Source organism: Zootoca vivipara, chromosome 2, assembly GCF_965207765.1.
Source record: "Zootoca vivipara chromosome 2, rZooViv2.hap1.1, whole genome shotgun sequence".
NCBI lineage: Eukaryota > Metazoa > Chordata > Lepidosauria > Squamata > Lacertidae > Zootoca > Zootoca vivipara.
Window position 1 is genome coordinate 36,757,590 of NC_142584.1, and position 128,251 is coordinate 36,885,840.

Here is a 128,251-nt window from a genome sequence, read left to right on the forward strand (position 1 = left end):
ATACAGTGAGCACCCTTCAACTCAGAGCTTACAGCAAACTGCAACCTGAACAAAATAGATTAATCTGTAATATTTATTACTTTTTAAATCTCACCCTTCTTCCAAAGAGCTCAAAGTAGCACTTTATCCCCACAGAAACCTTGTAAGGTAGGTTAAGCTGAGAGATTGTGACTGCTCCAAGGTCACCTGAGAGCTTCATGATTGAGGAAGGATGCAGACCTGGGTTTTTCCTCATCCTAACTCCTAAATTGCACTGCCTCACTAGAGTCATAGCTCCGCGAACGTCCGCCCCCTTGATCGTCCATTTCGGCGGACATCTGCGGCAAACCCAGAAGTATCGGAATGGGTTACTTCCGGGTTTGCATGCACAGAAGCACTAAAACACTCCACGCGCACAAACAGAGCAATGCTGTCGAGTGTCTCTTTCGTCGAGTGTCCGGGGCTCTGGAATGGATCCCGGACACTCAACGAGGTACCACTGTATTTATTTCATAGGGCTATTGGTGACACGGCATCCTATCTTACTGTGGTGTGTAATGGATGGCCTAAATATACTTCCAGAACCTAGAAAAAGAACACCTTACTCATGAATACCGGTCTTAGCAATACGGTTTACGAACTTAATCCATTGTACAAGTCCATTTTTAAGCCAAAACCGTTCTTAAACTGAGGCACAGTTTCCCTAATAAGGCCTCCCACCACCGGTGCCCTTCCACCGTTCAGATTCTGTTCTTAGACCGAGGTAAAATTCTCAAACCAAGATACTATTTCCGGTTTGGCTGAGTTTGTAAACTGAATCGTTATTAACCCGGACTGTTCTTAAACCGAGGTACCACTGTAGATCCAAAGGGCTTCAAATGGGGGAGAGGCTGCACTCCAGGATCTATTTTTAAGGTAAAATCCCCAATAAAGCTTACTCTAGAATAGACAAGAGGTTTCGGGAGAAGCATTTGGGAGCAAATGATTGACAGTTCTGTGGCCATTTCCCATTAATAAAATTGCCATGTTTGGCAACAAATATTCTTCATTATATGCGCTCCTGAGCCACAATAGATGTCTCAACTTCCAGACACAACATTAATTAATTCAATTCCCTCCCATTATGGTTTCTGTGGAATAAGAGAGGCGTAAGGAAGGTGGTGTGAGTGATGTTCTCAGGTTCTTCCCTGGCGTGGTGTCATTCCTCGTCTTGTTGCAGACCTTTTCCTAACAACCTACTGCACAGGCTTGTTCAATTATTTTCTGGGGCTTTTGGTGGTGTTCCTATTACTATCACAACTTCATAACAAAGATGAAACATTAAGTCATTCTGAACCCAAAATTAGCCGGGAGGAACCTACTCGACTCACGGTCAATGCAAAGCTGGAGAGGTTCTGGAGTTTCTCAAACGTTACCTAAAGCAACTTTTTGCTGCACTCTGGCAGTCTTGTGTGGGAGGAGTAGCAGAGTATAAACTTTAATATATTAAACAAAAAAAGGGACTTTAGAAGGTAAAGTAGGCCATGACAGACAGGCTGATAGAAATAATGTCACTTGTCAGCATATAGATAGTCCTGCCATCATTCTAGGATTTATTTATTTTTAACGAAAACATATGCAACTCAATTCCACCAATATGAAATCATGCCCCTGCAGCAAAATAGGTAAAGCAAACATTAAAGCTCTCCCTAATCTGACCTTGGGTGTTCTCAGAACTATAAAAAGGATTATTTATGGAACCTTTGGATCAGTGATATAATAGCTTTACTATGCCTAATTACAATGCTCTGGAGTGAGATTACCCTTGTAAGTCAGTCACTCGTACACTTAAATGCAGTTTCTCTGGCTGGAACATCAACATCAGGGACAGAGCGTTCGCATTGTGGGAGAGCACAGTTGTAAATATAATTTTTCTAGTGACAAAAATTGTTTGAATTTTGGGGGGGATTTGGTGTTTCTGTTAACGTTCTACAATATTAAGTGTTCAAATTCAGTGCTGTGTTAGCCGGTTTGTTTGTTTGTTTGTTTATTTTCTTAAGAAAATTATATTGATTGATGCATTTTTAGTTGAATCTGTTTTAATTCATGTTGTGAGCCAGCTTGGGTCCTGTACTTGGCGAAATGAGGGATATAAATAATACAAAATAAATATAAAGCTTTGGGGAAATATTTCATCAATGAAACGATCCACTGGATATAGTTTAAGCTATTCTGCTGCCACTGAAAGAGTTGCAATATAAACAGCAGGAAATTCAGTAAGTCTTGAGGCCTATGTCACAGAATGATAGAGCAACTGGGCTGAATGCAAGTATAGATGTAATAAGATAAATAAGGAGAGATTCTTAGGTCATATTTCTCCAGTGATAATTATCCAGCAATACCTTGGTTGCTTAAAATCTCCATTGCAGGTCAGCTAACACAGACTGAGCCTTCTCATCACATGAATGATGGTAATAGGAGGCATACTGGGATACGATAAGCTTATCATGCGCTAGCAGCCACTCAAACAGCGAGTTCAATTCATCCTAAAATATGGATGGATAAAATATGTCAATGAAGTTGGATAAAAAGCAAGGAGGGACAGAGTCGATGCAGACAGAGGTCAGTGGATGAACTGTATTAGGACATAAATGGAGTGCATTTGGACAGGGCTGGATAGATATAGAGTGCCCATGGGTAAATGGAAGAAACATATGCAGAAAGGAGTGGATGGATAAGATGCAGTTATGGATGTATTAATAGATTCAGATAGAGTGCACGCTGGTGAAAATGGATAGACGGGCTGATTGAAAATCAAGATGGAGGGATTTATCATAGCTGCCAAGTTATCCCTTTTTTACAGGGATTTTCCCTTATGCTGAATAGGCTTCCTCGCGAGAAAAGGGAAAACTTGGCAGCTATGGATTTATAGGTATTTTTGAAACCGTAAGCAGACATATTTGGAGTCGCTTGGATCAAAGCAGCTTTGGGGGTGGGGGTTAAGTTACCCTCATCCAAAGCAATAAATAGTATTTGGTGGTGCCGTGAGCCTTTATTTTACATTTAAACTTTCTACTTTGGATCTCACTCAAGCCACCCACAACCTCTGCTGAGCGGTGGCAAGATTCCAGGGGGTTTCAGGCACTCGCACAGAGTTGTGTTTCTGTTGGGGAATCAAGGCACAGCAGAGACGAGTGTCTTTAAGAAATATGGTTTGTTTTACTCATTTTGACACCTAGAGCCTTCAATTGAGGGGGTGCAGAACAAGACGCCCCAACTGTCTCTCTCATAGCTTCAGCAAGCTTGGGCCCAAAGCAGCAGCCAGTTATGGCCCCCAGCCTCTTGGTGCAGCCTCCTCCAGACAGCGCCACATGGAGCTCTCCCTCCTTTTTGTTCCCAGGACACCTTGCCAAAAAGCTTCTCAGTAAAACAGTGGTTCTCAAACGTTTTTCTCTAGGCCACACTTTCAGAATAAAAATTTGCTTGTGCCACAGCAATTTTTTTTATTGATAAGAAATACATGGGGGCGGGAAACAGGTCCTAGCAGTGCTTGATTTTGAAAAGATACCTATTCATATTCTGTATAAAAAATATAAATAAAAATTTGATACTCTAATATACCATGCTACACTGAAATGTTCATGTTTCTTTGATTGTCCTCGAATTGTCCCACCACACTTGCCATCCTCTCCTGCCAGACCAGTGTGGTGTACCACGCCCTTTGAGAACCACTGGTGTAAAAGAATGACTTTTTTCTATGTGACATCAGGCCCAAGTTCCCCTGGCAGCCTCCCCCCCACTCCCGTAGGGTTACCTGTAGGGTCTTTTGCCTTGTAGATGACATCATCTCCCTCTGCCCCTCTGCCTGGCAGGAAATGAAAGGCAGAAAAAGCAAGCTCAGCCTGTCAGCTCTGATTAAACCCCAGCACCCAAGAATCTAGATGGGAAAATCTGGCACCCAGAGATCTGGGGGAGCCCTGTTCCCCCACTAACCCATAACAACACATACTTAGCAGACCAGACCAGAAGAACAGAACTTGTTGTTGTTTAGTCGATTAGTCATGTCCGACTCTTCGTGACTCCATGGACCAGAGCACGCCAGGCACTCCTGTCTTCCACTGCCTCCTGCAGTTTGGTCAAACTCATGTTGGTAGCTACGAGAACACTGTCTAACCATCTCGTCCTCTGCCGTCCCCTTCTCCTAGTCCTAGTGCCACAGAACTACAACTATGCAATGTCTCCACTACTACTTCCTACCATTGAATTAAATTGCCTGGCAGTTACTTTGATAACCTTTTACAGATCACTTAGGAAATGAAACAGCAGGTACTCCCACCCCACTCCACTATTTATTTTGCACTCACATTTTTTAAACACTGCATTGGAAAGTATGCCAAGTCTCAGTGGGGTGCTAACATCAGTGACAAATTATATGAAGCACACATGCATTTTTATGGTACGACTTAGCATCATTTTCTGACAACAAATCTATCTAGTAAAGACTCTTGCTGGTGTTTTATCACACGAACCATATACAGTCCCCAGATTTGTCTTTTATCATGTTAAGTCATTACATTTGAATTTTTTTTGGAATTAATTTAAAATATTTAAATACTGGTGGCCATCAAGTGGAATGTACAATGGCAATGCAGAATACAATAGAGAATTGTACAATACGGTAACATTAAACTTTTGCATTCTTTGTGAATCAAAACCCACATCCACTTGACACTGCATTGATACTATATTTGCCGTTGTATTAGACTGCAGAAACCTAATTAAGCCTCCACTGTCATATTTATGATTTGAACTACAGTACCGGTAATAGGAAAAAGGACTGTGTAATGGTTTTAATACATAGGTATAATTAACATTAATAGGGCTCAATTTGTTAAATATTGCATCATCCTGAAGTAGCAGGCACTAGTATGTCTTGTTTATATAGTAGCCAGTGAAACATGAAGAATAAAAAAACTATGCATCACAGCAATTTGCTGGGTAAAATTTAGACTTCCTAGAAATATTGTTTAAACCATGTCTGGTCTTGAACTCTAGTAGAATGTTAGTACAGAGCCAAACAGGAAACCGAAAATGTATTACAGAATGAAGTTCAGTGTTGGAAGATTCAGGAGAGACAAAAGAAAGTGCTTCTTCACACAGCATACAGCTAACCTATGGAATTTGTACCCAACAATGAAGTGATGGTCACCAATTAGGGTGGCTTTAAAAGAAGGATACTGGCCATGATGGCTCTGTTCTATCTCCACTGTCATAGGTTGTGCTGGCTGAGGCTCACAGAGCTGCAGTACAAAATAGCTAGAAGGCAAAAGCTTAGAGAAGGATGCCCTAGCCATTTTAGTACAGATACAGAATGAATAAGGGGAAACATGCAAGCAATATTCTAGCTATTGGCTCAATAGGCAACTTGGGTCCAGAGGCTAATGGTTGATGTGACATCAAAGACAAGTGACTGCATTTCCAATGCCTTAAAAAAAGCAAAAGACCCTAAAAGCAGCCATAGCATCCTCCACTCCCAGTTTGGATCAGAACCATGGTGCCTGTGGGATTTAAACCTACCACCTTCTTTCAGAGCACTGATGCACATAGTCCATGTCAGCAAACAGTTGCTATTAGCCATGAAAGTGAAAACATATGGACCTAGTGAGTTTGTATTGCACCTATATTCCCCTCCCCATATCCCTCTACGGCAAATAGCAACTTTGTGGGTGCGTGGCTTGCATTGGGGCTGCCGCAGCGTGGGGAAACAGGATCAAGATCTCCTTCATCCACATGGTCCTGATTGAAACTGAAGCAGTCATGGCTTCTTTCAGCTAACTGGCCAGCCAATCAAGATGCTGGGAAGAAAGGAGTGTGACCTCCTAGAAGCCCTTCTTCAGCAGCCAAGAGGAGGACTGTATGGTACCAATCATAGTGGAGAGGATTGGCAGACGGAAGGGAGTGCTGAACCTCTTTCATGCCCCCGTCCTTGAATTAATCTTCAGCAACAATTTTGAGTGGAAAAACAGTTCAGGGGGAAGGGAAGCATTAAGCGTCTCCTACCCATGAATCAGTCTTCTCCTATGATTGGTGTCAGGCTTTTGTTCCTCTCACTTTGGCATTTATAGCACAGCTTTTTGTCACAGAGCTATATGCCTTGTGACTCACCAAACTAAATGCTACCCATTGGCTATATATTGTGGTCTTTCATTTATCGGACTCCCTCCTTTCATTACTATCTTGGAAAGACAGTAAAAAGAGGCAGTTTACTGAGATTCTGATGAGCTAGCACAAATCAGTGAGGGTCTGCTTTTAGCTTTGTAGGTAACATGCATTTCTTACAGTTATAGAAAAGTGTATTTTTCATTACGTATCTCTATTGGAACTGTTCTTTTTTTAAAAAAGCCAACCGCCTCTCAACAAGGAATCATTTCAGCACTTAATTGTTGATGAATGTGAGGAATGTCCAAATAAACTACAGACTCCAGTGGGGAAAGGTTATTCAAGGTTCCCAGCTTTTTTTTTTTTTTTTTGCTTCCAACATTTATAGTAATAAAGTCAGAAAAGTTCCCAGTCCAGTTCAAAACTCTCCAGGGAAGGTAAATGCCAAAGCCTCCAGCCTGTCTATAATTCTGAAACCAAAACTCGATTACTTGGCTGTCCAAAAGAAAGAAGCTTCTGAATATTTCTCAGCCTGAGTTTCTTCAGGGAAATCCACTGCAACATCTCACACCACAACCACCAACACAGTATAAACATGCTAGTGTCCAACAAAAATCGCAGTTGTGGGATAAAGAAGGCACCAAGGGTCAAGCTACATGTGACTGACAGCTGTGTGTAACTGTTGCCTTGTCTGCAGCTGTGGGAGGTTGTAGTCTGGAGCAATGGGTGGTGGGAAGGTGCTTAACCCTTTCTCTTGAGTGATCTGCCTATTCTCAATTCTCAGTTGCTCCAGCCATGAACAGCTTTTATCCCAGCAAGAAGTTAACAGTGGTCTTGAAGGAAGCACTGTGTTGGCCTGGGCAGAATTGAAGTCCACTTTAAATGCACACTTAAATGGATTGATATGTTAGATGGAAACTGATATGTACAACATTCTACTAACTGCCCTTCCTGGTTTTTGTCATCAGGAGGCAAAAATTTTGTGATCCAGAGAGTAAAGATTTTCCTACTTTTGACTTGCATGGATGCCTCTATTCGCATGCTCACTGGCTGTGGTAACTCCCAGCCTGAAATCCATTCCTGTCTAGAGCTGGGCTCAAACTAGCTCATTCTGGCATGTAAGTGGTATGAAAAAAATAAATAAATAAACAACCATCAATAACAACGATCTGTTTCTGTGAAACAGAATTGACCCAGGATGTTTAAACATGTCAGTTTTTCTGTGGAACTGCTGGTTGAGCAGCACCAATCCTACCATCAAATATCTGCCTAGAAGCACCCTATCTCTTGATGGTACTTTGCAGGATAGAAAATAATGTGCGCAACCATCCTATATTATTTATACACGTTGTTGACAAGACCGTCAACGCAAAACACAGCAGCGTGGTCGGTCCCTTTCCCCCCACGATGTCCTTAACATGGCCGGGAGCCACTCCTAACCCCCCCCCCCGCCGCCCCCGAGGCTGAAGCATATTTGGAGGCGCCGGGCACGAAGAGGGACCCGCTCGGCACCACCGCAACGGCTGCGCTGCCAGCAAAGCACCTGCCAGGTGCAGCGCGCGACCTCCGCCCCTTCTTTCCCCCCGCCGCGCGCGCCTAGGCTTAAAACGCGACTTTCTCCAGCCGCCGCGCCTCCCGGAAATCCCGCCTTAGCTCTGCGGAAGTGAAGCGGAATCCGGAGGGCGGCGGGGTGGCAATCATGCCGGGCAAGATGGCGGCGCCCACGGAACCGTGTTGAGGGGAACGAAGGGCAGGGCGGGCACCGAGTCCCGCTCTCTGCCCTTCCTAAGCCGCGCACCGCCTTGGGCTCCCGCAGGTACCAAAGAGAAGTTTTTGTTTGGGGGGGGGACCTCGGAGAGCTCTTGCCCCTTCCGTCGGGGCAGGAGAGGAGAGGGGAGGACGGGGACTCTGAGGTGCCAAAATCAGGCGAGATGGGGCAACGCCGCAGCCTTTTCAGAAGGTGCCAGGAGAAGTAATGTCTCTCTCCTCCCGGCTTCTCTGCCTGTCGCCTCTCCTCTTTGCAATACTGCTTCTGCTCCCGTGTGTTCGGAAGGGCGACTCTAGGTCATAGGAACCTGCCTTGCCCCGTGTCAGACCGTTGCACCGCTTACTAAATGTTATGTGCGGTGCCTGTCAGTGGCTCTCCAGGATTTCAGGCAAGGTCTTTCCTTATCCCTACCTGAGCATCTCAATCTGGGACCTTCTCAGTGCCGGATTTATGTATAAGCTAAACAAGCTATAGCTTAGGGCCCCACTCTCTTAGGGGCCCCCGAAAAATTAAAGAAAAAAACACCTGGGTGTACATTTCCAAAATAAAAGATAACAAACAAAATAAAAGCTACATACAGCAACAGTGTTTTGTGTTGTGCACGCTCCTATGATGTAAGTAATGGGCTCCCCCTGCTAGCCTGCTCTCTAAAATATCACTGGTTTGCTCATTTCTGTATATAGGGTGCCTACATTCTGCATGTGCAACTGGCTTTAGGTACCTATTAGGTCCATAAATTACCATTTAGTATATATTCAAAACAAAAAACAGTGACAATTTGTTGTTGACAAAGGACAGCTGGACATATAAAGGGCGCCATTGCCTTCAGTAGCTTAGGGCCTCATCAAACCTAAATCCGGCTTTTCCTAACCTAAATATTGCTTTTCCTAAATGGAAGGGGTTTCCTTTATGGGACCCAAGGCATGTATGCTTGACTACTGAGCTGAAGTCGGTGTCAGTTTTAAATTATAAGCCTGTGATAACTCTTCTGTGTAAATGTACACAGGTGGTGCTAAATAAATCAATAGCTAAATAGCTAAAATAGCTTAAATGTTCTCTTCTGCTGTGTTTCCTAATACAGTAGTAGTAGTGGTAATAATAATAATAATAATTAATAATAATAATAATATCTTTATACCACACCCATCTGGCTGAGTTGCCCCATCCACTCTGGGTGGCTTCCAACACATATAAAAACATAATGAAACGTTAAACATTAAAAACTTCCCAATACAGGGCTGCCTTCAATAAAAAGTGCAACTTGCTAAAAAGCATAGCTTGCAGGGGTTTTTGTTATTATAGGCAAGGTGATAAAAATATTTTTCTGCTTTCCCACTCTTCCATTTTTTTCCTCTACTATCTTAGTTGAACAAAAAGAAAAGATGGTAGCAAGGATACACAGCTGTATGTTTTAAGGCTTATGTTTAGTGGGAGGTGAAGACTAAAGGGCTGTGTCTAAGGTCTCAAGAAGGATTTTGGAGGGGTTTGGCAGAATGGAGAGCCACACCATCCCTTAAAGTTCTGGAAGACACAAAGGGTGGATCGTTTTGAGGGAGCTGAGATCCTTTGGATGGTTTGTGGTGATGGAACAACAGGTGTAAATGTTAGTGTCAGAGATTTCTTGGGGTTGTTGTTGTTGTTGTTTAGTCGTTTAGTCATGTCCGACTCTTCATGACCCCATGGACCATAGCACGCCAGGCACTCCTGTCTTGCACTGCCTCCCGCAGTTTGGTCAAACTCATGTTCGTAGCTTCGAGAACACTGTCCAACCATCTCGTCCTCTGTTGTCCCCTTCTCCTAGTGCCCTCAATCTTTCCCAACATCAGGGTCTTTTCCAGGGAGTCTTCTCTTCTCATGACGTGGCCAAAGTATTGGAGCCTCAGCTTCACGATCTGTCCTTCCAGTGAGTTCTTGGGATATGAAAATGCAAGATTAACAGGGTACAGTCATGGAGGATTTGAAAGAAAGATTTGTGTGGATCTGAGAGTAGATAAGACATTGGCAGTGGATGTTGTTCAGTGGTAGAGAACATCCTTTGTATTACAGAATGCCCTTAGTTCAGTCCCTGGCATAGTTGGTTAAACCACACTGGGAATTGTAGCTGTTTGAGAGGAAGAGGGGTCTTCTAACAGCTCTCATATGGTTTGATTCTGGTATAAGCCAGTTTCCTATTTTCCTTAAGGAGGTGTGTTATGTGGAGGTAAATGAAAATGTTGGCAGAGTTCTACACAGAAATATGGCAATGAAGAAAGCTTCAGGCACTTAGACTTACTAGTGTCTCTTTTTCAGGGCTGTAGTTAATGTGATGGGGAGAAGTGGACTTCAGTTCTCTAAGTGAATTCCCTGATGCACTGGTTAAAAATGTCAAGAAAAGGGCAATTTGGTAGGATGCTGCACACCTTCCTTACTGACTTTTCCCCTTTGGCCTCATGTGTTTCTTTAAAATACACTGATTCAGTTGCTTAGTGTGACTTGCAACAATTAAAAACAACACCACCCCCTACAATAAAAGTTTAAACAACAGAATAAAAATGGAAACAGGTTCAGCAGATAACTACAGTACTGTACCTAAAACCAGGGTTTCCGTGATGGAGAGAGAGAAAATGTTTTACTGTGTAGAAGTATTTAAATTTTCTCAACATTCTCCTTGTTCTCTCCTTTAAATGTGTATGTGGCTAAAAAAATTTTTCCCTTCTTCACCATGGATTTACAGTATGTTACTTTCTTTTCTACTCAAGATTTGTGTTCCTTTGAGAGAATATGCACTTTTTCTATTTAAAATAATGTGTTCTAATAGGTATACTTTATCTGAGTAACTTGTGCAAGCATACAAAAAAGCATGTTAAATAGGTAAATGAAATTGTTTGTTCCAGACATAGGAGCTACTTTTTAGTGAGCATTCAATGAAATTGTGATGTGTCGACTTGACGAACTGAAGCACGTACACCAGGCTCATAAACATTGCTTTAGTGTTTGCCTTTATTGTCATGAGACTTTTTACTATGACAATTAAAAATGAAGTTTTATGGTTGTCTTATATCATAGTTGTAGTTTTTAAGATCTGTAATAAACACACACATTGCAGCTGGTGCAAAAACCAGAAATGTTCTCCTGATGTGAATGTTCAACTCTGGTGCTATTTTAATGGGCAATACCTACTTTTAAGTAAATATACCATTTTGTTGATGCTTGTCTAGTTATAAACAGTTTTATAGCCAATGGCAGTAGCAGGAGTGGAAAAGATTAGCTTGATCGGTTGTTTGAAAGGAAACACTGAATGACTTCCCCTTGGATTTTGCAGGCATTATGTTGTTTTATGCTTTGTTTTCATTTGCATCTTTTCCTGCTGATGAAACTAAGAATCTGTACTAGTTTTCATTCTAATCTCTATTGTAAGTAAATTCAGACTTTCCCCCATTGCTTGTAGGACTTTTTCCAGCACCTTCAAGACAAAAGCCATGCAGCAAATGCCATGCAAGTTTGCTTGCCTCTTTAGAGTCACCAAAGAAAGAGGAGTTACATTTCAACAGTTAAATTTCATCAAGCGAATGGTAAGTTGGTGTAATACTGTGTAGTGCTACAAAAGGCAGCGAAAATCAAGACTGCATTCATTGTACTGTATAGATTTCTTGCATAATAGTATTCATTACTTACAAAGGGAAAACAAAGACTATTCCATGAAACTTCTTGAAAGGAAAATAAATAACTAATGTGATTAGAGCAGTGATGTGAGGTGAAGCTTTTTCTATAAATACACAGAATAGACCGATTCATACACAGAATAGACCGATCAAAATCAGTGCACTTAAATCCCCTGATTTCATTGTGTCTACTCTTGAGTTTGCTTTAGTTGCATATCAGCAACAAAGAACTTTCCTTGTTGAAACAGCATAAACAGTTTACAGCTCAAATTAAAACTACTCTCTAGCCCACAATAGCTCAAGAGAGGTTTTCATCTTTCTGTGTATTTGGGATAATGTGAAACTACGGTATGTATCCAAGCAATGTGGTAGAAACTAAAACTTTTGAGAATCTGAATTAAATTTGTAGATCCTTATATAGCTTCAGAGGCCCACAGAATCTATAATAAAAAGTAGTTTATTTTATTTTACAAAATTATATTGTTTTTTCAGTATGTAACACAGCATAGCAAAGCCCTCAGCCAGCGAGCGAAGTTGAAGTCAGAATCAACTGCACCTCCTTTCCTTGAAGGCCAGCATTCAGGTCAGGAAAAAACGGTTATCCATGAGGTCAGATCGGTTTCACCTCTTCTGCCACCTTCATTTGAGAAACCAGTTATTAATGAATCTGAAGCACTGAAGTCCACAGTAATCGCCGGAGGCACAGGAACTGTAGTAGGACCTGCATCCAAGGAAGAAAAACAATGGAAAGAGATGAAACTAGAGCTGGATGATTTACCAGGCATTTTAGCTCGTTTGTCCAAAATCAAACTTACAGGTAATACTGTTATTCTTTCAGAAGTATAGGTTATTGTGCTAGCTATATATATATAATAAAAACAAAAACATGATTATCCTATTCTTGTTGTAAAAGTAAGGGCTGCAAAGTTCAATGGCGTTACTCTAAAATATGCATGTTTGGGATGTGCTATGTAGCCAGGCTTTGAAAGGTGAGTGCAATCGAGGGTGACTCAATTGAGGGTTATGGAGACATGTACTGTACAGCAATTGTACTCTGATATGAGGAGTTCTTCCTTTATTACCTGTTTGAGCTGCCTTTTTTACATCCTGAGTTGGAGTGGAGCAGAGATTTCTATTTGTATGCTTGTACCTGGAATTGTCAAGCAGAGTGTGTTCAAGGGTTTAGAGAAGAAAGCAGAAAACCCAAGTTTAATATGCCCTTCCATCTTTGTGCAAGCAACAGATGGCTAAGTCCCCTTTCTCCAGTGTTCCCTTAAACAAAGTGATGTGGACAGAGAGAGAGAGAGAGAGTTCTATGCTCTGTGTTTTCTAGCATGAGTGGATTTATATACTGCTGCTGATGTGCAGTAATGGGCAGTTATATGGAGTGGGAGAAAGGGGAATTTTTTTTGGCTCTCTGCTGAGCTCTTTAAGAATGCATTAATTTTAAACACCTTTCTTGCTGGTTCATTATGTTTTATTTGTGAGTGGAATATGATTTGGGTGAGCATGTGACTAAATCCTGTTATTTAGTTATAAACCACTGCGTCATCAAGATATATAATAGTGGTTTACAATATAAAAACAAAAAACCGAACAATAAAATTATAAAATGTTAAAAAGAAATTAAAACTTCCCTGCCTGACCTTTGATGGTGCTCAATTTTTTTGCTCTTGCACCTGTTCTGGATAGGTATAACCAGGGTACTACAACATGGTACTATACCTGATGTTGGTGTAACTTTTGGCTGTGCAGGCCACAAGGGAACTTAGTCTGTATCCATTCCTTGTGCTGCCAGCACAAGTCATAACTTTCTTTTTGCAGTTTAACCTTGATTTAAACAAATCTAAAGTTTCAGTACCTTAAGCTGAGACTGTCTCAGGCCAAGTAATTGTGTAAGCAATCTATCTGTTAATACAAAATCAAAGCACTGTATCCAGTGGTCACACAAGTAGTTGGCAGCTCACTCAAGCAATCTTTCTCTTACTTGTTTCTCCTGCAAAACCTCTTTGGAAGGTTGGGAGGGCCTTGCTAAAGAGTATGTAAGAGGCTGAAGGGAAGTAATCACCTCAAATCAGGCAGGGAAGCTTGGCACAACCCAAAATAGGCATAAATGAGAGCCCATATTTGCAGCGGTTGTGTGGGTTGCATTTTAGAATTAAATATACTTGCTACACATAGTGGATGATGATTGTAGATGCTAATAATGTGCCTCACATGGGTCAAGGAGGCTATTACAATTTTAATTCATTGATTTATTAAAATTAAATACCGCCCTTCATCCAAAGATCACTGGGAAGTTTGCAACACACAAAAACAAAATGCACAACATAACAAAAACAGAAATAAATACACTCCCCCCCCCCAAACACCATTAAAAGGCCATATATTGTTTTAATAGCCAAATGCCTGGTTGAAGAGGAAGGTTTTTCCCTGGTGCCTAAGGACAAGTGAACATTCAAAAGAAGTAATTGTTTTGAAGCTTGGGAATATTATGTGTTCACTTTTTAGGAATTTGGATTATTTATACCAAATACTGTAAAGTCTGAATAGAGAATAAGCATTAGCTTATATTTTGCTTCATTGATAGAATGCTTCTTTATTTAATTGAGTTACTGAGAGCAGAAATTAGTTCTTAAACATTTAAATCTCCTAGACGTTTTAATAAAAAACTCATTATCTTATTTGGTTCCCTAATACTGGGTACAAAACGTTTGGTTTTCTAGGCTACTCTAATTTTAGTTGTTGTTCTCCTACCAATATAGTACTCCTAGACTTTGCAGTCGTGCACATTACACCAAAGGTATTCCGTAGATTTTCCAGATTCTTGATAGGTACTATATTGTAGTTTCATATCAATTTATTTTTCTTGATGTACAGAGGAAGTAAAATAAAGAGCTCACACTTCCACCTCTCTTCCTCCAAAAGTTCCCTGATATAAAATAGCATCACAATCTGCTTTATTTTTAGGGCTCCTGCTTAGTTTCTGCAAGACGTGTTACGAACATTTGTTTCAAATTACTGTTAAATGCAAGAATGCTTTAAGTACTTAGCCTCTTTTTAATGTTCATGCTGTAACCTCTAATGAAACATATATAACTACTCCAAACAAATCTAGGCTTACTAAGTAAACAAATTGGTGAGTCTCCTACCACTAGCATTACTCTTATATTTAGTGTTTCAGTGAACAAAGTGTGAGAATGTAAGGAGAAAAACATTCATGCCAAGCATTTTAGGAGAATGGTAGCTTTCCTTGGGGAAATATTAAAACCTGCAGTAATATGATCAAATTCCTCCCCCACAAATTAAATAAGAAACACACCTTTTCCTCCAACTTAGTTTTAGCATAGAAGTTCTGAAGAGTAGGGATTTCATTTTAAAAGCTCAAATGAAAAAGGCTGGGATTAAAATTTAATTTTCTATATTTTAAATGTTCTAAGAGTTTGGGTTTTTATTTTATTGCAGCTATTGGAAAGTCATAAGCAACCTTGAGATGGGCATATATGGATTTTTTTTAGTGTATATGACAAAGTAGTAGAATGCGAGTATGTTTTTTTGATATTTTTTTCATATTTAACTTTAGCTGTCAGTGTGCAATCTGCAGAGTCTGTTCCTTTAAAGTTTGGAGTCAATGGGAAAGGTGTAACCACTTTTACATCTAGACGTAGCTGCTTTTTGCAGGTATTGGCTGTGTGACCAAGTTCCCCAAGTACTCCTGAAGTTGCCACCCATTAGCTGATGGGTGGTGACTTCAGTCCTCCTTGCTGCACGGATCAACTTCCTCAAGGGGAACCTGATTGCACAGGCAATCCAGCAATGTCTCTAGCTGCCCCACCCTATCCTTAGGGTATGGATAGGTACATATGGAAGAATGCATTCCATTAGCGAGTTCTCAAGCTGTTTAAGATGTCATGGGCCAAAACCAGGACCTTTACCTGGGCTCAGCAATGAAGCTAATGCACTTAAGATAGGACTGAGAAAGAATTAAAGAATTCTGAACCAATGATTTTGTTTTGAATACAATAACTGAACTGAGATCACAGTTCTTCATACAAAATTAACTTCTGCCCCAACTCCAATTTTCATTTGAGCGGTAAAATGTAGGGTTTGGTGGGAAGAGTCATTTTGTTGCTATCGAACAACCATGTTAGATATTTGAAATCTTTGCTGATCTACTTCAAATCACCCAGAGTTTTACCTCCCCACCCACCCTACTTTATAGTAGGCAGCTCTAAAAGTTATAAAGGCATACATAGATGAAGGTCTCTAGGTCTGAATTTGAGGCATACACTTAAAGCTTGCTTTAGCCAAGGCCCTGATTATGCACTTGACAGCATAAACTTTGTTTTATGAGTGTGAGATACTGGGCAAGCTTACAGAAATATCTTTTCCAGTTGGATAAATGAGAATGTAGTGCAGCTGCTTTTAATGAGATCCTGATAAGTCGCAATGAAATGACTGCCTGAAATTAATCTGGAGAAATCAATGGAGACTTTAATTAGAACACTGGCTACAGTATGTTAGAACTTCTTTGAGGGTCATTGTAATGATAATGCCATACAGACAGCTCCCCCTCCCCCCTTCTATAAATGAACTGGTGTTTTGTTAAAATAAATAGATTTTTGAGTATTCGCTCTGATAAATTTAATTAAAACTTCTTGTCAGAATTTAAAGGAAGGCATTTACCTTTACTAATGGAAACCCAGTGATTCTGACAAAACTCAAATAGGAAGGGAGCAAAATATGTCATTTGTGATTTTTTTTTTCTGGCACCACTGTTGGTTTACCTCTCCACCTCCATCTTTCCTTTATTTAATTTCAGCCTTAATTTTTTCATTATGTTGTTTTTTAACTGTCATTAGGCTAGAAGGGTAGAAGAGAGAGCTGAGTAGTGTGATAGTGATTGCACATGTGACTTTAGCTTCCTGGTTATGGGAATATGCCTAGTTGCTTGGTGGAAATTGATACTCACCCTAGGCGTGTTGCTAAAGGTCACATGCAGAGAGCATACTACTATGTGCCAACATAGGAACACACCCTCATATTTGATAGCAGGAGCAGCTTCTTCTATTTCCCCTGTTTTAATCACGTGGCGGGGGGAGAACACTGTTATCATGGCAGTATTATCAAAAAGAGTAAGGATGACTCAGAGCTGGAAAAACTCAAAGTTGTCTGTGATGAAGTTGTCTTTATAACATTGTAATTGATATGTAGTGGTTCCAGCTACAAAACTGTAAGTGATCTATTTTATTAACATGTTGGTACTAAAGTGTGTGTTTGCATTACAGCCCTGGTTGTAAGTACTGCCTCAGCTGGATTTGCAATGGCACCTGTACCGTTTGACCTAACTTGTTTCCTGCTTGCCTCCCTTGGCACAGGCCTATCGTCCTGCGCTGCTAATTCCATCAACCAGGTTAGTGCTACATCATTACCTTGTCTTCACAGCTCAGTGCCATGAATACACAAAGTTACTCATTTTTGAAACTCCTGTGTGATGATAGACAAAAATATTAACATCAAGCATAACATGTTTATTTGGGAATACAGTGGTACCTCAGTTTATGAACACAATTGGTTCCGGAAGTCTGTTCATAAACTGAAGCGTTCATAAACTGAAGCGAACTTTCCCATTGAAAGTAATGGAAAGTGGATTAATCTGTTCCAGACAGTCCACGGAGTACTTAAACTGAAGCGTTCATAAACTGAATCGAACTTTCCCATTGAAAGTAATGGAAAGTGGATTAATCCGTTCCAGACGGGTCCGCGGAGTACTTAAACTGAAGCGTTCATAAACTGAAGCATGGGTGTAATTGGTTCCGGAAGTCTGTTCATAAACTGAAGTGTTCATAAACTGAAGCGAACTTTCCCATTGAAAGTAATGGAAAATGAATTAATCTGTTCCAGATGGGTCTGTGGCGTTCGTAAACCGAAAATTCATAAACCGAGGTGTTCATAAACCGAGGTTCCACTGTACTAGTTAAGACAGCATTTAAAGCCTTGTCAAAGTGGTGCTACTTTTGATGGTATAAAAGCGGCTGTAGGGGTGCAAGCAGTTTTTTCTGGCTCCCAAAGACTCCACCTGTTTTGGCAGCAGTAGTTAAAATAAACACAATAGACACAGTGCTGGGTTGGGGGGGGGGGGACTGAGGAAAATTCAGGTGTACATTCTTGAAACTGGTTTATTGTTATATGAAGAAGGTGCTTCTTCTGCCATATAATGGGAGGGAATTTCAAAGGGTAGGTGCTGCCATGCTAAAGGTTCAATTCTGACATCGTGTGGAATGGACCTTTGGATAGGTTTGTATCAGCTGGAAGCCCTCCTGCAGAATATAGTGGTCAGCTGGGTATGTAGGGGATGAAGTTATCTTTTTGGTACCCTGTTCTCATTCTGCATAAGGCTTTTTATTAGCGCATAGCCAGCAGTGGTCAGGCTATCCCGATACACAAATGGCTGGAGCTGTCTTACCAAACCAAGCTGGTAAAATGCACTCCTAGCCACCAAGGCCTCTAGTGACAGATATCAATCCAGAAGCGCTCCCAGATTATGAGCCTACTCTTTCAGTAAGAGCACGACCCCATCCAAAGCAAGGAGTGGACTAATTTTCTGGACTCAGGAACTACCTACCCACAGCAAGTCCATCTTTAGAGGTTGTCATTCAACCACTGAATCCAAGCACTGGTCCAGGGCTTGCATGGCCTCTCCTGATTCAAATGTTACAGAGAAATAGAACTGGCTTTTAGTACTAGTAATACCGTATATACTGGCGTATTAGACGGCTTTTGAACCCAGGAAATTTTTTTCAAAAGTTGGGGGCCCGTCTTATACGCCGGGTCCAAGAATCTGCAGTCACCGCATACGGTGGGGGGAGCTCAAAAACGGCCGCATCCCCACTGTATGCAGTGACCATATGAACGCAAAGAAGCGCGCTCGGGAGGGGGCTGCTCCCCGCCAGGGAGAATGGCTCCCTCGTGGCTTTGTGACCTGGATCAGCGCAGAGATACAGTTTTGTGTATTTCATTGGTGTCAAGCTGCTGCCTCTTCTCTTTTTGTCAGCGCAAAGCAAAGGGATCTCTCCGTCTCTCTCTCTCTCCGCTCTCTCTTTCACTGCTGCTCAGCGTCTTTCGCTGGCTGTGTGAGCCTCCGATGTCTCTGCCCCTCTATCGCTATCCTCTCTGTGGTTTCTCTCCCTCTCCCTGGCTTCTATTCCCCTTTTGCTCACTGAGCCAGCCTCGTTGTCTCTCTCTCCGCTCTCTCTTTCACTGCTGCTCAGCGTCTTTCGCTGGCTGTGTGAGCCTCCGATGTCTCTGCCCCTCTATCGCTATCCTCTCTATGGTTTCTCCCCCCCTTTTGCTGTCTCTGCCTCCCTCTCCCTCTCCCTCTCCCTCCTTTTGATCGATGTCTCTGCTTCTCTATCTCTCCTCTCTCTGGCTTCTTTCCCCCTCTCAATAACTAAGCAAACAAACAAACCACCATTTCCCCGGCTGCAGACTTGAGTGCTGGAGAAGACAGCCTCCCCTCCCCGCCAAAAAAGGGCTGGAGTACATCCCAAATTCTATATTTTAACTTGAAAAGTAAGGGGTCGTCTTATACGCCCAGTCGCCTTATACGCCAGCATATACGGTACTACTAATGTGTATAGGGCAGAGTTCACAGAGCCTTTACAGTGGTACCTCCAGTTACGAACTTAATTCGTTCCGGAGGTCCATTCTTAAGCCGAAACCGTTCATAACCTGAGGCGCGCTTTCGCTAATGCCGTCTCCTGCTGCTGCGCTGCTGGCATGCGACTTCCGCTCTCATCCCGGGGCAAAGTTCGCAACTGGGAGCATCTACTTCTGGGTTAGCGGAGCTCGTAACCCGAAGTGTTCACAAGGAGGATGGGACATAACATGAGGTTCCACTGTATAGTTTTTAAAAAGATATATATTTCTTAGTTTACAAAAGTATGTGCAATGTCTCTTTTTTCCAGTTGCATTTTCTACAGATCAGTTTCATTTGTTGTGAGACATTAGTGTTACATTAGGAAGAAAAGGGGGAAAGAGGTGGAGGGGGGGAATGGTGACTGGGGTTGGGTCGGGTGGCGATGCTTCTACAGTATTCTAGTGTATGTGAGCCTTTATAGTTTTTGTGCTTTCCCTCAAAATATACCTGTGGAGTAGGTTACTGGTTGTTACTGAGGCTGAGCGACAGGTTGCTTTCATGTGATGCCGGCATCACAGAAGAGCCAAACTACATATGGCATAATATCAGCATTTGCAAGTATGGTGATGCAGTATAGTGCAGGAGGACCTTCTTGCAACAAGGCAGGTGGAGGCAACATCACTGAACAAGTGACAAATACAAAGTTGTAGAGTTGGAAGAGACACTGAGCACCATCTAGTCCAACCCCCTGCCCCACAGTTGTCCCATACAAGGATCGAACCTGCAACCTTGGCATTATCGGTACCATGCTCTAGCAAGCTGAGCTCCACCAAAGTCTTGAACAAAAGGCTTGTTGAGCTACACAATGTGTATATGTGTACTATAATGCACCACCCTCAAGTCCTTGGAGGGGTAGAATAGGAAAGAAATCCCAATGATTAATTGCCCATTTCTGTTTTATTAAACAAGTAGGAAAATAAAATGGAAATCCCACCCTGTGATGTGATCCTGGAGGCAAATTATGTTTTCCTCAGTCTCAGTTGCTTTTCTTAACCTGCTTTTAGTTTAGTTCAATACCCATTTTAGGGTTGTAAACCTATTTTCTGATCTCCTTATGAAAACTGAAAATCAAGCTTTTGTAGTGTCAGATCTTTATGTGGAAAGAATTTCTTTTTTTGGAGTTCAGAGATTGATTTATGGCACTGCCATGCAGATAAAACGTGTAGTGTTGTTTACAACAAACCGTACAACATTGAAATATTGAAAGATTGCATGTTCCTCTTAGAAGTCAATTGCATTCTTCTGAGACTGTGGAATGGTTCAAAGTGGGAGAAGATTGTAAAGATGAAAGCAGGATGTTTAAAATGGTTTGAATTTAGTAGCTGAAAGATAAACTGCCATGGTTAGGGTTTGAGTGATTGTACCTTGAAAAAGAAGCAGATGGAATTGCATATCTTGTATTGAACTTCTAAAACGTACAGTGGAAATTAAAGAAAACAACACACAGGGAAAGAGAACAAATCAAAAGTGATGATGTTATACTATCCCCTTCTGATTTGTGGGGGGCAGGAGGGGAATGTTTTCCTCAGATAATTGTATTGCACATCTGCAATAGCTGTACTTCTGGCATTTGATGTAAAATACTTGCTAATTTTTGTTTTCATAAACATTCCTTAAAATTAATAAAGAAAAGCCAGGAGATGGGTGGTTGTGCCAAGTGTAGCCTAGCCTAGCTCACCACGCACTGGCAGCACAAAAATGCATTGCACCTGGGCTTCCCTTTGAGGACCAGGGCTTTTTTTCAGCTGGAACTCACTGGAACGGAGTTCTAGCACCTCTTAGTTGTGTTCTGGCAGGTCTGTATTGTTGTGGTCCTGTACCCCTGCGTGACGCTCAGGGCTGCGCAACAGGGGCGGTGGGTGGCAGGGCAATTTCAGTGGTGCGATGGCGGTGTAGGTTGGTGGCAAAAGTTTTAAAAAATTCCCTGCGGCTTTGGGTCAAGCAGGTGCTCCTAAAGACAGCTCAACAAGTTTGGGTGGGTGCTCCCCCTAAAAAAAGGAGAGTTCTGGAACCTCTTTTTCTAGGGGGAAAAAAGCGCTGTTGAGGACCATTTGGAAACTACAATTAGTGCAAAACACAGCAACATATTTATTAGGCAGAATTTGATATTTGCCAGTTTTGAAACAATATCTCAGATTCCATTTCATTTATCACAGAGTGCTGGTTTTGATCTAGATGTAACCCTAGATGTAGGCTTCCACATTTTGATCACCATTACAACTCTAGTGAGCATGATGAGCCCCAGTTATACTCTAATCATGATGCTGCAGAGGTGAGCTGGGTTCTTCCTGGAGGTTGTGCAGCCATCCCCTTCTTAGTTCCAACTTTGGAAGGACAGCTGGAGATGGTTTGCTGAGACACCATACAGAGCCAAAATGACGCTTGTTCCGATTCCCTGCTCTGGAGCACATCCTTGGCCAAACTGGTAAGTTCCATGCATCTCTTTCCCACAGGAAAGGGTGGTGGTGGTGTTCTTGGCTGTTTATCCGTTTATCTGTTCAGTTTATTCTCAACTGCAGGTGACCAGGTTAGGAATGAATACCAGGATTTTAATATTTTGACATGTTGACTCTTCCTGAACTTCACCTAGTTGAATCTTAGAAAGACAAAGGGAGGCTATTCAGTTAGTGGTGCTTGTTCTTGGTTTTGCCTCTGGCCACCTGCCAGACCAGAGAGAAAGAGATCTGTGTTATGTGGGCGCATGGTGTGGTTTTAGTTTCCTGTGGGAGGGGTTCCAGCAAAGCAAGAAACCAGTGAAAACTGATGGGGCTTCCTGTTGGTTACAAGCCTTATCAGTCCATACCGGCTGGAGTGTTGGAATGCACAGTCCACACAGCTAACCACATTGTATTAATTAGGAGGGAGCAGGTCAGCTCACTGCCTTCTGACTTCAACAGAACGTGGAAGGAGCATGTTCTTCACTGCCTTTACTTCCTTTGGAAGGGGGAAAAAACTTTAAGACAAGGTTTGAACAACCACAAACATCTGAATACTGGATTCATTTAGTTTAGATAAACTCTTCTGTGAGAGTCTGAACAATGTGCTGTCACTCACACACACACACAGACAGACAGACACACAGACACACACACACACACACATGGAGGAAGTGCTTTTTCTCCTGTGTATGGCATGGTGAGACAACTTGTAGCTGCCTGGAATTTTTTGAAATTGATAGAGAATGGAGAGCCAATGCGCTTGACTTCTGTATAGTTCATTTGAGATTAACACCTGATGCATCTCTGTCTGTCTTTCTCTGAAGTTTCCTTTTGTTTTGACTGAGCAGACAGCCTGCAGCAGGCAGCGCTTCCTTTCATCTTCCTCTGATGATCAAAAGATTGCCAAGTGGTGGTTATTAAAACCTGGTGTTTAAGCTCTGAAGTGCAAGGCTGTCAGTGTAGGAGGCAGCCAATGATGTAATTTACAGTATATAATAAATATAGGGGAAGTGCAACACTGGAAGTCTATCTCCGTGCTCAAAAATGTTCTGATATATGCTGCTTTGATATTTTAACTGCTTGGCAACCTTCATTAGTGGTTACTGTGAGGATCATAAGTTATGGCTAGTCCGATGATTCATAATTGTAACTCCGCTAAATCGGTGAGCATCAAGAAATCCGCAATACTGAAGACAAATGGTTTGACCAGTGATGGTATTATTTCATGAGCTGCGAAAATGATGAGCACTTAGAGACCGAACCTCCACAAGTACAATAAATTTTAAATGCAGAGATCATCTTTCTAAAGCATAAATTATTTGACCTGTGGCTGAAACTTGATAAAGGATCTTGGTAAGAATGTTATAAATTAGTGGGTGCCGTTGTTAGGAGAGTGTCTCAGATAATAAGCATAACCAATGGTGAATATGTAGCATAAGGAGATTGCAAAGGGAGGAGGGGAACCTTTGCAGGCATTTGTGTTGTGTGCATATATTATATTTTGAATTAAATGTCCTGGCAAGGGTGAAAAAATAGCTGTAGAAACAAACTAGAGAAAGTAACAAGTTATTTTCCTTTTCATAAATTGTTTCATTTAGTCATGCTTTATTTATAAATATGAAGCGTGTCAACGTGGAGCAACATTCATGCTGGTTCTTGGTCCCAAAGATCATCTTGTAATCCTGTGGCTCCGAGGTATACTTTGGAGACGTCATGGCTGCTAAGAGTTTTGAGTGTGTACTGGCAAACATTTCTGGTATGAGTTAGGGTGACAAAAAACCCCACTTACCTGCTTTATAACAAAGCAATGTATGCAACAGAGGTGTAAAGTAGGACTACATCATCTCTTTCTCCTATTTATATCAACACTGCTGTTTTAACATTGCTTGATAGTGTCTATATGCACAAAGGGAGATGCATTCCTATATAATTTTTAAAAAAACCAGGCTCTGACAACTCACTGCAGAGACCCTCTTAAAATACTATAGCTGAGAGCAGCCTCCTGCACTAGCTTAGAAAGCCCATTGTGCGTGTGCATGTGCGTATACAGGTGGTTTTGTGTTCGCCTTACAAGACTACTTCTAACAAAATGTTGGTTTTGTAAGAAACAATGTAAAGCAAAATTCTCCCTTCATAATAAACATCAATCAGAAGAAGAACAGAATGTCTGCATTATGCAGCTAATATGGGAACTACTTGCCCTTTTATTTTGTCCAATAATTAATAGAAGATTCCCCCTTTAAATTAATGATTGTCTGAGACACATGAAGATGGGCCATAACAGAAAACTACAAAATACGGAGACAAAATACATAATAAAACAAAAACAAACCTATAATCCCCCTCCCACAAGCATATTTTAAAAGCCATGGAATGTTATCAGCCAAACGGCTGGTTGAAGAGAAATGTTTTCGCTGGCACCTAAACATATATATAATGAAGGCACCAGGCAAGCCTCCCTGGGGAGAGCATTCCACAAACAGGGAGCCACCTTTCAAGATCTCTCATCGAGGAGGCACATGAAGAAGAGCCTCTGATGATGATCACAGGGTCTGTGTCAGTTCAAATGGGGAGAGGGTGCCCTTGAGGTATTGCGGTCCTGAGTCATTTAAAGCTTTACGGGTCAAAACCAGCACTTTGAATTGGGCCCAGAACTGTCTTCAGAGACAGCCCTACATATAATGTGTTGCAGTAATCGAACCTAGAGGTTTGCAGTGCATAGACAACAGAGGTTAGGCTATTCCTGTCCAGATGGGGTACAGAAGGGCCACCAGCAGAAGCTGATGGAAGGCACTCTGCAGCACTGAGGCCACCAGAGATCTCAAGCAACAGCAAAGGATCCAAAAAGAACCCCAAGCTACATACACATTCTGGATAATCCCACTCAGCAGTTTCATGTAGATGTTACTTGATTACATCCTTTTTTATTTTGCTAGTAATTGATTTCTGATTTACCTTCCCACCTCCTCCTAATCTGATGGGAACTCTTTCATTTAACAATACTGCCAGTAGATGCTTCATTGGCTGTTTGTTTCTAGAACGTTCACTTTGGATAATGGCTGTCTCCTAAATTCATAGTTCCAGGCTTGGTTAAAATCTCACTTCAGTCAGCATAGAGACTGGAGCACATTTTTAACAAGGAGCTGGAATCCAATGTTAGGTTATGCTTCCTACCCCTTAGGCCACATTTTGTATGTTATCCTTATTCCTGTACCATTTATTCAATTACTGTACTTTTCCGTGTATAAGACAAGGATTTTTTTTATTAAAAATTTATGTTCAAAATTGGGGGTTGTCTTATAGAAGGATACTGCATAGGGGTGATGTGGGATAGGTTGCTACCGCGAGCAGGAAATTGCCAGCGACTATTGGGCTTGCTATTGGTGGCTGTGGCAAGGGCTGTTGATGTAGCAATTGGCGGCTTCTGCCGGCGATGGGACAGACCATAGGTGGCCTTTGTGTCGCGCGTGAGCAGTAGTGTAGCTCTGTGAGCAATTTTCGGCAATCCCCCCTAAAACCAACTCTGGGCCACTCCCCCCCCCAAAAAAAGCTCAACAACTGTGGACAATCCTCCCCCCAAAAAGCTCAGCAACTCTAGGCAATCTCCCCCCATTTTGTTAATTTGGAGTCCCCCAAAATAGGGGGTGTCTTATACACGGGTGTGTTATACACAGAAAAATACGGTAACTTTATTCATGAGGCTCTGGATTCACAAGTAATCAAGATCAATACGTAGACAAAACAGTTTTGGTATAATAATTGAAATATGCTAATTAGACAGCAACAGATTTGATGGTAAACTTTATTCTAAGGTGTTTGAGTAGAGCAGGTTCACATGAGTGAACCTTTTGACTGTACTTTCTACTCACTTATATGAGTTTGCTTATTGCACTTTTAGCCTGTCTTTCATTCCATAGAGTCCCAGGACAGCATACAGCATGCAAACCCCAAGAAAATTCTAACCCACACCACACACAATAAAATGGTTAAAAACCAACAGTATATATACAACCATATGGCAGTTCAACAGCAGGCATAAAAATAGAGATCATTAATCTCCACACCCAAATACCTGGTAGGAAAAGATGCATCTTCAGGTGATGCCAAAAGGTCCTTGAAGAAGAAGACAACAGTATCTCCTTTGGGAGAGAATTCCACAAGTGAGGTGCCACCACAGAGTGTTGTCTTGCAATGTATATGAGCGTGGGTCATAGATCTTAGCTCCAGCAACTTCAGTGATCACTGACACTCTTTGACTTTGCTGTTGCTGCAATTTGTAAGCTGCTGCCTCTCATGTTTATTTCTCTCTTGTAAGGTCATGATTCTTGTAAAGTGATGAGAAAAGCAGCACAAGGTAGTTTGTGAACTAGATATTTGTTGCAAGCCAGTCTTAAACTATAACATACACACACACACTCTTCATCCATGTGGTTTTTTGGTAGAGTATATTCTAAATTAGGTTTACGATCAGGGTTAAGTTATACTCTGTCCAGATGTGGTTGAGGCTATGAGAAACTAGCATGTTGTCAATTTACTTAACTTTTTTATTTTATTTTAAAAAATGGAAAGTTGGGAGAGGGGAAGCAATTTACCTTTATGATTGATCTTCAGGAAAACTTTAGTTGTGGTGCTCCCTTTAGATACAGTGCCAAATTTACCCCCAGAAGCACCGATGGCTGGAAGAACAAAGACTTATTAAAGGGTTGCAGTGATGGAATGTAGAGATAGCATCAGACAAAGAGAAAACTTAGTAGTTAATAAAATTAATCTGCCTGTGTAATCTGCAGTGGCACTACATTCCAAAATATATTTATCTCTTAAAATACAAGAATGATTAGGTTTTGTTCTCTAGCTTGTAGGGTAGCTGCCTGAACTGTTTCAGATTAAGAATGCCTCTTGTATGGCAACAAATTGTTAAGTGATGAAAATATTAGTGGAAAGCTACTTATCTACCAAAAGTTACTTTAAATAGCCTCAGAATTGGAATTTCTATGCGTTTTGGGCCTTAAAAATAATGTCTGGAGCCCAGGAATAACTTTCATCTATTTTCTCAAGGATAACCCAAGATGTGAATTAATTATTATTTTTATGGTTTTAATGATATTAAAAGCAAAACTTTCCATTTTCAGGAATGACTATTTCACAATTCCAGAAAAAGTAAAATATATACTAATAAGATGGCCCCCCTACCTACCAATAATATCATTTAGGAAAAACACATGTAGTAATATTTACAGTAATATTGAAAAATATTACTGAAAAACAGCCCGTTTCTCACTTAATAAATGAAATATCTGAGGGAATGGCATGACACTCCTGTTCAGTTATCACTGCTGTTGCCCTTTGGATGTGCTTCTGCTCTGAAGTTATAGAAGTTGACAACACCTATTCTTTCTGTACTGCTGGTATTCTTATCACTGATAATCTACTTTGGTTTTCAGTCTATTAATTCTTGATAGGAATTAAGACCGCCAATGGCACAAAACTATTGTGTGTATGTAGACATATCTGCAACATATCTGCAACTTAGATGCTTGGACATCATCAGAAGGAAAGAGTAGATGGTAATTAATGCCTGCAGTGCCAAGACAAGTGTTAAACATTTTTGAAGTACCACAGGCAAAATGTCTCTCTTCTGTTTATCTTCTCTACATCATCTCGTTTCTTATTACAGCCAAGCTGTACGTAATGTTACCAGTAGACTCATGACAACCCATTTCAGGCAGAGGCTTTTTTCAGTTAAGTGAAGGGGCTTCATTTCACGTAATCCTTTATTTTTTTAAAAAAAATATATAGGTGGAACTTTTTTGGATTGACCTTTTACAAGGTACATTAGCAGCTTCAGAAAGTAAGTCCTCTGTTTATTAAATAGCACAGGAGACAAAACAGTCCATTTGGAAGTGCTTCTTTTTACAAAAATATTTGAGAAATGGTTTTGCCCAACCAGACTGTATTAATAACCGGGAGAAAAACATTATACACCAACTAAACATCTGCCCTTTTTAACTAGGCAGTTAAAATAGCATGATTCTCTGGATGTTTCTATCAAGAGTTCTCAAAAGTCTTAGACAGTTTAAATGTACTCGGTAGAGGACAGCCTGCTTAATCCTGGCTGTCTACTCTTTGACATTACAGTTTTTCTCATCATAAGTTACAAGTTTCTTTATGGTTAAGACTAGTCACATCTGCTCTAGTGGCATGTGTCTGAAGGGTAAAAAAGCATGTTCAGTTGTCTTGATTTTATATAAGAACACAAACTTGGCTTGGCCTTTACTCTCAACCTCATTAGTAAGAGTACAGTGTTCTGCATGTTTACTTAGAAGTGTGCCTTGGATTGCAGACTTAGTTGGACTCATCACTGCTTCTGCTGGATAACCTGGTGTTTGTGTGAGAGACATGAAAAAGCTTGCGGCCGTTTCCCACGTGTTCTTTTCTACACACACAACATGTGTATCTTAGGGCAGTGTTTGAAACTCCCATTGTTCTTGGCGCAATTTGCAACAGGGAATTTCATTAGCACGAGCAGTTTCTGAGCTCTGGGCGCAGTACTGTGCCCAAGATTTCAGATTAAAACTGCAGAGTGGAAGGAAATGAGGACCTTTTTCTGCCTCCCCACTTCCAGCTACTCTCTGAAGATTGGAGAAGAGACCCTCTTAAGAATATTAGGGGGGGGGCAGGGGAAGGACTAGACCATGTGAAAAATGAACATAATATTTTAGCTGCAGTTCATTTTCAGCTTTGTATTCTTGTTATTAAAAAGTGTGCCTAGACATTCTGTTGTTGTGCCCATAACCAAGGTTTAAGGTGCCATTTAGCTCCTAGCTTTCATATCTTAATTTCCCATCACTGCTTAAGGGGGGGAAATGTACACTTTCTGCTCACAGAATTGGTGGGGGGAGGTACACTAGAAACATGGAATGACCTTTTTGGAGGAAAATGGGATGCAATCCACATAACCCTTAAAATGGAGAGCAATTAATGAAGTAATCACATGGGCTAGGCTTATTTTTCTATGTGAACTAAGTCTGGCTTCTTATTGGTCTTTACGTTTCAATGTAGTTAGCCTTCACAGGAAAAGTGAGAGTCACTGTATCCCAAGTTAGTCCATGCTAATTAAGCCACTTTCAGTGTTGTGTTGTTGATCAGTGACAGCTACTAACTTGATAGAACATACAAAAAGAAGTGTATAATTAAATATGGGCCAACTGTTTCAAAGAGTCCTTCAGGCACACCTAAACCAGTCTCTTGATTCCTTTGAGTATCCAGGGTTGATTTCAGAACTATAGGAATGATAGGATTTAAACATCTCAGTATGAATTTACCTGACCAAGTTCTAATTTTACCAGAATTTACTCAAAAAATTCCTACAAGGTACAAATGCTTCTTTACAATTATTCGGTACCCCTGAGTTCCATTTCTTAAAACATTGTGACAATATAACACATAGCTGCTCTTTGTGAAATTTAAGTCTGTTTAACACTGGCATCTTCAAAGACAATAAAAATTCCAGCTTGCCGTTTATCTATTCCCATGTGAAGAGTTACTGTACTGTATATTGTATCATTCCATGGGAAATTCTTTGGCTTAATAGTTTCATTTATACAGTTGTCCGAGGTCAATTTTCTATTTTGCAGTTGTCAAACAGCTGCCAAATTAAGCGGCTATACTCCAAAGTTCATTTACATTTTATGCCATTCTTAGGGTGTCTGCTTCATATCTTAATATAACTAATGATTTAGCTGTGGATCTCCGTCATCCTTCCTCACAGATGTTCACACCCTCATGTTCTTTGAGTGCTTAGCAAGTAGCTTTGTTTCTCTTCCAAGGCTTTTTTAAAAAAAAGGTTTAGTCATTTTAGAAGAGAAAACTATCTCCCTAACAGAAAACAAACATGAAATGGCTGGTAACTGTGATTAATTTGGTAATGCTTCAGTAGAATAGGTTTTTTTTTTTTTTACATTCTCTTCCATTTTTTTATGTTGCCGGAGTAGAAGGTGGGGGGGGGGAATTAACATCTGCAAAATGCCCACTGTTCCTTGGATTTACTAACTGATCACAATAATTATTACGTATTTTGGTTTTCTACTTTGTAATGATTTTGTGCGGTTCCTTTGAAAAGCACACGCTGGAAGGAACTTTATTCAGTGAAGTATCTCTGCAAATCAAGGCATTTTTTTATTGCTGAAATATCAAAGGATTCCACTTTAATAAGGGAACATAGACTACAGTGGAGTTCATTTGTGGTTTTGTAGCATATTTCTTATTTAGTGTAAATGTACATGCATGGGTGAAATATTCAGGATTTTAAAAATGTAGTACCATGATCAAAGGAATCTCTTTCCTAATGCCATTGATGTCTTACTACAAAGTAGTCAAATAGCCTGGGGTCACCATCCACTTTATAAAAATTCCTTAAAGACAGGTAGGACCCTTGGGTGTTAAATGGATACTTGAGAGTTTGGTATATTTTCTGTCAAGGGAGCAGCAGAGATATATTTACAAGTACTGCCATTCAGGATAGTGCTGAGGTTTAAAGGGGCCTTGTTAAAAGGTAGCCCTAAATTACAGGCTTGCCCCCAGTGCATCATGCGAAAGAAGTTTCTGTCTCGTTCCTTTCCGAACTTGGTCAACCCTTCTGAGGACCATGCATAGACAATATACTCTAAGAAGCAGCTCATATTTAAATGTTTTAAGAGAAGCATTTTAAAACCCCATTGAGGTTATTGTGTGCAAATCATTTGAACTTACTGTGTTTACTAGGTAAAGGAAAGCAATACGCTTGCTAGTTGTATACTTTCTTAAGTAGTGATTAGTGCTTTTGGTTGATGGGTTTGCCATCGGGATTGCAATAAAATGCAAGCCAAGGTGAAATTGGATACAGGTTGGGAGAGCAGATAAAACCAAGTGAAAATTAATGACAGATGTAAAAGTTATCAGGAAAAGTCTAATAGACTACGGTCATCTGTTAGTAGCGCTTTAGTAAAAGTATTTTCCCTTTACCAGATGTGTCTTGCAGCATCTTCAGAGTAAATCATCAGTTTGACTCCTAACATTTTACGTATTGTACGTGGTTGAATTATGTACCGGTTTGTGGTGGTTAGAGGAATAAAGTGTGTTTTCTTAATCTAGACATAGTCATAATCATAAATGTAGCATCTGAATTCCAGCTGCTGAACTGTTTGCAATGGTTTGTTTTAAGAAAAGGAGACAGATATATTTTGTCTCCCTCACTCTTGACTCACCTATAGTTCCATCTTCAGTATTCTAGTACCTCATGCAAATATCCCTCTATTATATGGGATGGCCTGGTAATGTCTTTCTCTTCCATTGCCTGGTGAAAAGTTCAGGTGTGGTTGTTGTCAGTGGGTAGGTTGAGGGCAGGATTCCTTGGGAATTGTGACTGGTTGAAGGAGTGGGAGCTTTCCAGATATGGGTGGCAGGGTGGAACATTTACAATCAATCTGAGATTAAGGGATAGTATGATCTCCTGGGGGAAGTGCAAAATTAAGAGTGTGGGTATTTAGACACTAATTCAGTTGCTCGAAATATTTTGACAAAAGTTATCATGCACTTTTCTTTTTTACATTATCCTTAAATTTTCCTGAATGTTTCTATCAATTCTGATATTAGATGCAGTTAAGAGTGGGCAGAAATTATTCATAGCTGCTGTGCTTATGATCTTAGTCACAAATAACTTTATCTTTCCTTGCCTGTATTCAGTGATATTTGTTTTAATGCAAGCCATCCCCCCTCCCCTTTTTGCAACTGAGTTATCCCTATTATCTGCAAGTTCATAATGAACTAAATTGTGCAATCACACATTGAGCAAATTCTTGATCTCATAACTTGCTTTGTTTTGCTGGGATGGTAGGAACTGTTCAGCATCCACAAAAATGCCTAAAGTTTCAGCTACACAAGAAATGTTTTTATTTTTCAGGTGTTTTATACTTTAAATAATGTCTTTTACTTTCTATTTAGGTTTAATTTTTAAACCTCAGGTATTTATTTAGGTAATTTATATACCACTTTACATTTCAGAAAAAATATCTAAGCAGTTTACAAGTGTTTCATACAAAATAGACAATAAAATATATATTACAGATAAAATACAAACAGTAAAACAAAAAAATAGAATTCAGTCATTAAAATAATACAGTCAGCAGCAATACAAGTTAACATCAGAATAGGCCTGAATGACCCTTTAGTTACCTAGCTGTGTTGATTGTTTGGTTGGCATACTAAGAAAGATAAAATTAGCCAAGATGGGTTGTAATTGATGAAGTTGTTCTGTTAGTGCAAGTACTTCTGCCTGTACAGTTGGACTTCTTTTCCCTAGCTCCTCCTTGTTCATCCTGCACCCTCCCCCAATCTGTTTGGGGGTGCCCTAAACCCGCCAGAACAGATTTGGGTGCAGGGGTAGGTTACCACCAATACCTTTTTCCTAAATATTAACTGTATTTGGCTATAGTTCTGTAAGCTATGTATAGATGACTGATAACAGATAGATTTGAGAAGTAAATTTGAAGTGGAATACCAATGATATTAGCTTTTTTCAATTTTAATTCATTTATTTGACTGCCCAGAAAGCTATGTGGGAATAAAATAACTGAATTTATTAATATCTAAAATTAAGCCTGATAACAGGAATTTTCTCTTTTAATTCATATAACTTGGCTGTGGAAAGACTGCAGATACATAAAGCAAACAAGAGGCTGATAAAACACTTTTTTACGCAGATCATAAAGTTAATTATACAAATTTGTAGTAAAGATTCTAAATTAAGAAATGTTGTTTTTATGGTATATTAGGTGGAATTATTTTTATGTCAATGGTTTACCCCAAGGAAACTGTGAAATTGATGCATAAATCTGCTCTGTTCCAGAGCTAAGCATTTGAAATGCAATCTGTATGGGTTTAATGTCTGTAGACCAGCATGTTCTTTTTTTGCAGTGAGGTCTAGGTGCTACTAATACTGCTGTAACAGGTGCATGTAATTTAACTGCAGAGCTAGTCAAAATATCTTTAATCTGTCCATATTAAGTTGAACCATGTCGGTGTTTGACTCGTTTTCAGTGATGTATTTTCTGTGTTTCTAGATTTTATTCCTGCCAGTATGGAGGATACTATATCTACCTTTGCTTGTCCCTGTCCTTTCGGAAGCAACTTAAACTGGGTATTGTTAGGAAAGCTGGTTTCTTCATCTTTTATGTTATATAGCTGTTGATCATTCTGGCTAAATAGGCTTACTCTTTCTTCTGAACACCTCCTGTAAAAGTAAAACAACTTTGTAGAAGAGAGAGAGAGCTTTTCTCCAATGAATGCAGCATGTTTTATTGCCCTGAGCTCAGTGGCTGGCTTGCAGGGGAGAAATAAGGCATCGTGAAGAGAGAAAAATAGCATGCAGCTACAACATTTGGATGTCTTTTTTTTAAAAAAAAAAACACATAGGGAAATCAATGAGTAAAAATAACGGGCCATTATTGTGTCATCCTCTCCAAGAAGGTTATGGGATTCTTTAAGCCAGTCCAGGCTGTAACTGGAAATAGCTGTTGCCTTTTTGCCATTCATAAATGTATCTAGTGCTTTTCATGAACTATCACTGGTATAACTGTGGTAAAGTGAAATATGTTGTTGTGGAATGTGGAGATCTCTGCTAAACACTAGAGTGTCTAGCATGGAAATAATCACCCTAACACACAGCAGGTAAGTTGCTTCCCCCCCCTTCCTGATAAGAAGCCTTCCAAAAGAAAAGTTCTATAGATTGCATGACTAGTTTTTGTAGCCGAATTATTTCACAGTGACTGGTGTTGCAGATTATTTATCTTAAAGGTAAATAGAATCAGACTACAGCTAGCATGAATATATTCCTTTAAGCTTGCAAAAGGTACAGATTCCAGCCTTTAAATGCCCAACTATATTCAGTGTTCAACAGTCAATTTTATCCTGCCATGAGCTCTTATGAGTTGACAAAGAGGAAAAATTGTTATTGCATGCGGCTATCTAGCTGGGTGGTCTTCCAGGAGCTATAATCAACACTGTCTTTCTCATCAATACGCAGTTCAACACTACAAATTTATCTTATCGTGTGGTAACAGCAAGGGTTTACTCTAAGAATTGTGAGAAATTGCAAATGGGCTTTCAAAAGGAAGCAGGATGAATTGCATTTAGACTTGGGTTCCTTTGTGGCATAGCAACTGTAAAGACCCCCCCCCCTTATTTTTCATTTAAGTTTGCCAGTTAGATTTTTTTGTGTTGGTTTAATTTTTTAAAGTTATTTCTCCTCTGCAATGAGTCATTACCGCTACTTTCAACAAATGAATAGCCATTTTAGTTAAGATTTATTACAAAGAAATGCACATTAGAAACAATCATCTTGATAGACATGTAAAATTAGTTTGGTGATTCGTAGGCTGTGAAACTGTTAAGTACTGTTAGGTAAATTGCCGTGGCACATATGCACTATTTAATCCGTTGCATAAATAAAATAGTTTTGAAATATTGTTATGCATGTCTAGAGAATGTGAAAATGCTGACTCTTTAAACACAAAAGAGCATATTTGCAAAAGGAAGCTGAAAATTAGCTGTCAAATATGGTAGAATATTATAGGTAATAAGAAGAAGGTAATATTGAGCAAGTTATTAAGGAAACTGCTTTCTATGGTTTCATTATTGTAATGTTTTGGAATGTTATACATTTGCTGGGGGGCAGAAGGGGGGGAGGGAGCTTTTCCTTTCTTTCATTTTCCCCTTTTTGTCTTCAATGAAAATGAAGAATAACAACCTCAGACAGTACCAGTAGAGTATGTGCATGTATATTGACCTGTTTCCTTTATGGCACTTGTGAGAAGGCTCCACTTTTATTATGCAGACACTAAGAAGACTTCAGAATTAATGTTCTGGGTATCAGAAGACATCCCACCCCACTTTCAGTTTTTAAAATACACGTCAACACTTAAGTTGGGTAGACAGCAGCACTAATCATATTAAGCACAGTCTCCAAACTCATGGGGAATGCATAATTAATTCATTGTTTTAGAGGTGCTCATTTACTGGTCAAGGGCAAGCAGTCCATGCATAGCTCCCCATATGAGTAAAGAGAAGAGAGCCAGTGTGCTGTTCAGTGTGACACTGCCATTCCCTCTGCCCACTAAATCTTGTTTGTTACACCTCTGCCATGAGCCAAAACCATCAAGCGGTTTCCATTAAAGTGTTTGCCACGTAGAGTGCAGTAGGGTAGTAAATGCTAATTCAGTGTCAATTAGAAAAAATGCCTCTAATGGGGGGAGGGGGTGTAGTTAAAAAGAGGCACTTCTGTTGATTCATTGCTGAGTCTCAAGCTCTCCTTCCCCCTCCCTTCTCCATTCCTCAGTACTGTGCACTGTAAGCCTCTTTCAACACTTTATGTTTATTATTTTATAGCGAGTTTTGCTTGGATGCACTTTGCTCTGTCCTTTTATTTTATTTTAAATGTAATCCCAGAGTTTACCTCTGTACTTAAGCCCCTTTAAAACCCTGCTTCACAAGTGCATCGTTACATTCCGCAAGTCTTAATGGTTAAAAGGTTTAATATGAATTTAAACTTAATCCTAGCATTCGGGAAATCAGTGGTCATCTGAATTAATCCTGTTTAGTTTTACCCCTGCATTTCGGGTGCACGCTAAAAGTGTGCTCAGAATTAAACTAATGCACATAATATCTGCTTATGTAAACATGGACTTCATTTAATATGGCTGGTGAAGTTCTGGATGAAAGGCAGCTTATATCAGCTTCATCTCCGTTACTTTTAAATAGGCATATGAAAAGCATTATGTTTTGACTGTGGCTGACTCCTATGCAGTTACTATGGGTGCAAGTCCTACAAAAGCTGGGTCTCGTTGATTTCATTTGGGGACAGTTAACTCCATCTTTAAAATCAGTATGATTAATTTTGGAACTGGTATATATCCTCAGTATGAAATATACATTGTTACCTATTGGTTAGTAAGTCAGAACAGGAAGACAGTTTGGGAGTAAAATTTTGTTTCTATATTTGTTATGTATTACTCAATTCCCCCCCCCCTCTAAATCTGATAAACTTGTGTATCTTAAGTTATTGTTTGTATACAATGATTTTTCAAGACTTGTTTCCAACCTTGAGATATAAAAACTTCATTACACTTTTTTAAAAAACCTTGAATTCCTGTTTTGAAGTAATTACAGGGAAATGAAGGCATAATAAACTGGAAAAAGAAATTGTGCATACATATGCTGCACCAAACCTCTGTTGACCCTCAGATAAGCACATTCTGTCCATTTATTCCTCTGTCATTAAATTGACTTCACAATTTATTCTTAAGTCAAGGGCAGCTTTACATGTACAAGAAAAAAGCATGTGCACTTCATTGTCTAGCACTGCAGTGAATGGAGATGCTCTTGGGTGTGCAGGAGCCTAGTACATTGCAGATCTTGCCTGTGCAATAAAACATTTAGGTCTGAAAAAGCTAAGACATTTCCATGGCAACCTTCCTATGTAAATCTGTATGTATACATACCGTACAATACTCTGTGTACAATTCAAAGCATTGTACACCTACCGGTAGATTGTCAGAAATTCTCACAGCAGTTTTATATAGTGGCCAGTATTATTATTTCCCTGTTTCAGCGGGGAGCCTGAGACGGTGGCTTGCCTAAGGCAATCAAGTGAGTACATGATCGAGATGAGGTTTGAATCAAGGTTTCCTTCCTTACAGCTTCTTCTTAATCATTGCACTCCCCTAACTTTCTCATTAACTAAGCATGCATGGATATATAATATGGTTTTGTAATGTTTTGATGGTAGCACACAGCAGTACTGGATTGAATTAGGACATAGCTTAAGTTGTATATTCTCCCCTTGGTGTCAGTACAGTATGTGGATGATTTATATGGGAACTAACATAGATTGCATTTTCTCCCCTCTGTTGCTATAAAATGTGTTTCTCTTCCAGAGTGTCAAAATTGTGCTTTATAAAACCCACATTAAAGTTATTTTTTGTCTTCCCCATGTTTGTATTTCATTAATTTGAATTACATTTCTAATAGAGCCCTTGCATCTTCAACGCTGTGTGAGGTTTTAAATTGGAGAAGCAAGCCGCAAATGTTTTTTTTTTATATAAAAGAAAAAAAGAAACACACACCATTGCCTGAATCTCTGCACTTGGATGCAAGTCAGACTATCTTTCTTTCTTTCTTTCTTTCTTTCTTTCTTTCTTTCTTTCTTTCTTTCTTTCTTTCTTTCTTTCTTCTGTTTCTTTCTCCTTTTTTGCAGTGGATAAACTTCAAAGGCATGTTGTCAGAAGAACTTAAAGTTAAAACCTACATGGTGGTGTGTGTGCATAGACTGAAAAATAATTAGGCGTCTCAACAGTAACGAACCTTACATGCTATGTTGTGCAATTCACTCGCTGTGTGGTGTTTTTGCCCATAAGCTGAGTAATATTGTTTCTTTGTACAAAATGTAATCTGAAACCACATCCTCATTTTTCCAGTATGTTAAATTGGAATAATGAAGATTAACTGAATATGTTAACAGGTAGGTAGACTTGTTGGTCTGCCGTAGTCGAAACAAAATAAAAAAAATAAAAATAAATTCCTTCCAGTAGCACCTTAGAGACCAACTACCAGTAAGTTAGCCTCTAAGGTGCTACTGGAATTTTTTAATTTTGTTTTGAATATGTTAAGGTCCATCACACGAAAGCACTCTGAAACAAGGACTTGTGTTGCTGCAATTCAATGCAGCATCTTGAACTTGATCCTTTCAAGCTCTGCCACACTTGTACTTAAAAACTTCTTTAAGTTCCACTACCCTCTGTTGAAATAGGTACGTAGAATTGAGCTTGTTTTATTCAGGCTTTGTTTTATTATTTTACCTATCTAGGAAATTTGTTCTCTTTTCTTAAGGAAAAAGGTCTTAGCTGAAAACCATCATGAATAAACCAGGGCTAAATAAGCCTCCCTGAGAACAGAATGCTAAGAGTGGGGTTCCATGATGGGAAAAGTTCTATCTCTAATAACCACCCACCTTCTGATGGTAGTGACAGGACTTCAAGAAAGACCTTGGAGAGCTATCTAAAGACATGGGTAGGTTCATATTTAAGGAGACAATCACATGCCTGTATGAAACTACCTTATGCCTACTCAGACTATTGATCCATCTAGTTTTTCCCCCATCATCTCCTTCCTGATAAATTAAAAGAGTTGCCAACTATTGAACCTGGAACTTCTTGCATGCAAAAATGAACTGTTGGAGTTGTTATGAGTGTGTTTATTTAAACTATTTACACAAAACACCAGCCATTGTGTGCCTTCACCTCATGTGAGAATGTGCACATAGCAGCAGCATAAGCAGTCCAGTAAAAATAAGCCCCATGATGGTAATGCTTTTGAAAATTTCACACAGTTACTGGTGAATGTGTGTAGTCTAAATGTAGACTGTGCCTTGTGAATGGGCAATGTATGAAATAATCTGTTTATGCCACCAAGCTCTGCACATTCCCTAGCATTGTTTGACGGGGCAATATGCACAGCTTGATTAACTGATCATTTCTGCACATTGTTCTACACGCAGAGAAATGTCTTCAAACACTGATGGAACACAAATCACGAAGAAGATGACCTAGTTTCATGTGTCTGGCGTTAACATAATGGGCTCTGCCACAGGGAAGACCTTCCACACACTGCCTCTACCTGTGTCTCAGAAGGCAGTGGCGCACATAAGAGGACCAGTAGCTTCCAGTAGCTTGGCCCCAAACTGTTTAGGATTTGAAATGTGATTGCCAGCGCCTTGAGTTATACTCAGAAACAAACTGGCAGCTGGCGCAGCTGATAAAATAAAGGGGCCACATGATACCACCACTTGGCATGCAATGGAGACATGTGGGATATATTATTGTATAGAATATTTATTGACCTCAATGCAGCAGGTGCTTGTGCACACAGGAAATAAGATGTGAACCAAGGGCCTACCAGCTCAAGACATTCCCTGTTCATTTCACTGAAGGAAGCAGATTCATGTGTGAATCTTTGGCACATGGAGCTGTTGTGACTAGGGAAGCCTACTCTCTTCTGCTAGTTCAAAGTACACTGAAGTGCACCAGAGTTGTAGATCAGGGAAAAGAGCTTTAAATGTAAACAAGTAAGGTTGTGTATTGTGTCCGTGTGTGTGCTACAACATTGCTATCAGAATTTCAATTCTAAATTCAGAAGTCACAGAAATTCAATATCTACCCTAACTTTCTTCTTCTTTTGAATAGCAACTACTGTAGTTTAGCTACACTTTTTATTGCTGAAAATTGAGTCGTTGCTTGCCTCTGTAGTCTTCTGCTTATATGCCAGTGGGCATATAAGACTGGATTGTTGGCAAAGCTTGAAAAATTAACTGTGTAATCATTCTGTACCTCAGAAGATTGAGATGTCTGTCTTATGTATGAGAACGTGTGCAGTTTTACAATGTATGAGTTTTCCTAGAAGCCAGCAGTGACTAGGAAATATTTTACGGTCATCCCAACTATGAAGATTAAAAGCTTTTGTCATCTAGAATTTCAGAGCAGAGTATAAGGTTCTGTTGGAAGCCTAAGTTTGTTTTCTATGTGACCCACAGATGTTTTCATCTCCAAAAAGGGACACCATTGCTCATAAAAGGTGATTAAGGCTGTTACTGTAGAACATGTGTTGGTGCCACATATTGGGGAGGGATTCTGAAATCTATCAGGCTTATTGACTGGTAAAGTACTACTGAAAACAATAGCCTACAATTTTAAGTAGTAAGAATTATGCTTTCTTCGGTGGCAGCTCTATAACTAATACAAAGTTTTACTTGACTTTCATGCTCTTGTTTTGAGATGATCCTTATGTTCTAATTTGCTGTGCACAAAGCACCCTTCTCTTTATTTAGTCTATTGTCAAGTAAGAAAAACAAAGGATACCTATTAAAATTAGCACCCAGAGATGTTGGAAGCATTGCCTAGTATCTGTGCTAGTTGCATAAAAGGGAATGGTTTGAATTGCAAAGTGATGTCTGACATTTTCAGCTGTACACGCCAAAATATTCTAAATATTTACAGTAATTCATTTTAGTACTTAGAACTGCATATTCCTTCAGATAACAAAGAAAATATATAAACCCAGCTCATACATTGTTAGTTATTCACCTCTTCTGAAGTTTATCGGTTGTAGACTAAATTCCCTGTAATCTCTGTTCCAGAAATAATATGAGGAAACATTTAATGGAGGCATTTTGTGGTGCTTTTTTAAATTCAATTAATCACTATTAAAAATCTTTTCTAAAAAACTATTATTGTGTTCTTTTTGGATTGATGCATCCATAAAGCTCTTTTCGGGAAGCCAGATAATTTATTATTATTATTAGACATGTCCTATGATCCACTATTTTTACTTCACTCAGAAGTACCGTATGTGGCTTGTCACAATGGTAGCTGGAGGAATTTCTTTTTATGCAATGCCTAGCAGGCTTCTGTATGGTGGCACATTGCCTTTTTTACAGGTAGAGCAACACGACAGGTGATGGTCCTATATATCAAGTCACTTTTTCAGTTTGCTTGTTTTTATGTGTGTGTGTAACCATAACCTTTTCAACATGGCCATATCAAGAATACGTCAAATGTAAAAGTTGCTCTGTTGGGTGTGCTTCCCTTCGTAACTCTTTCGTAATAGAACAGTGCTGCTTCAAAACTGCTTTCCCAAGTTATACAGTGTTGGTAATTTTGTTGTGTTCAATATCTAAATGAGAAACTGCCTGGGATTTCATTTTTGCAGAGTCTGACCCTGAAAAAAACTTTTAAGTGTTGGGTTGGCTGAAACCCCCGATAAAGCAAAAGTCTAGCTGTGTTCGATAGCAGTGGTATATTCTGTGAATAAAGGTTTTGAGTTGGGTCGCTTAATGCAGACAGCATCTATTTACCGGTAACTGCCCTGAGGCTCAGGCCAGGGTATGACCGTTACTAACATACAGCCCATTTCCTAAAGTGATTTTGAAAGTGATCCTTTCCCCATTGAGTTCAGTAAGATTTTCTCCCTATGACTTCAGTTAGTTCAAATTGCAGCCTTAGGCAAGGCTGAAAATATTAAAGTGAGTACCATGTGAGAAATAAAGCCACAGAGAGAGCTTGCTCATTTATGATATGACCCCACCCCCCAAAAAATATACACTCTAGTTCTACTTATGTATAATGCAAATAATATATTTAACATGTAATCATCTTTTGTACTGATCTTTGTTAATCAGCTTGTTGTTGTTGTTTAGTCGTTTAGTCGTGTCCGACTCTTCATGACCCCACGAGTTAAGTTAATCAGCTTAATTTAGTACAATTACAAATTGTTTAAACTTGGGTATTTCGCTTGGAGTATGGGGCAAAGAAATTAATCCTGCAAAACAAAATATTTCCACAGTTTTAAATTGAAGGATGATGGTAAAACTTGTGATAGCATTTGTCTCTGTTTTTGTAAATGTAGGCATTATTATGATGTATTCTGTGACTCTTACATTCCAAGATATTTCGAGAATTCTCTTGAAAAACAAAGCAATAGCAATTACAACAGCAGTTCACTGTATTGCAGCAATTTACTGTATTGCAGCTTTTACTAAATTCCCTTTCCTCTTTCAGACTATTCTACATTTCTTCAATCTCATTTTAATATGTAATGTGACTAGTAAAATGCAAGCACTACTGCAGTTTTCTTGTTTAGAGCCATAGTCAAAAGCAATTATAATTTTCTTTAATGCTTTGCATTATTTAGAATCTCTCCTATTGAATTTAATAGCAAACTTCTTGTTTTTAAACCAGAAATCTGTTGAAATGTAACTAAACAACAACAACGGATTGATACATGATTGGGGTTATTGTTTTGTTTTTGAACCTATAGGGTCTATTTTTGTGTTTTTATATTATCTGTGATCCTCAAATGAAGGGTGGTATAGAAATTTTAAAGCTCCAGTGATTATAATACAGTCTTTTATGTATTTGTTGGAGGTTTATTTCTTAAACACAGTCACTCTGATTAGGTAGTTTATGAAGTTCTTGTGTGACATCTTAGTTGTTGAAAATCTATTGTTGCTTGTGAAAAGCAACATCATTAATATTCCTGAATTTTCTTTCAATAGCTCTTCAAATAATACTGGTTTTAAAATCTTGCCCAAAGTAAGCAGAACAGATTGATACATTTCTGATTCATCTTGGTACCAGTGTTCCAACTTTTACAACATTGTAATATATTTCATTGAGCCAAATCGTAGCTTATGTGTTTGAATATTTGCCCCACTGAGTTTAACAGGAATCACTAAGGTAACACCTCCTCCTCCTCCTCTTCCTCCTCCTTCCTTACCTGCCCTTCACCCTAAAGTCCAGGGGCGGATTACAACATTAAAAACACCATTAAAAACAATTTAAAGCAACTGAATTATTATGAATTACAGCTATTAGACTTTAAGGCCACTGAGAAAAATGTCTAAGGGATTACCTATGTTGACTGTACATTCTAGCATTGGTTGGCTGATAAAAATTGCACACTTTTGTTGGTTTTTTGGGGGGGGAAACATCCCTTGGATCTATATCTCTTTAAGTATAAAACCTTACTTCTTTAGCCAGGTTTATAATAATGCAAAAAAGTCATTATTATTTCAAGAGAAGAGTAGTTGTACTATTTATGGAGTGTGTGATATACTCCACCCTGGAATCACTTGATTTGTTGAAAGCGGAGAAAATAAATAAGCAAATCCTTGTTTCATGCAATTAGAAAATAATTGCTCTTAAAATGAAATACATTTAGCATATGTATGCAGTTTGTAAAATTAGTGGAATTGAATGAATTAACACAGTATGTTACTAACTGAACAATATATTGGTCAAAAACAGAAATGTAGCAAAATGAATTAATTTTTATTACTAAAACAAAATAGATACACTGGTCAGTCAGAATCTATTTTTTAAGGGGCATTTAAAAACTTTGGGAGAATGTCTATAGAATCAATTATTTTCCCCCACTTTCCTTTTTCCTGGTATTCTATTCACTGATTAAAATGGCATAACACTGTTAAAAACCAGTTAGAATTTATGAAGGATCCCCCTTCAATCATAACCCCCAAACTAGAATTTCGACCTAGTATTCAGGCGCAGTATCTCCTTAGCAGCATTTCTGGAGTTGCATCTGTGATTTGAGATATATGTGTAGTCTTGTTAGAGAGAAATTATCTGGTTCCTGTGAGTAATCTGGTTAAATTAATGCATATATTGCTTTTCAAATTGAAGCCATTGCTTTAAGTCTAGGCTTCATTAATCAAGTAACTGAAAACAATAGAACACTTTTTCCCTATCTATGGAAATTTTGCCCAGTACGAGAGTTGACTGCTCCACATTTTATATTTATTAAGCAAAGACCTACCAATTTTTGCCCTTTGGATCATAGCAGGAGTGGCTCAGCTTGTCCAGCTGTATTGCTCAATTTTCATAAATTGTATTTTATAGTAAATAGTGTTTTAAGTATATTTTTAATAAAGTGTTTTATAATGTTAGTTGCTCTCGACTGTGTATGAGGAACTGTAGTATACAATAAATAAATTTCCAATGTCACATTTTGAAATATTAAACTGCCTATTAATAGACAATAATAGGTGTTGCCATATTTTTCAAGGACTTGAGTTCTTCCTTATACTTACAGAGTTTGTAAAAGAAAAAAGTCCAATAAAGTAATAAAGTTTCGAGTTTTTCAAAGTGAAACTAATTTACTATCTGCAAAATTGTATTAGTGTATCTGTTTCCAGCTTTGAAACAAGATCTTTAGCTCATTTAAAATCCTTACTTGTTAGGGTTACCAGACTCAATAGAGGACAGGACTTCTGTGCCTTTAATTGCCCTGCTCTCTTTTGAGTCTGGAAACCTTAAAGAGAAACCAGCAGACCCTTTGTTTAATTTCCAAGCAAAGGGTCTGCTGGTTTCTCCTTAAGGTTTCCAGACTCAAAAGAGAGCAGGACAATTAAAGGCACAGAAGTCCTGTCCTCTATTGAGTCTGGCAACCCTATTACTTGTTCCGAAGTTGTAACCATAGAGTAGCATTCTCACTATGTCATACTTGGGACAGACCCATTGAAATCAATATTCCATTGATTTGAATTGGTCTACTCATTGTGGGCAGAGTTGGAAATTGGAGAATTTCTGGTTTAATTTCAGTTTGCACAAAGGAAGAGACAGAGAGAATACCTGTTTGCAGAAGAGTCTGTTTAATAAGCAAAAAATGGTCATCTAAACTGAGCCAGTACATTAGGCTCCTTACTTGATTCTGTTGTTAGCGATCCATTTCATGACCATTTCATTGTTTTTATTGGTTAGTTATTTGCAGGGCTTTTTTCAGCCAGCACCTCTCAGATGGGCGCATTGCCACTTTAGGACAACAAGGTGAGTTCTGGCACCTTTTTTCTAGAAAAATAGCACTGGTTATTTGAAACAAGGTATTAGAAATATAATTCACAGCAAACATGTAGCCCCCCCCCAACTGCAGCAATATTTCTTCTCTCAGTATATTCAAGGAAACCAACGTTATTTCCTCCTTCACTTTCCTTTTTCCTAAACATCTGATAACCGTTTGTTTTTAATCACCCTTACAGTGCACCCTCTAACCCACAGCACTTTCATTATGTATTGGGGGAGAGGGCTGTGCCGGAGGGGATTTGGTTTACAGTATATACTCCCAATTTATCCTAAAATCTTTTTAATGTTTCCTGTGGCAGTCCCCCTCTCCCCTGTTTTCACATGCATATACAGGAAGCTGAGAAACACTGCAAAAAGTCTCTGGAAATTTCAGGAAGATCTTTGATTACAAGTAGGTGTAAAATTCCACAGACCTGCTGTGTTCTCATGCGATTTTTGGAATTTGCCAGATATTTTCTGAAAAATACACATCAGAGTACATGGTTGGAATTTAAAGAAGAAACCTGGTAACTACTAGTTCTTTTGGAGCTGTTCACAAGTTATCCAGTCGTATGTTTGCTGTTGGGAAGTGGAATTGTGGTTATAATGCAAGCTAGGAAGCTATGTCTGTGTCATAGCTGCCAAGTTTTCCCTTTTCTCGCGAGGAAGCCTATTAAGCATAAGGGAAAATCCCTTTAAAAAAGGGATAACTTGGCAGCTATGGTCTGTGTACTAAATTCTCAAGTGATTTTAGAAATTTTAATACGGTCCCCACTCTACTGCAGTGTCCGGTTTTTAAGAAAATCATTGTTCTTCCATTGTACTCCATTGTCTTGCTCTAAGTCATAATACATACTGTAATTAAATTAACTTATTTCTTCTTCCATCCCATTATTCCATCTTTTTCCCTTGTAAATTTTGTATTGTTTATGAACCTGTTCAGCATCTAGTAGAAATCTTTTGTGTAGATGTTCCATTCTGAGGCTTATGTCTGTAGGATATAATGCAAACATAGACAAACACTCTCACATTGAGGAAAATTGATTTTTGGCAGTTGCCAAAACCATATCCTGTCCTATACAGCATGTAAACTAAACATACATGTTTGGGAAGGGGGACAATGTCTAAGAATTTATGGAGATGGGGGATAGATTTTCACTTCTTCCCAACTGCTTTGATTTTTTTTTAAAGAACAAAATGTCATTCCAATAGACATGTGGAACACTTATAGATATGTTAATAAATGTCTGATATTAACTGTGGGCAGTATTCAGCAAAATAGTTGTGCACATGCAAGGATTAACATTAGTGCAACTAATGCAACTAGTTGATAAATAAACCTTTTGTTTGAGCTTACAGCATTTAAACATTTGCTATTTGGACCCGAAAGAGGAAAAACATTCTGCATGTGATCTAAACATTTTACACTTTATATGTTGTCATCATGTTTGTGTCTTTATGCTAAGTGATAATTTGGAATATTAGTTCATTTATTATAGCTATTCTTCCATCACAAGCCCTGGGATGTGTATGTGTGAATCTCTTAAGAACACATGGTGAATGATGAAGCCTCTTGAGATATTGCTAAATGTAGAATACTCCAGCCATCATTTGTGCGGCTTTTGCAAAAGATGTATAGGGAAAAGAGAGTGCACAAAGCAAGAGTTTTAAAATTGTTCAGCAGCTCTTTCCATGGCCCCACATATGTCCATCTAAAATGTGATCTAACAAGATTATCCTATGTTGTCTTCATTTGATATGGACATAGAGTGGCAGACGGGGGATTGATGATGATCTCAGCAGTTGGCATGATCAGAGACAAATGGTAGAGGCCACAGGTACAGCTGTTGAAAGCTGTCAGAATCTTGCCTTTTTTCCTGCTTAGATGATCTTCCTAGAGTGTCTTCCTTCATAGCTGGAGACCTTTCAGGGTAATGTGGGTTTTTTCTCTGAAAGCATGACCAAGATTTTGAACTTTTCTGCTTTGCATGCAAGCATCTGTGCTTTTATTCCTTCAACACCCTGAATCTTTGTTCATTCCATGTTGCTAACACTTATCCAACTTTTCTAGGCTTGGTTTCCCAGTTGTTTCCCTTGTGGGTTTCTGTGGCATTTCTGTTGTTTGCAAAATATCTTAGTAAATAGCATCCCTGTCTTTTCTTCCAAAACATACTTCTCACCTGTCATATACAGTGTCTCTCTGTGTGTGTGTACATACACACACTCAAAGTTAAGTAGTACTCCAGCAGTTAAGACTCATCTCATGCGCTGTGAGAACTTCTGACTTGGATTGTAAACTCCTAGACAAATAGTGCCATGAAGAATTACAGTATAAAATATTAGAGGTTATTTAGATGTGGGATTATGTGCATCATATACCCTGTACTCTTGGTACTCTTCCCTGCAACATTTGAGCAAGGAACAATTAAGTTTAATACCTTTTCTATTCATTTCAATGCTGGAGACAGGTGGGGGCACACAGTTGTGATGCAATAGGAAGTCCATCATTGATATTCAAGTGACTGAAACGCCTCTTGCTCACAGTGCACAGGAACTCTGTGGAGTTCTTAATCACAGTCGTTATACATAATCCCAAAAGCTCACAATCTAAAACAAAGAATACAAGATAATTAAGGAAGATTGAATGTAAGGTGTTGTTGGAGTACAAGTCCTATCATCCCTGGTCATTGGCCATGCTGGCTGTGGCTGATGGAAGTTGGAGTCTGAACATCTGGATGGCCAGCCAACCCCACTGTAGAGGCATTTTCCTCCTAGCAACATAGTCCTTATGACTCCTTCCACTAATGGATTTATTGACCCTGCTTATTTGAATCCCATGTGGTTTCTGAGTATATTCCGTTCTTGGGGGGGAAATTGAATATTTGAATTCAGTTAGGGTTGTCATTCTGATGCCACCAGAATAGAGTGGATAAGATCTGTATCAGTAAGCGACCTTCTTCCTATTGTTAGGAACATAGGAAGCTGCCTTGTGCTGAATTGGACCTTCGGTACTGCTGTCTGGCGGCAGCTCTGCAGGGCTTCAAATGGATCTCTCCTAGCCCTACCGGGACATGCCTGAATGAACGAGGGACCTTCTGCATGCAAAGCTTGAGTTCTACCTCTGAACCATGGCATATGTTCTTTGTCATTTCTGTTAGAGGATATATAGGTATAAATATATTGGAAACACTACATGCATCAGATGTAGATGATGGTTGGACAGTGTTCTCGAAGCTACAAACATGAGTCTGACCAAACTGTTGGAGGCAGTGGAAGAGAGGAGTGCCTGGCATGCTCTATTCCATGGGGTCACGAAGAATTGGGTACGACTAAACGATTAAACAACAACAACAACCACATGCATCAGACAAAACAAAAATAGAAACTTGATTCCTTAAAGGCTTTTTCTCTTGCTGCCTTTTCTTAATTATACCCTATATTTACTATGTGAAGTTTCCACATAACTTTGTCCTGAATATTTATGCTTTTATCCTGCAAGTGTTATGCAAATCTTTGGTCCTAGGTTTTCAATTGGAGGGTGTAGGTGCATAAATGTTGTTATAAATGCAACTCTCTCTCCCCCCCCCCTCTGTGTGTGTGTGTGAGAGAGAGAGAGGGGGGGGGAGAGGGAGAGGGAGAGGGAGAGAGAACAGCCTGAAGTCTACATACTCGAGCTACAATGTGTGGTGTTCAGTTCAGTTCACATATGTTTGAGGTGCACAGGAAATTGAAATATACAAAAGTTCAAACTCCTGCAATGCTACGTCTCATAACCAATTCCCCTATCACACTAAATTCCCATAAAGCACATGCCAGTTGCCTTCTCTGGAGGTAGGTGAGCATTTCTAATATAGTGTTTTCCTTTCCTCTGTGCCACAAAGTGGTAATATATTTGTTGATGACAAAACCAACAGGTGCCAGGGCTGTTGGGTACTGACGCTATTTGGCTCAATGCCTACAGTCGTACAGTGGATATATTGTATGTCTGTAGGTTTTTGTGTCATTCTATGTCCTTTTGAGGGATGGGATAACCCAGTTGAAATACATACTTAAACTCCTGAGGGATTAGATGTGTTTCCTTTGCTTTACAGTTAAGAATTTTACAGTTTCTTTGTTTGCAGGTTCTCAGATTGCTTAATGATTTCTCGCCCCCCCTTTTGCCCAGGTGTGTATAATAGCTGTATTTGAACCTTTCTAGGTTTGCCAGTTTTATTACTCAACATATGGTATATCCCTTTATTTCTGTCTGCTATGTCATTCCTTTGCTTTAGAGGCCCTGTTATATGCCGGGAGTTTTGCTTTAACAATTGGATTTCTAGAATCTGACATGATTCAAGCTGGGAAAGATTGAGATTTGTTTTAGGAATCAAGATACATTAATGAAGGTTATTTACAGGTCGTTGTCTTTTTTCCTCCCACTTTCATGATGATAGTTATATGGCTTCCCTAGTTGTGAAGATAAGAACTTTTTGTCTTCTGCTACAATTTTCATGAATGTGACTTACATTCATACGGCCGTTATAAAGTACTGGTGCAATGGCAATCTTCTTTAGCATGCCTAAGACCAGGCATCCCCAAACTTCGGCCCTCCAGATGTTTTGGACTACAATTCCCATCATCCCTGACCACTGGTCCTCTTAGCTAGGGATCATGGGAGTTGTAGGCCAAAACATCTGGAGGGCCGCAGTTTGGGGGTGCCTGCCTAAGACACTGCTTTCTGTGGGAGTCAACCTGCTCTCAACATCAGCTGTGGCTGTTACCACTGCAGTACCTGTGTTGAATTTGGGGCTTCATAGAAAGTTCCTCTGACACAAGGCATCTTCTTGACCTGGCCTGTCCATCATGAATTTCTAAGGCTACGCAGTCTTCTTCCTTGAAGATCCAACAACAGTCAATGGCCTTGGAACCCCATTACATAATACCAGCTGTAAGCACCAGGGAAGCAGCTCCTACTCTTATAGCCTTAATAATAATAAAAATCTAGCAATCAACTGAACTTGGAACTTGGGGCATGTTTCCAGCTAGTAAACACTATAGCCTCCAATAGATAGCAGTGTTTCAACTATGCTAGTCATCACCATTACCTCAATATTTACTTACTTACTTACTTACTTACTTACTTACTTACTTATTTTATTTAATATCTCACCCTCCTTCCCAAAGGAACTCAGGATGGCAAATTCAAAAATTTAAAAACCTGTTTAAAACATTTGAAAGCACTTTAATGCAATAAAGCACAATAAAACGCCTGTAACAGGTTTAAGAACACATGTTAATCATGTGGCTGGATAGACCCACTGAAACCGGAAGATTTTCAGCATTCAAGTTCAGTAATGGTGTCTGCCTAATGTCAAGAGGCAAGAAGTTCTAAAGTGCAAGTGCCATCACACTAAAGGAATGACTTCTTACAAATGTGGAATAGACATTGTGTGGCTGTTGTAGAAGTGCAAGTTATGCAGATTGGCGTGAGTGAGTTACGACGTATGGAGTAAGGCAATCTCTTAAGTAAACTGATTGCAAGGTGGTGAGCACCTAAAATACTGATAATAATATCTGGATCTCAGTGCAGTAGTGACCTTGCTGGCAGTGCAAATATTTGAGCACAAAAATGCTGACACTCCTGTCAGCAATTATGTTGCAGCATTTTGCATTAACTGTGGTTTCCAAACCAAACGCAAAGGAATCCCCACGTAGAGTACTTTGCAGTAGTCCTGTCTTGAAGTTACCAGTGCCTGAACCACTAGTCAAGCAGCCCCGGTCCACGAACAGTCACTGTTGTCTTACTAGCTGAAGGCTGTGGAAAACACTCTTAGCCACAGAGACTAATGTTTTCTTTGGACTTAACATTTTCTGCTTGCCAATTTACTGTCTGATTTGAATTTTCATCTTTGAGAGTCAACATTGTATCTGTCCATCTTACAGAGATACCATCTTTTAGATGGCTCAATATTAAGGTACCAGTATACTCTCTACTTGAACAAACACTTAATCATGCTCTCTCTGTGTGTGTCTTGGTTACTTCATCTGTGAAATTGGAATAATTAACCCCCCGCAAGTGTACTCAGAATTAATGTTGGTAATGTTTGTGTATAGTTTTGAAAATAGGAATAATTGTTAATAGGTCTCTATGTCTATCTTTATTGATTTAAAGAATAAGGCATTTAACTCGTACATACTGGGAAACATGAAACTGTTTTTGCTGTTACAATTAGACTTGAGCACTTAAAAGTTTTAATGCATTGCACCCTTAACACCTATGTGTCCTCTCTTAAAATCTATCCTTCCTCACTGACCCATCTTAACATATCAATAAATATGTCTCTAAGTGAATTCACTGTATTCCTGTGATTGTTAAGCAGAAAAGCATTTTTATATAATTACAAGCCTAATGCCCCTCTTAAACACACCAACATTACCTATCCAGGGAGTTCTGAATGACTGTCTGTCTTTCTGAATTTAGCATTGAAATGTGAAAACCTTCATTTGCTAGCCTTAAGAACATTAAACTTTTTTTTGTTGGCTCATTTTATCAGGAACTTAATATCTCTGCATTAAAGAAAAGTGTGTATGGAATGCTAGGTACTGTGCACTGTTTATTGCATTTCGTTGTTCCATTTGGGATTTTTGGGATTTCTGGTCCTTTGTCACCCTAGCCGAGAAGTAAACTGAAACCTTATGTACTAATTCAAACCAATGGTTTGATGTCACCTTCCTTAAGTACTTTGACTTGAACTCTGAGTTGCCCCCAGGGTCTCTGATCCAATGGAGGCTCTCAGTGGCAGAAACAGGAGGTGATTTCTGCCTATTTTCCTTTTCCCCTGCATCCCCTAGTCTTCCAGAGCAGATTTCCAGAGGCACAGAGAGCTACATCCCCTCTCTTCCTGCCCTCATCTTCACCAGCAGGAGTACCTTGTGGGTGAAGCTCACACCAGTATATGCAAAGTCCACTTAGCACATACCATGTATTGTAGCCCATCAGCTCTTTGCCTGTCACCAGAGTGGTTAGTGGTGTGAACAGGTCTACCTTTCAGATTAACACCATTTAAGAAAGGTTGTGCCTCTCCTTATCAGCACGGTTGGCTTAGGTCAGTGTTTCTCAACCAGTGTGCCTCCAGATGTTTTGGGACTACAACTCCCATCATCCCTAGCTAGCAAGACCAGTGGTCAGGAATGATGGGAGTTGTAGTCCCAAAACATCTGGAGGCACACTGGTTGAGAAACACTGGCTTAGGTGACCATGTAGAGTATTTTCAGGCCTTGAAAATACTTCCTTTGTGAGAAATACTTTTGTATCCTGTGTTTTCTTTATAAAGACCGGAAATCCTGTTATAGGCTGAGATCCAAATAAGTACTTAAAGAGCCTAGGAGTGTCCACTGGGAGGTCAGTGGGACCTCTTCACTTTAGCACTAGCTGCTTTTGGAACATCCCCTTCCAAAGTGTTTTGCTACGTGATATGGCAAGCATTCTGTTGATATCCAGAATGGGTATTCTGCCAAGAAACAAAAGTCAAAAGTCCTTTGGACATGCAGAACTAGTTTCCCCTTGCTTTAAAAATCATGTTTTGTTTTTCAGTTAACACAGGGAGAGGACTTCGTGTATGTGCGGAGTTTAACTTTCTGCATCTTCCCTATAATATCATAAGGATAAATGGGAGTTTATTCTTTCATCTATATTCCATGGACAGTGTTCACTGAATTTGATGTTATCTGCTTGAGTAAGCAATTAAATTCTGATTGGATTCCTTAATATTTTTCATAGATAGAAGAGCAGTCAGTTGCGGTGTCAGATATCTGTGCCAGGGTATCTCTCTGCCAGCTTTTATAAGCTTAGATGAATTGTCAACAACTTGTCTGCAAATAAGTACAACTGCTCCTCTGTCAAGAGGGTATGAGCAAAGCATCTGGAAATGTGGTAATTTAGAAAGAGCTACTAGTTTAAAAAAGCAAATAGGGAAAAACAGATCTGAAGAATAAGGCACCCAGCTTCAGCATTTTTAAAATAAATATACAGTTTATATGAATTATGTATGAAGCATGCGTGCATGTCTCTAATACAAAGTCTGTATTCACTCTTATGCTTTTTAGAGTTGAATATTCACCTCCCCCATATTCTCTCTTTTCATTTCAATCCTGAAACAAGATTCTAGGCTTACTCAGTGGTGCAGGAAGTGATGTGCGCATATGTTCTCAGAGTCCACATAGAAGGCTGGGGTGTATGTTTGAAGGGTCCCCATGTGAAAAGAGTGGCTCTCCCTTTTGAAGTATAAGTTACTCACACACCAATGTTTTCAAGAAAAGCATCATCCTCCAGACGTGAAACCTGAAGTATGCTTGGCGCCTCCGCGCAGCCATGCTCCCTCCCTCCTTCCCCAGCAGCCGTTTGCACGCCGTTCGTGCGCCCAACCAGACAGCCACTCCCCTGTTTGTGCACCTGCCCTGCTTTGTCTTGCAAAGCACGGCCATAGGAAACTTTGTCTTGCGAGTCTCCAAAAAAACTCGCAAAACGCTTTCGTCTTGCGAGCTTTCCTTTGTGTGAGGCGTTCATCTAGCGAGGTATCACTGTATGTGAATTACCTCTTCCGGAAGTTTCAGCCATTTTCACCCTCCTACCCCAAAGTTCAAAACATATATGTGTGGGTTTACAGGAGCAGCTACTTTCCAAAACGATTTACCAAATGGAACAGTCTCATTACAGTAGTGAAAGTTGGCATAATATGATATATATTTCATTTTAGTTGAAATATATTTTGACTTGGAAATTTTATGAAGTTTGGCGACAGATTGTAAAAACACCCCCACCTTCTATTTGTTGCTAAACATGAAACACATGCATTTGTACCTTCTTTCTTTTTTTCCAGCCAAACTAGATTTCTGTTGAGGCTGTTCATTTTAAGCAATATTCATTTCCTCCTCACTCGTCTTTGTTTAGTGCTTTTTAATTGTCAAAGTAGATTTCTTTCCTCAAAAGCTTTGAAATAAAAGTTCTGGGATTTTTCAGATGATAAAAAAAAATTCTGGACAACTTCCCAGAAGAAAATTCCACTAATTGAAGCACACTGTTCTTTTACAATTAATATTTATAAGTGTATGCAACATGTAAAGCAGCTTTGTAAAGTGTGTTACAAGAGTTTTAAAAATTAAGAATAAGTTAATTTAAAAGCTACATTGGGTGATAGAAATGGGCTTAGTGGCTGCTGTTTGTGAAGATTAATTCTGAGTGGTGGGAGCAGAGAAAGAGTTCACTTTTATTCCATAACTTTCTCTGCTCTTTTTAAAATCACGTTTGTTGGTTGTGTACTATTAAAGAGGCAGGACAGAGTTAATTGTGGCTGTCAGAAAGGCAGGTTATGCCACACACACACCACACACAAAAACAAATAAATAAATAAATAAATAGGGTTGTATCCAGTGTTAGTCCTCCTCAGAGCAGACTCATTTAAATTAATACTAAATGTACATTTAGATGAGAATTCATAAGAAATGACTGCAGCCATGGCAGTAGACTGGTTAGTTTGCTTCAGTTAAGAATATCACAAACAAAATGTCCCTTGCAGCTGCTTGTTATGTTACATCGTTGTTGTTGTTGCAGATTGCAACAGTTAGTTTTAAAATGTGATGTTACAACATTAAAAAGTGTTTAAAACAACTTGAAACAACATTTTCCCCATTTCCTATGATCTCATTCATGGAAAGCCATATATAACATACAGTGAGTGTTTTGTGTTGGAACTGCCCATTCCATATACTTGGGGGGGGGATTATTGCAGCTCACCTCACACATAATGTAAATAATTTTCCCTAACCAGAATTTATCCTCCTGTAAGAAACACATTCATATATTAAAGTTATTGAAAAGTTCAATTATGCATCAATAAGTGACAGAAGTTTTAACAGATAGGTCAGACAGGGTGAGGTAGAGGTAAGCCAAACAAGGTTGTAGAGAAACCTTAATGCAGAAACCGCTGGCACAGCTCGCAACTTGTGAGTAACAAACTTCTAAACTCCTGGAAGAAGAAATTTGAAATCTGAAACTCTCTTAAATCCAGGAATCTGCACTTTTGCTCACTCACTCTAAGCCAGGCATCCCCAAACTTTGGCCCTCCAGATGTTTTGGACTACAATTCCCATCTTCCCCAACCACTGGTCCTGTTAGCTAGGCCAAAACATCTGGAGGGCTGCAGTTTGGGGATCCCTGCTCTAAGCCATGGTTTTACTTAGTGTTACTTGTGAACTGGATCACTATGTTTCACCAGGTTTTCATGTTACACTGGAATCAATAGGGAAATTGCTGATATTCCCCATACTTCTTTTATTCAGAAGGTGACACTAGAAAACATGATGGCAATTTATCAGTCTGATGCTTCTATTTCTTCATCTAAGCACTCCTTCAATGAAATACCTTTTTGTTTTGCTGCTTTCCAGAAGCAATCGATTTTAAGAATTTTTAAGGCTTTTAAAAGATTCTGTGTTTCATTGTATTTATATAGAGGGAGTTGTGCCAGAGATAGTTATCCTAAATGGTTTCTAAGATGAAGTTCATAGTTTGTGAAATCATTTGTTTAGGAAAGTGGATCTGGTGATATTTATTTGTCAATCTTTCCTTTACCTTTTCTGTAAGATTGATGGGTATCTTCTCTTGCCCTTTTATCTTTGTGTTTGGGGGATTTCAGCAATACTGGAAATACAAACACTTCTTGGCAGCTTTCAGTGCCCCAGCAACAGGTCTGTATGCATGTGTTAACAAATGAGTCTCTGTGAAGTTGTCAGCTTGCATTTCTGACATAATGAAGATGAGAGAGAAGTGAGACCTATTTTGTTTAGTTCAGTTATCTTCATAATGACTTGTAGCAGTACAGTTTATCTACTAGCTTACTTGAACAAGAGAGATTTTACACTGACTCCATTAAATCTATAGTATAGGTAAAGGTAAAGGTACCCTGACTGTTAGGTCCAGTCGTGGACAACTCTGGGATTGAAGTACAGTAGACCCACATTCAGATAAACAAATAAATAAATGGGAGCAGGTGTTTGGGGGGGAAAGACTTTGGCAATCCTACCCACTATTGCACCAAATGTGCTTTGCCTATATGCAATTTTGCCTTTATGTGCTATCCCTGGAACATAACCCCCATGTAAGCTGAAGGTCTACTGTTTTGTGGGGAAAGACTGTAGCCCCTGTCATTGGCCATAGGAAGAAGAGCCACTTATGTCCAAGCAAGGGGGAAAACAGCTCAGTGTACAATTATATAAATGCCTGTTTACAATTCTAATCTCCCTACTCTGCCTCTTCCTTCCTCTCTCCTCCTCTTGTGCTTCTTGATTTTTTTAGCTTATAAGCCTAATGGCATCCTAAATGAAGTGAGCCAAATGTGGTGTTAATCGTAAGCTTTCTTTGAGAATTTAATAGGAAAGGGGATGTGCAGAAATTCTACATTCATTCAGTAGTAGTCTGTACAAAATAACCTTCCAAATCATGGAAATGTTTCCTATGTTCATCTGTTTCAAGATCATTGAATCAAATTAAGTAGCAGGCACACAACTTTTGCTTTCATTCACTTCTGATGTCTGTGTTTCAAAAAGAAGGGTCTGATACGTTTTCTGCAAAGATTTCAAGTTAATTAAAATTTTCCATTGGTTCCCTTTAAAGTGAAGATGAGATGCTGCTTTTAAGTTTACTCCTTGGAGAGTTTTAAAAAGGAAGATGATTAAGATGCCATGGACGATGGTGTCAGCTTTCAAGCATTGTAGTGTCTTAGATTATAAGAAACTAAACATCTTGGCTCTTGAGAAGCACAGATGCCTGAGGAAGAGAATGTGAAAACGTTTAGATCTTGCTTCATGGTAGAATTGGGGAAAACCCCACTGAAAAATGCACATCATACTTTTTCAAAAGCCATCTGAATGGCTTTTGAAATGGAGGAAGGTAGTTAAAATAATATCATCCATTAAACTATGGATTGCAGATGATAGTTTCCTCAAGTTCCCATATGTTAAAAATGTGATTTGAGACTCTCCTAATGATATCAGCTATTAAATATTTTAAAGGGAAAGGGCCTACAGTCTGCTTTTATTATTATTTTTAAAGGGTAGGGATTGTTGTAAATCAAATTTATTTTTCCTGCTATGTTCTGCCTTGGAACTGTTGGACCATATTTCCGCTCTGTGCTTGCTTTGAGGTGCACTAAATATTAATAAATGCCAGTGTCACTTTACACCTTGGTTTATGTTTCAGGCTTTTTATTGGTTGAATTATAGTAATCTCTAAGGGAGTATGTAGCTTTTCATTGCCTGGTTTTCCAACAGTTAACATGTTGCTTAACAGATAAAATGGCTGCATTAATGTTCAGTAATTTACATAGGTATGTCTAGAAAAATTATATGGGGAAAAAACCCCTATTGTACAACATAGGTTAATAGAAATAAATAATTTTCAGTCAACCCTTCATTTTAGCCAGAGCAAGTTCATTGTCAGATTCCAGCATGTAAAAAGTATACAAGCTTTTCTACATATGTAAATTGCCTGCTGTTATTTTGGCATGCTCAGGCATGTGCAACTATAATATTCTTTAATTATCAGGTTAGCCTCTGTCAGTCTATTCCATTTGAAATCTGAAACTGTTCTGTTAATAATACAGTTAACATAAAATATAAAAGTAGCAGAAAGTGTGGATGCAATGAGAATATATTTGCATATTAATACAGTTGAGTAGTTTGTACTGATTGGTATTGAGGTTTCTAACTTCATGAGGAAATGAGCTGTGGTGATTTAATGTTCTCCATATTTTAATGACACCAAACTGATAGGAAGCTGGATGAACAATTATGTACACGATCCTGAAGTAGAATATGTGGAAAAAGTAATTTTGGAGCGCAGACCTGTTCATGTCTTCTCAGTAATAAGCCCCATTATTCTGTTCTTTGGGACTTACCCTCAGGCAAGTGTTTATAGGATTGCAGCTTAAATCCACTTACCTTTTGAAAATAAAGTACTAATCTGACACTGGGGACATGTTTGACAAATTAAACTAAAAAATATGAAAATTTATTCGGCATTATTGTGTTATGGTGCTGGGACTTAACTATATAGAGATGGTATCTGATAGTACTTTTGTGGGATATCTCTGACTTTCAATATGTGCTTTGTGCAGTTTTCCTCCCACAAAAGTTTTTGGAAGTTTGAACAAAAAACACATGGATGTTCAGTCCTAAATGTTCAGTCAAAAGGGCAATTAAAAATAGGAAGATGGTATCATAGGGAAACAATTGGCTTTTTTAAAAACCAGCAGAGCCACTCAAGAGCTCAGCAGTCTCTTTTCCACTCCAGATCATCCCTCAAAGTTCATTGGGAAAGATGAGAGAAGAGGGGATGAATTCTTTCTTGCCAACCCCACATGGCTAGGTTTCACCCACTAGTGTGAACAGGAGATACCAGGATGTAAATGCCCAAAACCCACTTTCTCCCTGATAGTGTAGAAAGTCAGCTGGTGTGTAGAGAGTCATTCCTCTTACAACTTATAGCAGGAGGTCAATAAGCGATCTGCTTGGAATCACCCGACACACCTTCCCACCCCCTGTTTTTACCCTTAATTAAATAAGTTTTCACAAGGCAAATTATTTTGCCCCCATTCTTCTAAAATTATTTTTGTCTAAGTGTGTTTCACAATAGCATTAGGAGAGGCATGCATTCCCACATTACACGTTTCCCTTGTGGAGATTTAGAACTAATTAGAATTTTCTATTGATCCTCTTTAAAGCGAAGATAGGACTTGTATCATGAACTACCATATTTTCCCGTCTATAAGACGCCCTCATGTATAAGACTATTTTTGCGGAAACAACCAATCGCCAGTCCACCCTCGGCACTCTTCGTGTATAAGATGCCCCCTAATTTTTGACATTCTTCTTAAGGGGAAAAAACCTAGGAAAAACATGGGACTTTAAAGTTTCTATGTAGAGACTGCCATTTTCTGTGTGCCGCTTTTATCCAGTGGTTCATCTGCAGCAGAAATTGCCATGGTGCTGAAAGGCACCCACAGAAGAAATTAGCCTGACTGACTGTTGCTTCATGTCAGGAAGAAGGATGAGGGAGGGACACCCAGTATTGAAGGGGCAGCTCATTTTATAATCTCTTGGGTTGGTTAGATTAAGCTGCATTTCATATGTCTGTCTATCTATCTATCATTATGCAGAGTAAAATTATGCAGAGTAGGGAACTGTGCAGCTCATCAGAGTGAAGGTGCAAACTTCCAGTAGTGGTCCACGACACTCTTGTAACCACCCAATATTTCACTATAAATACTTACTGGGGGAAATCATGGCTTGTATCGAATTAGACCTATTGAAATTAATGGAACTGTGTTAGTTATGTAAATTAATTTAAATAGGTATACTTGGAGTATAACACAGTAGAGAATCCCATGTCTTCCCAGGAACTCAGATTTACCATTGAGTTTAAGGTAGCAGAAAAACAGAAACAGCATCTGAACTAGGTACAAGAGTAACCCCTGTGTTCTCCCTGTCCTCCCTCCCTCCAGAATGCTCTTTATTTGGTAAAATGTTGTGGATCTTTGTCTGGTTAATAGAAAACTGTTTCCCTCTACCCCAGCACACATTAATTTAATCTGCAGGTTATCCTAATTGAGACATTAATCCTTTCATCACAGTTTATATTAATGCCACAAATATATTTAAACGACATAACTGTGAATCTGTAGCCTTCTATCTTATTGAGCATCTGTGAGGTCATTAATTAAGTCACACATTGGGGAGGTGAGAATATAGCAAAGCTTGACATTTTGTGACAAGGGGAGAATGGAGTATTAGCAAAAATGTTTTGCCACACTCCTTTGTTTTTGCTGGAGAAGTAATCATTTAAACACTGTTACAGAGTGAATAGGTACATTTCTTTATCTTCACATGACCTCCTATCGGACTCTGCATAGTTTAGAAAATGTATAGATCTTTTATTCATGTTCAGTATACGTCTGTGTCACTAAAAAGGCACGCTTTACCTCTAATATTTATACATTGCAGGCTTTGTAATGAGGTACTGGATATGTGTCGCAGGAGCTGTACAGATTTCCTTATGTGCTGGTGGAGTGAAAAGTAGTTTTAACTGTCACATACTTTCTGGGCAGTCCCTGTTTTGTTTCTGTCATGAACATTAGTTTAAAGGCCCTGTTGAATTCCAGCCATATCACTTTGACATTTCAGAGTTGTTGAAATAATCGTCAGCATGTCTGTCTTCCTTATGGCTTGATATAGATCTGATAGTTGCAAGATGCTACTGCATGGTGACAGCAGAGACTGTTAAAACAGATGAGGTCTCAGTTGATGGAATTTGCCTTTTTGGCCAGTTCCAGTGAAGTGGTGTGACCCATACATTTAAGAGAGAAATAAGTCCCACAACTGCTGTAGAAAACTTGAGTTTTAAAGTAAAAAATACAGTATATGTGTACAGATGCGTTGACTTGTAAAGTCAGCCACTCTGTTGAAAGCAATTAGATAATTTGGGAAAGGAAATGGCTTCTAACTGTTCTGTTCCTTTTATTTGCATGGCATTTTGCTTTAGTTAATTTCCTGCTGCCCCGTGTAATCAAAATATACCTTATAATGAACAAAACGTAGAGGTGGAGACCAAAGCTGGGCTTGATCTGCCTGCCAGGAAAATAAATGCATATACCTTGATAAATGCATATGCCTCTTTTGCGGAAGGGATTGATCTGCATCTATGTAGAGTTGTTGCAGTTTTTGTTATTTATTGTTGAACAGTTTGTTGTACAATTTAATTTATGTCCCTTATTTTGACATTTTAGCCGGATAAAGCAAGATGTGACAACCACAGTTATAGTATTCAATGAGTTAGGTGTTACTGATCTTACTGTTGGCAAAATAGCAGGTTGTGATTCCTTGAATTTTGTAAAAGCTGAGGCCACAGTGAATATCAATATGCTTCTGGGACAGAAAATGTGTTAATTAAAGTCTGACTTTTCCGTGCTCCTATATGAGAGCATTTCCTTTTGAATTGACAGTATCAACACTTTTTTTGTAGCTATTATCATCTTCAGAATGTGACTACCTGGCTTTGTAGCTCAAGTGAACAAGCATCTGCTATGCACAAAATTAGCAATGTGACACTGTTTTGCAAAATAACATAGTGTGGTCTTGTTTTTAATTTGACACTAATTTGAAGTGGGAAATTATGAAGGGATTGTAAGTAGCAAACAAGATTCGTGGGGCAATATGTTTTTTAGCTGCCTATAAGACTCCAAAAGAACAGCTTCTAATCCCATTTGTTCTGCTTCATGTTCACATCTTCAAGACAGACAGGTGCTATGTGCCCTTTCTGAAATCAAAAGATCTCCTCCCTTTACTGTACTCCCCAAAGGCTCCCAAGCCTTTCTTCTGTTAAAATGGTGTGGGATGTTTCTAGATTTACTCTGGCTCTGCTCTCTGATAGATTGAAAGAATTAACTATTATTGGTATACAGGGTCAATAGAGCTCCACCAGATTATTCTATTGTTTTTGGAACACAAGAAAATGTTGCAATGTGGAGTGTTCATGTTTTTGTTGACTTTGTCATTTGCTTACCAAGTTTTGGGAGAAAGTATTGAATTGTATAAACATGACTGTGCACTGCAGATAAACTTATAATTTTCAGAGGGAAATATTATTTCAAATTATGTACCTACTAGAACCTTGTGGTAAAAGGCAGGTGAGAAATAAATACTTAGATAAACCCTGGGTCTTCCTCAGTTCTCCCTCTTGTGGTTGGGTGGTGCCATTTTGACACTTCAACTCTGAGCATAGAATGCAGAGAGAATTATTTCACTCTCTGAAAGAGAGGACAGAGACCTATTGAGAGTTAGTCAGTTTAAACCAAGGATTAAGGTTTTACAATCTTGTAGTTTTAAACTATAATTTATTATTTTGGAGATCCTCTTTTTAAACACTAAAACAAACATCCCTGTGCCTCAGTGAAGATTTGGTTTTTTAGGAAAATTATTGACATCAGCATTTGTTAATTTTTAGAGTATGTTTTAATAGTAGTCCTTTCTGAATCAATATTTGTTTCAGAATTATAATAGAAAATCTTCTGGTCCACAAATTTAATAATAAAAAGCAATTGGTACTTTGCCAAACTAGGATTACAAAGCAGAATTTCCAAAATGCACTGTTTCTGTTTCAGGAAGCATGAAATATCCTTAATGTTTTCTTACTAAAGTAGGAATCAGGGCTCATGGGTACAGTTGCAAACTGGATAAATTGTCATGGGCACCACACACACACGGACTATAACCAAGCACACACCTTAGCCTTCACTATTGGCTACAATGAAAGGTTTCCTTCCAGTTGAATTTTAATGGGGGCAACAGGTAAGTGGTTCCTGTGGATGTCAGGGAAGGCTTCCCTTGGTACATCTGCACCAAAAGGCACCATGTTTCTATGTCTTGTTTTACTATCCATTCTTACAAACTATTTTATCACCCAATCAGGGGTTCCAGCCTGAGTGAGTTTACATCAAGGGTGGTTTTCAAAGTCTGTGAATGTTCTGGTTGCTCAATTCCTTTTTTCAAAACTGGGAGAAAGATATTTACAAATGAGACATTAATTCCACACACACACACACATCATAGCCTTGCAATAGTGAATTGAGAAGCTATGCATCAACGTGAACTACATTTCTCTTTTAATATAGAAGAGTTATTTTCTAACTTTAGTTCTTTAGATAGGAAAAGCGTGGTAGCCAATTGTACACAATAGTAAAAGCAAACAATGTACCATTTGAACAGCTTTGGTGACCTTGGGCTGTTCTGAGTAAAGTTATCAGCTTCCCTGTGAATTCACATTATCATTAGTTTATGCTGGAGTGTTCTGAGAACAGACTTTGAGAACAGTCACACCAGCTGTATCTTTCCTCTCTATGCAGTTTCACTTATATGGAAAGCACTTTCTTAGAGGGATAATGTGAAATATTGCTTGGGAGAATTGCGCATTCATTGTATATGTACAAGGAAGCCAGCATGTAGTATATGCTATGAATGCACATACTTGACCATTGATTGCAACAATCTATATGCAGTTTTTACGCTTCTTTCCCTACATAGAAGTACTTTAGGTAGCTCCCTCTTCCCTCTCCTGTTGCCCACACAGTCTTAATTAAGTGCCTGGCTGCCAATTGCTTAGCAGAAGTGATTAACTCTGAAATAAAAACTTTTTTTTAAGAGGTAACATTCAATTATCAGGTGGGTTTTCCTGGCTTATTTTGATTCCACAACCACCTAATACAGAAACTGGACATCTTTTTACTTCATTAGCTTATTTTAGACAATCACATCCCTACAGCCGTAACAGGCGCTATAACCTTCCAACAGTTTGACTTCATCCCAAAGGCACGTTCCTCCATTGTCTCCCAAGAAAGACAGATGCCAACCTCAACCTCAACAGCTACCTTGCACCTGGATGGTGGTAGGAAAATATTGTTCCTTAAAATAAAAAAATACATAGAAAAGTGTTTTTCAGGGTTTTGTAAAGACATTGTTGATGTCATTTCTTGCATTAAAAAATCTAAATGTCACAAAACACTTATGAGCTGCATGCACACTTCCCATTTACATGGTTAACAGTTTATTTACCAAAAGGCAGTTCTCTGTATCAATTAGAGCAGTCATCTTCAGCCTTTTAACCTCAACCTGTAACATGCAGCCCATGTATTGTTTATAATAACTCTTCCTTTTTCTCACCTTTCATCTCTATTCCCCTCTTTCTTTCTTTCTTTCTTCCTCTCTCTCTCTCTCTCTCTCTCTCTCTGTGTGTGTGTGTGTGTTTAATATATTCATGTACCTCTTTCTTTAGAGACTTTTCAAAGTGACTTTCAATCAGAGAAAAACAGCAAAAAGAAAATTTTAGTAGTAATGCTAGTGTGGTCCACTATAACTTAATCTGTGTCAGAGTCATTACTCTTCAGTTGATAATCACTTACTAGAGGGTTTTCTTTGCCTGTTACCTACAGCTGATTGATACTCAAACATCATTTTTGTATTTGCATGGTGAAAGTTGACATTTTCAAACTGTCTTAATGCTTTGGTAAACATAACAAGTGAAGGCCATTGCAAAGAGAACTGATGAGAAACATATGATTGTACATAACACTAAACAGCAATATGACAGTTGATCTCACACTTTGAGGACCACAGAATGCAATTACTTTGTCAATTTGATGAAAGCTATGTAAGGGGAATGATCTGCAACAGAAATCAACCACAGAGTCCTATTTTATGTGGTTTTTCTCAGCATCATGTTTTAAATATTTATCTCTACTGATTTAAAATGTTGTGTATGGTCTCAAAATCACTGCCAAGTTATGTCACTTGGTGGTGTTCTGTTGCTGTAGATTTAACCCTGCGCCTGTCCTCCTGGTGTCTAGATTGCCAAAAATGTAGGAAAGACAATATTCTCTTTCAGCCAAATGAAGTGATGCATTCAGACTTCCTGAGGAAACGGCCTCTTGTGAGCAGCTAAAATATTTATTTATCCAGGTTTCTTCTTACTGAATTTGTTGTTTGCTAAAACAAGCAAAACTCTGCAGGCTGTAATGAGATAAACTAAAACTGAGTGTTACCCCCTGCCTGGATCTACAGATGAATGGTATTTGAGACACATTTTTAAAGGGAAATGAGATCCCCCCTCCTCTGAACATCTGGGGGGAAATGTGGAAAGTATGACAACTGGTGTCTTGCTGACATATTTGCATCAAAAGTGCTTGTGTTGACTACTTTAGATACACAAACTACACACACACACACACACACACACACACACACACACACACAAAATATTGTGAAAAGGTCTGGTTGCTGATATGCATTTAATACAAATGTCCTAAATCTTTATATACTTCAAAGCTATAGGACAGCTGGTTCTTTTACCACTCTTCCCTTGTAACTTGCAGTCACATTTAATTATTATTTTCTCCTCCCAATCTTTCTCTTTTCTGCTATCATCTTCAGATGAATTCTGTCTGTCACATAATGGGTGGGAAAACATGAAGTGACTTCTGTTTTGCCCTAACTAACATAGGCACTTCTAATTTTATGTATGTTCACCTTTTTATTATTCCTGGGAGTTGTTTGCAAGCTATAGTTGCAAGCTATAGTTAATAAATATAAAATATGCTTATCTCTAGCAGACTCCTATCTCAACAGCTTGACAGTAGGGTAAAAAATCACAGAAAGATAGCCTGGTTACTTAAGAAGTAACCATGGAACATGTTTGGTTCTTATTTTGCAAAATCTGTGACACAAAAGGCATTTCATAAAAACAAACAGGATTCCAGCAAAGCAAGCTGAACCCCTGAGTAAGATATGCTGTACATGCTGAAGCTATGCATATCTGGGTCCGGCCAGCGCATGGATGGGTGACCATGTGGGAACCACGTGTACTCTGCCTTAAGTTCTGTGATGAAAGCAAGATGGTTTATAAATATAACAAGGAATGTGTTGAGACATTTTGAAATTCCCTCCACCCCCACTACATGTCTAGGCCCTGCTTCCCCCCACCACCTTGCCCACTGCCCCATGTCTGGCTGTCACAAGTTAGTGCTGTTGATGCTGCAATTCCTGCACCCACTTGCCCTGCTGTCCCAGTTGACTCATTTAAAAAGGATATGTATTGTTGTGCATAGGAAAATAAGACACTTGGTGGCAGTGACTAGCTGATGTCGCTGTACTGTTTGCTGCTGTCAGCAGCTGTTGACAGCTGTGTACTACAAAAGTAGACCCTGCCTTCTGCTGTTTGCAGGTAGCGGAGAATGTGATTCTACGTCTTGCTTTAGATCCTTTCTATTACTGGAATTGGTCACAATTGCTCATATAAATACTTAATTTCATGGAAAGAGGTTGCCGTTCACTGAAGTTTGGCAATTACTGAATATGTTACTGATTACCTCTGTGTGATTTACATGTTTGAATGAAACGCCAGTCTCTGTAGTGCTGTGTCTTGCTTTATAGGGGTGGTATTGGAGGGACTCGCTGTACCACAAAACTTATCCAACAGGCAGTGTTTAAAGTTCCATTGAGCTGCCATGTTAAATAATTCCACATGGCTTCTTTTTTCACTGCTATCCGTGCACTGTGTTGCATGCATTTGCAGTTGTCGGAATTGATTGATTGTAGGGTGGGTCATACGTTTCCAAAGTTTGGTGATCTTGAAAACATTTATAACATTAATCTTTAAAAGTAGGAGCATGTGATTAGCAAGGATTGTTTGTTCAGTGATCTTTTTTTTTTAAAGAAAGGGTGGGGGACAGGAGGAAGAAGACGGTTGTTATCATAATATACATGCGTCATCAAAGTCTTGCCAAACTTGTCAAAGATAGAACTTGAAGGACTTGTTTAAATTATGTTTGTCCTACGGGTAGGATTTCCCCACCCCCACCCCCTTTTTAAGGAAAAGCCAAAAGTTTTAATGTAGACTTGCTTTCAAAATCAATGTAAAATTTGCTGTTTCAGTTGTGCTTGGGAATTTTCTGAAATGAAGACCAAAGCACCTGCAAAAACAGCCTGTTCTTTAGCTCGGATGGTCTCTTGCATCCCTTAAAGTCATATTTCTTCTTTCCCTTTCTCTCTCTTTTTTTGGCAGTTCTTTGAGGTTCCTTTTGACTCTAATATGAACAGGACAAAAAACAGACCCCTGGTGCGAGGACAGATCAGGTAAGGCTGCACACACCTGCTCTCCAAAATGAGCAATAAATCTCATTGTTCTTTTTATATATTTTCCAGCTTACTGCCCTTCCTTATGTTTAGATAAGCAAATATGTCAACTTCAGAACAAAAGACTGTGAAAGCATTGCCGTTTTGTGCTTTGAAGGTTCTGAAAGCTTACAATGCCACATGGAAAACATATTGGCTTGCCCTCTCATCATATTCAGCAAGGGCTTTTATAGATGTAGAAATTAAGAATCGCAAGATTCCAGGTGTTCCTGTGTAATATCATAAACAATTGTGAAACATGTACGGTACTTTTAGAAGCAAGTGGCTCTGCCAAGAAAATCATTATGGATCTCCCACAATAATTCTTTAAAAAGAACAACAAACATTTCTAAAGGTCCAAGTTAGCCTTCTATTTGATTTTCCTTTGAGCAAAAGGGACAGGATGGAACTTGTGAGTTTGATACATGACAGGTCACTTGCCCACCATTACCACCCCCATGTGGAAAAATAAGTGGCTGCAAATGGTTTGCAACCCTTTGTAGGCCAGCTCCATAATTGCACCACTCCTTCTACCACCACATTTCTTGCCAAGAATTCCAAAACCTGCATTGCAGTCAGAATAACTTGCATGGACTTAAATATGTGTGTTCTTTTCTAGCTTGTTTAATCTGTTTCAGACAAAGAGGCCATGTTTCCTTGATGTAGAATTTGGTTTTATTTGTGTGTGTTTTTTAAGAATTAATTTAAATTCATGATTAACAGCTTTCCATCTAAATTGAAGGCCAGGCCTTTAAAATGATAAATTATTATGTTCGTTTTAAAAATTACATTACAAAATAACATACACACACAAAAAAAAACTAAGTAGAAAGACGTTCTGGAGAAATAAATTCTAGTTTATCAATGCCAGCACTTCCTGTCATGCAGCATAGTTCAGTTCCAGTATCTGACAAAGGAACCTCACTGCTCTGCAATATTTAGTTTAAGCTCATTATTTCTATCAGCTTATACATTAAGACAACATTCAAGTTGTATATAAATAATACATTATTATTTAGGTTAACTACAGGATATACTACAAGTGCAGATAATATTGTGGGGGTGCCATTTAGTAGCTTTTTTTTTGCTACTTTTACTGTCTATTTCTTTGATGAAAGTGCACTCCTGCCCTCACCATGTTTACTAGGCAGTTTTTAGAATTGCTAGTTCTGCTGGTTCTGCAGCAGGATGGTGGCACATTAAGCATAAAAGGTAAAGGGACCCCTGACCATTAGGTCCAGTCGTGACCGACTCTGGGGTTGCGGTGCTCATTTCGCTCTATTGGTCGAGGGAGCCGGCGTACAGCTTCCAGGTCATGTGGCCAGCATGACAAAGCCGCTTCTGGCGAACCAGAGCAGCGCACGGAAACACCATTTACCTTCCCGCTGTAGCGGTACCTATTTATCTACTTGCACTTTGACGTGCTTTCGAACTGCTAGGTTGGCAGGAGCTGGGCCCGAGCAACAGAAGCTCACCCCGTTGCGGGGATTCGAACTGCCAACCTTCTGATCAGCAAGCTCTAGGCTCTGTGGTTTAACCCACAGTGCCACCCACGTCCCCACAATAAGCATAGTTTTATTTTTAAAAAAATTATAGTTGTAAACCACTTAGAAAAAGTGTAGAAATTATTAAATAATAACCACTATGTTAAGTGTTGTGCAGTACAGTAGCAGTAACTAAGAGCAAATACTTTGTCTGTTTATGAGGAAAATGCTCAAAAGACTTCAAATGTTATAAAAACATTGCATTCAAAGACTTATTGGAAAATGGGAATTGGCTTTATTAAAACATGGGTGGTTCTCTTTCATGGCAGGCATCTGTTTTAAACTCAGATCAAATTCTATATATAATTTTGTAAGACAAGTTATGTCATTTTTAACAGCATCGCTTAGTTTGTCACTGTGAACTCCCTACAGAAAATCTGTAGTTCCACAGGAGGGGGGGAACCCTACAGGTGGTTTTTTCCCATCTATGTCTTATAAGTGAAATATTATATATATAATATAAAAACTACATTTCCCATATTGTGAATTGCAGATTCTCCTAAGAGAGTTCACATTGACAAAGAAGGTCCATTTACAAAAGGTTTTGCACCAAATACTGTCAATATAGAGTTTGGGGGTGGGGGGATCAGCCACAGCATGTTTTTAAAGGAAGCTACCACAGAATCACAATCAAACAGATTAGAACCGTTGTGGGAAAACAGGACATCCTTGGGGAGATCCATTATCCCAGAGTGTCTAAGGGCATGACAGTCATTTTAACAACTTGGCTTGTCTCACAAACAGGAGCCAAAGCAGTCTAATATGACACCAGCTAGAGGTGCTTGGGAAAATGCCCCTTCTGGCACCTTCTGGAACAGGGTTTTGCCCTACATTCTCTCCATATCCCAATACCATCACTTATCACACTTAGTGATGGAGCTCCTTCGTATATTTCTATTTTTTTTGTTTCACTGTAACATCTTACCTTTGTATTTTCTGAAAATAATTAGATGATTGGGTTTGCTATTTTTTATTGGACCTAGGGGAAAAAACACTGAACATTATATATCTGAAATGCCCATTCTTTCATTCTGTATAAATCATTACCAGTTTGTATTTCTTACTTTTTCCCTTTTATGACAGATCATAAAACTTCTTATGATGTTTTACAGGAAGAATTCTAAAACATGTGTCACCTTTTGTGCATGCTCTCTGCTCCATGTATACATACAAATAAAAGGCAGTATATCCCATGGGGCTCCTGTTTGAACAGAAACTTAAAGCAACCTTGATTTCTGTTTGTATATCTGTTCAGTTTTGTATAGGATTGGATTCCAACTTAACGAAGGTTGGGGAGCACTGCACCTTATTTGCAAACTTGAAGCTAAAGCCCGTATTCATGAACTATTCAACAAACAATTTTCAGATAGCATTTCCATGATTTGTGCCAAGGATTATTTATAACAAAATTATGTTTTCCCTTAGGCATCTGTGAACAGTTGGTCCTATTTATTTCTGTGTTTTATCCATCATCTTTGGAGGATTGAAAAAAAGTGATGGATGAAATTACATGAAAATTGAAACAAAATAGTAAAGCAAGCCCTGGGGGTAAACTCACTCTCATTGTAAATAGAGTACTTTGGTAAACTTGTTCTGATTTGTTCTGTAAGATGGTGCTAATTACAGATTTCTAAGTTCAGTTAATTTTATTTTAAAAAACATCATGGGGAATATTCTAATGAGAACATCTGTTGAGCACACAGTGAGCCAAAAACTAGGCTGAGCCAAAATTCAATTGAATGGAGGTGTAGCTTGGTTTTGGTGTAGGTTTTAGTCTTGAATTTGCTTAGGTCAGTGTGTGTGTAAACTTTAAACTCCTCCTCCTTTCTCACCCCCAAGTAAAATTGACGCTTTCCCCCCACATCTGTGCTGTGCAGCACCCTACTTTACGTGAAAAACCTGTTCTATATATGCAACAGTGTTTCCCACAGAAAATACAAGAGGGCATAAAAGGTACAACATTCCCATGTTAGGCCAGAGTGATATGAACACAAGTGTTTAAGTGCACGTCTGTTTGTCCACAGTTCACCTATTTATTGTGGGAAACATTGGTATGCACATAGGATTAGGTTTCCCATATTAAAAAAATCTCAGCGTTTTCGTATCCTAAACACTATTTGACTATGTTTATCACCAGCACAGAGGAGGAACAAACAACCATTTAGGTTAAATAATCAGTGACACAAGTTTCCAGAGACATACATTTAAGTCATGGCGATTTCATTTGGTCAAAACCATATTCACCAAACTTGAAACTTTATTATACTCTCTTCTCTGCCCTTTGTGGTCATTGTGGGGACTCCAAGGCAATCACTCATCGATCTATCTATCCAACTGTCAACAGCTAATTTAATGTTCTTTAAAGTGTCACTTAACCTTGAATGATGTTGGCCTAAGTCCTTATAGACTTCAGGCTAGACGTCAACTGGCATTATTTCTTCTACTGGCCAAAACAACGCACTTTGAGAGCTGCAATCTTCTGCTGCTTATTTTCCCAGGGTTCAAACTTTTCTAATTAAACTGAATGTTAATCAAAACAGCAGAAAAATGGGCAAATTGTATTTAAAAGGCTGGTGTCTTACACCATTCCAAAAATATTTGGGGCACGTAAAAAGAATTCTGGAGCATCTTCAAGAGTGTTCTTGTTTTGATGATACATTTGACTCTTATCAAATTTAATTTTTGGTCTATTCTATTCTCATCCTCTTAATGTAACCCATTGGTGCCAAAAATCTTGAAGTCACCTAGTCACAGAGGAAATGCTCTTTGATATCCTACAAATTTTACACAGGCTACTGAACAGCAAAAACCATTGCCAGCAAAGCTGGTAACTAAAAATCATGGATGTACAGAAGATCTGCAGCTGACTTCTTATATATCTTTTGATTCTATCTTCAAATCAGCAAACGATGGGCCCTTTGCCATGGGCTCACTTCCTCCAGATGTTCGTCTTTATAGAGATCCCTTTTAGAGATTTCTGGATACCTTTTTATTAAGAAAAAAACAACCCTCCAGTTTTCAGAAACTCCCTTTTAGGTATTTTTCATTCCTTTCACTTTGCTTTGGTTGTATTTTCATAGGATTTTATTGATACATGTAAAGGGTCTTGTGCTCATATGTACTTTATCTGAATAAGCTGTATCAACCCAAAGATTGAAAAAGCCCAGTCTACGTTTCTCTGTTGTGACAGTTTTCATGGGCTTCAACCTTCCTCCTCACAAAACTTCAGTTCTCTTTCAGTGTGAATGATTCTGAAATCAACTATAGCCTGTTTATATAGCCAAATGCCCAGGGAGCACTCTGCCATTTGGGTATTTTTACTTAAGCTCCAAATCTAGCCCTGCTGTGTATGGGTTGCAACTAACAAAGTCATTGTGCGAGCAGAATGACTTCGGCTTGCACAACATAACTTCCCCTTTTTCTCCATCTTTCCACCACCCCTCAAACATGCCTGTTGCTCTCTCCCAGATCTGCTCTGGGGTTTACACCAGCCTGCCTGGAGGCAACTCAGCAGTCAGAGCATTAACAAAAGCAGGAAGGTGTGAACACACAACACTGCTTCTAGCTGCCAGTTTTTAAATGACTGTTTCATTTAAAGTATTTGTTTTGACCTTACGAAGCCCTATACAGCCCATGACCCTACCACCTAAAGGGCCACCTCTTCCCATATGAACCTGCTATGGCCATCCGAAGCCCTTCTCTCTACCCCAGCTCCAAAAGACAGACACAGGCCTTCTCTATAGCAACTCCCTTCTCTAGAAAACTCTCCATGATAAAAGAAAGGCATGCCTGGCACCAACTTCACTTTAATTATGCAGTAGATAAAAATGTTTCTATTCATTCCAGTCGTTCCGGACAGCTTTATTATACTGATACTGCAGTTCTTCAATCCGGGCTTTACTGTGTGTTTTTATAAATGTTAGTGCACCGGGATTGCTCATTGTTTTAACATGTTTTATTGTATGAGAGAGAGAGAGAGAGAGAATCACTTTGAGACTTTTTAGTATTGTGTGATATTTTTTATTTTAAAAAAAATCACAACAAGGCTCTGCCCCACACAAGGGAATGATGAATGAGAGGGTGGACAGCAAAGCAAGGTCGAGTAAAAATTAAGAGATTTTAAAACTATTAAGCAGTTTATAAATGCTTTTAAATAAAGGAAGTTCTTAAAGTTACAGTTCTTAAAACAGTTTTACAAGGTCTGCCTCTGCAGATTCTGACTGTATAGAATAGCAACAACTTCACAGTGGTGGTGGCAGTTCTGCCTGAGTTGCGCTCCCTAGAGGTACCCCCTTCTCCCCCATCCTGCCCATCAGATCCAGGAGCAGAGCAGATGACAGTGCCCAGGGCAGGAGGATAGGGCAGCTCCCTGCCCCACAGTCAGAAAGCTGACTTGATGATGGTAAAAGAAATCAGAGTAAACACAGCATTCTCCTTTGCACCTATCCATCATTTCAACATGCCTATATGTCTCCTTTCGCCTGTCACACACTTTAAAATTCCTGTTGGAGTAAAACCAACAACTTGGTTCCTTTGTTGTTATATTTTAACTTATTTGGCATAACAAAAGTTAAATCTTTCTCAAATCAGACCTTTTTGATAGATGCACACCCTACATTCTAACAGTAACATAAGCCCTTATTTGTAGTTAAATTATGATGTATTACATTTTTGTGCATTTTGTTATATTATAATCTGAGCCTTTTCACACTTAATAAGGGACCAGTGTTCTCAACCATGTTAGGTTGAAGGTTATCATCTTAAATTGACTCTCATACTCTCCAAAAACCAGGGAAGCTTAGTTGTTGCTCTTCATTTCGTTTCATGATCTGCATTGGTTTCATTTGCTATATTAGGCACTTATAGGAAGCTCCTTCAGAACAGAAGAACAATTAAACAAGAAAATAACAATTAATGGTAAAATCTGATCTTTTTTGCCTGCCAGTGGAACTGACATCATTGGCAGAATGAACTCCCTCAAATTTAGTCTTATTTAAAAAGACTTATTTATATTTAGTCTTATATAAAAAATTGTATATTGCTATAGTATGAAAAATATCAAAGTGGTTTACAGCAACTTATCAGTAGAAAAGACTCTATGACCTAAAAATAGAGACAATGCAAATAGTTTTCTAACCCAAGAAAATCTTCAATAAAAATTGTTTTTTAAAAAGTAGTTTACAGCTATAAAAACAAAAGAAAAAGAAAAAGTTAAAAACATATATCAATTAATACTCTTCATTGCCTGCATAGACCTGGAGGAATAGAAAAGTCTGTTGGTGGAGTACTCCACAGGACTGGGCCAATGACACTGAAGGGATGCCCTTGAGCTCCTGAGTTCTTAAATGCATCTGAATTCACAAAAGGTTGTAGTACAGCAGTAGAGCGGTAGAGTTATTCTTTGCATGCAAAAGATTCCAAGTTCAGTCACCAGCATCTAAAGGTAGGGCTTGGAGATACTATTGTCTGAAATCTTAGAGAGCCACCGCTGGTCAGTGTAGACATTACTGAGCCACATGGACCAGTGTTCTGATTCAATATGACACAGCTTCTTATGTTTCAAATATTGCTGGTTTGTTAAATATTTGTTACTGGATAACTGGCTCAGAACTGAAGTTGCAAATGCTTTTGTTTAACGTGATGTGGGGAGGAAGAGGTGTTCCCGTTTAAAAACAACATAGTTCTAAAGCAACACCACAGCAGTGTTCTTTTCAAATAATGTTTATCCTGGAGGTATGCAACTTTTAATATAACTGTATGAAAACAAGTGTGTTCTTTCCTGCTGAGTTCCTTTTCTTCCCTGCATTTCCTCTGAAGAGTGGGAAGCTGGCATTGCCTGAGTGTAGTAAACAAGAAATTTTAATAAGGCTGTTTTATATTTTGACATGTCCAATTACTCGTGAAAATGTTGCCCTTGCATTTTAAGCAGCAGGACGCTTATTCACTCCCCTGCTTCAGATAGCTACATTTACAGGCAATGAAGGAAAAATCCTTAAGGCTAGAACACAGTTTAAAGAGAATAAAACCCACATCAAAGGATGAACTAATGGATTGCTGTAATGCTTACTATCTTGCGTTCCCAAAGGGAATAGGAATGGCAGTAGCTATGTATCCACACACAGTGTTGATTACATCCTTTATGGTCAATGAGAGTTCCTGTTTTATGTTCATAAACTGAATCTGATAACTGTTTTTAAGATACATATGTGTGGCTGCGTGTGGATTTGTGTTTGTATGTGTATTTCTTTGATTCTCCATGCAAGATACAAAATTATTGCACTTTAAATGGAGATGGCAGTCGTTCCAAGCTACTCAGCTCACTGTTTCAGTTGGTTGTGCTGGGTGAAAAAACTCTGCAGCAGCGCAGTAGAGACATTCCTTTATAAGCAGTTCTGTTTGTTAAATAGAAATCCTGCGGAAACATTTGACCCCTCACGCCTTGCTGCTTTTCAATTCAGCTGTGAGGCCTTTGCCATGGAATTATTTATCAGGGCCTTTAATTGCATGTGGGACAGTTGATAAATTTGAGTGCATTGTGCATCACATCACGTTAGGAAACATCCCAGATGCTCATGTATAAGCCAGGAGTCATGGTGCATTTGAGTAAATAGCCCTCCATCTGCTTCTGAGGACCACTGCTGAGTAGCGATATGCACTCCTAATGGAGTTGTCTTAGCCTCCTGTGTCAGCTGCGCAGTAGGAGGTAGGGCCCAGTTCGTTTGAAGGAGTACAGCGATTGTATCCTATAATCCTTCTGGTTATTACCTCCAATATGAACAGACCTTTGGGGATGTACCATTTATGCCAATTCCATTTTTTTCTTTTAAAAAAAGAAATAATGGCAGACAACTTCCTTTTCTTCGGAACTAGCCATGGGGAAGTATAGTCTATTGTGGCACAGAACCAAAATAATTAGCTAGTATGGTAGACATGCAAATACCCAGTGGTCTTGATATCCAAGCCACTGGCAAATTTAATCTGGATGAACATACATCTGTGGTGAAAGTGTGCAGGAGTAGAAAGGCACAGGGTACTGGCAGAACATTTCATTTATACTTGTTAGCTTAGATTGCTATATAGTTCCGTAGGATTTTCAGCAAAACACACTGCCCACTTTTATTGCTGAAACACAGTCACTAAACAATTCAGTTTTCCAGAAAGTCAAGTCCTAATAATTGCAGAGAGGCAAACCTTCCCCCCAGATGATTGAGCTGTTTCTTAAATGTAGTATGTGACAATTTGTCACCAGGAGGTCCTCCTAGGGATAGTGAAACACTTCAGTTGAACTGTCTGTGTTTTCAGCACTGGGGAGAATTCTGAGTGGCAAGAAAGACTGTTGCCTGCAATATCCCCAGGATATATCCTGTAAGTGGGTTTTGGGAGCCTCCAAGAAGAATTGAAGACTAGAGCCAAGGAAATAGGGATAAGCAACTAATAAGCTATCTCATTGAGCATTGTCTTTATTTCTGCCCTTGTGCATAAGTGCCCATATAAATCTGCCTATATGCATTGTTCAGATGAGAATGTAGGTGTGTTGCAACTTCAGTGGTGTATATCCAAAATCAGAGTGTAACTAATAGTGGGGGAAACACATCAAGAGCGATGTTTCTTACGGGCTACCAGATTATTTTTATAAAGAATATATCCACCCTGCTTTGTGAAGCAATACATCTTGTCTCTGGGATAAGCCTGCCATTTTCTCAGTGTTTAGCCCTTATGGAGTCTGTCAAATTTATTCAGATTTGTGTTTGTACATTTTGTTTTAAGACAATCCAACTCCCTAGCACTCAGTTCTGTTTTTAATAGTGGGACCTTATCTTACTTAACCACAGCAGCCCCGTTATTCAACATGTGCCAAGTAGTTTCAGAAATGACACCACTCAGCAAGTCCATTACCGAACTGCCAGGGATAGTAAATGGCTTGCACCTTGAGTTCTGTTTACAGTAAGTCACGTAAAAAGTGCATTTCTTCTATAAATGGTTGAGTTTATAAGGCCTTTAAACAAGGGACAGCTTACACATTATCAACTTGGCAAGTCAGATACCAGAGCTTACACTTTAATTAGGCATTGCTAGAATAGCCGTTGCTGCACAGTTTGCATTCCAGAGGCTAAGATACACAAAGAGCCCTCTCACACATTTTATTGGAATCTTCTTGATAAAGTCACAGTGAATATTGTGCTATAAATCCTGCTGAAAGGGGACCCTGGGCCTTTGCCTGTCCGTGCAGTGGAATTTGGGTTTTAACTTATTTGCTAGTTTGCCTTCATTATGAATTTCTAATGGCCTGCTCAGTTCAAGGTTTTCTGCATAAAGAATTAAGAGGGTCTGCAGCTATTACTGTGAACCTGAAGATGGTGATAGGCCAGCCTTTGGCTTCAAAAGTTAGTGTGCTATATGCAGACACTATTAGAACCTAAATGGGAAAAGGGTAGCAGAGGAAGCAAAACTGTTGGGAGGCAGAAAGAAGCATTCAAACTCAGAACAATAATGTATTGGTATTTTTATACATTTAAAACTGATGATGGACAGCTTTGAATATTATAATGTTACAGTAATAAGTGGGGCCTGCTACACACTGTTTCTTGGTGAAGTACTTCTGTTCCTTGTTTCAGCCAAGCAGCTATGATTTTTCCATTCTCCCTCATTTCTCTCTCTCTCCAGCAGTCAAGTCAGCATTTTTTACTTCCTAAGTACACTCAGTTACCATCGGCCTGTTTTAGATATCTTCTCCTTCACCCTGCTTTGGGGAGTTTTTTTCATTTAAAAAACAAACCCCACAATGTGTACTTCTGCAAGGCTTGGGCTTCCCACTGTAATTTCCCTCGTGTGTTTGGATGGTACCATTTTGGCCACATAAGGATAGGCAGTCAGAGAATGCATTTGCAAATAGTATATGTAGGATATGTAGGTTAGTAATAATGGGTGAAGATAAGGCTGGCATATGCATGCTGCCAGAGAATATCCTTGGCAGCAGAAAGCAGCATGAAGCCTGGGGCCTGAGAGGGAAGAGATTTGGCCTTTGGTAGACTCTTTCCCCCCCCCCCTCCCCAAGGAATCCTTTTGGCAGGGAGGGGAAACTTCCTTTTGACACTAAAGGGATGAAGTAAAATTGACCTTCTGAGAAACTTCAGAACCATTTGCACTCAGGTCTTATTTCAATACAGTAATGCAATCAAACTCCGCTCTAAGTAAAATGGGTTGTGATGGTGTCTTTTAGCATTGGATCATACTTTCAGCCCGAGACAACACATAAGGATTGCACACTTGGAGAATGGTTTGCTCTGAGCTGCACTGAGACCTCGTTCATATGAGTTTTCCCTTGCTTTTTCAAGGAGGAGAATCACACAATTGGCAGTTTGCCCAGGGGGTTGGTTCACTGCACACTATCTGTTCGGCGGAGTGAAGGTCCTCAGGCTTCTATTCCCACCACACTTTCACCTCACACGTGTGAACTGGGGCTTCCTTATACAGTAGTATAGGTTCTAGTGAAAGCTTTTTTGGGGGGTGTAGGAAAGCTAAGTTGGTGTACAGATTAGAAGAGCAGTTTTTTCTGTTCATCATTCCAATCCTTAAATTTCTTTGTAGTGCCCTGCCTTATGCTTAGTCCCTATCCTAATAAAAAACATTCGTGAAAATGTATTGGTCCAGCACTGAATTATGTAAGCATGAAAAACAGACTGGTCTGTTTTCAGAAAACAAAGTGACTACTTTAAACCTAGCTGACTTGTTTATAGTGCTCTCAAGTCACTAATTCTGGGCAGAGGAGATGGAACATCTGCAACTCACATTGGTTAGGATCTGGGAAAGCTAATTGCCTCCAATTTGGTTAAAATACAGTGTCAATTACATTTTCAAACAACAGCTTCTATACTCTGTTGACAGCAAAGCTGGGGTGCCATGCATTGAGCTATTTCCTTGCTTAGAAAAAAGTGAATTCACACGGCTATGTGATATTTTACCACAGCCAATATTTATTCCTTTGCAAATAAGTAGACTTGCTGGCAACTGCAGTAACATAGCTTGGAGTAGAAATGCCATCTCGAGGGTCCAAGGGACACTTTGCTTCTCCAAACTTTTTCATTCAGATTGGATCACTAAAAAAAACCAATCAAGGTTATTTAAATAATTATGTGGGCTTTTTTTAAAAAAAGATTCTAAGTTTTTGATGAATGTATTTCCTGAAAAGCATGCATACTGATAGGTTGCTGAAACAATTAAATTACACAGCTTTACTATTTGTACAATAACCAATATAATACATAATGATTTATTTACAATACTTTATGTCAGAAATCAGATTTAAGAGATTTGAGTGTTGGGTTTAGTATCCTTTGTTAAATTAATAATTTTTCTCTAGCCAGATTATTTTTAAGATGCTATATCATTAGTTTAGTTTAGTTTAGTTTAGTTTATTGTTACGGTACTCGACCAGCATAATATACTAGTATACTAGACCATTTTTAAACATCCATACTAAGCATGTCTATACATTAGACATTCCTTATCTCAACACAGCAGACAAATGACTGGGAAGGAGCAACGCTACCACAATATCCTCTTTGGTAGTCTGCACATCTGCTATTTCATGCTAAGTCATATTTGGCTTATTGTTATGTGTTATCCATGAATTGTCTGCAAGTTAACAGAAATGCACCATTGTGTTGGGATGTTCGGCCTACTGTCCATGCTCCATCTCTCTCCAACAATCAAGATAAATCAAGACCACCTTCAAGTTATTACTGATGAGTCTGGATTGCCATGTAGACAAAAAGAGATATTAACAGCTCAAGAGTGCTTCTTTTCTAAGCCTGAGCACATCAAAGACATCTCTGCCTTTTCAGACAATTGGTTGTTAAATCTTTTTATCAGGAGATAAAATATTATGATGACCGTCAAAATTCCTTACTTAAGTGCTTTTAAGCATGGAGCCATTTATTACGTCCCTATGGAGTTTTAGGAGCTCCACTTTACCACTTGGTAGAACTAGCCCCCTTCTCAGCTAGAAGGATGTATGCAATTATCAATATCTTTGTTGCATGTTTGTACTATTTCGGGAGTTTACAACCCAGCTTAAATTTTTTAGCAAAAGCATTTTAGCTGTAGTTATTTAGAGATAGTTATGTAGAGGTAGTTTAGAGGGATATTCTTCTGAATTTCCTCATTCCCCCTGCCCCCTCCCCGCCACCCAAGCAGTTTTCAAAATTATATATTCACCTACCTGTACTACTTTCAGGTATTCCATAGCCTGCCGAGGACATTTTTTTCTGCAGTGTAAGGTCTGGTTGAACTCTAACCCCAAATATATTCCAAGATATTTTTTTCATGTGGTTATGAATATTTGCAGCCAGCATGAAGTAGTTGATGGTAAAGTACAATGAAGAAACGGGGGGAGGGGGGGCATTGTCCTAAAACAGAAATCAAAGGGGGAAAGAGTTGCTTGAGATACTTTTTCCTAGCTGTCCTCGATCTCTATCCGTTTTATAAGTGTGTTTTACCTCTAATGCCTGAGGATCTTAATAATTCTGCATTTAATACATTGAAAACTGAAAAGTCTGTACAGATTACAACAATGACAGATTTGGGGTTCTTTATTTGCCTTACTATTGCCTGGTGGCTTGAAGCCAAATATTATAGCTGAGATGCTCAGTACTCTGCCAAGAACTTGCATAGAGGGCTTTCTGCTGCATCTTGCCCTTCTTGACCTGGCACCAACTACTATTTTGAGAAGATTAATACAACACTAGATGTCCAAGAGCAGGCATACCACTAATTTATTTCTAACGTAGAGAGGGAGTTAAATAATTCATGGGAAAGAGTTGACAGGATTTCTCATTTTTGTCCCTCCCTCCAAGGGCAGCACCGTCTCTCAGGCTTTAGGCATGAGTGGCCGAGAGGGACTCCTCCTCCCAATGCCCTGGATTGATGGAAGGAAGCCTGAGATCTCAATTAAAGCTGTAATTTAGTTTTGCATTTCAATTTTAAAACCAAACAGCCTCCAGCCTTTTTCATGAGTCATGAACCTTTTTGCATGAGCGAGTGAGGAAATAAGTGAATATGCATATTAGTATTTTTTCCTCCTCTTGTAATGCCCACTTTGTTTGCTTAAATGAGTGCCCTTTTACTTCATTACACTGTTGGTTAATGTAATTCTGTGTCTTTGCAAGAGCAGATCCCATCATCAGTTTTCCTGATTGTTCATAAGCGGTTGAAAGCCAGGGAAAGATGGTGGCAAAAAGTGCGACACCAGCTTTCCTGCTTTTAAAGGCTGTAATTGATATTGCCTCTGTGTCCCCCATCAAGCAAGAAAAGGTAGCTTTAGCAATAAATCTGTAATCCTTGTGCTTATAGTTTTTTCTCCCTTTTAATTAGAAGATATATCTCATTAGACAAGAAGGAAATTTCTGATTAAAACCAGTAATTGAATGTAAAAACATATTTTTCCCTGTCTGTGTTTAAGCGTTTTGTAGGTGACAAGCACCACATACAGCTTCATTAAATGATTACATAATGTGCAATTTTACAACGGTTTTGATTTAAAGCTTTGGGTCTATTTGTTGAATGGCTGATAGTCACACACAGATGGGCTGTTGATCTGCTGTAATTCTGACACTATGTGCCTATAACAAGAGTTAGTTTATGGACTTCAGGTTTTTGTTTATTTTTTTCAAAACAAACAAACAAAAAAATCTTCCACGAAACAGCTACTGGTATGAGGAATATTTCTTCCAGATTTAGTTTCACTTTTATTATTTTTATTACTAGATTATTCTTCCCTTCTGAAAATACTAGTAAATGTGGTTTGCATTACTCCAGATGTAAATATAACTGCCTCAAAAGATGTGCTGAGCAAGTTGCTGTGTGCTTTCAGCACTGAGGAATTGCCAGGATTTGATTTTTTGTGGTGGCGCCTTAATTTGTTATGAATGTTGCCTTCATTGTAATTTTCAAGTTAGTCCAAACCTTGTGGAGGCAAGCAGATACATCTGTGTGTGGAGACAGGCTAATGCCAACCTACCCCATGGGAATTGTGGGGAAGTAAAGATGACGATGGCTAGGGTTGTACCATGTCATGGTTAAGTGTTGCTCTACCTCTAGTTAATGACTCGTTCTTTTGCTTACAGTTAAGATCTGTCTATGCTTTTCTATCCTGTTTGGTTGCTTCTTCCTAGTTCTTTACATAAGTAGATGTGTTGTTTTATCAGTTTGCTTGTACTGATTATGTTGTTTGTGTTGGTTTGCAGATACTCTGCATGTCTTTTCAAAGCACATTTACTCAAGCGGATTCTTTATTTTATTTTATTTCCCCCCATTGTGTGCACATGTTCACACTACCACCACAAAGCTGAAACTAAATGAAGGGAATCCTTCTCCGTCAAAAGTTTTAACTTGACACAAACCCCACCCAGCAGCCAGCATAAACTAATGTGACTTTGCATATATCACAGTACAGTCTCTATGTAAAGGGGAGGGAGCATCTTCAGATACACCAAAATATAAATGAAAATAAAGAATGCAGATGTACTTCAGGCCCACAAAATCTGCAAGTGTTTAAATATTTCAAATATAAACATTTCCTATCTGGAGGAAAAGCAGGAAAAACACACTGGACCTTAAAATGTAACTCTAACCATGCAACTCTGCAGTTCAAGGAAACACTTTCCCCACTCAACAGCACCAGAGATGACCTTCCAACCACATGGGTGATTCAGTATTTCTCAAGACAGTAGGTTCAGGTGTGTTGGATTCATGCATGCTGGGAACTTGTGATGACAGACTTGTGATACACCGCAGTAGTGCATCCACAGGTGATGCTGACACAAAGAGTTTCAAGAGTCAGACAGAGTGCCTGCCAGCAGAACTTATCTCCAGGGTTCCAAGAGGCAGTTTTAATTTTTATAAAACAAAGGATATAGGTGCCTACTGGAAGGGATGTTTGTTTGATAGCAAAATGGCCAAAGATGCCACGTGTTTGTTCTTTTAAAAAGTAGGTGTATGCACTTGGTGGGACAATCAGTACCAGGCAATGCACAAGAGCCATTTGTGTTGTAAATTAATGAGTGACAGGGTACTGCCCTGGTTGCATTTTGATGTGGAAAAGATTACCCTATCATATCCAAAAGTACTCCTATATTTATTTCTAACCAAGGTTGAGACTGGTAAGGTTCTCCCTCTCAATCCATTACACCTCCTTGTGGATGCCTATCTCCCTCTGAAATTTGAACAATTATGTCACTTCAGGAAGTGTTTCCTTGTACTGTAGGTGAGTGTTCTATATGGCTCAGGTGGCAAAGATCCTGGTGGTACTATCTGTAATTGTGCAAAATCATAAAAGTCATAAATTTTGAAAATTAGTGGGCATTGTATATTTGATTTAGATCTTTAAATATCCTTCCTTGGGCATGAGGACTGATGACTTACAAAAAAAAAAGTTTAGATAATAAAATTCTGGAGTTGGATGTGTGGGTGGACATCTGCTCATAGATCAGGGCTTTCTCATCTCCCCTTTCCCAGTGTAGACCCCCCCCCCGGGGGGGGGAAGAGACTTTAAAAATGTTATTGAGAATTAGAAGACACCCCAGAGTGATGTTGAGTGTGGTAAGAAGTGGAAATAAAGAACGTCCCCTATGCAAACAGACATGCATTTCTCTCACAAATGCCTTTAGGTTCAAGTACTGAAACATACATACATCTGAAATAAAATGATAACTATATGACTTCTCTAACAGTAAAGGCATCAGTTATCTGTAGAAATTATTGAAATTTCACCATCCATGAACCTGCTGTGGAAAAGGTGTCTAGAGCTCTAGAACAGGCATCCCCAGACTTCGGCCCTCCCGATGTTTTGGACTACAATTCCCATCTTCCCCAACCACTGGTCCTGTTAGCTAGGGATCATGGGAGTTGTAGGCCGAAACATCTGGAGGGCCGCAGTTTGGGGATGCCTGCTCTAGAACAACTGCATACTTGATGCATTGAGAGCAGTGCAAAGATGCAGGTCTTTGCTTTTAGAAGAGGTCACAATGTTACCTTGTGAAAAGTTGTTTCTAAAGAACGTAGAGCTTTCAAAACTTGTCCACAACACCGCTCTGCAAGTGTGAACAGTACAGTGGTGTGGTAATTATGCCCAAACATCCCCTACAGATGTACTTAATGTGGTTTAGCTTTGCTTACGTGAATGTAGCCGAAACTGTAGGAGGGACGCAGCCTTTCAAGTCTGAACAGCATTATATGAGACAATGTTGACAAGGGGAAAAATAGGCTTGTGAAGTCTGTTTGCATTTATAACTAATTGAAGGTTATATGCCTAACACTTCTGCCTCAGAAACCAATATGTGAATACATTGTTCAAATGAATCATCAAATTGAAAACCTTTCCAGCATCATTAAGGCTTCTATTTTTCATTCATGTTCTGTCTTCACAACAACTTGTTTGGTGATTCTGCCTTTCCTAATCAGTGTGGGGTTGACATTTTAAAAAATGTGCTCACAATGACTCTTTTTATTACAATAAACTGTTTTGACAGTGTTGTACGCAGATGAAATTTCTGTCTTGGGGAGCATCCATCTCACCTTTACTGCCATGCTACCACTTACCTGTTGGTGCAGAACATAATGAAAGCGAAGTTAATTTAAAATTGTTCCTGTTGTCAGCAGCAACAATGAAACTATAGCTTTGGGGGAGAGAAGTGTTTCATTGCTGGTGTACCTGCAACCGAAAAGTACAGTGGTACCTCCGGGTGCAAACTTAATCCATTCCGGAGGTCCATTTGTAACCGGAAACCGCTCGTAACATGAGGCGCACTTTCCCTAATGGCACCTCCTCCTGCTGCTGCTGCTGCCGGACCGCGTAACCCGAAAAATTCGTAAGGGGGACAGTTCACAACACAAGGTACCACTGGAAGGAAGGAAGGAAGGAAGGAAGGAAGGAAGGAAGGAAGGAAGGAAGGAAGGAAGGAAGGAAGGAAGGAAGGCTGATTAAAAGCAAATGTGTAGACTAGCACTGGCAGCTGGTTAGGGGCATTTGCCTGGTTGGTGCTATTTTGTCTCATTGTGGATAGCTGTCTCAATGCATGTGTTAAAGAGTATGCCATGGAGCACTATGGAATATGAATACAGTCTCAGGGTTGTTGTCTAGCCTGTTAGGTAGGAGTCTAGATAAAGAACAGGTTTTTGTTTTGTTTTTTACTATTGTTTTACCCTTATGCTCTCTCTTTTTAGGTTTTTTTATTATTACTATTCTTTTATAGAAGCTGCTGTGGGAACTGGAAAAATGAGCTAAGACCATGTTAGATAAATTAAAATACTTATACGGTCAAGAGATTTGTTAGCAAGATAGGGATAATTCATCCTTAATGCACCATCTGCTGCCACATATTGGAGTCTGGGTGATCTGTGTAGTTATCTGAAGCCTACGCAATTATGGCTTTCTTAACATTTTATCTTGCAATCCCTTCCGCGCTTACCTGGGTGTAAGTCCCATCAAACTCACTGCAGCTTTCTTCTGAGGAGACATTTGTGATGATGTTGCTATCAGTTCTCCCAAAGTGGGGCAGAGTGCCTGATTTTCTGAAAGTGCCGGTCTTCACTTTGAGTTGACTTCAGTTTTGGATAAGCTGCCTTGAACATGTCAACAATTAAGAGTCCATTTTGGAACAAGGTGGTGTGCAACAAAGTTGCTATGTACGGTGCTTGATTCAACATACCATTTCTTCCATTTGAAGGCTCAGGGCTGTGCTGCCAAATGAAATAGCAGTGCTCAAGCACAAAGCCCTGGCATTTTGTCTCTCACAAATGGGGCCCTTTTATGCTGCTGATGTTGTCACTCCTGTTCAGATGGAGGTATACATGTACCCATTAGTGAGATTCCATTATTTATTATAATAAAATAATAATCAAAATTCCATAATATTGGAAAGTTGAATTGCACACAGCATTTCCTTGAATGCACTTAAGAGTTAAACGACCGTGTGCACGCATGCATGCCTACATCTCAATTTATGCAGCAGAGAAAGTGTAATAAGGGCTGAGAAGTTAATCAATGCCTGTTTTTAGGCTTAATTTATGGATGTCCAATCTGTAGCTTCCTCGACCTCCAATTTCATTTCTTAATTATGTTTGAAAAGGAGAAGCCTGTTTTCACCAACTGTGTTGTCTGCCAGTTCCTATAGATCGAACTTTCTTTCTTTCTTCTCTTTCTTTCATGGCATGGTGAGAGCAGCTGAGCAATACATTGTGATGGACCCAGATAAATTCAGAAACAAGTCCATGATCATGTTGCTATTCAGCAGTGGAAGACAGTATTTAGCTGTCTCAAAACAATAAAATATAAACATAGTTTAACCAGTTCATTGTAACAAAAGTCCTTGATTCAAAGGATTTATAGTCTCACATGAATTAGGTGCCAAAAAAAAAGCCTCTGTGGTTTTGTTTTGGTTTTGTAATACGACTGCTGTCCACTGCCCAGGATGAGTAGAGTTCCATATGAATGCATAACAACTGTGCAGGGCATGGATACTTGATTCTTACTCACAAGGGATTGCCTTCCCACCAAAACTATCATTGAATGGTTCTTTCCCAGACTGACAGACAATTTTTGGGAAGCCCTGCTGTGTCAGTGGCAGCTTGATCTAAATGAGAAGGAAAGCAGCCTTTTTATTTCACTGTTCTGCAGTCCCTGTTGATGGTATGAGGTTAGAGGGGCTCTGCCCCAGCCAAACGCTATTAGAGACAAATGTCAGTGAGCTTTGGACGGAAAAAGCTCTCTGATTATTTGCTCCATTCAGGCGTATCTTTCCCCAGTAAGCTTTTAGTCACTCCCACTGCCTGTGAGATGTAATCCTTGCAGAGCCAAAGGGGAGGCATGTTGCATATTCCTTAAGATTACATGGTGTACTGAATAAGAGACAAACAGTGGCTCTTAGCTATGCAAAGGTCATCGGCTTCCTTGACACAGGTAGCTTCTCCTTCCTGCCATAATCTGATGGTGATTTAAATAATAGTAATAATAATAGGCAGCATCTTTTTAAACTAAGCTGGCTGTGCAGAAGCAGAGGCCTACGAAAATGTAGAAGGGAGCCCCCATAGCTCAGTGGAAGAGCGAATTCCATTTTATTTTCATTTTATTTTTGTACCCTATCCTTCAACAGGCTCCTGTTATGCCTCCCATGCATCGTTTTCCACATTCAATTCTTGGTATATTGTGTTTAATAGGAGCTGAATGAGCAGGGCTGGGAAAGACCTTTGCCCGAGACCTCAAAGATCCACTGCCAGTCCAAATAGACCAGTGGCATATGTTCATAATTTGATTTCTGGAATAGTGCCTCTGTTGTCTACTATGCAGGCAGCAAAAGCAGCTCTCAAGGTAGACACACTGGATACTGCTATGGCCCTGGGTACGGTATGTTCTGTGTTCTAAAATGTGCAGCTGTTTCTCTGTGCTTCCTTTCTTGAAGTGCAGTGAAAAAAATGTAGGGTGGCATATGCTGCACTCTGGCTCATCTATATGTAGCTTATGAAGGGCCCTGGCTTGGTAAGTGTGAAAAGCAAGTGAAATAACCTGTTCTGTAAAGTAACAATATTCTTTGTCTTCAGCAGAAGCTGGTTGTGTGCCCTTGGGCACTCTTGAGGTGGTAGTTCAGAGCACTGCCAAAGACAAGGCAGCTGTGCAAATTTTCATAGAATTTACTTGTTTTGTGAAGATGAGCTGGCTTTGACAGCCTTTTGCCTTACAGGGTGGTACATCAGGCACACCGCGTATATCCGTTCATACCTCATCAAAGTTCTCTCCTAACTCCCGATTACAGCCATTCACACACACACACACACACACCCCTAGTGATTTTAGAAATGGATAAAACACACCAGCTGGATCATCAGGTCCCAGGCTATGTCTGCAAACAGGGGGGGAAATCTGCTTATGACTTGTCAACAGAGCAGATGTTACACTAAGGGAAATGGAACATATTGTCCCCCATGGGATCTGTCACTGTCACACAGGTACTCTTCAGAGTGTGACTGCATTGAATTTCCAAGGACGGGTGGGGAAAAAGTGCCCCTATTTTTCTATTGCACACTGTGAAAAAAAGTCTCCCCTTCTGGAATTAAATATTGCAGAGTCAGTAGTGCAGAATATTGTTTCCTGGATGAAAGAAGCCTTTCCAAATTCCAGATGCAAACATCTTGTTCATGTAGAAAGTGCTTTGAGATTTATATCTCCCTAGCATGAACATGGCTTTTAATATTAGGCCTTTAGTTGTACATCACCTATTGCAATAGCAAAGGATATTTGCACATTACAGCTTCTAGGGTCAATTTAGTAATATGGAAAATTGATAAATAACAGTCGGCCGTATTACAGGCAAGTAGTTGTGTTTTTCCAGAAAAATCTCTCAAGCCCTATAATACTGGCTTTCACAGAGTGTTCTGCCAGCTCCTCAAAGAGTTGTCACTTGACTTGTTTTTATACCACATGAAGTGGTGCAAACCTAAGAAAGGCATGTCCAGAGCGTAAATAGATATAAAAAATATAATTCATATATTTTAAAGCAAGTTCTGCATTCACAAGACAAGAGTTTCCATTTGGATTTTAATGTTTTCATGTTCACTTAGTCTGGAGAGATTCTTTTGGAGCTCATCCCAATCCCTTTTTGTTTTAAGCACCCTGAACAATTTGGTATCACCCGACATGGCTACTCACCACTAACTCTAGATCACATTAATCCACTTTATGAAAATTGAAAAGGGGGGAACTTACCGTTATCGTCTGCTTCAAAAAAAAAACACGTTTCGGAAGTGTGTCTGAACAATTGAGGAACATGCTTTTAAAAAATGTTTCAATCTCCTGTTTTTGCTACTTTCCATTTCAACAGTGTTCAAAGTACAGCATCCTTTATAGCTCATCTGAAGTGGCAACAAAATTCCCTGTCTTTTTCTCTTCCCTTCCCTCTGAACTTCATCACCAGTCCATTCAGCTATCTTTACACAGATACTTGAGCCAAGTGATCAAGTGATGAGCTTGCCTCCATTTCCAAGGTGCTAGATTCACATGACAAAACTCTGCCACTTGTTAACTAATGTTGTTGTGTAAATATAGGTCTAAGTGTTACAAGGTCAGTCCTTGAATGGGTTCACTGAAAGCTGCATGTATTCAAAAGAACATTTTTTTCTTGGCTCAGAAGCTTGTAAGAAAAATCTGATAAACATTGCATTCCACTAAATTAAATCAGCAAAATCCACAATTGGGTTTGTAAAGCTGGTAAAATCATGTTCCAGCTTATCAAATTGTTGGCCTGGTCCATTTAATTAAAAGTTAAATTGAAGGCAGACATTTGTTCCTTCTCAGCATTCTAATGTGATCTGTGCACATCCATGCTTAGGCTTATTTTGCAATTGTGTATAAAACACTATGAGGTGACTGGTCTGTGTGGGGCTATAAAAATCTACACCCAACATTTAGATGCTTTATTAAAAATAGTTTCTTCCCCACTGTCAAGAGCTGACGTAGCCAGATCTGGAGCTTTAGTGAAACCCATAGTTTAAGCTTCTAGGATTCTGATACATTCTGCTAAATCGGGGCAATAAATTTTGAACACAAATTTCTGTTGAAAGTATTACATTGTGTAATTAAAGCTTGGATAATATGTAGACATGTTTCTTGCACTATGCTATATAGAATGTAATAGTTGTGTGTGTGTGTCTCTAGGTGAATGTTTAGCTTTAACATGCCTAATGGCAACTTCCATATACACCTGCCTAAATTCCCAGGTAGGGAAGCTTTGCTGCCTATATAGCTACCTCAAATTCCCTCAACGCCTCCTTGCAGGAGCGAGAAGACAAAAGCTAAGTCGAGATCAGTCTGCATTGGACTGCACCAGACCTGTTTTGCCTGCAGGTCAAATTTGCGGATTGTTCTCTGTACACCACTGAAGAAGTTATGCTGTACAGTAGTAGATTTTTGCTAAATGTACATTCATTCTGTGGTTATCCCTGTTGCCCAATTTAAGATTTCTTAATAAAAAAGAATTATCAGGAAAGCATTGGATAAAAAGATAACTAATAAAAATCTGCCCTCAGATCCTCCTTTCACTAACATGTTTCTACATTTTCTTGTTTGTTTGTTTGTTTCTTCTTTTTTACAGCCCTTTGCTTGCTGTGTCTTTTGCTGCCTCCTGTGCAGTTCCAGGAATAGCTCTGCTCACCTTTGGAGTAAATCCTCTTACTGCAGCCCTGGGAGCCTTCAACATCATCCTGTATACATGCTGTTACACACCGCTGAAAAGAATTAGCATTGTCAATACATGGGTAGGAGCTGTGGTTGGTGCTATTCCCCCAATTATGGGTTGGACAGCAGCAACCGGCAGTCTGGATGCAGGTGAGAATTACTTGGGGTGGGGTGGGAATGGGACCATGAGGAGGAAGAGAATTGAGTGTCTTCTTCTTAGGACCAATTGAAAGTTACTATACTGTGGGAATGAGTACTGGTTTCACATATGACTTCATTCCCAATAGAGAGCTTTCTTTTTAACCAATGCCCACTGGTTTCATTCACATTATTTCGGATCTGCATATTTCATGGTGTACCGCATGACTCTCTCTTCCACTGACTTGGCATTTTGCAGTCAGTCAAAAAACTAAGACTATCTTAGGTTCAGGACCCATTCAGTTCTTTGAATCTCAGAACCAGTGATATTTATGGGCAAAGCCTTCAAGAATGGGATTGCAGAGTGGCAGCTTCTCTGCTATCACAAAAAATAGGATCTTGTGGAGAGGGGGGGAGGGTCAGTCTACAGAACAAGGTAGCAAATCTTTAGAAGGTATGACCTCTGGTGGGGGAGGGGGCTTGTAGCAGTGAGTAATTCAAGCCTTAAAAACGCATAGAGATGGGTTTGTGACAGGTGAGTAGACTTCAATCTGTAAGACCTCAATCATTTTATTATGGCCATAGGCCAACAGGGGTGTGTAGACTGCATAATGACTTGCCTACCTGGTGCAAAGGTTGTGGAAGTCACGTTTCATCTAGTTAGACTGGTAGATACTGTCAGAGTGAAGGTGACAGTCATGGTGCATGTCAGCACCAGTGAAATGGGGAAATGTAGTTGTGCAGTATTGGAAGCAAACTTTAGGTGGGTAAGCAAGAAGCTGAAATTCAGAACTTCCAGAATTGCTTCCTCCAGAATTCTACCTGTCCTATTTGCAGTGCCAGGTAGACAGGCAAAGCTGAGGCATTTCAATGCATGCCTAAGATTGCAGTGTCAAAGGACAGCTTTTGATATCTTAGGCGGTGGAGAAGGTTTTGTAATAAGCCAAGCATATACAAAAGGGACAGGTTCTGCTTGAACCAAAAAGGAGCCAGGCTGCTAGCACTTAGGATCAAAACAATGGCAGAGAGTTGGAATAAACTGACTGTTCTCACAGTGGAGGGATGAGAAAAGTGTGTTCTATTAGAACCTGTACTTTTTAACATGCTCATAATTAAACTTGCATTGGAGCTGAGCAGTGGACACAGGTGGCGCTGTGGTCTAAACCACTGAGCCTCTTGGGCTTGCTGATCAGAAGGTCGGTGGTTCAAATCCCCGCGACAGGGTGAGCTCCTGTTGCTTGGCCCCAGTGCCTACCAACCTAGCAGTTCGAAAGCACGCCCAAAAGTGCAAGTAGATAAATAGGTACTGCTCCGGTGGGAGAAAATGGCGTTTCTGTACGCTGCTCTGGTTTCCATGTTTCGTTGCGGCAGAAGCAGCTTAGTCATGCTGGCCACATGACCCGGACAAACGCTGGCTCCCTCCGCCTGTAAAGTGAGATGAGCGCCGCAACCCCAGAATCATCCATGACTGGACTTAACTGTTAAGGGTCCTTTACCTTTTAGTGAGGTGGCCAAGTGGTGAAAACAAAAAAAGAATTTCAAAGAGTTCCAAAATAATCTTTCTTAACTGGGTGAATTGGCAATAAAATGAGAAGTGCAGTTCAGTGTAAGTCAGCATGAAGTGACTTACATCGGGGCAAAACATCCTTAATTCTCCTAACCACTATCCCTCTTCAGCTGCTGAAGACTAGGGCTTAAAAGTCTGAAATATGGGAGCCTGGGTCTGTGCATGTAGGCACAGGATTCTAAACCACTCAAGGAGCCCTCAGATCTTCAGGACACAGGGCAGGGCCACAGAGTGCAGCCCTGTTCTCTCTCTTGGTTGTACCAACCTTACTATATGCTTGTGAAACATGGACCACTTATAAACGCTAACTCCAACTCCTCGAAAGATTCCATCAACGGTGTCTCAAGATCACCAGTGTTGAAGCAATGATTCTTCAACATCAGCTTCATTGGACTAGTCATGTTGTACGGATGCCTGATGATCGTCTTCCAAAGCAACTACTCTATTCCAAATTTAAAAATGGAAAGCGTAATGCTGGTGGCCAGAAAAGAGGTTTAAAGACTGTCTCAAGGCAAATCTTTAAAAATGTAGCATAAACACTGACAACTGGGAAACACTGGCCTGTGAGCGCTCCAGTTGGAGAACAGCCTTTACCAAAGGTGTCATGGGCTTTGAAGACACTCAATCTCAGGACGCAAGGGAGAAACGTGCTAAGAGGAAGGCATGCTTGGCAAATCCACACCGTGATCAGCACTGTGCTGATCCAGAATTGGCCTCCACAGTCACTTACGGACTCATTGTTAAACCCGTGTTTATGGAAGACAATCTTACTCAGCTACAAGTGATCGCCAAAGAAGATGATCTCTTGGTTGTAATCATGTGAAGGGATAATGATTGAAGAGAGCTGCTAAGTTGGCCTTGGTGGCCCCCGAATAGCAGTTGCTAGGGAACAATTGTCCTGCTTTGGAGCTTCCCATCGCTCCAAAAGTGAGCCAGTACTAACCCTCATACTAATAATGCTGCAAATGGACAACCTTTGTTGAGATCACAACTTGGGATGGAAGGATTAAAGCTGCAGGTCTCTCCCCTGCACCTATCACTATATATATATATATATATATATATATATATATATATATATATATATATATATATATAACAACTTGCAATGCTTCCAAGTGATGCATTGAGTGTTGTGTGCAGTTTGGCCCTCAGGCATATGTAAGTGCAAGCCTTTATCCTACTCTCCCTCTTCTGTGCTCACATGCTCTGTGTTTCTACAGGAACTATTCATCACCGAGTCAGCCAAAAGTCAACCAGGATTATGTGACTCCTCCTAATTTGAAGATCAAACATAACCTTCGGTTTTGCAGTGCTCTTGTGATTCTCTTTGCAGTGTGAGTCACGATAGGATCTCAGATTCATGCAAAAAGATCAGAGGAATGTTGTGTTAGCTCAGTGGGCATGCTCCTTTCGTTGATGCTGCTGCTTTTGAAGCAAAGGCTACAGAGACCTGAAAATGCAGGGTCAGTCTAATGAAGCTTCCTGAGGTGACCAGCCTTTTGGGGGGCATATTGTATTCTTCTTAGCATTGCAAAGCATTTGTTGCTCTAGGCACAAGTGATCAGAGTAGTAGATGTGAACAGATTCTGTTATGAACTAAGGGAACATGGTAGAGAAAATGAAGGTGAAAATGCAAGAAGGACCTAACTAGCCTTTCTGCAGTGAAGGAGACAAAGAAGTTTAAATCAAATGATTTAGCTCATATTAGAAGCTGTGTGTCCTCTGTGACATGACTAGTGAATGTTCAACAACCAAAGCAGGGCTTCTGCTGTACAATTGTTATGTTCACTTATCTGCACTGTGTTTCTGGCTGTGATTACAAGTCCTGTGGCTTCCGCTGCCTCTCTGTCTTCCCCTCTGTGCTGCACCTCACTAAAACCAAAACCAAATTCCTTGAAAATCTCACTGTTAAAAGGTACAGTGGTACCTCTACTTATGAATTTAATGCGTTCTGAACGCACATTTGTAAGTCGAAAAAAAATGTAAGTCGTATCCCATAGGAATGCATTGGGAGAAAAAATTCGTAAGTAGAAGCAACCCTATCTAAAAATTCGTAAGTAGAAAAAAATCCTATCTAAACCACATCCAAGATGGTGGACGGAGCTCCATTCGTAAGTAGAAACATTCGTAAGTAAGAGTTATTGCTAAACAAATACATGCCGTGTTGGGAATATACACAGATAACTCTGACCATGGAGTTTGGATTATTCCCTAATACAGAATCTGAATTTTATTTTGTTTCTTGATATGAAAAATGCCCAACCCTATCTGTCTCTCTCCAAGTGCCAGAAACTAGCACCAAACGCTGGCTTCCTCGAGTGGGACTTGTTAGCTGAATCTAGGCCAATTATACATGCTATTTATATACATAACTCTGAGTAGTAATTGGCAGTGCTCATGAAGTTGTTACAGTAAGTACCACACTTTTAATATTTGGGAGGAGGGAGAGGTCCCTATGCTGCATACCCTTGAGTACCCCCAGGGGGAAAAGGCACTGGAATAGGTAATAGTGGCCAATCTCAGAAGAAGCTTTTTAGCCCATGTTCTCTCATAATAACTAAGCATTGGATCTTTTCTGCCCCTTCCCACTCAAAACGCTCAACCATAGGCTTATTTGCAGAAGGGGGAGGGGAAGGTATCCATACAGAAACTATTTCTTTGATTAAAGGATCATGCCTGCAGTTGGTTGATAGTTTCTTATATAGGTAAAGGTAAAGGGACCCCTGTCCATTAAGTCCAGTCACGGATGACTCTGGGGTTGTGGCGCTTATATCGCTTTACTGGCCGAGGGAGCCGGTGTTTGTTGCAGACAGCTTCCGGGTCATGTGGCCAGCATGACTAAGCCATTTCTGGCGAACCAGAGCAGCACACGGAAACGCCACTTACCTTCCCGCCAGAGCAATACCTATTTATCTACTTGCACTTTGATGTGCTTTTGAACTGCTAGGTGGGCAGTAGCTGGGACTGAACAATGGGAGCTCATCCCGTTGCGGGGATTCGAACTGCCAACCTTCTGATTGGCAAGCCCTAGGCTCTGTGGTTTAGACCACAGTGCTACCCGCATCCCTTTTAGTTTCTTATAGATGTTAGGAATGCTTTTTGGTATGGACAAGCGGAGTATGCCATCTGCTTCCACATCATGTAAGCCACATCTCTGGAACCCATTAATGTTTCCTAATTAACTAGCTGAAGCAACCTGGCTTTAGATAGAAGCGTGGGAATACATTTGCACCTTGTTAAAAAGAGGGGGAAAGAGCCTACCCTACTGAGCAGCGATAAGGAACATAAAGCTGGGGAGAAAGAAATCTTAAGGCTGCCCATAGTGCTTGGCATGTTTTACTTTTTATTGGGGAGCTTCTTCTCAAGAAAGCAGTCCAGTTATTTTCTGGTTATTATGCTAAAGCCAGTCATGCAAGGTGAATCATTTCTTCATCCTTCCTTCATTTTACTATCAAGACTGTCTCCTGCTTCTCCAGGGAGGTGGGGAGGAGAGGGCATATAGCCAATGCCGCCGCCGTTGCTCAAGCAGACTGTATGTTTACTTGATCAGTTCCAGTCTTGAGCGCTTGCCACATCATATACCGTAACTTTTTTCTAGGGAACAGTTCAGGATTAAAATATGAACCTTTCTCTGTGAACATTGGTTGGGTAAAATTGGCCAGCTTTAAACTGACAACACTCAGAGTTAATTTTATCATCAGCTGTGGTAGCAGAAAATGCACAAGTGTTAAATTTAATCAGGTTTATGGGCTGGGACCAGCATCTCTCAACAAGGCGAACACATGCACTTGCCAAGGCGGGTACAGAGAATTTCCCTCCCCGAAAGGGAACCCCACCTCCAGTATCTTTTTTCCCCTGTTTCAAGGAGGAAGAACATTATCATGACAGGAAATGGGAGGCTGGTGGAAAATGCCAAAAGAACAAAGCAGTCTCATTTTTACAGAAGCAGTAAGACTCAGATCAAACTTCTCTCTTGCTGGCAAGAGATCATGGCTTGTGTTTAGTAATACAGCCAAAAAGAGGATATGCCCTTTTTTTAAAAAAGAAGAAGTTTAAATATTGTAATGGGGAATTTCATACTGTGTGTTGTACAGCCTGGGACTCAGTCTTGGCATTACCACATTTCCTTATGAAAGCAATAGGGTCTGGTATCCTTTCACGAGTGGTGGCTAGCTCCCAGCATCTGAAGTGTACTCAGGAGACTGCAGAACATTGCAACCCCGTGCCATGAAAGCACATCCAATTCTGAGCCACCCAGTTTGCTCGAAGTGACAAGCGGGGATCTCTGCCATAATGTGCTTTATCAGTTAAGGGGATTTACTCTGGGTAGGCGGTGGTGGCAGCGCAGATAACAGCCTCGCAAATGTAACAGACGTTAGAGACCCACAGTGGCCTGGAGCCATTGGTATTACTGCTCCCAAGAATGTTTATCTCAAGAGACTATTTAGTTTATCTCAGATGCCCCACTTTTACCTTCTGTTTTCCTGAAAGACATCTTGTCCTGATTTTCATTCATTTTCTGAAAATTTAAATAATTCCTGGGGCTATGGAATTTATAGACTGCCTGTGTATGTACAAACGGTAATCACGCAGAGGCTGATTTTCAAATTGCCTTGACTTTGTAATTCAAATTGGGTTGTGGGCTAGACATTAATTATGTCAGCCAACATCTATTTACAACCGGGGGATTTTAAACTGGGCAGTTCTTATCAGCAAGTGACATTTGGCAGATGGATGGGTTTAGCAACAAAACAGTGAGGAGAGAGGAAAAGGACAATTGTGTAGAGCCCTTCCTCATTTGTATAGCCCTTGTCTGCCCGGAAGGAGAGCAGTAAAGAGAGGACCTCACTTTGTTCAGAATAAGTGACACTGAACTTTGTTCCTATTTCCTTCAATTTTTTTTTGTTTTTTCCTTAATTAACTGGATCATGTTTTGAACAGCCTGCTGGCGAAATGTGTAACTGAGCAGTTTCAGAGAAAACGACAAATTTTTGCCTGGAGCAATTTATCCTGGCTGTAGAAATAGAGGCCTAGAGATGTGAGATGGCATTGACCTTAGCAGAGGCTTGAGACTTCTCTTCCTCTTCAAAATGATGATCCAAGAAGCCTCTTACTCAGTTTGTATAAAAGACAGAGGTATGTCATCATTGATCTGTGAGCACAGGACACACAAAGACAGAGGGCCTCGTTGCTCCATGTAGTAAATGTGGAGGCAGATGGACAGGGCTAGTAGGCAGCTGTTTTAAATTTAATAAGACAAAAGTCAGTCGATTATTTGCCTCCCCCACCCCCGCTTTCTTTTGCAGACACAAAAGCGATAGTGATTCTGCTATTGGGACACCTGAGGGACTGATGCAATCAAAGTCGAAGCCCACTCAGTAAATTCATTGTCACCTACACACTGTACACAGCTGTGTTAAGTTCCAAGTGCTTTCATCTTCCAAATAAAGAATATTCAATGGCCCATATGGGACAGCTGCTCCAGTTCACCTCACGTCCCAAATATGCGTTACGAAGTAGCCAGTAGGGGGCACCAGAGTAGTAGCAGGAAAATTGCATTGGCTTAAGAAAAGGCAGCGTTTGAGGTTTAGAGAGCTGAAATTAACTTTATAAAAGTTGTGTTGAGTTTTTAAAAATTGTTTAAAATATCTTCTTGCAAGCAAGTTGTTGAACTTCCCTTAGTGCCTTGCAAAAATATGGCCCTTCCTGTCTTGCAACCTTGCTGGGACTTCCAGTCATCTCCCACCTTAGCTGCTACAGTCTTTGCATCTCTACGATCACATTCTCACCTACTCCCTACGATCACATTCTCACCTACTCATTCACCTCTGTCATCACTGAGACCACATGACACCCTTTCTTAAACCTCTGTACCTCTTCCATTCCTAGTTCTAGCACAAACATTTGTTCTTCCCTTCATTACTCTGCCTCCTCTGATTATTCTGACTGCATATCCATCCCCATCATCTTCACTCTTCCATCTCCGCCATCCTTTGTCTGTCCCCCCACATCTTCAGTGCCTAGAACTGCCTCCAGAAACTATTTGATGCTGCATGTTACTTCCTTCAGACCCTTTCCCCAAATTCAGTTTCCTTGAAGAACTTTGATACAGACACTTACAGTGGTACCCCGCAAGACGAACGCCTCGCGCAACGAAAAAATCACAAAACGAAAGCATTTTGCACTTTTTTGGACGGCTCGCAAAACGAAGCCATCTATGGCCGTGCTTCGCAAGATGAAGCAGCCTCGCGAGGGGAAGGGAAGCCGCTGCCACCACCGCTTACCTTTAGTAAGCGTCCATGGCCGCCGCTTCTGCCTCCTGTGGCGGCGCGGCACTCGTGGCGGCCTCCGCAGCTCCGGCCTTGCCCTCCTCAGTGGCCTCCGCGGCTCTGCCCTTGTCCTCTTCGGTGGCCTCCGTGGCTCCGGCAGGAGCAGCAGCGGGGCTCGCCAGGCGGCCCTTGGCGGGAACAGCTGCAGCACCTGAAGGAGCGGAGGCTGCGGCAGGAGGAGACCCCGTGGTTTCAGCCTTGCTTTCTCTCATCTCTGTATGGCTTCCGGACTCCTTCCAGACCCCTGGCCCTCCTCCTGCTTCCCCCTCCCCAGAGCCTTGAAGACTTCTGGCCGTGGCGGGTGAGTCGGCGCCTTTTTTTTTTTTTGGCGCTTCTTTTTCCCCCATAGGAACGCATTAATTAAATTTCAATGCATTCCTATGGGAAACTGCGCTTCACAAGATGAAATTATCGCAACACGAAACGACTCGTGGAACGAATTAATTTCGTCTTGCGAGGTACCACTGTACTGATCTTCCTCTGCTGAAACTAAGCCTAAGCACTTGTAATGAAGCTCAAGGCATATCCTGCCCATGTTCACCCTTACTGCCAGTTTATGTCTCTCCTATTCTCCCCATCCACCCCGCAGCAAGTTTTAAGATGATAAGCTGATCAGGGTGCTGCATTTTTTTAAATTCTCCATAGGGAACTATGCATATTGATGGTGCTGCATAAATGATAACTGTTAAATGCCTTCCTCATTTCCTTGCTACACCTGGACATAGTTTCAAAATAGTGGTCATTGGAAACAGCCAAGGCTTGCCTTGACCGGATTGTGGTCAAACCTCTAGGCTTCAAATTCACAACCTTTATTTTGACAGTGTTTTTGGTCGTCATAGCCACTGCTACATTCAGAGGCACCAACATGAAATATGGGTACCATAGAAGAAGTAAGACTTTGCATATTGCAAACGGCTTGTTATATAAGGACTAAGATGTAGCAGATGTTAGAGAAGGAGAGATACAAAGGAGCATGGGTGGCAAAGTAACATGCAGTCAACATCTTCTACGGAAGATTTATGCCTTGTTCTGCACTTCACCGCATACCCACCCCTTCCCTGTGAACCCTCCTGAATGTTGGTGCTCTTACCCACCCATTGGACATGGTGTTGATTTAAATAAAGTTTCTCACTTTCTCATTCATACGTTTCCCGATTGACCATTCCAATTGGTTGTGGTAACAAATAAAACATGTTTTAAACTTGGCCACTATGATTCATGCATTGGTAACTTTACAATTGGACTCCTATAATTTGTTCTATGTGGACTTCCCCTAAGACTGGTCTGTAGGCTGTTGGAGAATGCTGTGCCCAGGTGGTTGAGTGGAACACCTTGATGCACACATAATTTTACACCTGTGCATAAGGAACAGCTGCTGTGCAGCTAGCCAGTCATGTACAAGGTCTTGTTACTAACATATAAACCCCTTAACAACTCAGGGCCAGGTTACCTGAAAGACTACATTCCCTGTCTGCAAGAACATTTAGATCATCTGGGGGAAATTTACTTGTGGCACCACAGCCTACAAAACATCACAAGTCACCCTACATAATAACACAAAACAGGTATTTTCCATCATTGCCCCTGCACTTGATCTCCGTATGTGTCTGAGAGAGAGAACCTTTGGACTCAAAACGTGCTTAATCTTCACTTGATTGTTTCCATTTGGTTTGATCAAGGGTTGTGGATTCTGTTTAAAGAGACTGAGACTGCAATCTTATGGTCACTTTTGGCAGTAAGACCCATTTGAACTTGCTTTCCCCCCTTCCTCTCCTCTCCCATGCAGCTCCCTGCATGCCCCAAATATCTGCTCCAGAGCATCCCCCCACCCAAAGGTGAAGGAAGGAAACGGAAAGGAGGTCCTGTTGTGGAAACAGATATATTTTAGATTTCCATCTATTCTTGTACCCTAGTATTTCTTCCTTTCTCCCACCACAAAACTTTCAGTCCTATTGAGTTATGCAAAATACATCTTGACAAATTGCTGCATTCTGTCTTACAGTATTAAAAGTAGAGCAGAAATTGGATTTTTCTAACCACATAATTTGGAGGTCTTAACCAATCTCTCCATCCATCACTGCTATATCTTCCTTGCTTCAGTGTGGGCAGGTAGTGTGTTGTTTTTGCTGGATCAGCTTTTGCTGACGGGCATATTCAGATGATGGAAACCTAATTCTGTAGGCAAAGATAAGGTTCAGTTATACTTCATCTCATTTTCCAGGTTGAACATGGAAGAACTACAGCTACATAACCGCCAGCCATGTTTATCCAAAGGCAAATGGGTGCAGCTGGATTTGCTCTTGTTTCCCAGCTCTAATCTCTCTCATCTGGACCAAGGAGGAGTAATTTGTTTTAGCATCTTTTTAGCTCAGAGTAGCTGGTTTGTTACCATACCAAGATAGAAGAAAACAACCACACACAGTTCTAAGTACAGGCCATTAATGGCTAAACTTAGACTTCAAAATCCCTGTAACGTCTTGCATAAACTTAAACATTTAATTTATTTCCTGGAGAGACAAGAAGCTGGTGCTTCCCCCCCCCCCAATCCACTCTTAACCTCCCCCTCATGTGTCAGTCAGCTACCAGAATCTGGAAATGATTTTAAAATTCCTTCATATTATTCAAGGCAGAAGAATTACCAAAATTGTGCTCTAAGCAAAACAGCATTCTTGGGTTGCCAAGGCAGTAAACAATGGCTTTAGGAAATGCAATAAGACTTCAACATCTGTTTTGGAGCTGATATTTTAACCATTCTGTGTTTATTTTACATGCCTGGTTGGTGATCTCTGTCATACATCTGTGAAGCCAAAAACCAAGACAATGAAAGAGGTAGCAAGTCAGTTTGGAGCTCCAACTATAAGCCTGGTTTTCCATGCTGAGTTTTTAACATTAAAGTGTTTCTGGCTTTTGTCTTAAGTTTGTGAATGATAGCATAGTTTATCAAATCATGCTACCATTACAAGACTTTTTGTATAGACCTAGGACAGTCATGAGTTTTAAAAGAACTTCATTGGGCTTGACAGCTTTAGACAGAAAAGCATGAATATCCTGCACCTTCTACCACTATCTCCTATGGAACCTTAAGGGTTGCTGAAAATATCCTCCTGAAACAGTAACACCACTCAACAATAGCAGAAGTACTAGATTAAGTAGCTGCATAAGTTTGCCACAGGAAGTTGACTAACAGCCAAACTTGCCATGACACCAAATGCATCACTGGCACCAACATTACATGGTCAGGAGAGGAAACCCAACTGCTTCTCGGCGGCAGTCCTGTCAGTCTCCCAGCTGTTACCAGTCCCAAGAAGAAAGCTCCCATTGGCCCAAATGGGAGCTTTCTTTCCAGGGCCAACACAGCCATGGGAAAGGGATGCTCTCCATCAGTACTGCAATTAAGTATGAAAGGGCCGAACATGTGCTTCCTACTTCTGCAATCCTGACAAAATCAGACATCACCACCTGCGCCTAACATCACTTTTTAAAAAACAAGCATGCAGGCAAATTATCAGTGTTGTACCTACCGGTAGCATCATGCTGTATGTAGTTCAGCCTTGAGGGGTCTTTTTCCATAATGCACACCTAAATACACTTAAACTGGAATCCTAAACACAGTAGGGAATAAGAACCATTTGGCGAAATCATACTGACTTCCAAGTAATTTGGAAACACTTTCTCAGGGCAGCTGACACAGTGTAGTAAAAATAAAAAATGATTTATATTCTCTTAAGATTTAGTTTAGAGTGCATTTTTTATAGCTTCATCCAAAGGAATTTGCACAGAGGAGCCACTGCTACTGAAGCACATTGAGATAGAGGCTGACAACGCTGTTCTAGTTGCTATTGGATCTCTGAATCCCCCTTTCTGTTCTTTAAAAAAAGGTGCAGATATATACCCCATGTAGGATTGCTGGGAGGCTCCTCCCGACTAAGCCTGCAAAATAGCACCACTTGCTACCGGTAGTAAGTACCCCCAGAGTGGGAACACAAGTAGCTTCTTCTGTATCAGCACTTTGATCAATCCCAGCATCGCTACAAGATTGCCCTGTCAGACAAAGGTTTTGAAAATGTAAAGGTAGAGTCTGGACCCGGTTGCACTAACAAGCCTAATTCTGTACTGCACAGCAAGAAACGAAGCCATGCATGTTGCCATCAAGTTGACTTTGCAGTATCTCCTAGAAAGATTGCATGGGAAGGTAGGCCCCTCATAAAACAACTCCCCTTGTTTGGCACATCAGTTGTCTGGTTTGCAGCTGGGAGTTTCACCTGAAATGTTGGTTTTTTGACAAAGAAGTGAGAGTCGGAAGTTATTTCTGAAATGGCGTTAGGACATCTTGCCTTCTTGTTGCTCCCAGCATCCATCCCTTTGCAAACAAAATGGACTTTGATTCATCTACAAGAAGGCATAACTCCACTGTAACAACATCACTTCAGAAGTTGAATCTGTGAAAATCAGTCAAGCTTTATTAAAGTGTAGGCCCTAAAGATGTCCCTCGTGAAACAAAATGAAGCTTTTTGAAGATACTAATGGGCATCTGTGCTAGATTTCAGTGGAGCAGGATCTCGTACCATAAGTCTTTGAAAGACTGCAGTTGTGAGGAAATATTCCCATAGTTATATTGAGTGGATCTCAGGGCCTATTTTTCCCTTTGATTCTTGCTTCTGCATTAACTTTTAGGTGGTGTACAGGGATAGGTAACACAGAGACCCCGAATGTTGAAAGAACTGAAACAACCTTACAATTCTTATGATTTTTTTACTCTGCAGTTTCTGGTCTCTGCCAAGCATTCATGGGTCAACAGAAGGTCCTATCATACTGAATTCTAAGATGTATGGAGTATACAGAATTTAGAAGTTAGTTACTTAACACTAGGCACTTGCAGCCTTCTGTAGCCCTAAGTTATGTGGCTGTTAGAGGGTTGGCATCATACATTTCTGCTTAATCAACCTGTGGCAAAATATAGCAAGATAACATGCAGGTGGTGACTGGAATCTTCTCTAGATTTCTGCTGAGCAAATTTTAATAAACTTATACTATACAGTAGCCAGTTTTTTAAATTTTCTTCACTGTATTTGTTTTATATGTGTACCTTTGCGAAGTGGGTTCTGGCAGCTAATGCACAGCCAGTTTGGCCTATGAGAAAATATATTATGTGTAGTATCAAAAAAGGTGGAACCAAATGGGAAAACTGAAGGATAAAATGTATCTTAAGTGTTTTCTACAACAAATGGAAAGCAGTTTTTTTCTCACAGAAGTGTTTAAGATGTGTGTGTGTGTGTGTGCGTGTGTGTGTGTGTGTGTATATGTATATATATATATATATATATATATATATATGTATGTATATGTATAGTTTGTAGATATTTTGCTCATTGTCTTCTACTTACAGCTTAGAATTGGTGATGATGGCTTAAGAAGTAAGGTGATCATTTATGCATCACCAAAAAAAAAAAAACCACACACACACACCCCACAGATTTGCATAACATTTACATAATGTTATTTTATATGTAGAGGTGCAGATTTAAAAATAATAATTTAAATAGAAATACAATGCATTTCACCTTGAGTGGGGAGAACTGTGACCTGTGTGCCTGCTCAGCCGGTTGTCCAGGTTGGTAGCTATTGTCAAGCAAGGGGTCCTGCTTTCCTTTTTATGGTTTTTTATCTTTAAAAGGGCATCTTCCAATAGAGAACTGTCCTCTGAAAAGTAGAACATGTGGCCACCCTATCAAGAAGTCATAATCAGTCCTAGCTGGAGCCCTGTCCCCAAATCATTTTTTTTATTGTCTCTAGATGAGCCCTCAGACACTGTTTTTGGTTCCAAAAGCCTCAGTTTCTTGCTTTCTGCGAACATATAATTGTTTGAACAAAAATACAAACATTGCCGAATTCAAAATTGTAAATGAGAAATGTGATTAAATTGTGTATGTATGACTTGCCGGAAATGCACTAGACGTAAACAGGTTGTATGTTGCTGTACGTTATGTTCACTGTATGTTATGTTCACGTTTAATGAGAGTGGATTTGTGTATTGGGGGGGTGAGGGGTTTGTGTTATGTTGTAAATAAACTTCCGATATTTTTTAAAAAAAAAATAAATAAAAATAGAAGTAAACAGGTTGGACAAGGAATGCAAAAAAACATCCCTGCATGGAAGTAGCATATACTTGGGTTCTGAGCCTTTTGCAAATGTTCTTACTCCAAAAATGATAGAATGATAGAAGCATCTTTTTTTTTTAAGAGTAACATTTAGCAACTCCTGCATCTGAAAAGGGTATTTGGAGTTTATGTGGAGAGTCGAGTAAACTGTTCCACACAGCTCCATCCTGTATACCTTTTACTGCCTTGGGGCAAGCTGATTATATTAATGAGACTTCTGCACCTGCAAGTGATTTACTGGGTGTACGAAATGAAGACGTAGAAACTTCAACCCAGTTATCCAGATTTCTGTGTCACTGGCCCTGGCGTACACTCTAATGCCTTGATTTCTCTTCGTTTGCAGGAGCATTGCTGCTGGGTGGGATTCTCTACTCCTGGCAGTTCCCTCACTTCAATGCACTCAGCTGGGGGCTCCGCGAAGATTACTCCAGAGGTGGCTACTGCATGATGTCTGTCACCCACCCAGAGATGTGCAGGCGGGTGGCTCTGCGTCATTGCCTCGCCTTAATTGGACTTTCATCACTGGCGCCCGTCCTTGATGTCACCACGTGGACTTTCCCCATAATTTCTCTTCCCGTCAACCTGTACATTTCCTACCTCGGCTTCCGTTTCTACAGAGATGCCGACCGTGGCAGCTCCCGGAAGTTGTTTTTCTGCAGCTTGTGGCACTTGCCGATGCTCCTCTTGCTCATGCTGACTTGCAAGAAATCTTGGCACAGAAAGGACAACGAAAAGGAATCCATGAGTTGAGATCGCATCATGTTGAAAAACTCATGTTGCCTTTGTGATAACTATTGGCTTCAGAAGCTCCCATTCAAAATGGCGTACATATTTCAGTTATCATGCAAGCAGGGAGGTTTTATGTTGATGTATTCAGAGAGAATATTTTGTGTCCATGAACACTCTCTGTGATATTTTTCAAATTAAATCATTTGATTTGGGACACACACATGACTCTTGGATTTGATTTTTGAATGTGAGATCCTTACCTTGACTCTACGGAGATGATGCTAAGATGCATGTTATATCTTAATAGCATACTGATGAAAGAACAAATCTCTATCTAATTCTTAAGGACGTATGGCAAGCCTGCTGAATCTAGTCCAGCAACAGTTCCCCCAGGTGACCCATATGCATCTACACTGTTCCACACCAGAACAGGAGGATTGGCTTAACAATATGCAAAAATCACTCTGCCCTAGTTCTAGGAGTATAGTCTCATTCTGTATGGAAAGTGGAAAGGAGTAACAGTATTTGGAGCTGAAAGAAACCACTAGGGAGTGTCATCCTCTCAGAGATGCTATTAACCTATGAGTATGCCCAATTTCCACCTTTATTTAAACTTTTTCTGAATATGGTATAGACAGTTCATAAAGGAAAGATACAGAGAAGTTTGACTGGAGCCATTAAAGAGCTCTTAAAAAGGAAAAACAGCCATGAGTACTTGACAGACAGAGAGAGAGAGAGAATAATAAGGGGTACACAAACTGTCTCTGTGTGTGTGTGTGTGTGTGTTTGCGCGCACGTGTGTGTGTGTGTGTATGCACACACACAACATAAAGCCCCCAAGGCAGACCACCATGCAGAAATACATTGCTTTCACATCAGCCAGGTCTTTGCTCTGTACAAGCCCTCACCTCATCTCTGGTTACCAACTTAGAAGTCCTTTTGGCATTTAAGCAGTTCATAAATAATAACCCTTAAAATAAAAAATGTTGGTACCTGGTAGGATTTGTAGTCAAAGCCATGGGGTTAGAAGGGCCCAACAGTTTGGGTAGCTCCAGGAATGACTCCTAGCACAAAAAATCTGCCCACTGACTGGAAGTGTACAGCTCACTTCTTGGTTTTCTGACAATCTGCCTGCTTCAAAGGAAACAAACTTATGTCCAGCTAATTTCCACCCCGTCAGACCTTTGACAGCTTTCATGCCATCCTACTTTCATAGCAGCCTTCTTGCTAGTAGGTTATGATTGCCATCCTCCATCCAGGAAGGAGCTATTTGTTGTCTGAATTTCCGTTTCCTAGAAGTGCCTCCAATTCTTATTTCCTGCAACACATCATCAAGCAACCCTGATGGAAATGGAAATACAGAGCGGATTGAATCAGCTCAGTCTGGCCACGGAGAAAACATTTTGAACCAATCTGAAACAAGGAAATAACCTTCAGGGTGTAACTACTGTGGCTGAACAACCACAGAAACAGAAGCTTGTTCACTTTATATGCCAATCTTGTTTATGGCTTCAAGATGCTAGGTTAGTTGCATATTGCATTCTTTTAACGCTAGCTTTTATATCATAGTTTTTCATGTTTCCACTACCATACTTTTAAAAAGAATATTCAGAGCACAATGATCATCTTCCTTTCATCACATACATCCTGCCAAATAATTTAAGTTCATTTGGAATGTGAAGGGTTTTTTTGAATATGTGAGAGATCAAGGTGCCTTTCTTGGAGACGGGGGGACCTAGCATAGAACAAGGACAAAACTGTTGTTATTTTACCTACTTGCCTTGTTGTCTGATTGCAGGGAATGGAGAGTTACCAGAAAACATTTAGGGTGTCTGAATGAACAATTTGTAGCTGAGAATTGTAGGTGAGGACTGAGGGCATCCATCATGGCAATTAATTCACAATGCTACTCTCTGATCTATATTTGCAAGAATGAGTTGAGGAGAACCTGCACAACCAATTTAACTGTCATATATACAGGTTGATCTACATCCCCACAGATACATACACACACACACCCTTCTCAGAACACAATAAAACTATTAAAAGTACAATTCTGTATGTGTCTACTAAGAAATTGGTCCTGCTGAGTTCAGAACTTTCACACAATTCAGACTACTGCTGAACAAGCTGTAGAAGAGGTCATACAAAGAAGACAACTTATTTTTGGCACGATTTCATTAATCCAGACCAGGCTTCCACTTACATCAGCGGCCTGACTTGACTGTTTGCAATGGTTTCAATGGGACCAAAGTAGGCTGGATCTAAACTATTGTGTCCAAAAAGCAGTCGAAGTAAGGGCTCAAAAGTTTTGGGTAGCCCCAGGAGTGACTCCTAGCGCAAAATCTGCCCATTCACTAGAAGCATACAGCTCACCTCTTGTTTTTCTGAGAACCAGCCTGCTTGAAAGGAAATAAACTTCTGCTGGACTAACTCCCATTCTGCCAGTGTTGGATTCTGCTGTAAATTCACAAGGAACAAGTTCTGGCTTCCAACTGCAATAATACCAACCGACCTTACTGGATTATTGTAAGAATTGCTGAAATAATGTATGTGAAGTACTCTCGACAATCTAAACCAGGCATCCCCAAACTGCGGCCCTCCAGATGTTTTGGCCTACAACTCCCATGATCCCTAGCTAACAGGACCAGTGGTTGGGGAAGATGGGAATTGTAGTCCAAAACATCTGGAGGGCCGAAATTTGGGGATGCCTGATCTAAACTACTAAAGAAATACATGCTAATGCAACTACTAAAGAAATACATGCTAATGCTGCGATCCTATGCTTACTTGCTGATATTAATCTCTCAGTAGGGCTTGCTTCTAAGTAGTCTCCTTAAATGCAGGGGTTTCCAATGAAGAACGAATGAATAACAGAAACACAGGTCCTGTCAAATTTCATTGTTCCAATATGGAGTTGTCTTGCTTCTACTGTCAATTTTGCTAATAGAGCTTTCCTTGGCCTGGTTGTCTTCAGATGCTTACATGTGTCCTTATGCACATAGATTCTCATGAGATCAAGGTTGTGGGCAGGCAGGGGAAGCATAGGAAATACCACGATGGATCAAAACATCATGTTATCCATTTTGGAAATGCAACAGATTTCTTCCTTTCTCTGTTCTAAAGTGTAGCCAGTGGTTGTGTGTGACTTTGTGCAACCACACCTTCCATCCAGAGTGAGGTTTTTCTGAATTTGAAAAGAGCTGTAGGAAATGGGCAATTGTGTCCATGACCCTTTTTCTTTCCCAGTAAACCATTAGAGATTGCCACCTGGCCAGTTTTTTTTCTGCCACCTGCTTGCTTTTCTAATACTGAATCGATGAACAGCTTCTAAATGTGCATATATTTATATTAATGAAATACCATAATGCACCAGTGGCTATTATTTTGTTTTCCTTAGGGGTAGGGGAAGACTCCTGATCACAGAAGTGAGAAAATGGAAAATTATTGATCTGATCTACCATTGCTTGAGGGCCTGTGGCCATTAATATTCCCAGAAACCAGCTTTTAATGCTCAAAGCTGGGAACTCATGAAATCATGTGCTACCTGGATCTCCCATGTTTTTCATTTTTTTTTAATGATTCTAAACAAGGAAATGGAAGAGATGGAGGTAGAATAAACACACACCTTGCCTTAGTAACTCCCCAAAGTCCAACATCTCAATCACCCGAGCATCATATCCCATTGTAACAAATGTCCAGAACAGCAGCTGTGATAGCCTGTTACAGCAAAAACTATTGTGGTTTGTGGCAGGCTAATGACTTAATTGATTATGGCACAAGCATTGGTGTGTACCACAATATATACTTCTGATTGCTATGAACTCGGCCTCACAATTCATTTGAAGGGCATATGCAGTGGACAAGCCAGTTGCTCAAGACATCTCTCAGAGGTGGATTTAGGGCAGCATGACCAGTTCCCCCACATAGAGCACTAAGCCAAGGCAATGCCTTCCTGCCTACTTCCCATAGTCTAGAAAGCACATACTTTGGGAAGGAGACATAACGGCTCTGTCAGGGTCCTAGAATCCCCCTTCTTCCTTCTCAAAGCCTAGTTAGCACTTGCCCTGCTTTGGGAAGGATGAGGAAGGGCTCTAGGACCACGCTAGAGCCCTCATGCCTCCTTCCCAAAGCCCAGTGCCTTGTTTACTTGGCTTTGGGAAAGCAGTGTGAAGGCTGGGAAGAGGCATCAAATTTGGGGCTCACTCAGGGCACCATAGTACTATTTCTCTTGCCTGTTTTCTTTTGAAGAAAGAAGACATTCCTCGTTATGTTTTGTTTTTTTGAAGGAAGATCAAGATGTGGACACTGCAAAAATGACTTAACCCTTTGCTGGGGAGGTTCCACTTGATTTGGTCTTCATTTATTTGAAAGGCTGCATGTTTTCAACAGAACAAGGCATCAAGACGGATGTGAGGCAATCATCCTTCCAAATGTTCCCAACTAGAAGACGGGATTGCACTGGAAGCAGGGGAAATGGTTACAAGAGGAGATCAAACATTAAGTGATCTGGATTTATTTAAGTTAACTTGGGAGCAGCGGGGTATTATGTCTTACAGTGGAAAATAATAAAATGAAACTCAACAAAGAAAAGCATTAAGCATGACACATTGGAAAGAAATGGCAAATATATAATTACCAAACTGGGGAGACAATTGTCTGGGCTCCAGCATTACCGAGAAGGAATAAGAAGGAATGAGAGTCTATCTGAAGGTGAGCCAGCAACGTAGCATTTCTTACAAGACAACAGACACTACTTGAAGCTGTATTAACAGCAACTTCAGCCTGCCAGACGGGAGGGGGTAATAGTCTTGTTTTATTTGGCACTAAGTAGGTCTCCAGTGCAGTATTGTGTCCAGTTGTGGTCACCACTTTTAAAGACGGATTAGACTAAACTGAAAACGATTCTGAGGGAAGCAACAAAACTGACATTTTGGAATGCATGACACAGGAGGGGGGAAACTGTAGAAACTTGTCGTGGTTAGTTAGCCTAGAGGAAAGAAGGGTGGATGGAAAGAAATGATAACAGCTCTCGGGTATCTAGACATGCAGGGAAGGAAAACCCGGAGCAGCTCCTCCCCAAAGGCCCACTTCTCACTGAAGTGGTAAGCCGACATCTGCATTGCCCTGCTTTGAATTGCAGGTGAGGGCTGACAGTTGTGCCAGTGGTATAGTGGCATCATGCACAGTGTAACCCAGATTCATGTTCTGGCAGGTGCATGCCTTTCTGTCTCTTTGGAAAAGGACTGTCACTCTGTTGTAGAGCACCTGCTTTGCATGGGGGGGAAATGTCCTTGGAACCTCCCATTAGAGCTGGGGAAAATTTCTGACTGAAGAGACACTGCTAGCTGGTGTAGAGTAGACAATAATGGGCTATATCAGGCATGTCCAAAGTCCATTTCGGAGGCATAATCTGGCCCACCGGTCAGTTTTATCCAGCCCCTGTGGCAGGTAATTTCCTGGAGTAAAATCCTAGAAAAAACCTCCACAACTTCAATCCTAAAAAAAAAGGTTAACAACTTTGGTCGGCCCTTCACTTCATCAAATTTGGCCCTCTTTGAAAAAGGTTTGGACACCACTGGGCTAGATAGACCAGTGAACTGACCTGTTATAAGGCAGCTCTGTTTCATAACTGCACACTTCCCCATTAGGAAGATTCTGCACACAGAAAACTAGATGTCAAAGAGAAATCTTCGAGAATATCCTTCTGCCCAACATGCTAGTTTTCTATGAGTAGAAATCTTTTCTTTTCTTTCTTTCTTTCTTTTTCTTTCTTTCTTTCTTTCTTTCTTCCGTCTCAAGTGGCACTGTCAAGACACAGGTTTAAAACCTCAGGGAAACAAGGACATGAGAGAAGCACTAAAACAGGCATCCCCAAACTGCGGCCCTCCAGATGTTTTGGCCTAAAACTCCCATGATCCCTAGCTAACAGGACCAGTGGTCAGGAATGATGGGAATTGTGGTCCAAAACATCTGGAGAGCCTAAGTTTGGGGATACCTGCACTAAAAGGACAAGAGGCATCAAATTAAACTTGCAGCAAAGCTGGAATCAGGTGAGTACCTCCCTAACTGTAAGAAGCGGGCCATAGAATAAGTTGACTGTGGAAGTTGGGCGATCTCTGTTCCTGGAGGCTTTTAAAGGGAGGCTCCATGAAGTCAGCTCTTGTGGTTCCACGCATTGGCATTCTTATAGATCCCCCAGGGAAAATGGTACATTGCTAGGCTTTCAAATTAAGAGCTAATTCCAATGCCCTGTTTCTTTCTTGCCACCTAGTTATGGCTTGGGACGCGGGTGGCACTGTGGGTTAAACCACAGAGCCTAGGGCTTGCTGATCAGAAGGTCGGCGGTTTGAATCCCCGCGACGGGATGAGCTCCCGTTGCTCGGTCCCAGCTCCTGCCAACCTAGCAGTTCGAAAGCACGTCAAAGTGCAAGTAAATAGGTACCGCTACAGCGGGAAGGTAAACGGTGTTTCCGTGTGCTTCTCTGGTTCACCAGAAGCGGCTTTGTCATGCTGGCCACATGACCTGGAAGCTGTATGCCGGCTCCCTCGGCCAATAGAGCAAGATGAGCTCCACAACCCCAGAGTCAGTCACAACTGGACCTGATGGTCAGGGGTCCCTTTACCTTTACCTAGTTATGGCCAGAAAAAACTTTTGCCCAAAGCACACCAATCTACATAACATAGTTATAGATAGATGATAGATGATGATAGATAGATGATTGATAGATAGATGATAGATAGATAGATAGATAGATAGATAGATAGATAGATAGATAGATAGATACAGAGCCTTTCTCCCAAATTTACGACATTTAAAATAATAAAATGCACAGGAATAAAAACAAACTAGTTAAAAACCATAGATTTGTTGATGTTGATGTTTTGAAGGTAACATGGTAGTCTTACAGGGAGGGATTTTAAATGAAACATTTAAGTGAGCAAGTTTCCATTCATCAGAGGGCTGTGAATGGTTTCCCTGGCCCACTTCAAAGGACTGGGGCAGTGTGTCCGCTGGGGTACAACTCATTCAGGGGCACTACAGGAGATGTGAAAACATCTGCTCAAGTCAGGCCGGAGTCTTTCAGGACTGTTTCCCCCTTGCTAATAATTGTCTGTGTTCTGTCATCTAGAAAGGGGACTTTGTATGTTGTCTCCCAGGTATTCTAATGCTAATTTGTTTAGTTAAAAAGAGAGGAGGCTAAACAGATGTGAGCCATTTGGTTAGGTTGTAGTTCATTTGTTAGAAAGTGCAAAGGCTTCTTGGGAGGATATTAAATATTACCTTAGCTATTCATGAACACTTCATATTTCAAGAGAGGGAGGGCGGCAGTGTTTGCACTCAATAAATCAAGCTTTTTTAAAAAAAAAAAGAATGATGAAAAAAGGCAAACATTTGATAAATCTATGTCATTATGCCCGCAGATCAAAGGGCTTTACATATGTATTTATGCAAGTGGCAACCTAGGAGACAATAATAACAAACATAGATCTCCGGCGGCTTTGCAAAAATAAAAATTAGCCTGTTCTAATCTGTAATTATCTGGGAAATGTGCAAGGCAGGAGGTTGCTGGCTGCAGCAGCATTTCAACTTGGTAAAACCAAAGGGACGAAACGGCTTCCATTCAGTTGCCAAATCCCAGGAAACACTGAAACTGGCAAATGTTGCTAAGCACAGTGCATATGGTTTGGGGTAGTTAGACATTTTACTAATATTTTGGAGCAAAATATAAATGGGGCTGGTTTAATAAATAGGAAATCAAATGTGCTCTTAGGACATTTGCATATATAACATAATCAGGCTGGAATCTTATGCCCATTTACCTGAGAATGTCCAGTGTTTATTATTCCTAATTTTGCAGACATGCAAAAATAGCCAACTATAAGCCCCTCTCTTGAGTTTTGTGTGCTTTTGATGCGAGATAGAAATCAGAAGAGAGTCATTTTTTAACCATTTGTACTCTATGAGCCATGTTTGCATTCCACATAAGCAATAGCAACAACAGGCTTCAGATGTGAAAGTACTTCTTGATTATGTCTGTAGAATCAGTGCTCAATCTTAGGCTTTACAGCAGCTTTTTTAAATCTGGTGCCTTCAAAATTCCATCAGCACCATATATATAGCACAGTTGTGCTAGGTGGTACCTACTGATGGGAGTTATAGTCCAACAACATGGGGACCAGGTTTACAGAGGTTGCTTTACATTATGATCCTATGCAAATCAGAAGTCCCACAAATTTCAGTAAATATGCAGAGGGATAATAACAATGGCAGTTTTATCCTCCACTTGTTGACTTGGAAGCGACTCTCGCCGTTTTATATCTTCTAGTAATCAATGGGCTTCCATCCTCAACTCTAGAAAAATCATAGAATCGTGGAGTTGGAAGGGACCACAAGGATCATCTAGTCCAGGCATCCCCAAACTTCGGCCCTCCAGATGTTTTGGACTACAATTCCCATCTTCCCCGACCACTGGTCCTGTTAGCTAGGGGTCATGGGAGTTGTAGGCCAAAACATCTGGAGGGCTGCAGTTTGGGGATGCCTGATCTAGTCCAACCCTCTGCAATGCAGGGCTCTTTTGCCCAACATGGGGCTCAAACCCATGACTCTGAAATGGGGCGAGGTCAAGAGCAAGAACACAGGCAGGATCTGGCAAGCAGCAATGGGGCGGGGTCTGACCACCTTTTATAATGACCGGTCCCGATCCCCTGATGACTCACCACCCTGCCTCGCCTGAAGGCGAGCACTCATCCTGCGAGTACTCAGGTCTCTCCTCTCAGCCCTGAGTCTCTGCAGCTCGGGAGACACCGGAGGGTTACTGGACTCAGGAGCCACCTCAGCCTCTCCTGAGCCAGCTGGTAGTGGACCAGCTGTTGGCAATGAGGTATTCTCAGCACCTGGAGCCAGGACAGGCTCAGGCCCCTGACTCGGCCCAGCTGGTACTTGTTGCAGGGGAACCTGAGCAGACTGCGGCTCTTCAGGAACAGGCCCCAGACTAGGTTCAGCTGATGTCTGCAGAAGAGGATCCGGCGCGGACTGAGCCTCCTCCGGTTCCAAGTCTGAGCCTGAGTCCCAGGCCATCACAGTCCCCGTAACTTGTGATGCATCTGCTCCAGTGTAAATAGTTAATGCATATGGAAAAGATCCATCAGTTTAAAGTTCATAAAAGGGCATTGTTCTCTTTGTGTGTGTCTGGCTGGCTAGAGTGAACACACTGTGTATTTGTGCTCTAAAAAGAGAAATGGAAGTGAGAGACTGCATTTATTTATTTTATTTTATTTTATTTTATTTTATTTATTTATTTATTTATTCTTCCTTGTTTGACCCAACCACAATTGTTCTCTGTGTCTTTCCATTCCCCAGCACTGTTTCAAATATTCCAGCCATTTGATTTCTACCTCTTCCCTCGAGCAACGTCCACACTCCATCCATCTCACTGAAAAATAGAAAAATAAAAAAGTTCTTTGACATCCAGCCCACATTTTTTTCTTCACTCAACTCTGTCATGTCACTCCTACTCATCTCTCCTTGGAGCGCTGGAAAACACTCCTCCCTATTCAAGCCAAATGGCCTTGAGCCAGCAAAGAACTGGTGTTTGCAGAAAGAGGGATTAAAACTTTAGGGGCAGGTCAGGGCAAAAAAAAAAAAAAAGTCTAATGACTTCCGGTTTCTTGGGAGAAGAAATGGAGCTGACTGGGTGTTTATGACGGAGAATAAGAGTACACCCCGAACCCACCCAGCCAATGAAACCCAAAGGAGGGAGTTGTGTTACAGCATGAAAATGATTCCCTTTGGCTGAACATGGCAACATTTCAAAATGAAGTTAGGCCTGATTTACACATTACAGACATAAGACTATGGAGACTGCTTGAAATTGCTCCACTACTTGGCTGATAGAACCATGGAGTTGAAGGAAAGATTAAACTGACAAACACCCTGAACTTCTGATATGAAACTAAAAGCTGCAAGTGGTGTGGATCAGCCACAAAAATGGGGAAAGAAATCCACTCTGTCCCTGCATCTCTATAATGCCCACTTGTTTCTGCTCCCCACTCAAAATGACCACATTGCAATGTGCATTGGAACTGGGACCTGTTGTTCACAAAGGGGAAAGCTATTTGTATGCAATTTTCATACATCAGTTCAAATGTCCAAAAGGAGTTCTAAGGCTATGATGAAAATGGAGTATTACAGCCCACTGATTCAGTCCATTACAACAGCCACATAGTGGCTGAAACATAGATATCAACCCTCGTTCTACCAGAATCAGAGCAAATGCTGCTCTGTTTTTAGGCAAACCCAGGGCTTGGACAGCAAATTCTGAAAGGGAATTAGTTTCATTTCCATTTCATGTCCTCCAAAAGGAAATTCAGTCCAGTTCAAGTTTGCCTCCTTCAAAAAAGAACTAATTCAATTTGAGTTCAATTCACAATTCATTCATATGGTACTCGCCATTTTCTCCAGCTAAAGTTTAAAATAAGGTTAAGCAAACTAAGAAACCACCTGAATGCACATGGAGTGTAATATGAACAATGTTTTCATTTATTTTCCCAGTGATTGTACTATTTCAGCTTAAACAGCAGCATCAGTTCTCAGGTACAAATAGTAGGCACAGTGGCTGCAGTCAAACACAAGAGTTACCGGTAAGTGTGATGAAACCCGGGTGGATGGGTGGGCGGGCATTGAATTGAATTTAAAATTACCCAAAGTTCCATCACAATAGGAACTTAATTCACATTCAGTTCACCCAGAAATTATAAGAACTCCTTTCAGATGTAATTTAGAGATTTTTTTTAATTAATTCAATAAATTAGTTAGTATGAGTTAGCTCATTCCAGGTCCACCAGGCTGCTTAGATCAACATATGAAAGGAAATAATGCAATAGGCACTTTGTCTCATACCCATTCTTAAGAGCATTGAGAGTCGGTCCAAATGCATATCAAAAGAACAACAGTACAGCTCACTCCAGGGATGGATTGGGGGAGCCAGGAGATGTAGAGGGCTAAGGAAAATGTGGGTGGTAATAAACACCAGCTCAATTCTATAGTAGAGGCATGTCCAACAGGTAGATCGTGATCTACCGGTAGATCACTGGACATCTGTGTAGATCACCAGTGGATCAGTGGCTCCCCCCAAAGAAGCTAAAAAACATAGGCTCCCCTAAAATAAAGCTCAACTTTTTTGCCCTGCATCCCTAAAATGACCTGAACCACCAAAAACAGGGCTTTCCTTCCTAAAAAAGAAAGAAAGAAAAAGCTCAACATCGCTTTCCTCTTCCCTAAGGAAGCTCAACAACTTTTACATGAACCTCCCAAAAAACAGGGCTTTCCTCAACAACTTTGATCTGAACCCCCCAAAAGGGGGTAGATAACTGCCAGTTTTTAACTCTGTGAGTACAGTGGAACCTCGGGTTACAAACGCTTCAGGTTACAAATGCTTCAGGTTACAGACTCCACTAACCCAGAAATAGTACCTCAGGTTAAGAACTTTGCTTCAGGGTGAGAACAGAAATGGCGGCAGCGCAGTGGCAGCAGGAGGCCCCATTAGCTAAAGTGGTGCTTCAGGTTAAGAACAGTTTCAGGTTAAGAACAGACCTTCGGAACGAATTAATTTCTTAACCAGAGGTATCACTGTAGATAGCAGTCTCTTGGAAGTTGGCTACCCCTGCTATGTTGTTGTTGTTGTTTAGTCGTTTAGTCGTGTCCGACTCTTCGTGACCCCATGGACCATAGCACGCCAGGCACTCCTGTCTTGCACTGCCTCCCGCAGTTTGGTCAAACTCATGTTCGTAGCTTCGAGAACACTGTCCAACCATCTTGTCCTCTGACGTCCCCTTCTCCTAGTGCCCTCCATCTTTCCCAACATCAGGGTCTTTTCCAAGGATTCTTCTCTTCTCATGAGGTGGCCAAAGTATTGGAGCCTCAGCTTCACGATCTGTCCTTCCAGGGAGCACTCAGGGCTGATTTCCTTAAGAATGGATAGGTTTGATCTTCTTGCAGTCCATGGGACTCTCAAGAGTCTCCTCCAGCACCATAATTCAAAAGCATCAATTCTTCGGCGATCAGCCTTCTTTATGGTCCAGCTCTCACTTCCATACATCACTACTGGGAAAACCATAGCTTTAACTATACGGACCTTTGTCGGCAAGGTGATGTCTCTGCTTTTTAAGATGCTGTCTAGGTTTGTCATTGCTTTTCTCCCAAGAAGCAGGCGTCTTTTAATTTCGTGACTGCTGTCACCATCTGCAGTAATCAAGGAGCCCAAGAAAGTAAAATCTCTCACTGCCTCCATTTCTTCCCCTTCTATTTGCCAGGAGGTGATGGGACCAGTGGCCATGATCTTGGTTTTTTTGATGTTGAGCTTCAGACCATATTTTGCGCTCTCCTCTTTCACCCTCATTAAAAGGTTCTTTAATTCCTCCTCGCTTTCTGCCATCAAGGTTGTGTCATCTGCATATCTGAGGTTGTTGATATTTCTTCCGGCAATCTTAATTCCGGCTTGGGATTCATCTAGTCCAGCCTTTCGCATGATGAATTCTGCATATAAGTTAAATAAGCAGGGAGACAATATACAACCTTGTCGTACTCCTTTCCCAATTTTGAACCACTCAGTTGTTCCATATCCAGTTCTAACTGTAGCTTCTTGTCCCACATAGAGATTTCTCAGGAGACAGATGAGGTGATCAGGCACTCCCATTTCTTTAAGAACTTGCCATAGTTTGCTGTGGTCGACACAGTCAAAGGCTTTTGCATAGTCAATGAAGCAGAAGTAGACGTTTTTCTGGAACTCTCTAGCTTTCTCCATAATCCAGCGCATGTTTGCTATTTGGTCTCTGGTTCCTCTGCCCTTTCGAAATCCAGCTTGCACTTCTGGGAGTTCTCGGTCCACATACTGCCTAAGCCTGCCTTGTAGAATTTTAAGCATAACCTTGCTAGCGTGTGAAATGAGCGCAATAGTGCGGTAGTTGGAGCATTCTTTGGCACTGCCCTTCTTTGGAATTGGGATGTAGACTGATCTTCTCCAATCCTCTGGCCATTGCTGAGTTTTCCAAACTTGCTGGCATATTGGGTGTAGCACCTTAACAGCATCATCTTTTAAAATTTTAAATAGTTCAGCTGGAATATCATCACTTCCACTGGCCTTGTTATTAGCAGTGCTTTCTAAGGCCCATTTGACTTCACTCTCCAAGATGTCTGGCTCAAGGTCAGCAACCACACTACCTGGGGTGTACGAAACCTCCATGTCTTTCTGGTATAATTCCTCTGTGTATTCTTGCCACCTCTTCTTGATGTCTTCTGCTTCTGTTAGGTCCTTACCACTTTTGTCCTTGATTATGGTAATCTTTGTACGAAATGTTCCTTTCATATCTCCAATTTTCTTGAACAGATCTCTGGTTTTCCCCATTCTATTGTTTTCCTCTATTTCTTTGCATTGCTCATTTAAGAAGACCCTCTTGTCTCTCCTTGCTGTTTTTTGGAAATCTGCATTCAGTTTCCTGTATCTTTCCCTATCTCCCTTGCATTTTGCTTGCCTCCTCTCCTCCGCTATTTGTAAGGCCTCGTTGGACAGCCATTTTGCTTTCTTGCATTTCCTTTTCCTTGGGATGGTTTTCGTTGCTGCCTCCTGTATAATGTTACGAGCCTCCATCCATAGTTCTTCAGGCACTCTGTCCACCAAATCTAAATCCTTAAACCTGTTCCTCACTTCCACTGTGTATTCATAAGGGATTTGATTCAGATTGTATCTTACTGGCCCAGTGGTTTTTCCTACTTTCTTCAGTTTAAGCTGGAATTTTGCTATAAGAAGCTGATGATCTGAGTTACAGTCAGCTCCAGGTCTTGTTTTTGCTGATTGTATAGAGCTTCTCCATCTTTGGCTGCAGAGAATATAATCAATCTGATTTCGATGCTGCCCATTTGGTGATATCCATGTGTAGAGTCGTCTCTTGTGTTGTTGGAAGAGAGTGTTTGTGATGACCAGCTTGTTCTCTTGACAGAACTCTATTAGCCTTTGCCCTGCTTCATTTTGAACTCCAAGGCCAAACTTGCCAGTTGTTCCTTTTATCTCTTGATTCCCTACTTTAGCATTCCAATCCCCTGTAATGAGAAGAACATCCTTCTTTGGTGTCATTTCTAGAAGGTGTTGTAGGTCTTCATAGAATTGGTCAATTTCACTTTCTTCAGCTCCAGTAGTTGGTGCATAAACTTGGATTACTGTGATGTTAAAAGGTCTGCCTTGGATTCGTATCGAGATCATTCTGTCATTTTTGAGATTGCATCCCATTACAGCTTTTGCCACTCTTTTGTTGACTATGAGGGCCACTCCATTTCTACTACAGGATTCTTGCCCACAGTAGTAGATATGATAGTCACCCGAACGGAATTCGCCCATTCCCTTCCATTTTAGTTCACTGATGCCCAGGATGTCGATATTTATTCTTGTCATCTCATTTTTGACCACATCCAGCTTACCTCCACTCATGGTTCTTACATTCCAGGTTCCTATGCAATATTTTTCTTTACAGCATCGGACTTTCCTTTCGCTTCCAGGCATATCCGCAACTGAGCGTCCTTTCGGCTTTGGCCCAGCCGCTTCATCAGCTCTGAATCTACTTGTACTTGTCCTCCGCTCTTCCTCAGTAGCATGTTGGACGCCTTCCGACCTGAGGGGCTCATCTTCCAGCGTCATAACTTTTATATGCCTGTTGTCTTTGTCCATGGAGTTTTCTTGGCAGGGATACTGGAGTGGCTTGCCAGTTCCTTCTCCAGGTGGATCACGTTTAGTCAAAACTCTCCACTATGACCTGTCCATCTTGGGTGGCCCTGCATGGCATAGCTCATAGCTTCTCTGAGTTATTCAAGCCCCTTCGCCACGACAAGGCATTGATCCATGAAGGGGACCCCTGCTATAGTACTTACTTAATCCCTGGATGGGGCTGCTGAGTAAGTGATTCCTGACCTGAGACTCCCTTTCTCTTCCACTGGCTGGAGGAACATGAGGGTATGCGAGAGGTGTGACGATAGGCACAGGACTTTTCTCAGTTAAGACACAACCCCGCCATTAGTGTGAAAGGGGGAAAACACACATTCACATTCTAATAACAAAGACATGAGACAAAAGATGCAAATAATTAGCTCCCAATTCACTCTTTAACATGTTTGATCAAACAGCCACCTTAAATAACAATCAGACTAGGTCAAATCCTACAGAAATGACTAAATAAAGCGCAGACTTGCCAATCAACCCTATCTAAGCAAACAAATACAAAGTCATGTCGACCTCTTTCCCTTTATTGTTCCAGATTGGGATTTTATGTTAGCCACTTGGAGACTGAGGAAAGTACTGGAGAAAAGAGGAGGGGGGGCAAATAATAATCTAATATTAGATTAGGCTGCAAACTTCCATGCCTACAAAAGACTCATATAAATTGTGAAAGACAAACTGAATCATTCCTCAAGTGACCAGGGAGCCCCAGGTCCATCTGTGTACTGCATACAACCAAAAAGAATGGCCACGTGAAGAACATATGGAAGTTGGAACCAGTTTGCTGCATGATCGCTGGGTATCATTACTCAGAAGTAAACCTCATTGAGTTCAAGGAGACCTGCTCCCTCACAAATGCACTCACAACTGTAGCCTTAAATTGTTTTAACGTGTCTTTTTGCACCAGACCTCAACTGGGATCAAATACACAGATCAGCTGCAACTCAATCCATCCACAGCGTGAAAGTTTTCTAACCACATATTTTTCTTGTTGCACAATTTGAGATTTGATGATACCCGATTTGAAAAGCTTTGGTTCAATCAGAAGCTTTTCTTTTTCTTTTTCATTAAAGCTTTTCTTGGTTTACAAAAGCACATGCCTTGTCTCTTTTTTCAGGCTGTACAGTCTTTCTTACAAATCAGTTACATTTGTTGTGACACATTAGTGTTGAGTACAGTATAAGGCTGGGGAAAAAGAGTGGTGAGGCTTATATTTTTTTATATAGTGTATGGGTGGGGTTTTGTGTTGGCGTCAATTGGGTAGGTTCTCTTTCTATTTGTTTATTACATTTCCTTGGTAGTGAGAGGTTTTGGGGGGCAGGGTGTGGTTGGTTGTCTGTGGTTGGCTGCAGCGAGTTTTTTTTTTCATTTGTGAGGGGGGAGGGCTTGTTGGGTCAGGTAAACCAGATTTATTTATATCAGGCATCCCCAAACTTTGGCCCTCCAGATGTTTTGGACTACAATTCCCATCATCCCTGACCATTGGTCCTGTTAGCTAGGGATCATGGGAGTTGTAGGCCAAAACATCTGGAGGGCCACAGTTTGGGGATGCCTGATTTATATGCTGTCAGTGGATTCTTGTTGTTGTCTTGTTGGGGTGTGATGTGATAAAGGGGAGCCATACTTGGGTGAAGGTGTCCACTTCTATTTGTCCCCATCATCCCCATGACAGTTTCAATTTATTGGTTAGCTTTTCTGGTAAGGCTGTTTCCCATACAATTTGATACCATTGGTCCTTGTTTACTCCTGACAGGCCTCTCCGGTGTCCGGCTATGAGCCTTCTGGCTGCTGAGAGAAGGTGGGTTATAAGCTCTGTATAATGTGAGTGGTCATTGTGAGCTTGGAAGATGTTCAGTAGGGCCAGTTCTGGGGTGAATTCTAATACCTGTTTAGTTATTTTGCATAACTCTTGCAGGACTGCTGTCCAGAAGGGTTGAATATATTGGGCAAGCCTTCCTGGGCTTTTCTAGAAAAATGAAATGAACCTCTTCTGTCACTTCCTGCCTCTTGGAGATGGTGTGATTAGCTCCCTATGCTTCCAGGCAAAGAAAGAAGGCAGAAGGTGGTTCCACGTGCCCCAATAAACTCCTGGAATAAAGCTGCCCTCCAAATGGCCCATCTAAAGAAGAGCCATGGCCCATTTCTAAAGAGAGAAGTTACAGGAAAGGATCCAGATGCTGGCCAGGAAATCTGTTAAATGGTAATGGGAGGGATGTCCTCCAAAAAGCCAAAAGATATATGTCTTCAGGGCCAATTGGAGCTCTGAAGAATTGGCCTGGAGTCTCTGAAAAGTCTCTGTGCCTGCAGCCTGTGCAACAGAGCCAGGGCGGAGGAAGCCTTTGCATTGCACTGGAAGTCTGTTAGCCATGAATCATTCCTGGGGGGAAAGGAGCCAACTTGCACGGCCCCTAACCAGATCGCCAGTGAATTTTACAAACTGTCCACAAGGCTAATATTATTTTCTATAAAGGCAATATTGTAAAGAACACGGTACTCATGCCCACTTGCTCTAGCAAAAGGAAGGTCAAGCCCAAGCAGGGTGAGTTTGCTGCTAAGGAAGGGCACCTGCAAGTTGACGTCAGAACACACACACCCTCCACTGCCACATTCATCCCAGGCTACAAAGGGCTGCTTGGCCGGGGCCTGGGGTGGGTTTGACTTTCCTGCCGGAAAAGAAAGTCCAGCTGTTGATCTGCAAGGCTGTAACTGATCTACCTCGGGAGGCCTCTCGCGAGTGCCGTTCCGCGCACCACCCCCTTTCCCAGTATCTCAGCACCACTCCGGAGGAAAATAGGAGAGAATCTCTGCTTCGTTTTTTCCCACCCGCAGAGAGTGTTGAAACTGGCTCAGGGACGCCTGTTCGTTTTGTGTTGACGGCCAGGAGATGAGATGAGCTGAACCAAACTGAAGCGGTCCCTTCCTCCTCTGGAAGCTGCCTTGAGTGAGTCTCTACGGACTGATGGCGGTGCCAGCTTCATCATGCATTAGGAATGACTCCTGGCAGGACCGGTGCGTTCAAACGGTGGAGCGCACGATCCAGACTTAACGTGGGTGTGCACAAATTCTGGCGCGGAAGCGAGGCCCTCCCCTTTGACACCGAAGTACTGGGAGCGAAAGCGCTCCCCAGCTATTCCCGGGAACATATTTCGGAAGAAAAGGCGCTTTTGTCCTTACGATTCTGTGTACAGTTACTTGGGAACACGCCCCGTTGCGATCAGTGGAATTTCCTTGCAAGGAAGCGCTCGCAGAGCTAAAGATTGACGTGATGGGCAGCAGCTGGGATTGCCATATTTTGAAGAGCAAAAAAGAAGACACATGATTTGCCGACTTAAACTTTTCACTCTGGATGGCTATGACGACTCTACCCACGAAAGAGAGGACATGCCCTGTAGAAAGAAGACAAATGAGATCATCTAGCTAGCCCAACTCCCTGGAATTATTATTATTTTATACATTTATATGTCGCCCTTCCTCACAAGATCTCAGGGCGCTTCACATAATAAAATACAAGATAAAAACCACAGGTAAATAATTTAAACAAAAACAGCAAAACAATAACCCCCCTCCCTCCCACATAACACCCCCTCCCTTCCTGCAATGCAGGAATCTCAACTATATCTAAGATTTAGGCACGTTTGCTGAACAGCTGCGATCACGTGCACATTTGTCCACAACTCAGTGGCGCTTACTTCTGAGTAAGAGTGCCTAGGATCAGGCTGGGTAGGCATACCCCGCCACCGCTGCTGCCTAGGGCGTGGTTTTCGGATCGCGATCTTCCAGGGAACTGACTTGCACCAAAATCTGTAAGCGCCACCCTCAAGTGCCAAGCGGTGTCCACAGCAGTGAGTACCTACCAGCCCTTCTTGTTCCGCCAGGAACGCCTCTTCTGTCACTTATCCGTAAACCCACACTCCAAGACATTTCACCCGCAAATTGTTCGGGCCTTTCTGCACTTACTAGTCACATTGGCAACGTTGCCCTTTGAGCCAACGTTTTTGAGTGAATTCGGAGCTGTCTGTCTGCACCTTTGGTCACATGTGGCTGTCATGGGAGAATGAGGGAAGGTTTTCTCTTCCACACTAATGGTCGGTTGTGCTCAAGTTGGGGAAAGTTCTGGGTCTGTAGTCCCACCTCGTGTTCCTCCAGCCAGCAGGAGCTATGAGCATTTCGTGGGAATAACTTTTTAGCATTGTTGGGCGTCTTATGCTTTGCGTATAATGTATATATTGCCTAGTATTACTGGAATTCTAATCGCATGGGAGGTGAGAAGAAATGTCCGCCTGAGCTAATCCCCGAACTCCCTTCGCTACCTGTCTTGTCTCTCCTCCCGACTGAAGGACTGGCACAGGAAAGAGGCGCAAAACAGATGACTCGAAACCACACCCACCACTCATCCTCCCCACAGAAAGTGAGCTGGTGGCTTATGCACATGCCACGCTAAAGAAAATCTTGAGGATCCGTTCCTGATCTTTGACAGATGTCAGGTGGCGGGGAGGGAAGAAAAAGCGTCCTTTTGAGTAAGATTTTCCGGAATAGTAGCGGAATAATGACGAAGTCGTGTGGCAACACGCCGAAACATGGAAAACAGCAACAACCCCATAAAGTGCGTGTGTAGAATGGCCCTTTATTTTGTACAAAGTCCCTCCAATGCCGACGAAGTCATAGCTGCCAAGTTATCCCCTTTTTTAAGGGAAATTCCCTTATGCTGAATAGGCTTCCTCGTGAGAAAAGGGAAAACTTGGCAACTATGGACGAAGTTTCGCACAAACTTGTGCGCAAACCCTTTCGCGTATCCAGACGCATTCCTTACGCCCAAATGTCATTCTGGATACCTGCAAGTCTTTCACTCAAACATGATCTCTCTTTCACACACACACACACACACACACACACACACACGCAACTTTTTCCACAGGCTCAATATTTTAAAAATAAAAATAAAGTCAGGGAGAGAGAGAGAGAGAAATTTCTCAATCGTTTCCTTCGAAAAACCCCAAGAAATTAAAAGTCAGTTTTCCTGCCAAGGAAGGGAAGAAGCAAGATCCTTATGAGTGAGGGAGCTGTGCAAATTTGGATCAACGGATTCCATTTCTCTTTGATCTCCTCACTTTGAAAGGATCTTAATGAATCGTGATCTTCTGGGGCTCCTCATCCCCTTGTGCTCTTTGAGTGGAGATGCCCCTTTCGCCTTCCCCCCACTTTTAAAAGGATTATTGTTGTCAAGTTCCTGAGAAACTGAGGACTGCTGGACAATGAAATACAAATCTCTTCCCATTTCTCGAAAGAAAGCGAAGTGTTTTTTCTCCTAAACAGGCTGGGGAGGGGAGGGAACCAGAGCTGCAATCCCGATCGCCACGGCTGGGGAGTCAAATCCCATTGAGATAGGGGGATTTAGGGCAGGGCTAATACGCTGAGGATTGCAGCTAATGTGAAAATTAGGAACACCTTTGGGGCATCTTGAGAATGGAGTTAAATTGAGCGAAAGATTGGTGTGTGGTATTTGAATGTGCGGGGAAACAAGGATTGGTTTCTTCATTCCAGAGCGCACTCTTGCAATTTCTTTCCAAGAGTGAAATCGTTAGACTATCCTGAAAGAACTTCACTTTGCTGGGGTTTTCATTTGAGAGAGTCTGTTCGTGATTACCAGCTTTTGTCGACTCAGTTGGAAAGTTCACGCTTGCCCCCCACCCTCTCCAAGCTTTGGCGACCCATAAAATTTCTTTCACTCCAAAAAGAGGGTTGACGGAGGGGAGAGAGAAACTTCTCTCCCTCTGAAAACTTGCGGGGAGCCTTTTGTCATTCTGAAAATGTTGCCACCACAGAAGATTCGGATCACAGGGAACTGAATTTCCCTTCCAATCTGGTTCAACCCCACTCTGCATGTGCACACACCCCTTCCAGCTCACTCCCTTCGGAGCATTTATTGTCTTCATTTTAATGTTCGCTGGGAGCTTGCAGCAGACTTCTATTTAAACAGAATCCGATTCGGCTTTGCTTCGCTTCCACACCAGCGGTAACCACGGGATCGTTGGGGGGGGGGGTTGCCCCGAGTCTCATCTAGCGCAGTCAATTGACTTTTTGAGAAGAAGAAAAATAAGCTGAGAGAAGGCTATTATTTCACTATTTTTTTGTTCTTTTTTGCATTTTTGTCCTCCGCGATGTCCCTGTGAGGCAATGAGATGATTTTCATCTTAATGGGATCTCTTATTACTACCCCACTCCTCTATGCCTCAAAATGTATTGGGGGGGCTCTCTACTCATCCTACTGCGTGGGGGGCTCTGTAATCATGCCCCCAAATCGGCACCGAAGACGTCCCCCATCCTCGAAGGCAAGTTGCGCCACTATCGACGCGATGCAATCTTTTCCCCTTGACAAGAAGTCCATTGACAGTGGTTAGAAGCGGATCCGAATTATACCGGTTGTACAGTCCCTAGCTTTTAAGCCTGTCCCTTCCCGCCCCACGAAACAAGGAAGACTAGGGGACACTTCGAAGTGAGCCCCCCCCCCCCAGCACACTTTCAGCCCGGACACTGAAATCTATTAGGCGACGGCGCGTCCTCCTGCGCGAGAGAATTTGGACGGCTTACACAGCCCCCTTTTCGCATTTTAAGCGCCTTTACTGAAAAAATCCTTCCGACTCCAGTGGACGTGGCTGCAAAGCAGACGTTATTTTTTTCTCCCCTCTGAAGTAAAGAAAGCCCTGTTGAGTTCAGGGGAATTTATTTCGGGGAAAACGTGGCAAGGATGGGGAGGTTGGTGTCCTTAGGATCCTGCACAAGTTCGGCTAACTACAGGATCCTAACCATGTTTACTCGGAAGCAGGTCCCGGTGACTTCATTGGGGACAATCGAATATCTTTTTGCAGAAAACTTGTGTGTATGTGCTTGTGTAAAACACATGCGGCTTAGATCAGAAAGTAGATTGTACATGGCAGTTGAATATGAGGGAAATTGGGACTTCTAGGACCTGACCAAGAAAGAGGGCAGTAAATATAAATAAAATAAAATCCAAATTATTTCCAGAAGTTGGGCTCAAAGAACAGCGAACTTTCTGCCCCTCTAGAACAGAGAGACCCCCCCCCCCTAGCTGTCTCTCCTTATCCCGTCGGCACCATAGAAAATGTTCTGGAGTGATTTAAGTCCCAACGCTGGAAGACGTCACAGGGGCAGAAATAAAAATAAAAATAAGAGTTGTTTTTTCTTGTAAAAGTTTTCCACTTTCTGATATTCCTCCCTCCATTTCGAATAAACCATAATGCTACAATAATACAAATTATAAAAAAACAAGGATCAGTTAACACATCTTGACAATTCCCCGCACCCCTTCCTTGTTATTTTGGACGCCAGTTCTAAATAAGCACATGAGCAAATGAGATTTATATTGGGCCGATATTACTCCTAAGTATTGACAGTTCGAATTCTTCGGCTCACTTGTTCCTAGTTGACTTTTCAGTGGAAGATCACCTCCGAGTTCAGAAGTAAATCGGCATGGGTGGAAAATCCTACTGTCCACCTCAGTCAAGCCGAAGTACTTTACTCAAAGTATGATCTGAGCAAAACGAGCTGCTTGGAAGGAAGCTTCGCGGTTTTAGCCTCGAGCCATTTCTGCTTAAAGTGCTTGGAAACTTCCGCGGCAAAAGCGCGGATTCATACGAAACCAGCTGTAGCGCATCTCCGTTCTGTGTCACCGACGTTTCCATGTTATGTACGTTCGATTTGCTCACGGCTTTTTATATGGAAATAGGTACACTAAATAGTAAGGGAGTTGTTGTGGTTTTTAGTTTTATTTTTCTTAAGGGGTCACACACACACACACACACACAGATTTGGCGCATCTTCATAAAGCTAAAGTCCCATGAGAAAGGGGTTTTGAATAAGTTCCGCATGTGGCAAAAAAGAAGGGCGAAGCAGCTCCAGAAGCGTTGGGTGTGGAAACTGGTCTCGCACTGTTATGCATGCCTTCATTTCACTACAGTTCTGCTTCTAACTTTGCATAGGATTGCAGTGAAACCTTAAAAGTAACTTGACTTGTGAATCAGTTGGCGTAATACGGTCCTGCAGTGATTTGTTCGGTAAGAATGGCAATGCGATCGTGACGCACTTAGAGCTAAGGCGAGCGCTGTGTGTGTGTTTGTGGTGATTGTTGCTACTTTTCAGTTCCGGGCCAACCTAAAGCCCGGCACCTCTTCGAATGGATCGGGGCTCTTCCTGCTGTTCGTTTGAACAGAGCATCTGTCATCTTCCAAATCTCCTTCCTCGTGGCCGTGGGGGGCTTCCCGCCCTCCTCCCAGGATGTGCGAATGAGCCGCCCCCGCGCAGTCCCCGCGATCCGAGGATGACAGAAAAGGGCCGAGTTCCTTGGGAGTGTGGGAGTTACAGGAAATGGAAGAGAAACCGGACGATTCCTACCTACCCCCCCCCCCCGCCTTCCCTGGAGCTCCCAAGAAAACGCTGGAAGCCTGGCAGAAAGGCAACGATGCTGCAGGCAGCCAATGTCTGCATCCGACTTCTTCAAAAGACGTCATGCACTGGAAGTCGTGCTACTCGAGAGGAAATAGCTCTGGGACACGGGAGGATCTGAGAGATCGTTTGCCAGGGGAAGATCGATCGGGAGGCAGGCGCGCTCTGGAGAATCAAGTCCCCCCCACCCCATCATTTCACAAAGTTTTCATTCTTAGGTCTGGCACAAGCCATTGTCTGTGGGCTGGAGAGGGAGTCCTTGCGGGGAATCGGAAGAGGGTTGATGATGAAAAAGAGGATCATTCAATGCCCCAAGGAGGGAGGGAGGGAGGGAGGGAGGGAGGCAGCGGCGAGGCCTCCTTCCCAGTGCTCCTGTATGGGAAAGGGACTTCAAGAAGTTTGGATGGGAATGGGAAGGGACAGGACCCAGGAAGGGTGGCTCTTCGCGAGGCATCCCTCGAATATCCTCCCAAAGGTCAGACTTTGATGTGCTCAACCCGCTTTTTAGAAAATTTCTCCTCCTCCTTCTCCTCCTCCTCCTCCTCCTCCTCAGAACAGGTTCGAAACTAAGTTCTTATTTCTATTTTCGAGAAGATCATCACCTCCGTATTAGCAGGAGCGCAACCCCCTTTCTTAGCCTCATGGGACAGGGCTACAGAAGGTGTCGCAGTTTGAGGTGGGAGCGGAGACAGACTGAGCAGGAGTGCGCGGCCCCACTGAGACAAGGGCCTAAGTGTGACAGCATCCCCTTACACCCTGCTCTCAGTGGTACCTCGTGCACTAGAAGGCAAGGCCGCGCACGCATGTGCGCTCCGACTCCGTGAATCCGGAGCAGGTTGCTTCGATTCCCTTTACTAATCCGAATCTCCACCTCACCCCACCCGTTTCCGGCTCGTTGACCCACGTGAGATGAAGCTAAGTCCCACGATTTTGTGCTGGTTTATTCGACGTGCCCCTGAGTCACTGAGCGGAAACGAGTGGCCTTAAGCGATCTTGACCTCACTCCCTCAAACCCGGTTATTCGGGTGTCAAATTATATGCCACTGATATGCTTTGGGTTGCAGCAGCCTTTAAGCCACATAATATGCTTGGGGGTGTGTGTGCATGTGTGGATGGTGCTGGTGTGTACGGGTAAAGAAACCAGGGTGCTGTTTTGCTAGAGCTCTTACTTCCCGCAAGAAAGATGAGAGGGGAAGCAGCGTTCACTGGACAGCTGCCTGAAAAGCCATCCCGCCCTGTCTAAGAGATTCCTTCCCATCCTTTGGCTTTGGTCAATTGCACTTGTTCACGTGGTTCCCTCGAGTTAGCTCATTCAGTAGATCTCAGGGTCGTGGGTTCGAGCTTCACGTTGGACAAAAGATTCCTGCATTGCAGGGAGTTGAACTAGATGACCTGCGTGGTCCCTTCCAACTATAAATTCAATGAGTTATTCGAAGAACCTTCTTGACTCCGCAGTCTCCGACGCCTCCAAGCCACGTTGGCTGCT

The 128,251-nt window shown here is 40.8% G+C and overlaps 1 protein-coding gene across 2 annotated transcripts; it reads left to right on the forward strand.

Moving 5' to 3' along the window:
* Positions 1-7,794: 7,794 nt before the first annotated feature.
* On the forward strand, positions 7,795-103,758 carry COX10 (cytochrome c oxidase assembly factor heme A:farnesyltransferase COX10). 2 transcript variants are annotated; one of them, XM_035104664.3, is made up of 7 exons: positions 7,795-7,933; positions 11,313-11,436; positions 12,019-12,343; positions 16,815-16,939; positions 65,740-65,810; positions 88,534-88,766; positions 103,155-103,758. In XM_035104664.3, exons 2-7 carry the CDS (start codon positions 11,344-11,346, stop codon positions 103,559-103,561), a joined length of 1,254 nt encoding a protein of 417 aa, XP_034960555.1. In that variant the 5' UTR covers positions 7,795-7,933; positions 11,313-11,343; the 3' UTR covers positions 103,562-103,758. The 2 variants fall into 2 exon arrangements, with proteins under 2 accessions (XP_034960555.1, XP_088517778.1); XM_088661652.1 differs by lacking the exon at positions 7,795-7,933 and adding an exon at positions 10,180-10,268.
* Positions 103,759-128,251: the final 24,493 nt, after the last annotated feature.

Bases quoted from the DNA above. Each gene is read 5' to 3' on its own strand.
- COX10 (XM_035104664.3), top strand. From the start codon at position 11,344: ATGCAGCAAATGCCATGCAAGTTTGCTTGCCTCTTTAGAGTCACCAAA. The intron at 12,344-16,814 runs GTAATACTGTTA...TTTGCATTACAG, and splicing joins GTCCAAAATCAAACTTACAG to CCCTGGTTGTAAGTACTGCC. The intron at 65,811-88,533 runs GTAAGGCTGCAC...TCTTTTTTACAG, and splicing joins CTGGTGCGAGGACAGATCAG to CCCTTTGCTTGCTGTGTCTT.